We start from the raw sequence: 144,179 nt of genomic DNA on the forward strand, positions 1-144,179 counted from the left end.
GTTTCTTGTTTAAAAAAAAGAAATGAATAATGTGAATAAGAGAGAGAACATTGCACATAAGTTATAGTCTGGCAGATAAAAGTTGATGAACAAAGTTTGCAAAACTCCAAATTGCATACTTTTAATACTTTCAATAAGTCATTAGAAAGGTACATGTTTCTTAGATCTCTGTTTGATATTTCATCAAAATAAGAGGTGATCAAATAGTTGTTGAACACCTCTTGTGCTGCTGGAATACCAAATAGAGGTCTAAGGAGCATGTACCTCTCTTTGGCATTTTATCAGCACAAGAGGTGCTCAAATAGTTGTTCAACAAATAATGAAGCCCTGGAATATGTTGTAAACATCACTGATGATCTTTCGGTGTGGTTCAGACACAAGACAAATATGACAAGAGACAGCTGTGGCTACTGAGAGATTAAGGCAGCATACTTTCAATTCAAAAGTATCTCATTAACATTCTCACCAACACCCTTCACACATCTACACAACAGACCTCCCTTATACAGTGCACATGACTCCACATTTATTTTCTCACCTGACACCATGGCATGCCTTCAAGAAATTACTCATGAAGCTTTAACAGCAACTGAAACATGTCTCTGTAACTCACAACTCATGGTCAATCCTAAAAACTGTAAAGTCTCTCTTGATAATACAACAATTGATGCCACTTCTCATAGCAAATTATCAGAGATGATAGTGGATGATAACCTTAAATTTGACCTGCATATACATAATTGCATAAGAAAAACTCACCGAAAACTAGGAATGCTTTATAGAGCTAAAAGCTTTTTCACCAAAGCAACTAAAACTACACTTGTCACTACTTATCTCCTCTCCACATTTGTTTTGTACTCCCATCCTTACTAACCTTCAAGCATCACAAAATCAAAACTTGAACAATGCTAAAACAAAGTTGCTAAATTTGCAGAAAATAGCCCTTTCATAACCCACCACTGTATAGCACTAAAATCATACATTGGATAGAACTACCCTATCAACTAACATATACACAGCTTCTTACCAGCTATAAAATTATCCAGAATCCATCTGCTTGTCCAGCACTAAATAACATTCTACACAACTATGTACCCAGTCAGTCATTACTATTCATTGACCAAAAACTCCTATCTGTACACAAATCTATCAAATCTGCTAGGCATTGTCTGTACTCATACCATGTTACTAAGGACTAGAATACCTTACCTGTAAGCCTCAGGGCAATAACCTCCCTCCCATCCTTCAAAGCCATTCTGAAAGACTTTCCAGCCAAAAGCTAGATCTGTTCTTGATCAGCACCAGGATAAACTATATCCCTAAATTTGAACATGTATCTATTCCTACCTTACATCTCCAAACTCTTTCTTCTTTTCTCACTTCCTTACTTTTATCAATTTCTCTCCCCTGGCTTTCTCTCTAAATGTGCCATAAGCCTGTTTTTCTCTCACTTCATATTGCAATTCATGTTTGTATTATACTAACAACTTTAATTTCTCTATAAATTGGCTAAAATTTCTGTAAATATTAAATCATTGTCATATAACTTGTATCTATTCTTAACCAATATTTTCATATTATGTCTAATTAGGTATTATAAACTGTAGTTGTTTTTTGTATTATTTTTAAAGTTTGCAACATTATTGTTCTTAAAATGTTTTGTAATACTTTGGAGCTTTTCTCCCTGGGCCTCAGCTGAAAATGGGCTCCTACCCAGTCGGACTTTCCCAGTAACCAAATGTCAATAAATAACTGTGTGCTAGCCTGTGTAAAGCATTTATAGTGTTTTCCTGTTAATTTCTGCTACTGTTCTGCAAAAAAGAAAAAGAAAACAAAAAAAATCCTTGTTTCCCGCCTTTTCTGAGCTAGAATAGTCCAGATTTCAGGTTTTGCTGAATTCTGGGCTTTGGTATAAGTTCCTGTGTTGCCCATATCCTTACTTGGATAGGAGGAAGCTTCTCTGTTCACCAGTGAGAGTGGGGAGCTTTGAGCAGCCTATCTGTCCCTGGAGGAGTGGTCTCAGCCCAGAAACTAGTTGATTATTGGCTGTTTTGGGCTAATTCCTAGCTCTTTCAACTTCCCTGCCTTAAAACCCGCTTTTGCGCGGTTTTGCACGATTTTGCATAGCGCAACATCACGTAGCGCAGCATCGTTTTAACTGTTTTAAACTATTCCCGGCTCCACAAAGTCTGCTCTTCAAATTTTCCCTTAGAACTACTTAAACTCTCAAGGAAAGCACTCTACTTCCCTCTTACAGTCCAACACTTACTCTAGATTCTCAGTAAATCTTTTGAACTACTCAAACTCTTCAGGAAAGCTCTCTACTTTCCTCTTACAATCCAGCACTTGCCCTAGCTTCACAGTAAACGCAAATAAACTATAAGTATTTACCCCTTGTACAAAACAGTAGTAATAGGCTCCGGATTTTCCCATAAAACAATTTTTAAAACTCTCCAGGCATGTCCAAAGCGCAGTTTCAGTCATACTCTCCAGTCCAGCTGGTGAACCTGGGAATCCTGAGGCAATGTTACAATTGCCTCATGTACACAGACAACCCCCTCCTCCTACCATCAACCTCTACCATATGTGAGAGATGCAACTATACAGCCAAACTGGAGGCTAAGCTCTCTCAACCCAAGACTGGTGCTGCCAGTCAGGAGGAGAAGGTAAACACACACACCTCAAAACCAGTCACACATAGACTAATCACACCTGAAAACATGACACATAAACCCACAAAGACATACTCGGAGGTTCTGAATAAAAACTTGCCAAAACAACAGAGACCTAAGCAGACACACAAGCACTCACTACCCAACATTAACCATACACATACCCCACATAGTCAGTGTGCCACACAGTCACAGCCCTTAAGGCCAAACAACACCCCAATACACTAATAATAGGTGACTCTATCGTCAGGTGCACTGATGTCCCACTCACCTGACTGAACAAAGAGAAGGTCACTGTAAGTTGCCTGTCAGGTGCCAGGACCTGCCACATAACTCAAGCAGTTAGGTCACTACACAGCAAGTACAAATATGACTCTGTCATTGTCCATGCTGGTGTAAATGACTTGAGACTTACCTCCCTGGACTACATGAAAAGAGACATAGAGGAGCTCTCTGATCATGTAGCCAAGGCCGGTATGACCCTGACCCTGAGTAGCATCCTGCCCTCACCTAGAATGATGCCACAGTATAGAGGCAAAATGATTGACTTCAAAAATTGGCTAAGCTTCTGGTGTCATTCAAAGGGGATCCAGTGTCTATCAGCCTGGGACGACATGCTAGACAAGCCACGTTGCTTCGCCAGGGATGGCTTGCACCTGTCACCCCTGGGCTTTCAAATACTGGCCAAGGATCTTGCCACCCCCATAGTGCCTTTTTTAGGCAAGGCTCAAAAGACAAACCCACCTCTGTAGACAATACAAAAAATAAAAAATTAAAGGTAATGCTACTCAACGCCAGAAGTCTAAACCTAAAGATGCATGCACTCGAGGCACTCCTCAGTATGGAGCAAATAGATATCTGTGCAGTGACAGAAACCTGATTCAAGGCTCCTGAGAGCACGCCAGCATTAGCAGGATTCAACTCATATCATACTTTTCGGCCACAAAACTCGGACAAAAGCACCAAGGGAGGGGATGTATCCATCTTCTTCAAGGACACCCACATCTCCAGATTAGTGGCATTGCATGAAACATCGGAAACAATTCATGTGCAACTAACAGTGGGCAAAACTGCCTTCCAAGTCATAGCCTGCTATAGATCACCCTCTCTGTCTCAGGACCCACACGCGGCCTTCCTGAGAACACTAGAGAATATGAAGATCCTACCAAACACCATAATATTGGGGGACTTCAACTACCCAAACATCGACTGGGTTAACTACTCGAGTCCAAACTCATTTGCCCAACGGTTTCTAGAATTCATCAACTCAAATGCAATGGAACAACTAGTTACTGTTCCTACAAGAGGGGAAAATACATTAGACCTAGTCATTACAAACATAAGGGATCAATGTTCCACACCGGAGGTAAATCCCTCATTGGTGAGATTGGACCACAAACTGATCACAATGGACATTCACATCCCAACCCCACCCCCAGCCAAGGAAACCACAGTGAAAAGCCTCTCAAAAACAAACTTCACTCTCCTCAAGACAGAAGTAGGTAACTTCAAAGCCCCTGAGAAATTGGAAAATGTTACCCAAACACAGAATCCTATATGAACGCACTCTACATGCATCTACAGGAATGCATGGATCGTGCCATCCCAAGTAAAACCAAAGCTCACTCCTCCAAAAATAGAAGACCAGTCTGGTGGACCCCAACCATAAACAAGCTATACAACAAAAGGGGGAGACTGCTACATCACAGGACCAAAACCCTAAAAGGGAAGGCATCCCTGATCAGTATTAGCAAAAAACTTTGCTCCACCATAAAAGCCTCAAAGGCAAACTTCGAAAGAAAAATTGCTAAAGACTCCAAAGATAATCACAAGGCATTCTTCAGTTACGTCAGGAACCTGGGAGGAAACACCCAGATCTGCTCAGAGCTAGTACAAAATGGCACAAAATACACGGAATCGACTGACATTGCCAACATTCTGGCTGACAGGTTCAGTGCAAACTCCCCCCTTCCCCCCAAAAAGGCCTGTGTCTATTCTGGATGAATGTAGCCCCCCAGATATCTCAGACACACAGGTAAAAGCAGCCCTCTCCAAACCTAAAAACACAGCGTCTATGGGACCGGACAGAATACCGGGCTGCGTCCTGCATGAGCTCCAGGAAGAACTAAACCCCCACTTAAATTCACTATTCCAACTCAGCCTTAAACAGGTTATGTACCCAAGGAATGGCAACAGTGATCCCTCTCCACAAGGGTGCCCCACAACGGATCCTGGGAACTATTGGCCCATAAGTCTGACTAGTCTAATTTGCAAGGCTATGGAGCGTATCATTATGGAGCTCATAAACAAAGACATCGGGAACCTCCAGACACTGGACCCTACCCAGTTTGGTTTTGTTAAAGGCAGATCCTACCTGCTAAACCTCATTGACTTTTTTGAAACAGTCACCAAAGCCATAGATGAGGGAAAGGCAGTCCACACTGCCTATCTGGACCTCGCTAAGGCTTTCGACACAATACCTCACTTTGGAATCATAAACAAACTAACCAGCCTAAACATCAACCCATATGTCACAAGATGGGTTGCAAACTGGCTTACAGATAGAACGCACAGGGTCAGGGTTGGAAATGCCATGTCCGACTCTAAACCTGTTACAAGTGGAGTCCCACAGGGCTCAGTCCTGGGGCCCCTCTTGTTCGGTATATACTTCTCTGAAGTACAGGAGAGCACAAAAGGTCTGTGGCTTACCAAGTTCGCCAATGATTGCAAACTGGGAGCCATAATAGACTCCCCGGCTGACACAAGCATCCTCCAAAAGGGTCTCACGGAGACAGATGCCTGGTGTCAAAGCCATGGCCTCAAACTAAACACCAAAAAATGCATAGTCATCCCCTTTGGGAAAAACAAGGTGCCCACTAATTACCACATAGAAAGTAACCCACTAAGTACAGAAGAAGTAATTAGGGATCTGGGGACCCAGGTTGATAGTAACCTCCCCTTTGACAATCACATTGCCAAAATAGTCAGAAAATCCTTCTACATTACCCATCTTATAACTAAAGGGTTCTCGTCTAGATCTAGAGAGGTCATTGTGCCCCTATACTCATCACTCATCAGACCCATAATTGAGTACAATGCCCCATTTGGGATGTACCTTACTAGGCACCTGCAGCAGCTGGAGAGACCCCAAAAGTTCCTTACCAAAAGGATCATGGGCCTCAAACAGTTGCCCTATGCAACTAGGCTAAAACTACAGCTCTACTCAGTTGCTTACCACCTGCTCAGAGACAACCTCTGCCTGACTTACAAGGCCATGTCCAACCCAGAATTAATGGACATGCTCCACCTTAAAAAAAAACAAATCCACTGGAGGCACAAGCTCCTCAGACTTAAACCTCAGCACAGTAATAAATAGGACATGCTGGAAGGATAGATTCATATCCCAAAGTCTCTCCACACTCTGGAATAAAATCCCAGTTCATGTAAGACAAAGCCCCTCGCTGGCCCTCTTCAAAAGAAATCTCGATGAGTGGATGGGAAACCGTAAGTTTGCACCTGGGATCACTCCAGTGGTGCTACTGGACAAATACTCTAGAAGTTAAATTATAAGGGTGGAGAGAGCCAAACACATTTTCGGCTAGGCTTATAAATGCCCTAGGGCAGATAGCCTAGTATAAACCTATGAACCTATGAACCTAAATAAAAGTAAATGTAAATTTAAAGTGATGAATTGAAAGCATATTGGCCATATTCCATTATTAGATGATCTGAAACCCAGACAAGGAAAAATTGGAACTATTTTGCAAATGCTGTGTGAGACTAGAAGGCTTCTAAGAATGATACTCTGGCTTGCAAAGTTTATACCTATTATGTCTCAGACAGCTAAACCTCTAAGAAAGTTGTTAGAGCAGGAAGTAGCCTGAGCAGGGAGTTATTAAACAGGGCAAAGTGATCTTTGAAATTCTAAAGAACTGGTTACAGATTTTCCATTATTAAAGTAGTGTGACACGACAGTCCAGTTGTGTTGCAACGAGATGTCAGCCAGAAGAGTATAGAAGCTGTGGTCTTGCAAGAGACTACAGTGATTATCTATGGGTCAACAGCAATTAGAGGAACAAAAGAGATAAGCTCAGATAGAAAATGAACAGTTAGCAATAGTGCATGTATGAGAAATTCCACAATATGTCCATAGTGAAGATATTCAGATGGAAACATACTATAACCCTTGCAAAGATATTTAGAAAGTCCCTGCCCAAATCACCATGTTGGTTGTAGAGGATGTTGCCTAGTCTACACAAGTTTTTATCTGATATTGAAATGCAGACCACACTAGCAGCAGTGCACATTACAAAATATTTATCAGAGATACATGATGGGCTGCTAGAATAAGAGCTAGAGATTATTTGAGAAATAGCATTGTTACCAATGATGTGATAAGGTAAAATACTTATAAGGACAGTAATACCTACTTAAAAAATTCAGCCACTAAAAGATGTTGCAACTAAAGGTTAACATGAGCAAAAATCATCAAGAAAATAAACTCATCTTTATTTTTACGATAATGTAACTAAAGAAAATACTGTCAAATAATCCGGTAAACGCTTTGTCCCAACTAAAAAAAGTATATAACACAAAAGTCATAAGCGTGGGACAAAGCGAAGCAGAGCAAAACGTATAAATCACAGTGACAGTCACAAGTGAAGGTAAACCAAAAAGTCCAAAAACTCCAGTGTAGATTGAATAAAATTTATTCAAGGGTGTCCAGACATAAAAGTAAGCGCTTTCGCTTGGTAAGCTTCATCAGACAATAAAAAGAATTCACCCATAGCAAACAGATATATATATCACATTTCAAATATGAAAAGACCAATCAGTGAGATTCATCAGTAAAGCCTTAAAGACATATAAATACAAATAATCCAAATGTAATAAATAACTATCTATATAGTATAAAAAATGTGACACAAAAAACACATAAACATTTTTACACATAAAAACAGTAATTCAAATCTATAATTGCTCACTTATTATTTCTGCGTCTCCTAAGAAAGGGCTTAATAGAAGCCCTTTCATTTAACCCCTTCCCTTTATCTGCCTTTAATCTAATGATCCACTGGCTTTCTATAGTCTCAGTGTAATTCCTAATATCACCTTCACGTACATTAGGACGGATGACAGTTAGAGCCCTAAATAAAAAATTATGTGTGTCATCACATCGAGCAACATGCTTGGCTAATGCATTGTATTCAGAGCCTTTCCTAATATGGTAGGTATGCTCACGTATTCTATCTTTAAATAACCTATTTGTTTTTCCAACATAGAAGCTTGAGCAGGCTTGACAAACGGCCAAGTAAACTAAATGTGAAGTCATGCAATTAGCTGAGGCAGTAATTTTAAATATCCTATTAGAATCAGGATGTAAAAATTCATCACTGATATCTATAAAAGGGCAAAAATTACATTTACCACAAGGTACAGTATGCTTCTGTCCAGTTGTCAAATTCATATCATTGGGATAGCAAAGTAGTCTTTTTAGATTCTTTTTATTTCTATATAAAAAAGACGGTTGCTCACCCACTATCTTTTTTATATTATCATCTGTTTGTAAGACTGACCAATGTTTACTAATTATCCTTCTAATTTCCATATGGTCAGTAGTATAAAAAGAGGGAAATTTAACAAAAGGATTGGCAATTACTGGATCAACAAAAGTATTAGTAATGACTGGTCCAAAGTAAGGTGCAGCCGTACCAGAACGTAGGGTAGAAATATTATGTAACTGTTCATCTACTTCAGGTTCTCTATATCCTCTTTCTAACAAATTCATCTTGACTCTCACTAATTCATCTACAAAACCTGGGTCCGTCGAATTCATCCTAGAGGAACATATCCCTTGACCCTTGATAATGTTCTTAAAAACATACGGGGGATGCATACTAGATCTTAATAATAATGTGTTAACATAACATGGTTTTCTATATATCCCAGTATTAATTAACCCACAGGGTAGTTTCTCTATGAAGAGATCAAGAAAATCTATCTTTTGTGTCGAGTATTTCATGGTGAATTTAAGAAATTCAGTGAGACCATTCATGGTGGCAAACAATGTGCCCAATTGTTGCATGTCTCCATCCCATAGTAAAAACAAATCATCGACAAAACGTTGATAAAACTTCACATGTTGTTTAAAGTCAGCTAATTGGAACAGGGTAGCCTCTTCCTATTGTGTCAAAAACATATTTGCATAGCTATTGGCACAAGGGGTACCCATGGCTACCCCATCCTGTTGTTTATATATCTTGTTTTGAAACATGAACAAATTGTTCTCTAGCACTAGTTCCAAAAAGTGAGCTACAAGATCTCTCTTTACTTCAGGATAATCACTATGAGTTCTCAAATACTCAAGCACATATAATATACCTAAATCATTCGGTATAACGGTGAATAGAGACTGAACATCAAGAGTTACAAAAATTATTTCATTGATGTTAACCAAGTCTCTTAAACATTCATACAAATTCACCAAAAACTGCTTTGAATCTTTCAAAACAAAATTATTAGAATTCAAAACAAGTCTCAGATGTTTCTCTACATAGATAGATAAATACTCCATGATCCATCCCCCACCGGCTACTATCGGCCTCATGGGTGGGTTACTTACATCCTTATGGATCTTCGGTAACCCATGTATCAGAGGAATCAAGGGAGTTCTAACTAACAAATAATCAAATAATTCTTTATTAATAATGTTGCCTTTGTGTATGTCAATCAAGGTATTGGTGACATGAGCCATAATATCATGCACATCCCCAATATTAATCTCTCTATGAAACTTGTCTTCCAATAAGTTGTTTATGGCTCCTATATAATGTACTGTGTCCATGACAACTATGCTACCCCCCTTATCCGCTGGTCTAAGTATAACAGTAGACTCAGCTTGTAGGTGTTTTAGGCATTGTCTTTCCTTAAAAGTAAGATTGTCTTTCTTAACTCTCATTCTATGCTTCCTATCTTTATTTACAGTATCATAATACTTATAAAATTCATCCTCAGTAAGTTTGAAATAAGCATCAATCAGGGGATGATTCAAGGGAACAAATGAACTCAAATTCCTAAAATTAAAAGTCGATGGAATCTGTATACACTTCTTGGGATCCTGTTCACCACATAACATTCTTAGCATCACATTTCTACAATATATCTTTAAATCAGTAATAGAATCAGTGAGATTACTGTAGCTAGTAGGAATGAAATTGAGACCTTTGCTCAATAGATTAATTTCATCAACTGAAAGTACATAATGAGAAATATTACAAACTAACGACTGGTACCCTTCCCCCACATCTTTTTGATGGTCTGGTTGGGCAGGAATTCCTCTGAGAGCTTCCTTTTCTGCCGACCATGGCTCATGGAGCGTGTTTGTCTGGTGCCTCTCTCCAGTCGTACAGGCAAAGGAAAAGGAATGCCTTGTATTGTTTCAGGCTGGCACTCGGAAGACTTATTAGTAACTTTAGGTCTAACTACTGGCTCAAAGGATGTAGAATTATGAGGAGCTAGGTTCTTAATAATTTGAACATCTGGATATAAACTGACCCTTCCTAATATAGGAGTGGTCTCAGCTTCAACTGAATCAGACATGTTAAGTGGCTCCCTAGATGTAGTAGATGTATGACTTATTTTAGTTCTATCACTCTGCTTATCAGAAGGTGTAATATTATCATTAAAATTACATATAGATAAAGCTTCATTACATACATCATTGTGTATAACATCATTCATGCATCTTACAGTTTTCACAGTATTAAGCTCAACATTGCCAGGTATTTCTTTCAATTGATCCTTAGAAGGACCTTTATTATTCCCTGCATTTAGATTCACATTCTCCCCACATAAAGACATGGCCTAGCTTAAAGTCAGTAGTGTCACGTATAATTTTATTCTTTTTTTGTTGTAATAATTTGCGTTCTAGAGCCAGAACGCCATCTAAAAGGCTCTCAAATAAAGGTTGTACCATACTATATGCAAAGTTGCCAAAGATATATTTCTGCTTAGTTTTAATCAAGTCTATTAACGCAGTCTCTTCTGGATGAAAAAAGTCTATTAAAAGTTGCAAGTATTTCCTGCTCACCTCAAGGTTAATCAACTGCCAACGTGAGAGGAGCTCCGGATACTGTGTGCCTTGACTAGGCATGTTAAAGACTCTCAATCCTCTTGGCACAATTTTTCTATCCAAACAATATTGCAAGTGCAAGCGTTGTGTTTGTAATCTTTTCAGTTTAACAAAGTCCTGCTCTAGCTCGTCTAAGAGCTTTTGTAGTCTCTCTGCGTCCGCCGACGCATCACTGATGTCATCTGAAGATGAAGTCACTTCTAACTGCCAGGAAATACTCCTCGAGCAGTCGAGATAGTCAAGGAAGCGCTTATGCAACGCTTCACTAGTTGTTTCACCTTTTTAGGCACATAATCCAATTCGATATTATCATTTGCCAAGGTCACGCTCATTTTCAAGCTGTTCCAAATAATGGCAGTTAAAAATAATACGATAATGTAACAAAAGAAAATACTGCCAAATAATCCGGTAAACGCTTTGTCCCAACTAAAAAAAGTATATAACACAAAAGTCATAAGCATGGGACAAAGCGAAGCAGAGCAAAATGTATAAAATCACAGTGACAGTCACAAGTGAAGGTAAACCAAATAGTCCAAAAACTCCAGTGTAGATCGAATAAAATTTATTCAAGGGTGTCCAGACATAAAAGTAAGCGCTTTCGCTTTAGCCAAGCATGTTGCTGGATGTGATGACACACATAATTTTTTATTTAGGGCTCTAACTGTCATCCATCCTAATGTACGTGAAGGTGATATTAGGAATTACACTGAGACTATAGAAAGCCAGTGGATCATTAGATTAAAGGCAGATAAAGGGAAGGGGTTAAATGAAAGGGCTTCTATTAAGCCCTTTCTTAGGAGACGTAGAAATAATAAGTGAGCGATTATAGATTTGAATTACTATTTTTATGTGTAAAAATTTTTTATGTGCTTTTTGTGTCACATTTTTTATACTATATAGATAGTTATTTATTACATTTGGATTATTTGTATCTATGTCTTTAAGGTTTTATTGATGAATCTCACTGATTGGTCTTTTCATATTTGAAATGTGATATATATATCTGTTTGCTATGGGTGAATTCTTTTTATTGTCTGATGAAGCTTACCAAGCGAAAGCGCTTACTTTTATGTCTGGACACCCTTGAATAAATTTTATTCGATCTACACTGGAGTTTTTGGACTATTTGGTTTACCTTCACTTGTGACTGTCACTGTGATTTTATACGTTTTGCTCTGCTTCGCTTTGTCCCACGCTTATGACTTTTGTGTTATATACTTTTTTTAGTTGGGACAAAGCGTTTACCAGATTATTTGGCAGTATTTTCTTTTGTTACATTATCATATTATTTTTAACTGCCATTATTTGGAGCAGCTTGAAAATGAGCGTGACCTTGGCAAATGATAATATTGAATTGAATTATGTGCCTAAAACAGGTGAAACAACTAGTGAAGCATTGCATAAGCGCTTCCTTGACTATCTTGACTGCTTGAGGAGTATTTCCTGGCAGTTAGAAGTGACTTCATCTTCAGATGACATCAGCGATGTGTCGGCGGACGCAGAGAGACTACAAAAGCTCTTAGACGAGCTAGAGCAGGACTTTGTTAAACTGAAAAGATTACAAACACAACGCTTGCACTTGCAATATTGTTTGGATAGAAAAATTGTGCCAAGAGGATTGAGAGTCTTTAACATGCTTAGTCAAGGCACACAGTATCCGGAGCTCCTCTCACGTTGGCAGTTGATTAACCTTGAGGTGAGCAGGAAATACTTGCAACTTTTAATAGACTTTTTTCATCCAGAAGAGACTGCGTTAATAGACTTGATTAAAACTAAGCAGAAATATATCTTTGGCAACTTTGCATATAGTATGGTACAACCTTTATTTGAGAGCCTTTTAGATGGCGTTCTGGCTCTAGAACGCAAATTATTACAACAAAAAAAGAATAAAATTATACGTGACACTACTGACTTTAAGCTAGGCCATGTCTTTATGTGGCCTAGATGTGGGGAGAATGTGAATCTAAATGCAGGGAATAATAAAGGTCCTTCTAAGGATCAGTTGAAAGAAATACCTGGCAATGTTGAGATTAATACTGTGAAAACTGTAAGATGCATGAATGATGTTATACACAATGATGTATGTAATGACGCTTTATCTATATGTAATTTTAATGATAATATTACACCTTCTGATAAGCAGAGTGATAGAACTAAAATAAGTCATACATCTACTGCATCTAGGGAGCCACTTAACATGTCTGATTTAGTTGAAGCTGAGACCACTCCTATATTAGGAGGGGTTAATTTATATCCAGATGTTCAAATTATTAAGAACCTAGCTCCTCATAATTCTACATCCTTTGAGCCAGTAGTTAGACCTAAAGTTACTAATAAGTCTTCCGAGTGCCAGCCTGAAACAATACAAGGCATTCCTTTTCCTTTGCCTGTACGACTGGAGAGAGGCGCCAAACGAACATGGTCCATGAGCCATGGTCGGCAGAAAAGGAAGCTCTCAGAGGAATTCCTGCCCAACCAGACCATCAAAAAGATGTGGGGGAAGGGTACCAGTCGTTAGTTTGTAATATTTCTCATTATGTACTTTCAGTTGATGAAATTAATCTATTGAGCAAAGGTCTCAATTTCATTCCTACTAGCTACAGTAATCTCACTGATTCATTTTACTGATTTAAAGATATATTATAGAAATGTGATGCTAAGAATGTTATGTGGTGAACAGGATCCCAAGAAGTGTATACAGACTCCATCGACTTTTAATTTTAGGAATTTGAGTTCATTTGTTCCCTTGAATCATCCCCTGATTGGCGCTTATTTCAAACTTACTGAGGATGAATTTTATAAGTATTATGATACTGTAAATAAAGATAGGAAGCATAGAATGATAGTTAAGAAAGACAATCTTACTTTTAAGGAAAGACAATGCCTAAAACACCTACAAGCTGAGTCTACTGTTATACTTAGACCAGCGGATAAGGGGGGTAGCATAGTTGTCATGGACACAGTACATTATATAGGAGCCATGAACAACTTATTGGAAGACAAGTTTCATAGAGAGATTAATATTGGGGATGTGCATGATATTATGGCTCATGTCACCAATACCTTAATTGACATACACCAAGGCAACATTATTAATAAAGAATTATTTGATTATTTGTTAGTTAGAACTCCCTTGATTCCTCTGATACATGGGTTACCGAAGATCCATAAGGATGTAAGTAACCCACCCATGAGGCCGATAGTAGCCGGTGGGGGATGGATCATGGAGTATTTATCTATCTATGTAGAGAAACATCTGAGACTTGTTTTGAATTCTAATAATTTTGTTTTGAAAGAATCAAAGCAGTTTTTGGTGAATTTGTATGAATGTTTAAGAGACTTGGTTAACATCAATGAAATAATTTTTGTAACTCTTGATGTTCAGTCTCTATTCACCGTTATACCGAATGATTTAGGTATATTATATGTGCTTGAGTATTCGAGAACTCATAGTGATTATCCTGAAGTAAAGAGAGATCTTGTAGCTCACTTTTTGGAACTAGTGCTAGAGAACAATTTCTTCATGTTTCAAAACAAGATATATAAACAACAGGATGGGGTAGCCATGGGTACCCCTTGTGCCAATAGCTATGCAAATATGTTTTTGGCACAATGGGAAGAGGCTACCCTGTTCCAATTAGTTGACTTTAAACAACATGTGAAGTTTTATCGACGTTTTGTCGATGATTTGTTTTTACTATGGGATGGAGACATACAACAATTGGACACATTGTTTGCCACCATGAATGGTCTCACTGAATTTCTTAAATTCACCATGAAATACTCGACACAAAAGATAGATTTTCTTGATCTCTTCATAGAGAAACTACCCTGTGGGTTAATTAATACTGGGATATATAGAAAACCATGTTATGTTAACACATTATTATTAAGATCTAGTATGTATCCCCCGTATGTTTTTAAGAACATTATCAATGGTCAAGGGATACGTTCCTCTAGGATGAATTTGACGGACCCAGGTTTTGTAGATGAATTAGTGAGAGTCAAGATGAATTTGTTAGAAAGAGGATATAGAGAACCTGAAGTAGATGAACAGTTACATAATATTTCTACCCTACGTTCTGGTACGGCTGCACCTTACTTCGGACCAGTCGTTACTAATACTTTTGTTGATCCAGTAATTACCAATCCTTTTGTTAAATTTCCCTCTTTTTATACTACTGACCATATGGAAATCAGAAGGATAATTAGTAAACATTGGTCAGTCTTACAAACAGATGATAATATAAAAAAGGTAGTGGGTGAGCAACCGTCTTTTTTATATAGAAATAAAAAGAATCTAAAAAGACTACTTTGCTATCCCAATGATATGAATTTGACAACTGGACAGAAGCATACTGTACCTTGTGGTAAATGTAATTTTTGCCCTTTTATAGATATCAGTGATGAATTTTTACATCCTGATTCTAATAGGATATTTAAAATTACTGCCTCAGCTAATTGCATGACTTCACATTTAGTTTACTTGGCCGTTTGTCAAGCCTGCTCAAGCTTCTATGTTGGAAAAACAAATAGGTTATTTAAAGATAGAATACGTGAGCATACCTACCATATTAGGAAAGGCTCTGAATACAATGCATTAGCCAAGCATGTTGCTCGATGTGATGACACACATAATTTTTTATTTAGGGCTCTAACTGTCATCCGTCCTAATGTACGTGAAGGTGATATTAGGAATTACACTGAGACTATAGAAAGCCAGTGGATCATTAGATTAAAGGCAGATAAAGGGAAGGGGTTAAATGAAAGGGCTTCTATTAAGCCCTTTCTTAGGACACGTAGAAATAATAAGTGAGTGATTATAGATTTGAATTACTATTTTTATGTGTAAAAATTTTTTATGTGCTTTTTGTGTCACATTTTTTATACTATATAGATAGTTATTTATTACATTTGGATTATTTGTATCTATATGTCTTTAAGGCTTCATTGATGAATCTCACTGATTGGTCTTTTCATATTTGAAATGTGATCTGTTTGCTATGGGTGAATTCTTTTTATTGTCTGATGAAGCTTACCAAGCGAAAGCGCTTACTTTTATGTCTGGACACCCTTGAATAAATTTTATTCCATCTACACTAGAGTTTTTGGACTATTTGGTTTACCTTCACTTGTGACTGTCACTGTGATTTTATACGTTTTGCTCTGCTTCGCTTTGTCCCATGCTTATGACTTTTGTGTATCATCTTTATTTTTCTTTCAAGGAAGAAATAAGTTGCGTCCAGGATTTTACATTCTAAGCTAATAAAATAATGGTTATCAGTAAAAAAAAAAAAAAAAAATGCTTGGAGGATATGTGAATCATGTGTAGGAATAGTGAAATTAGATCAAAGCACAAAGATCAATAAACATAATGCTCGGCCAGGCATGTCAACATAAATAAAACAAGTAGGGCAAAGCTAGGACATCTGCAATGCATACCATAGCAATGACCCAGTGGAAACATGCTAGCATACCTACCTAGTTCTGTATAATGTTGTGGGTTCATGATGGGACTGATTTGTTCAATTTCAAAGTAGCCATGCATCTTATATGTGTTTTCTTAAAATAATTAAACTGACAAGCATAAATGCAAGTGTGATTAATGCATTAAAAGTCTATTTCCACTATACAAAGGATACCTGATGTCCATATGTTTTGCAGTAGACTGCAGGTATACAAGTCAGGATTTCAAAAAATGTCTGCATGAACAGGAATTCAGATATGTTGCATCCAACTGAGTCCACACAATCTGCAACCCAATGGACAAGTAGAGAGTTTTGCAAATATTGAAGAATATATTTGGAAAGAAACATTAACAGCTATGAGGATTGTGTATTATTGCTGTTTTGGAATACAACAATACTGCATTATTCTTCTTTCGGCTTTTCCCGGTTAGGGGTCACCACAGCGGAACTCAGGTCCACTAATGATTGGTGGAACTTAATCTCTCATCAGCTCAGCTGTTGATGGACATACGGCTAAAATGCAGATTACCTTCTTCATCTCTATTGCTGATGCCTGAAGACCTAAATAAAGAAAGTGCTAGAAAGAAAACACCAGAGACAGATATGCTACTGTAATAGAAATAGGTGTAATAGAAACTGCAAACAGCTGTCATATTTACAGGTTGGAGACAAAGAAAGAATACAGAATCTAGTGGAAAGCCAAACGGGCCTCAAGCTGAAGTTGTTGGTTAAAAAGCTAAATCAAGACACTATTTAGTTTGCAATGAAGATGTAAGCTGTACAGAAATAATCATGGACATTTGTACAAAATAAATACATTAAAACTGAAGTTTCGGGAAATGAGTAACCAGAACTCATACAACAGTTCTAGTACTTTTTGAAGAAAATAAAGATCATGAGAACTAGGGTAGTCAAGAGTTGCTAAACAAAGTTGTATTTTCCCAGTTTCAGAATATAATTATGGTGTTCAATTTTCTTCATAGTCTTAAATTTAGTTTTCTGTCATTAGTAATAGTGTAATGCATGCTACCTCATAGATCTACATATTTTATATTGTTAAAGAACGGCAATGTTATATAATGGCATATAGTTTTAAGGCTAACAATCTTGCTATAGTTATTTGCATGTCATGTCAGGTGGCATATACAAGTGCTAGAAAAATTATCTGGAATAAAGACATCATGGAGGTTAGATTACATCTCTTTGTGTTATTACACCACCTGATACGATGGGGCATCCAGCAGCCAGTGCCAAAGTCTCAGTGTTTTTGTTTTTGTTTTTTTTTGCTGCTACTACCACACCCTCTAGTGCAGACAAGAGGTTGAGGTTCCCATGGACACACATGCTAGAGTAATAACAAGATGAGTGGGTAGACATTCAGCTGGAGCAGACAGAGGGATTACACACATGGGAGGGGAGACTTGCCCTATTCCTAAATTAATCATTGCATTAAATAAACAAAATTGTTCTCCTGGTGGCTATATGATGCCCTGTTCTTTGGCTATCACCTTATACGAAAGAATGAATAGGCTATTTGGGAAAAAACAATGGCTGGATGGTCAACGTTAAATATAAATCAGAAAAGCAAGTGTAGTCTGTAACTAGTGTCAGTCTTTAAATTGCAACTCATGTGAATAAACTTTGCTTCAGTACCCCAAGGTTTGGCTGTACCTTAGTTACAGAAAATTAAATTACTGGAAGGTGAATATGAACGTTTTAAAGCATCAGTCTATGAACACTGATGCAAACTATGCTGATGGCTGCAGTTATCATGCTTGGCATGTTCTTCAGATATATATAGTGGATCATTAAGATAAATAATTATTTTCCCTACTATATGGGGATTACATCACTTTACAACTGATTTGTGGCAAAAGCATACAATAGGCCTATCTAAGCTGCCATTTAAGTGCATCTTTAATGCCCCTGGGGATTCCCTTTCCACACCCATTACAGTAGTCCATTCCATGTGTCTAAAACCCTCTCTTGGGAAAAAGTACTTCCAGAGATCCAGGGAGTGGTTAGCCGCTATAATCCTGGGTCCCCTCTTTCAGCATTTATGTTTCTTTTTCAGGATGTCTTCTTTACATCTTCCTGATAGGATATCATGCACCAGTATCATGCCTCTCTTATCCCTTCCTGTTTTAGCTGAGAAGGTTTTTTTTAGCTCCTGTAGTCTCTGATCATAGCTCTTGACTCTCCACCCCATTGATCATTCTGTTTGCTTTCTTCTCTGTTCCTTCAACCAACCTAACGCCTCTTTCCCTGCATAGCTTGCGTAAATACACATAGTATTTGAGATGTGGCCTGACCATGACTCTGCAGCATAAAAGCATTATTTATTTGGTTCTAAAGTCCATCTCCCTGAGGATACACACTAGCATTCAGTTTGCTTCAGCAACTGCCCCCTAACTCTGCTGCTGACAGTCCAGGCCAGATACAAATAACACCCATGATTCTTTTCCTGCTCTGTTACCATCAGTTCTAGGTTCCTGTGAAACACCTACCTATGCATCACTGGCAAAGAGATTGATCCTGTTCTCTATTCCATCAGGAATGTTTGAGACAAATATACAAGAAAAGAAAAAAATTAAACCCAGAACTCACACCTCTGTTACTCCACTAATCACTTTCCCAGTTCCTGGCGCTGCCCTCTCACTAGAACGTTCTATTTTCTAGCATTCATACATGGAAGAATCAATCTAGTTCCTCAGTCTTTGGGATACTCCCATTCCCTCCAGTATTCCCATCTATTTCATCTGTGGGACCAAATCAAACACCTTACTAAAGTCCATGTAGACCACACCTACTAGTACTATCCTGTGAAGTTCACCTGTAACCCTTGTAAAACTGCATCATGTTTCCTTCTTAATAGTCATAAACCTGTGCTGGCTGCTGTCATAAAGATTGTTTTCCCCTAGAAATACTGAGTCTTACCCTCAGGATTCTCTCCATAACTTTTCATGCCACTGCTGTTAAGCTAACAGAGCTCAGGTTCTGCTGCACTGCACAATCATTTGGTGAAGATGTTTACCTGAGTGTCTGCTAGCAGACTGGCCAGATTTCAGTGGATTCTAGAAGCTAGCCCATCTGGTCAGAACTGTAGCTAGCTCATCAGGCACCCTGTGCAGTTGCCCACACTACAGCCCCACTCAACTTAAAGTTAAGGACTAAAAACAAGGTTTTTCTGCACTCATGTAACTGCACTAAACAGCTTACTCTGGTTACTGTCACACATTGAACACTTCAGTGCTTCAGCTGTGACAACAAATGCAGCACTGGCACGCATTCATAAAGCTGTAACATCTCTTTGTGTCTTTATGTAGTAATGCCAGTACTAAATTCTCCCGACATCACCACCTGCCGATCATGCCAGCTAATAGCTTGTGCTGAGGGAACTGCCTACTGTGCCTGCCGCTAGCTATAGCACTGCATCTTTTTTTGTACTTTGCCCTCCCTAAGGGCAGCCAATTCCCTCTCCACGTCCTCGCTCTCTATTCTGTTGTCTGTACATCCTTTTCTTGAATCTGCCCCCCCTACATCCCAGCATGGCACCTTTTGTTGTTTTTTTGTGAAGACTAAAGCACGCAGTTCTTTCAGAGTTAGTCCTATTTGACCATCTTGTCCAGTTCCATCTCTCCCTTTCTGTTATGAACTTAAAATGCCTGTTTTTCCCTTCTTAAATTATTCTGTAACCTCCCTTCCATTTTCACTTTTGCATCCTTACCATCTTTGTTGTCATTCTGCTAGCCTCCTTTGTATTGTACCTTGTCCAGCTTTCTACCCTCCTTCTCTATACCTACTGCAGCCCCTAGTTTGTATCCTCACACTCATATGTAGCCATATCAGTCTCAATGTTCTGCTTTCTTTTTTTCCTCTTCCTCAGCCTCTCGTCTATTATCAGTTCCTTGTTTACTCTGTCAGCTATTCCTTGCCGCCTATCTTTTCCTTGACCCTCTCCCTAGCACGACAGAATCCAAACTTGTAAAATCTGAACACCACTGTCTTTGTATTCGTATCCCTTCTACTTCCCATTCTCTTAGCACAAGACTTCTGTACAAAGCTAAAATTAATGTTAGGACAAAAGCTCAGAATCAGGGACAGATTTTAAATGTCACGCTTATAAACTTAAAAAGCTGCTAGAATAACAGGTGTTGAATTAGCATGCACTTCTTGAAGCATATGAAGTCTAAACCTCGTGTCTGTTATCATTTAATGACTTCACTCCCAGATGATTTGCCAGTAAGCCACAAATTTTATAATGAACAGACTAAAATATGAAGTAAATTCTGGACATTTTGAATATTCTGGACAGTTGACAGATATACCTCTCACTTCTAATAATTTAAACCAGACTGTAGTATAATCATTGTTGACTAACAGTGCCTTAACCTGAATACCCATGAAACCCTCTGCTTTAGTTAGATCCACACCCAGAATTCTGTTCTTTCCTGTACAGTCCTGTTATCAGTTGACTGAACCCTTTATGAACCAAGGCCTCAATTATCTCACACTCTTTCTACACCGGAGCTTAGAGTCTACCAATTTATTCTTGGTTGGCTCAGCTCTGCCATGAACATTGCTCTCTTTCTCCTACCCTACTCTTACAATCTCTCCCCAGGCTTTCTTTTACTTCCCTTCATATAGCTTGAAATTATTCCTTACAGAATCTCACTTTTTTAGATGCTGAGCTGGATAAACACCAAAGTATTTTCTGTACTTTTTCCATTTTGTTTTTAGAAGTCAGCTTTGTTGTCATTCACACAGGAAAAAATGTAGTAGATCTTTTATTTAGTTGATTTGAAGTCATTAAATTAGCTGACACATAACTCCGGCAAAAGCAGAATATCTGATTCACAACGGAAGTAGATCTATTTTCAATGCAGAGCATCTGCACAATATGACCTATGGAATACTACACAGATGGCAGCAAAAGTGATAATGTATGTGTACTAGACTCCTTTCTTTTCATGGCATCCTGCAATTCAGTATTGTACAATAAATTGCCCATCTACAGTGCACAGACTGTAACTCTTCAGTGATGATAAATACATGTAAATGCAACATTTTTTTGGAAAATAAATATACTAGATTTTAAAGATCCCATTTAGACAGATAAACATGCCTAATAGCAAGTCTTTTTCCCCCAAGTGCAGGGGTAAATGTAATAATCAGATGCAGTGAAGGAGAATGCTTTTAGCACAAACATCTAAATATATCTGATGTTTCATGGCTCCTGTTTTAAAAGAAAAGATGTGTTTCAAGTGGGCTGAATTGCTGGACGCAAGCAGCTGATTATACATTATTCTCAAACCATTGTAGCTACTTATCTGTTGGATATTCGGCATACAGTATTTATAAAACTGCAGTTGCTGGGCTGAGCTGAAAATAAATGCTTTCATCAGTGCACAAAATACAGCACTTGCAAGTTAATGCTTTGAAAACCTACATAGTTTAATGTTTCAGGATTGTTTTTACTTTTTGAAGAAACATACAAAGTTGGACTTATTTTTATGGCAGTCAGAAAATACTTAAGTAATAGTTTCTTACCCTCTGCCCCCTAAATTTAAACTGCGGCTTAAAATGCTCAGGTCCTAATGTCTTCCTTTCTTTCTCTTTTTTTCTCATTTTATTATTTGTCTTGTATCTATGCAAACATTTCATGATGTTATTGTGGCAGTGCAAATCCTATAATTTACATTTTTTAGAACTAAGTCACCTAAGAAAGTATTCATATATTCAGAATAAAATAATGAAATTGTTTAATGGGTGTATCTGTGTGCGCGCGTGCTCATGTGTGTATACAGTATTTGTGACACCTATATAAGAACAGATAAGAAAGGCAGACAATACAGTAACAACACGTATAAAAAACAATGTGTGTGTGTGTGTGTGTGTGTGTGTGTGTGTGTGTGTGTGTGTGTGTGTGTGTGTGTGTGTGTGTGTGTGTGTGTGTGTGTGTGTGAGTGCCATCCATATAAGAATATATATATAAGAAAAGCATACAATATGGTAAAAACAGATGCAAAAACATTTTTAATGTCAGTTTTTTTACATGATCATACACTTTTAGCTGTTGAATTTGTTGGTATTTAATGTTTTGAATAGTCACAGTACAATCTTAGCACTCATGCAAACTTCAGAATGTTTAACAAAACAGGCCAAATGGCTATTTTATAGGTCAAACCTTCAATAGATTATAGATATATTATTACCATATTGAAGTATTTAATCTCATCTTCAGTCTTCCTTGCATTATATTATAATAAGAACTAAGCAGACAATAATGCTTGCAAATAAAGCTCCAAAACAACTATTTTTAGCTGATAAATCCTTTTACTATCCCACATTAACTACAAAGTGAGGCCTGCTTTCTTCTTCCTGTTTGACGCTGATATATATATGCAAATTAAACATCACTGTTTCTCATAAGATATGAAGAAAGAAAAAAAAAAGATAAACAAGCCTGTCAACAATGTTTAGACCCACAATAAGTTCTATGTAAAACATCTCTTAATACTTTTGGGATGAAAAACTAGAGCAATGGAGAAAATCAATACATAAGAAAATAGTGTTTTTGTGCAATATTTTATAGTCAGTTATAAGTGAAACAGTTGTCTTGTCAATTGTGCAAAATAAATCAATAAATTCATTAAGAGAAAACAGATGGTTTCAGATGGCACCAGAAATGAAAACAAATAAGCCAGTTTAAATACTGCAACCCATAATTATATTTTGTATACTTCAAACACTTGATGACCTATAACTTACCAAGAGAAATATAGTAAGAGTTTTTTTACCCCAGTGATCAAGTGTGTTAGATATTCAGGTCCACACTCACTGAATGCTACCATGGCTTAGGGGAAACAGTTTTCAATATAGAGATCAATCAGACTGCTACCTTTTTTCTATGTTAGTAAGATCTCATAGATAGTATATAGAAGCAGAGTTGCAGGGCAAGGCTTGTACCCATGAGAAAGTGCTTATATCACTTACAGCCTCTCAATTACTTTTCCAACAAGTTGTGATTTTGGGGGCTCATTTTCTTGGTTTGCTGACAGATAATACTGCTAACATCTTAAAATCAGTCAGCTTGTGTTCAGTTTCTTAGCTGCCAACAAAATGGACCAGACCTAATATGAGTACGTAAGTAATATAATAAAACAACTTTAGACATAAAGCCTAGAAGTTTGAGAGGGACGGGTTCTGCCTAACTTAAGAATGCCCACTTGGGGAAGCATATGAACTTAACATAGTAATATTGTTAAGAAACATTCCTGAAGCGTGTCTTTCTTGTAAAATAAAAACGGATCCAGTGTTCCATAATTCAGGACAATATTGTATAGCATTTAGCTATGAAGGAATCATAACCACAATGATCATAAAATAATCAGTGCAACATAGAATGCTGCAACCATAACCCCAGGTATGGTGTTCCAGTAACCTTCATGCCTGCTCTGTCATCAATATGATTGACAATAGCCGGACATAATGATATTCCAAACCAATCAAAGGAAATGATAATGAAAACGTATTGTGATCAATGAACTAAACGTTATGTTAAGTCCATGGGGCAACTGCAGTGTAAGTTATAAACAGTGTGTGTAGCCAACAGTATTTGAACTGCTGTACAATGCCATAAACTGTGAACCAGTTGTGTGTTGCTGTATGCAGCTAATATTCTGCACCCTCTGGACACAGGTTTGATTCTAGCAGACATTACTTATATAATATACAAATCTGAGGACGTTATTTTACTAGACACAGGTCCCAGTTCACCACTGGTAGATGGACTTGTACCAGTTCACAGCTGTGAATGTTGCACTTCGGTAAAGTATCTTGGCCTAGAATAGCTACCGACATCCATCTTAATTATATTACACTTGCCTAAAGCCAGAAGAAGGCAATAAGCCTATATTGTGTCCCATTTAACTGCATTCTTGTCCTCACTCTCTCTCTATCCCATCTTGAATGACTCCACAGATTCCTTTACCCCCACCCATTCAGGTCTACTCCATGGGCCCAGAACTCTATCTATAAAAAATTATTTTCAGAAGTCAAGGGAAACAGTCTGTAAGATCTGCTTCTTGTGTCCTCTCCTGCCCTTGCCTCCTACCTGGTCAAGGTGATCCCTTTAGATCTACCCAGTACATAATCTTGTGCACCATAGTCTTTCCCACCGCAGTCTCTTCTGTTCTCTGATGAGAACAGCCCTACCTTTTCTGCTATCTGATGTTATCCTATTCCCTTCCAGTACTAAATAAAAGCTGTGTACAGAATGACTATATGATAAGGGATGTGTAGGATATCCTAGATGATGCTGGTCCACTGCCAGTCTGGCAACAGATTAGCAAATGTGTGGCTATATTGGAGAAATATCTTGTCTTTCTCCAGACATTTAGAGTCACTCCAGCAACATATTATTAAAGGTGCAAATGTGTTGGGGAAACCAAACCACAGTGTCAGTCATGCCTCCATTGGGACACCTAATAATCATATTTTCTCTACCCTTCTATACACCTTCTACCCATGTACTTATCCAAAATGATACTGAGAAATTGCAGTAGATGACATCTCAGGGTTGGACAAATGCTAGTGTAATGTACTGCTCACAGTCCATATATTAGAAGTAAAGGTGATGCTGTAGTAGGCAAGTAAAATACATTATTGGAAAAAGACAGCTATGACTGGGGTATACAGGGTCACTATATGGCTGCTTGGAGTACTGCACACAATACAGCAACAATATATAGCTATGTAGGGGGCACAATATATAGTGGCATTCTTTCTCATTAGATGTAGAGAGTTTGAATTCCAATCATGGAGGTTATCTCAATGCCTACTAAATGTAGATGGCTGGAGTCTACACACTCTTGGGTATGTGTACTTTACATGCTGACCTAGACATATGGAAACACTGACCTCAGCAGTGACCACTACTAACCACAGGTGCCCTTAATGTACATAAATATCACAGACACACAAGCCACTCCATGTAGTACCTACCACCTAATCTGATAACATGTGATGGCACCCAATAGTCAGATGTCTGAATCTGCCCCTAGAACTTTTGGCAGATAGGTCCACACGGGATTGTCAATTGTGCTCATCTGAGATATTATCAATGTCCTATCCCTAAAGTTGGAGTGTCAGTGGCTGAAATGCAACATATTTGCAGGACCATCAAGGAGGTACAGGCTAATGCCACCACAGCCACCGCAGAGACAGTGAGGGCAATCCAGGATGTGCATGCTGACCTATGGGAGTGCATTCCCTGTATGTGTGATTCCATGTATAAACTGAATGCCACTCTGGACCATGCGATGCCTTCACTAGGTCATCTGGTAGGAGCAAGAGGCCTGCCTTGCAGTCAGTCACCTGCTATATCCACAGATGTTAGCCAGCATGGCAGTGGATGTGTGAAATCCTATTTATGCAGTGCTAATCCATCCATGGGAACATCTATTGCGGAGGTGTTTACTCCCAGCAAAAGACATCCTCATGGTCATGGCCATCTTCATGCTGACACATCTAATGAACATCGTTCAAGTTCATATAACAAAATAGCCTCTGGCCAGTATCCTGGTAGAGTTAGTTCAACATCTGGCACAGCCAGCTTTCCTGGGTGGGGGTATGCAGAGGAAGCTGAATCCTCTGTCATACATGCCCTGGAACTGCAACAACTGCTGAGTCTGTGTCCTTGCATACCTCCCCCCACACCTCTAAGCTTTGTCTCGCAGTTAGATTAGAGAATTAAGGGGTTGTTAATGAGCTGTTTCCTGTGGTCCAATAGTACAAGGTTTGATTCTGTCAGACTACTTTGTCTAACTGTGTTATTTAGAGCAAGTCACTTAACCAGATACATCTCCTGGGCTAAGTCTAAAAAAAGGTCCATGGAGATCAGTGCTCTACCCAGGAAAACAAATACAAATAAAATACAAAAGTAAAATACCACCACTGCCACCAAAACAACATATACATCTACAGAGCCAAACCATTCTTGACGTTAAACCCCTTCCCCACCAGTTCTGATACTTGCACCTAACACTCATACACACTCACACACTAACCTGAGAAAGGCATGCACTCCTGTACACCATTCTCCACTCGTACAAATGATAATAACTGTGACCTACCCTTTGTACATTGTTACATTGTTACTTGGGTTGCCTATGTCTGCTGCACAGCATAGCCAGGCTATGCATGGGTAAGCACAGCCTGGTACTTTTGTATGCATGATTTTTACTGTATATTCCTGCTTAGCGCTTGTATTGTTAGGTTGCAGTTATGTGCAATCCACTGACTCTCTCTAGTGCCACAGTATACTGTGCCTTCCTCCTTCTGGTATGATCATCCCTAGCTGCTGGCTCCTCCTCTGACTCCTTGTCTGACTCAATTACTACTGCTTGTTCTGGGAACTGCTGGCCCTGCGAGAGGCCACCCTGCTGTAACCGTTTCCTAAGAATAATATTTTGTAACACTGCACAAGCAGTCAATATTTTTGGCATACATGTTAGGGTCATACTGTAGGGCAAAAACAGAAGAATCTAGACAGTGAAAACATGCTATCATCAGCCCAAACAAATGCTCTATATGTTGTTGGTTTGCCATAGTGCATGGCTGTAGATCTTGTCTGTTTGATTTTGTAGATTTCTGATGGGTATCATGAACTTGGGTTTCAGGACATATGCAACATCACCAATGAGATGTCCCTGTGGGAGTCAACTCTCACTAACAGTTGACACACATCACTTGTGTGCTATATATGTGAGTCATCAAAACTGCCTGGGTGACCTGCACACATACACATTGTCAATGATACCACATGCATTACAGGCCACCTGGCAGTTGGTGGAATGATCCCCTTTACAGTTCATCTACCTCCTTCCCAGTTTACTAGGTGAGCCTTTAATTCAATGTGAGTACAGTCTATGGCTCCCTGTACCCCAGGGAAATGGGGTATATCATAGAACTCCCACATGGTGTTGGCTCTATCCTCTGGAATACATGGAACCACATATGCCCTCCCACATGCTGAAGCATGGCATTTAGAAACTGATGAAGTATTCTCAAGACAGATGCCTAAGATGCCCCTACTGTGTTCCCAGTAAGTTACTGCAAGGTCCATGCAACTAATATATGTAAAGCTACATATTGTTTGCTATCCACTGGGATCAGTACCGCATAACTCCCACAGGGCTGCAGATGAGGCTGACACATGTCTATGATTTTTCTGCATAGTCTGTCGGTCCACTATGCCAGTGTTATGGAGGCTATGAAATCCTAAACAGCATGATGTGTTTTTAACTTGAATCATTTTTCTCCCAAGTGCATTCTCTGTGCATCGAAGAGCCTCATGTGTAGTTTATTCAATGAATTTCCAATAAATAACCTAAGCTGGCAAATTACACAGCTCTACCTTTTATACTGATGTGATGGAACAGCAGAAAAGTTCTCTGATGTATTGAGATTATTGCATCACTTTGGGCCAGATTCCAAAAGACCTGCTCTGTCTAAGTCACTTACTTCAGTACAAGGTTTATCTACACTGAGGGCCAGATTCCAAAATACATGCTCTCATTGCCAGTTGTCGATTACACTGAGTGCAAGTCTTTTGGAATGGGGCCCTTTATTTTGGGTTTTTTAATATCAATTAAAATTGAAATTTTAAAGGAAGTATAATATTATGCTGCAGATACCTTTTACTGTTTCAGTGTGAGGGGACTAACTATAACATTCTGATTTTACCAACTCATCCTTTACCCCCCCCCTCCATTCAAAGTCTGTGTTCAGAGATGACTCAAAGTAATCAGTTTTAGCCACAGTGTTTCCTTGACATTTTGACGGATGTTTTGGTAGGCAATATGGTAACTCAGTGGTAATATCTCTGCCTCAGAGATTGATGGCCTGTAGCTTAACCATGACTTTTGGTCACTGTCTATCTGGAGTTTGTATGTTCTCCTTGAGTCTGTCAGTTTTTTATGGTTCACTTTCCTAGATGTATGGTGTATGACTAGTTGCACTCAGCTGGCTATATGTCTACTGTATCTTCCCTTGTCCTTGTGGCATGTCATGGCTGAAAGGGATTAATGGACTTGCACTGATCAATTTAATGGTATAACTAAATTAAACAATCTACACTGCAGTCCAAGAAAGACATGTTACACCTTAGTCTAGCATCAGCAACATAGTTCCTGAATGTTAACTGGCTGATATAAACACAATCTGTGACTTCATTAGAACATTCTTCTGAAAAAATAAGTAAATGGTTCTAGAAGGGACAAATAAAATATACAACAAAGATGCTAATAGAACTCTGAATGAACATTTAGCATTTTCATCTCTGACAAGTTTCAATACTTCATCAGAACAAAATATAATTTCAGACACACCTTTAAATAGGCCATTGTAATAATATGTTATTTACCTGATAACCAATAAAACTACCAAATGCAGAGCCTTGCATCTAAAAACCATCATAGTAACCTATTTAGCAAGTATAGTTAAAAGCATAATATCATACAAAAATGTACTAAAAGTTAATGTGCAACAAGAAAAAAATAAAAGGCTAAAACATCTAGGTAAGGCACACTTTGATAATGAACAGATCATGATAAATAATATCCAATAAAATATTAAAATAATAAAAATATAAGTTAAAAATCTAATGAAGTGCCCATCCAAAATTTGTGGCATAGAAGGGTGGAGCCCTTATTGCCACTCAGTTGACCAGAGTTTGTGTAGTAGATCAGGCTCTGGAGTCACTGGAGCAGGAGCTGGGAATAGCTTATGTCAGCATTACCATACTGGTGGGAAGGACTAGGGGTTTCTGATGGCAGTTATTACATACTCCAAAAGAAGCTAGGATAGGTTTTGTAGTTGTTGGCAAGATTACATAGCAATTATTGTATCTTAGACTTGATTGAGATGCCAGGAGGTTGGTGATACCCCTGACATCATGTTTGATTCACCCATTTAGGGATTCCCTGACCCTGCATCTGAAAAAAATTCCTACACCTCCCATGTACATGTTGTCCACCTACAGGGTCTCAACACTGTCCCAAAGAGAAGGTGACAGTCTTAAAGTAAGCATACAAGTTAATTCCCACACTAGAGAGAGAGGGTCACAGCAGGATTTAGTTGGCCCCCTCCTTACTAATAGGGATAATGATAGGAGAGAATAGACTAATGGAGGGCATATGGGGAGATCAGTAGAGTGCAATTAGTGTACAAAAAATCTAAGGAAGTAGTCATAGAAACATTAGATGAAAACAGACCATATGTTCTGATCTTTTTATTTATTTTATAGGTTTTATATACCAAGTTGCACTCCACTTGCTCATTTTATTTATTTATTTATTTGTCATTTGTTAACTAGGTTAGTCCAACTGAGCGAGAAGCCCATTTTCACTGGAGACCTGAGGAGGAAAGCTCAAAAAAAATTATAATTCAAAATAGATTCTAACAAGAACAATCCATGATAGATTGTTAACAATTCACATTTCTAAGATAGCAATTACCTTTGAAGTTAAAAAGTGAAGTGAAGAAGTGAAGATAAAAAAAAATGATGGTCAATATAGAGCACAGACAGAAATTAGCTAAGAAATTCTGTCCTAGAAAGAAAGTTAAGATGATTTGGTATAATACAATCAGCTGTTGGTTGTAATTTTATGCCAACATTTGTAAGGAGCTAAAAGGAAATGTGACTAATAAGTGGCCATGTGTTACCAGGTCAACAAATACTTTAAAATTCGAACACAGTAACATTGTAGCTTTTCCTCCTTATTATTTTGATACTTGGAACATGCTACCACCTAGAATAACTTTCATATAATGTAATGATAGACTTTAGTTCAGTCAGTTTTTCCACACTATTGTAAGTCAAAATGACTTAAAAATTAAAAGTGCTAAAAGATTCAGGTGTCAGAGATAATATATTAAATTTATTTGTTAACTGGGTAAGTGAGCTGATCCTTAACTGGCCCCCTTTTATCCATAACCCATGGCATCAGAGTAAGAGTAAATCTAATATGTGATATGGGTATTTTTTATTTTAACCAACTAAACATAATATTTTTATGAGGTGAAAGTAAACCAAAGTATGCACAAAAAACTCTGACATGGAAAGAACATACAAAATTTCTGGAGATACTGATCAGAGATCAAAGATCAGAAGTGCACCGCACACCTTAGAGATATCAGACAGCGATCTTAAAACGACGCCACAGTGTTCTCCAAAAACAAATAGTATATTTCAAATAATAAGACCATAGCCATTTTTACAAAAGTCAGATACAAAAGATAATGACATGATTCCATTGCTAATGAATTTTAAATTTTAAAAAGAAGCTACAAAAAATAAATAAATAAATAAACATAACAAATTTTTATATGTCTTCTGTGGGAGGGAGGCGTGAATGGGGAAGTTGTTCATTGAATGTTGTTGTGTTCAGGGCTGGTAACCGGTGTGTAAAATCCACTACCAATCATTAGCGGACCGGAGTTCCGCTGTGGCGACCCCTAACCGGGAAAAGCTGAAAGACACAAACAAACAAAACACATTTTTATATGATGGGAAGCAAAGAGTATTATCCAATGCATTATCCTACTGAAATATTACTGAAATATTACTTGGACAGATAAAGCTACTTTTATTCTACAGTAACAACAAAAGGGAAATCATAATGTTACCTTAGCTTAGCTGTCTTATCATGAAGCAGCTGATAATTATTTAAATATGATAGGAGGAAGTTTAGTCTGAAGAACTATGAGACAGAAGCCAGAAAGAAAATACTGTTGCAATACGTGTGGAAATTTTGTACGTCTTGATGTTGCACAGCAAAAATCATGATCAGATACAGAAATTATGACACACTAAAAACAAATATGAAAAAAACAGTCCCTGCATAAGTAATGTTGTTAAAATGTCCAAGATTAATGCCAAAAATGTTACAAAAGTGATCTATAAGATTAAACATGAAGCTGATCTGGAAGCAATAAGATAAGAACAAAGGGGTAAAGGAGAAGGTATTGTTCCAATTTATACATAAAATTACTGAAAAAAATCCTTAGTTAGTTAATCTTTGTTCAATTAGATTAATACTCAGCAAAATGCCGGTGTTCTTTATTTATAACACCTTTATTGAATTATCACTTACAACACAGGCAAACATACATTTATATAAAAAGAAAATAAACCATGTTAACATGTTCACTACATGCACATACTTACTTTTATACAATTATCAATCTAACATTAGATAAATTGCTCAATTCCTGCCTTCCCTTCGACCTCAGTCCTCCTCCATAACATTATTCTGTATGTATTGATCCCACAATTTCCATTTTTTTTCTCTGTAGTTTGATCATACCCTTTTCTAAAGATCCCACTTCTAGTTCTTTTATCTCAGTTGGTTTAGACTTCGATTTTCATTTTCTAGTAATTGCTTTTCTGGCAGCCATCAGAATTAAGCTTAACAAGGCCTTAGTATGTCTAGGCATTTCAGATCCTGTATCCCAGTTCAACAAATTATTTCCCAAGTTATACCCATTTGCTCATCTAATATTTCTGATAGCGTACTCAGTAGGGAATTTTTAAAGTCTGCCAACTCATTATATTCTCAAAACATATATTCCCTGTTACCTCTTTTTTCCCCATCACATATTCAACATTTGCCATCTATCTGGGGGAAAATTGTTTGGAATCTGCTTGAAGTATAAAAATACTTATGCAAACACTTCTAAGCAAAAATACTAAATCTTCTAGACTTTGTTGCATATTTGGGATCCACGCATGTTTTCTCCCATTGTTTCCTTGTGAATTGCTAATCCAGTCTCTCTTCCCAATCTTTTCTAACTGAATGATTCCTATAGCCATTATACAGTTTTGCATATACCCAGCTAATTATCCCTTTTTTAACAGCAGCATCTGTTCTAGGTTCAACTAAAAATTCTACCAGGGAAGGTCTTTCACTTAGGATTCCCATATCCCTTTCTCTTTCCCTATGCTCTGATATCAGTCCCTGATAGGGAAGCAGTCTCTAACCTGCAGTCCAAATGTCTTCTTGATCTCTTCACATTCTATTACTTTTCCCTCTCTAGTTATTTGCTCCCAACAACCTAGTTCCTTTGCCAGTTTTCCGCAATAAATTCCAGCCCCTCTTGCTTATTTTCTATACCCCTAATTGCAGTCATCCCTATCAGCAGAATCTCATTTCTTTGTTCTCACATTGGCTTAGTTCTTAGAATACTTTCTGCTACTTTATGAATAAAATATTCTTTATGGCTGTTGTTATTCTCCATAATGATTTGCATATGAAATCCCTTTCTCTCCTTATTTCTTGAATCCCACCCCCCCCCCATGGCTTCATTGTCATCATTGCTTTCCACTTTTATGTATATTAGGCTTAACAGTGTAAGTCTAAAATATCCCTTCAAATCAAGTAATCCTAAACCATCTTGTTCTATTGGAAGTATCAAATTATCCCACTTGACCCTTGCCTTTTCACCTCCCTGATAAAATCCTTTAACTCTTTAGTAATCACATCTAGTTTGACTTTTTAAGCCAGAAGTGATTCCACACAATATTTACCCTATAACTAAGGTGTGGCTGATCAACAATGACCAGCCCCTGTCCTGCTTTTCTCTGAGGATGAAGAATCTCATTTGTCCCTTTGCAGTGCTGAGGAAACCATATCCCCTCACATGATTTGCAAAATAGATTACCTTGAGTCTCACTATTTAGAAAAAAAAAAACAGTCTTCAAGTCTGCATCCAAAACTTTTGGCAAAGAGCAAACTATATCCATCCCTAGTAAAACTGGTTTAATTAATATACTTTCTTTGAAAATTAAATACTCCACTTTTTAATGTCCCTTTCACATTCCTGCCATACTCTGCCACTTTTTGTCCAATAATAACTGTTACTCAACTGAATTCCAAGAATATGAATGGAAACTACTCAAAAATATGCCTTCCCTCCTCTGTTCCTTTCCACATATAGAGAACAAACCTGTGGAGTACTGATAACACCATGAGCATTTTTAATATTTGCTTTTTCCATGCATGCCAACCATCAGCTCCTCTTCCATGAGACACACAATCTCAAATAGCTCAATTCCAATAGGGTTCTCAATAAAGAGGATACTGGTATTTGAAGAATGTTTTCATCCCTGCAGCCATGGAGAAGTTTGTATTCTTGCCTGTGACATCTATACGTGGCCAGCGAAGGGGAATGCTGTCTTCCCAACAGCAACCAGGTCTGGCCATAACCCCCCCCCCCAGAGTAGGGCAAACCTTGTTTCAGGGTAGGGATCAAAACAGCATTCCCATGTGACCCCACAACTACTTCATTTAGCCACAGGAAATAAGGCATTTTTAGTTGAGGAATAATTTCACCTAGGGGGTTGACATGAATATGTGTCATCAAAACAGCCTCCTTTGCTCATGTGCTTATATATCCACTTTTCTGGATATACATTTGCTAGTTTCAGGCCTCCACATGCGGGTAGTAGGCAGCTAACCAATCCGCACCTTTCCCCAGGATGGTTACACTACCATCAGTCACTCACTCTGTCTCTCCCCTTACCAGCTCCTCCAGTGCAAAACCCATTAAATGAGCCCACGTTGTCTGAGTCACTGTGAGGACTTTACCCCTCTAAGGCACTAATGCAAGCATGTCATCAGCATCAGTGGCGGCTGGTGACTTCTAATCACAGGGGGGCTGCAGGAGACAGCTGAATGGGTGGGGTCAAGGGGAGGGGGTGTGGTCAACCAGAAAGGGGAGGAGCTATGCACAAAACCACAACAAAATAACTTTAATTAAATACGCTGCCCTGGGTGGCAAACCATCATTATGAAAGTCCAATCAAGACAAAAATAAGTGTAGAAGAATAAAAATATTTCAATGCATTGGCTGCATGACAGCTTACTTAATATCTAGATGGAAACAAAAGGTTGTGAGGCATGAAAAAATAAATTACTTTTTAAATACATTACTGGAATGCCAGTCAAAATCAAGTATAAGGAAAACCAGAAGCACTCAACTCAAACCACTTCTCCTTGCACTGCAGTTCTAATTATAATATATTCAGCTTTATTAAAGTACCAAGTAACATGCTGAAAGTAGAAATCTATGTGATGCCCCCACTTGTAAAAATGTTTCTTATCCAAAATAGACCTGCTGCTGCTTGACAACTTGTTTCATGGGGAAAACATGATAAAAGTAAAAAATGAAAAGCAAACCAGAAACAAGCTCAAGATACATTGCTTAAAGGATTACTGTACAGGTTATGGACCACACATGATTGGCATTCTGTTTAGTTTACGGGTAAAGTCTGTAGAGATGACTGGAAGTCTCCAACAAGTGTAATGAGCTTTTTAAAATAATGGAATCCTGTCCTTTAATACCCAAGGCTTATACATTATCTAGTCAAGTATTCTCTGCATGGCAACAACAGAAAGGCTTTCAATGTTGGCAATTCTTTAACAGTATGCTTATTAAAGCTTACTTGCATCTTACGATCTCAGACAAGCTTACCTTATGGTCATTAAAGCATTGCTACTTAAACACAGAGCAGCAGGCACTTTGAGTAATAAGCATAAATCTGAGTAATAAGCATAAATCAACATTACAAAAATATGACAGAAACCAGACCATTCTGCAAAATCAAGGACAGATGAAAAGCCACTGTAGTACTTATGCAGTGTGTCCTCCCCATCCAAGGTAGATACAACTACTCCTTGCCTTGCTTGGACACATCCAGAGTCACTACATGGGGGAGTGGGGTGCAACAAGCATGTCACAATTTGAAATTTCTCTGGCTGACTGTGATGGCCCTGACACATTTGTCATACCTCTCAACCTCAAGAGCAAGAAATCTGGACAAAGCCATACACAGAAGTGGGACAAAGGTCCAAAAATAAGGACAATTTTTAAATATTGCTCTAATAAACTTAGAAAGATAATAGAATAGGTCTTGCATTAGTATGAATTTTCTGAAGGGTATAAAATCTGAAACTCAAATGTCTGTCATTTTCTAACTTCAGTCTTTAGTGATTTGTCACTAATTTGCCAAAAGACACAACTTTATGAAAAATGGACCAAAAATGTGATGCAAAAATATAAAATAGACACACAATACAGCTGCTACCTGCCAAAGAAGGGACACTTTAATATTAGTACTGCTACCTTGAGCAGCTGAGAAAATAAAAGAATCTACATGCATTTCAAGTAATCTATAACTTTGATTATTACAGTTATTTCTTAATTGTAAACTCTCCATGTTTTCTTCCAAAATTGCTATTTTATGGAGGGATTATTAGGGGAAGAGCAACATTTTGAGCCAAAAATTGTGGACAGTTGAGAGGTTGGCTATGCCTAATTCTATAAAGCAATTTATTTGCATGTACCTCTCAACCTGTTAATGCAGTAAATCTGAACAAGGCCAAATATATTGGGGGCACATATAAACAGTACTAAAAATTGCTCTTGTATAAATTGAGACAGTTGATAGAACAGCTCTTACTTTAACATGCATTTTTCTGAAGGTTATGAAGTCTAAAACTTATTATTTAGTGACTTAATTCCTAAATGATTTGCCAGAAAACTACAAATTTTATGAAGAACAAACCAAAAATAAGAAGCAAAAATCTATTCATTCTTTGAAAATCTGGACAGTTGGGGGGTATAGTTCAGCTGGGCCTGTCTGAGTTTGCTGCCCTTCCCCCCTGACAAAACAATGGTTGAATGGAGCCTCTGTAGCCATTCCAATGAACCATTACTTGGCTATTTCACTCCATTTACCATAAACACTAATGTGCATACTGCTTTACTTCTATGATGAGTTGGACTTCATTTGAAAGTTTTATTTTGTATTTTACAGCACAAACACTAAGTCATCTGTTAAACAAAGCAATGCAGTCTCACAATGAAAACTTAGCATTAAAACTTCTCTGCCCTAGAAACTCACATTCATTGAAACAGCATTGAAACCCACATTCAAAGAAAATACATTTTGCCAGTGGCAGATAAAGATTAATTTTGGGCTGTTTTCAAATCATAGGCCCCTTGCATATGAAACATACATGTGCTCTTTGATACACCTTCCTCATTGTACTAAAATTATATTCCTTGTACAATACAGTACACTTGTTAGAGGGTGTTTTAAATTTGTTTTGAACATTTTTCCAGTAAGCAATGAAACAAACCATATGCACCCATAATGGCAAAACTGCCCAGTTGAGAACATTTATCATAAAAAAGTCTTCTCAGACTTCCACAGTCCACCATTATTAGTAAATATACACAATTCTACAGTCCACCATTATTAGTAAATAAGCACAATTCCACAGTCCACCATTATTAGTAAATATGCACAATTCTACAGTCCACCATTATCAGTAAATATGCACAATTCTACAGTCCACCTTTATCAGTAAATATGCACAATTCTACAGTCCATTATCAGTAAATATGCACAATCTCTGAAGTAAGTCATCTAAATAATTCCACATTAAAGAAATCTGTAACTAATGAAGCGGTTGCTGCTAGCAATCACCTTTATATTTCATGGTTTCATCGAAAAATAAAGTGTCTGTTGCCCCTCAGGAATAAATTGCCTATATTACATTAAAAATGATAAGCTAGTAATAATATTGCAAGAAGAAATGGATGGCAAACTGATAACAGACTCATAGTTAGTATCTTCACCAAGGAGAACATTCTCAGTATGGCAATATCCACCCCTTGTGGGAGTAGAACCCACAGCCTTCTGCATCAAAAGCAAGTACACAGCCTGTTGTGCTATAGTATTAACTAGGTAAAGCACTAAACTTCTATTCCCCTGCAGCTCTCAGCTCCTTGTAAAATCTACTCAATACTCAACTGCATCTCAACTTCGCAGCTCAAGAAAACTGGAAAAAGCCAAAATGTATTGTGGGGGTCAAAGCCCAAAACCAGGGACACATTAAACATTGCTTGTATAATCTTGGAAAGTTGCTAGAATAAAATGTTGTGTTGCCACCATACATTTTACTGCCAAGGTCCCGGAACAAAAAACAGTCACAGTAACATACCACTACGCTACATCAGCTGCTTTGTAAAAGAGAGGAAGACTGAAACTTAAATGGCTATCATTTAGTGAATTCAGTTCTCACCATAGCTGTCAACCTCTTAGTACAAAACACCTGGACAAACCCAGTAATGAGGGAATACAGCCCTCAAACATATTCAGTGAATTCAGTTCTTGCCATAGCTGTCAACCTTAGCACAAAAACATGGATGAAGCCAATAATGGGGGAATACAGTCCCAAAAATAGGGACAAATTTAAAATATTCATCTTATAAACTTAGAAAATTGCCAGAAAAAAAGGTTGTGCTACTATGTATTCTGAAGAACATGAAGTTTGAAATTCAAATGCCGGTCAATTTTACTGCTGACAGAACAAAAACAATTTTCAGCAGAGACGCAGGGATTAATACTGCAGACACGTCTTTGTAAAATGGCAGGGCACCAGAGCAAATCCACACAAACACAGGGAGGAGATGCAGACTCCACGCAGAAGCCACCCCAACCAAGAATCAAACCAGAAAACCTATAGCTGTGAGGCAACAATACTACCACTGCACCATCAAATATGCAAGGAATTAAACATTCAGAAACCTGAAGTCTGAAATTCAAATGCCTGTCAATTTTACTGCGGACAGAACAAAAACAATTTTCAGCAGAGACGCAGGGATTAATACTGCAGACATGTCTTTGTAAAATGGCAGGGCACCAGAGCAAATCCACACAAACACAGGGAGGAGATGCAGACTCCACACAGAAGCCACCCCAACCAAGAATCAAACCAGAAAACCTATAGCTGTGAGGCAACAATACTACTACTGCACCATCAAATATGCAAGGAATTAAACATTCAGAAACCTGAAGTCTGAAATTCAAATGCCTGTCAATTTTACTGCGGATAGAACAAAAACAATTTTCAGCAGAGACGCAGGGATTAATACTGCAGACACGTCTTTGTAAAATGGCAGGGCACCAGAGCAAATCCACACAAACACAGGGAAGAGATGCAGACTCCACACAGAAGCCACCCCAACCAAGAATCAAACCAGAAAACCTATAGCTGTGAGGCAACAATACTACCACTGCACCATCAAATATGCAAGGAATTAAACATTCAGAAACCTGAAGTCTGAAATTCAAATGCCTGTCAATTTTACTGCGGACAGAGCAAAACAATTTTCAGCAGAGACGAGGGATTAATACTGCAGACACGTCTTTGTAAAATGGCAGGGCACCAGAGCAAATCCCCACAAATACAGGAGGAGATGCAGACTCACGCAGAAGCCACCCCAACCAAGAATCAAACCAGAAAACCTATAGCTGTGAGGCAACAATACTACCACTGCACCATCAAATATGCAAGGAATTAAGCATTCAGAAACCTGAAGTCTGAAATTCAAATGCCTGTCAATTTTACTGCGGACAGAACAAAAACAATTTTCAGCAGAGACGCAGGGATTAATACTGCAGACATGTCTTTGTAAAATGGCAGGGCACCAGAGCAAATCCACACAAACACAGGGAGGAGATGCAGACTCCATGCAGAAGCCACCCCAACCAAAAATCAAACCAGAAAACCTATACCTGTGAGGCAGCAATACTACCACTGCACCATCAAATATGCAAGGAATTAAACATTCAGAAACCTGAAGTCTGAAATTCAAATAAATGCCTGTCAATTTTATTTAACATTTGTTAATCAGGACAGTCTGACTTGGAACAAAAAAACTATTTTCAGCAGAGGCCCAGGAAGAAATAATGCAGACATGTCTTTGTGACATGGGAGGACGACACAAAAGCAAACCCACACAAACACAGGGAGAAGATACAGACCCCACAAAGAAGGAACCCCAGCGAAGAATCAAACCTGAGAACCTGCAGCTGTGAGGCAACAATGCTACTACTACACCATCAAATATCAAACATTGCGACATTTACAAACCACAGATATTATGAGGAACAGATCAGATCAAATATGAGGCAAAAATCTGCAATTTTTTTACAAATGGTGGTGGGTAGGGAACTCAAGTCTTTAACACCTGCATACAGGGTACAGGGTTCAAGCATGAGGTATTCCCTACCACACCACCATGAGCACCTGGGGCATTTTCACACACACACACCCCCCCCAATATAAATGAAAAGCAAGTACCATACACACAACTAATATAAATGAAAAGCAAGTACCATACACACAACTAATATAAACGAAAAGCAAGTACCATACACACAACTAATATAAACGAAAAGCAAGTACCATACACAACTAATATAACATAAAAGCAAGTACCATACCATACACAATGTATAAAATAAAAGCAAGTATCATACACATCATTGTAAACGTAAAAAGCACCATACACTTACCTGTCCGTTGAAGTTCTCCTTCTCCATAATATCCAGCTAACCCGCACAAGACCCGCGAGATCCCTGACATCAAACAAACCTCCCGACGAGGGTCTGAGACTGTTCTGACTGCTGCTGTTGCAGTCCAGCCCCGAGACATCATCCCAGTGAGTCTGTGCACTTTAAAAGTGCACAGACATCTCCATGTGTTCCCTATGGGTCCTGCCAGACTGCCTGGAGCATGCGCATAGATGCGCAGTAGTCGGGACTACTGCGCATGCGCGAAGTCCGTGAAAATTTAAAAAAATATTTTTTTTCTATTTTTATTTCATTCTGAGGGGGCTGCAGTCCAGCAGACCGATAGCACGTGCCGCCCCTGATCAGCATACTCTTATACAACTCCAATTTTAATTTGTCTCCTGTACACCATTTCCATCTACCTGTTATTGATTTAACTGCCTTTATCAAGGCATTCATAACTAAACCAAATAAAACTGAGCACATTCAGTAAACCTGCATAACACAATTCTTCATATGTATTTTCCTACAAACCCATCCATTTATTAGAGGTTTTGCCAGTGTACCCCTATAGATTGATGTTATTTATATATATTTAGTAATAACACCATTAGTTTGCAAGATATGAAACATCTGTTCAAATTTTGTTATGCCACGTCATTTATCTGATACCCTCCTTCATAGCTCTTAAATTCTTGGTTCAAGAATCAGGTACAAAGTCCAAAACCATGGACAAATTTTGAGTAGTGCTCTTAAACCATTTACAAAGTTAACAGATAAACAGGTTTTGAGTAAGCATACATTTTCAGAAGTAAAGGAAATATGAAACTCACATGTCTGGAATTATTGTCTTACTGTAATCTTCAATTATTTATCAGAAAGTCAAATATTTTGGAAGTGACATGACAAAAACATGAGGCAAAATCTGGGAATTTTTACAAAATTAGAACAGTTGAAATGTATGCCTCCCATTAATATTTCATTCAAAATTGTTCTCAGTATTAATAAATCTTTAATAATTCTTCTTTTGCTGATATCATATACCTCAGGCTCAGTGATATGATATAAATCTATCCATGTCCAACCTGCAGAATTTTAGTTAGCAATTTATAATCCATGTTAGATTAGAATATTGGCCTTTAGTATCTTAAATTATTGCTCTCTATTTTTAGACAAGAATTTTATAACGCTGGAACATGTTTCTGTCTTGAAAGATACCTAGGTTAACAATTTATTAGATATAGTAATAAAGTAATTTCCCCTCCTCTAGGATGTCATAGAATTCAGAAGTGACACCATTCTCTTCAGGAGCACTATCTTTTTTAATCATTTCTAAATGTATTTAATTTCCTGTATACTTTCATCTAAAAGAGCAGATAGAAAGCTTTTTATTGAAAAGAGTAAGCTAATTTCCCAAGTACCTAGCCTTTTTTTCTTCTAGTTGATATTAATATTGTGTTTGGAGTCCTCTGAAAAAAAATGATTGAGAAACAAATACATTAATAAGACAGAAGGGCTATGAGTATAGAAAAATAGCTAAATACACAAATAGACAAATTACTAAGTGGGGCTGCCATCTAATTAACCATGAAAGGTGATGGGATTTTGTTGTGGGGCTAACTCCTACTGCCCATGAAGCAATCTAAAAGCTGTGTGACCACACAATACTGTCCCAATGACTTGTGCATGTTTCTGTAATCAAGATGAAATACAGGTACTTTTCTGATATAGGATCAAGGCACCCATGAAACAGACTGTCTACTGCATGTTAAAATGCATTCCTCCTCTAAGTATTAGTCATGAAGTAGTTCAAGCTGGCTTCTCCTCTACACCCTGGTATGGGTGAACCTACCATCCCTATCTGTCTCCTCCAGCTCTCGGGACACTATTCATTTATGAGTTGTTTGGTACACAGTAAGGGCTTTCATCCTTCTGTGTTAATCAGACAGTATATGAGCATTAATCATACCAAGCATATTTTTTCATAGTATATATACATAAAACTACCATCAGAGTGACATTAATGACCCATCTACAGTGAACCTTTGCCACAAGTAGATCTATAAACTCAGATCATGTCCACATTTTCTATACTTCCCTCCAGTGAATGAGTCTTCAGCCTAATATCACACAACTGAGCTTATAGCAATAATAACTCAAAGGTCCAAATCCAAAGAATTACACCAGCAACTTGGATTAATGGCTCGTTAGTGAAAAAACACGAAAGTACTATCAGAATTAAAAAAACAATAAACACTAGTGAACCAACACAAGACCAGGTTAAAGTATAGACTTTTTAATGTTCAGTAAGCTATTTCACAACACACGGTTGCTTCTTCAGACCATTTCAAGATGTACCATAAAAACAACACTTGTATTTAAAATCAATTAAGTGCAATGTCCAAAAGGCAGCGAAATATACTCAAAACATCAGTTCAAAAATTAAATTTGCATAACCAATAAATCTAGTCTAATTGCTTCACCTATCACTATCAAATATAAATTTCAACCCATCAAAAAGCTGTTGTGCTGCTATATCCAATCAGAATACAGATGAATTAATGTCATGATAGGTCAAAATATCTATCTTTCTATTTATTCCTAACTTGTCTAAAACAATTAGAAATCAGTGTCATTTCAAAAAAAAAGATTTAAAATATACGTAAGAGTTTGTAAATCATATATGTTTATTAAAGTGCACTCTGATAATATATTATCAAGATGGGTATGATCAATTTTGATCATAGTACTGTCTAAAGCAAAAAATATATTCCTTACTTCATGTCCTATTGATTATATATGCCTTGTATATTTCCATTTCAGCCTCTTACTTATAGATAATACATTCTTTTCTGCAGCAACTACTAGTCTCTGCCAAATGTATTCGTTGCATATATATACAGTCTTCCTTGTTGCAGTCAAACATGTGTACAGCTAAAAACTACTATTATCAGAAAGGCTATACGATCGATCCACTGATTCTATCAATATGAATAACAAGGGTATATTATTTTCAATTTTAAATATCCTATACAAAACACTAACTTAATATCCTTTTAAAAGATAAACATCAAATAGGGGCCAAACTTGTCAAATAGAACGGCAATAGAAAGTTTCTTTGATGGTTGGCTAGATCACATTATTAGCAGCCAAAAATTCCCATTCCAAAACCATACAACACAAACACAAGCTTCATGATCTCCCAGACCATGTACATTAAACAAATGATATGCATTTCTACATTGATATCTCCCAACTTCACTTTCTATCTGTGCATTATATGTTTTATTATGCATAGACTCTTAATCTCCGGCCTAAACCCTCACAACTACTGTACAAGTGAGAGGCTATCTACATTATGATCATACATTTGTTAGAGCTGAAAGCAGCTCTTAAACACATGGATCGAGTGGCCCAAACCGCTAATATTGTAAAAATAAACAAGCAGCGTGTTATCCATTTTAAAAGATCTAACAAGTAATCATAAAATGTTTTCTACTACTTTGATGGCTTCAGTAAGTTTACAGCCAATAAAAACCAGATCTCCCGATAAAAAGACCAGTAGGGAGTTTTTCCTGTGATTGGTCAAACATAAAGCTAACAGCCAATACAGTCAAGCCTACGGACCATCGAGGGTTCTTCTTCTTTTGTCTTTTCCCGGTTAGGGGTCACCACAGCGGATCACCTGTCCACTCATGATTGGCACTGGAGTTTTACAGTGTCGAGTTGCCAGCCCAGCACCCAACCTTCCACAGAAGGCACACATGCAAGCACTCATGCCTAGGGCCAATTTAGAGTGTCCAATCCACCTACACACCTACAGCATGTCTTTGGGATGTGGGAGGTATATATATATATATATATATATATATATATATATATATATATATATATTTTTTTTTTTTTTTTTTTTTTTTTTTTAAGAAACACATTAAAAAATAACATACAGATAACTGGAGAAGGTCTGGAGCAGGTCCTCTGTTCTGAAGTTAGCAGGAAAACTAAATATTTCAATGACATGAGAAAGCTCACTCTCATCCCCATCAGATTCTTTGGACTGATGACTGCAGAAATCAAATCCATGCCTCTGTGAGTTCATCCCATTCTCATTCTCTGTTGGCTCCTGCAAATCGGGGGGGGGGGGTTCTTCTATGATTAGCTAAATCACATAATTCTACACAATTATTAATGGAAAGTAAAGCTTTACACCTACCGTTTGCTCATAGGCCCACCTTAAGCCCTCGCAACTACTGTACAAGTGAGAGGCTCTCTACATTATGATCATACATTTATTAAAACTAAAGGTGATTCTTAAACACATGAACTGAGTGCCGCAAACTGCTAATATTGTAAACATAAACAAGCATCGTGTTATAATCCATTTTAAAGGATCTAAAAAGTAATCAATAAATGTTTTCTACTACTTTGATGGCCATAGAAGGTTGACAGCCAATAAAAATAGTGTCTCCCACTTAAGGGACCAATAGGAAGTTTTTTCTGTGATTGGTTAAACATAATGTTAACAGCCAATACAATCAAACCTAATGGTTAAAAGACCAATAGGAGATTTCTTCTATGATTGGCTACACAATTATTGATGGAGAGTAAAACTTTGCACCCATTATTCACTCATGGACCCTCATGCTACTTTTAGCTAGTACATCCACTAAAGTAATGTAAATAGATAACTGACCATATTAATGTCATATATTTACTTCAAAATATGTCAGTATAAAGACATTTAAATCATTTAGCTGACCTACTAGTCCTGTCAGCATAAATATCAATCAATATGTTGTTCTTCTGTCTAAGAGTATAATGTATTCTACTATTTTAATTGCTTTAAAAAATTAACAGCCAGTAAATACCGGGTCTCCCACATAAAATCTAATAAGGGATTTTTTCTGTGGTTAGCTAAGTATAAAGCTAACAGTCAATACAATCAAACCTACCAGTTAAAAAACCAATAGGCATTCTCTCCAATGATTGGCTGAATCACATTATTCTCCACAATTATTGGTGGAAAGCAAAAGTTTACATACATAGTTTGCTCATAGGCCCTCATCCAACTTTTAGGTGGTACATCCACTAAAATATAAATGGAAAACTGACCTTATTAATATTATGTATTTATTTCAAAATGTATTAATCTTACAACAACTTTTAACATATAAATCGATCAGCAGATCTTCTAGTCCTGTCAACCTAAATATCAAACAATATGTTGTTCTTCTGTCTAAAAATATACATAGTGACCCATATATTGATAGTTTAATCATCTTAAATAGTTGTTAGTCATCAAAGACCAAATATGCCTAGTAATGCTTCAGCAAAAATTCTTCAGTAATTAGCTGAATGGCTTTCTTTTCCACTATAAATCGATCAGCAGATCTTCTAGTCCTGTCAACCTAAATATCAAACAATATGTTGTTGTTCTGTCTAAAAATATGCATAGTGACCCTTATATTGCTACTTTAATCTTAAATAGTTGTTAGTCATCAAAGGCCAAATATGCCTAGTAAAGCTTCAGCAAAAACCTGTCTAAGGAGCTGAACCAATTGCCAAGTTTTTGAATGACTATGTATTATAGAGAATCATTACCACAGTTATGAAGTGGACCTATTCGCTATACTCTATAATGCTCTTGAGCTTTTGAGTAGATGGCAAACTTGTTCTTTGGTTTCCATTAATAGTAGTGAAAAAGAAAGCCATTCAGCCAATTACTGAAGAATTTTTGCTAAAGCTTTACTAGGCATATTTGGCCTTTGATGACTAACAACTATTTAAGATTAAAGTAGCAATATAAGGGTCACTATGCATATTTTTAGACAGAAGAACAACATATTGTTTGATATTTAGGTCGACAGGACTAGTAGATCTGATGATCAATTTAGATGTTAAAAGTTGTCATTAGATTAATACATTTCAAAACAAATACATAATATTAATAAGATCAGTTTTCCTTTTATATTATTTTAACAGATATACCACCTAAAAGTTGTATGGGGTCCTATGAGCAAATTATGGATGTAAACTTTTGCTTTCCACCAATAATTGTGGAGAATAATGTGATTCAGCCAATCACTGGAGAGAATCCCTATTGGTTTTTCAACTGGTAAGTTTGATTGTATTGGCTATTAGCTTTATACTTAGCTAACCACAGAAAAAATCCCTTATTTTTTTTTATGTGGGAGACCCCGTCTACAATGGCAGTTAATTTTTTAAGGCCATTAAAGTAGTAGAATGCATTATACTCTTAGACAGAAGACAACATGTTGATTGATATTTAAGCCGACATGACTAGTAGATTGGTGAATTATTTAAATGACGTCGTTATACTGACATATTTCAAAGTAAATATATGACATTAATATGGTCAGTTATCTATTTACATTACTTTAGCAGCTGCACTAGCTAAAAGTAGCATGAGGGCCCATGAGTAAACAATGCTTGCAAAGTTTTACTCTCCACCAATAATTTTGTAGAATTATGTGATTTAGTCAATCATAGAAGAAATCTATTGGTTCTTTAACCAGTAGGATTGATTGCATTGGCTGTTAATTTTATGTTTAACCAATCACAAAAAAACTACTTATTGTTCCCTTAAGTGGGAGACTCTGTTTTTATTGGCTGTCAACCTTCTATGGCCATCAAAGTAGTAGAAAACATTTCATGATTACTTGTTAGATCCTTTAAACTGGATTATAAAATGATGCTTATTTATTTTTACAATATTAGCAGTTTGGGGTGCTCAATTCATGTGTTTGAGTCACCTTCAGTTTTAATAAATGTATGATCATAATGTAGATAGCCTCTCACTTGTACTGTAGTTGCGAGGGCTTAGGGAGGGCTTATGAGCAAACAATAGATGTAAAGCTTTACTATCTATTAATAATTATGTAGAATTATATGATTTAGCTAGTCATAGAAAAAAACTCCATTTGTTCCTTTAACCGGTAGGCTTGACTGTATTGGTTGTTAACTTTGTTTGACAAATCATAGGAAAAATGTCCTATTGGTCTTTTAATCAAGAGATCCAGTTTGTATTGGCTATAAACTTACTGAGGCTATCAAAGTAGTAGAAAACATTTTATGCTTACTTGTTAGATCTTTTAAAATGGATTATACCACACTGCTTGTTTATTTTTACAATATTAGCAGTTAGGGCCGCTCAATCTATGTGTTTAAGAGCTGCTTTCAGCTCTAAAAAACGTATGATCATAGCGTAGACAGCCTCTCATTTGTATGGCAGTTGCAAAGGCTTAGGGCGGAGATTAAAAGTCTACACATAGCAAAACATATAATACACAGAAAGTGAAGTTGGGAGATATCAATGCAGGAATGCATATAATAAGTTTAATACATGGTCTGGGAGGACATGAAGCTCATGTTTGTTTTATATGGTTTTGGAATGAAATTTTTTGGCTGCTAATAATGTGATCTATCCAACCATCAAAGAAACTTTCTATTGCCATTCTATTTGGCAAGTTCAGGCCCTACTGGATGTTTATCTTTTAAAAGGATATTAAGTTAGTGGGGGAGATTCAGTAATCCTCCGAGTAAGACTAACCAAGTCTTACTCGGAGACTGCCGTTTAAGACTATGATGTCAGCGCGTCATGCATATGCATGAGGGCACTGACTCAACTGGAAAGCTTACACAGAGCGTGTAAGACTGCAGGGGGCGTGTTGGACTGCCGAGCAGTCCAAATATCCACGCCCCTACAACCATATAAAGTGAAAATGACAAATGCAATGAGTGAGTCTGCTGAAATGTACACATAGCAAACAGTACACATCCCCACATACTAAACCCCTTTGTAAATGCAAAATATAAACTAATTTTTTTTTTATTATTCCCGATATAGCTGTCCGTATTTGCCCGTATTTGCGCAGGGTCTGCCCATTGCTTAGCTGCAGTTAGCAATTTCGACATCGAAGAGCATAATAAGAAATGTTTATGCAAATCAAGCCAAATAGCAATAGCATAGTGGTAGAGCGTTCGCACAAAGAGGAGGCATTCCCGGTTCTAGTCCCACTACTCCCCTGTCTATTTTAAATTAGTATATAAAATAATTCCTGACATATATGAATGAAATTTTAATAAAAAGCATTGAAATGGCCTATGTATTAGTGAACAAAATGTGTATATATATATATAAATATAAGAAGGTGAGCAGCATTAAGGATATTGGCATATAATTGCCCATAGCTAGCAGTGTTTTACCTAGCGCAATATTATTGCCCATAGCTAAGCAGCGTTTTACCTAGCGCAATATTATTGCCCATAGCTAAGCAGTGATTTACCTAGCACAATATTATTGCCCATGGCTAAGCAGCGTTTTACCTAGCACAATATTATGGCCCATAGCTAAGCAGAGCTTTACCTAGTGCAATAGGTTTGCACGGAGCTGCGCACCGTGCTAACCAGCGCACTGGCACACCGTCAGGCAATGTGGAACAACGTAGTGCAAAGTGGCCTAAACACAGCCACACCCCCTACCCTATCTGGACAGTAGTAAAATAAAAAGCAATGACAAGGTTCGAACCTGGGACACTGTGCACCATAATCAAAGTACTGAACCACTAAGCCATGACACCTTAGCATAAACATGCACTGTTAACATACATATACTTATAAATGGAAGATTAACCATTGCTAATCAGGTTTGCTGTTAGCCGAGAATTTTCAAAAATGGCCAATCACAAATAAGTGTGGGAAATGCGGCATATTTAAGCTCCATAGGTGGGAATACTCGCCATAACTGATTGTAGCTCCCATCTGCAGTCAGAATGTCTGGTGCTGGAGAGGGTACTCACTTTTGAGCGCAACGCTGGGGCATCGAGGAGTCAAAATACATGGTTTGGCTCCTTGTCCACCATCATGAGTCAAGACTCCTGCAGGGCCAGTTCCAAAGGACAGAGTACAAAGCAGAGGCTTGGAACCGGTTAGCTCATGATCTCACCAGTGCCACAGGTGTCCCTCGGACTGGTGAGCAAGTCCGTCACCACCATGCAGACCTGAGGAGATGGAAGCAGGACCTACTGAATCGATAGATACAGGAGGCCCATGACATGCAAGATGCCCCACTACTGAGTAGGTAGCCATGGAATGAAGTATGTAAGACATGCTAATTCAGTCTATATAATGGATAGGTATGTCTCAATATCCCTTCATTTACTTCACAGCTGCAGGTGTCCGTACTGTGAATCAGCAAGCCTATGCAGATAGGCTGCGCCACCAGGCAGGTTAGTAATTATTCTGCATGTATTGTTATATAAAATAGGTGAGAGAGACGAAAAAAAGTGTTGTAGCCCAATAATAAAGCCATAAAATGCCCAGAATAATTTCTCTGCATGTACTGTTATATAAAATAAGTCAGAGAGCCAGAAAAAGTGTTGTAACCCATTAATAAAGGTAAAATAAGTCCAGAATAATATATCTGCATGTACTATTATATAAAATAAGTGGGCGAGCCTGAAAGAGTGTTGTAACCTATTAATAGAGGTATAATACATCTTGAATAAGTCTTCTGCATGCACTGTAATATCAAATAAATGAGAGAGCCTCTAGAAAAGTGTGTAATGTAATTAATAAAGGTATAATACTTGGAGTGTGTCCGTGTCACTTACTTTGAAATGTTGTTGTACCCTTGCATTATATAAATAGTACTTTTGTATGAAGCGATGTCAACCCACAGTTGGGCAGTCCCATATAAAGTGGATGAAGGAAGTGCCAGTAGCTGTGAAGCATATATACAGTCCTCAACAGTTGGTTAATGGCTGGCATGCATAGGTAAATCTGGCACACGAGTAGCTTGTTAATGTGTTCCCCAGAAAAGTGAGTGTGCTACTTGAAATGTAGGGTTCTGTAGAAATATAACTGAAAATGACACGTGAACACATCCAGATATGTAGATATATAAATATAAATAAAATATATAACTATGTAGCAGTAACATCTGCATCTTGGACAGTATGTCAGATATAGGTCAGGTATAAAATGAACTAGCCAAACCCATCACACAACCTAATGCATGTTGCCTAGTGTAATAATACATGTAGGGGATATACAACTGCAGTCAATAGGAATGTAGTGTAAACTATAAGTACTTATAAGATGTTAATGGAGGTATCTTTTTACACCCTACTGTATGTGCATAAACAATGCAATTCCACACCTCAATGGGTATGTGTAATCTCAAAACATTTGTTGGGACATATGTCCTATTGTTCTATAAATATCTGCATTTACTTTGATGCATGTGCCCTGTTCAAATACCACAATCTTGGTGGCCTGTTGCCACCAATCATCCCTGCATGCTGTTGGAATGTCTACTGTTGTTCAATATATGCATGTGTTATGCTTGCTGTTCAACTGATGGAACCCTGCTGTGTTGGGTTAATGGGAATATTACTGCATGCTGTTACAACTAATTTGAAATGCTGTTGTCTATGTTGTAATTAAACACACCTAAACACAGAACGTATGGGAAGGCCAGTCCCAGCGGACCCACCTGTCCCTCCTCAACTGGCGATTGCACCTGGCACCAGCAGGTCTGGTGCCCAGCCCGGGCTCCCCTCCTCCATTGGTCCTGTGCCACCTTCAGATGGAAGCACTGCAGGGGATGGGGCTTGTCCCCCTGTGCAAGCGTGGGAGGAGAAGGGCCACCTGTCACCCTCCGAAGGGTCTGGGCTGTGGTGCATTGGGAGAGTCAGCGTTCAGTCGCTGATCTCCTATGCCAGCTTGAGGCAAGAGTGGGGCAACTCACAGGTGAGCCTGCCCCTCCTACGCAGCCCCCAGCACAGCCACCCTCGGGGCTGTGAAGGTGCGGTGGTGACTGCCCATGGGTGGGGATCTTAGTTCCACTGTTACCATCTATGGGCTCATGGGCTTGCGATTTCCAAACATCCGTCCCCGTCAGTTGTGTTCACCCACCCCATGTGTCATATTCCGCCCCTGTATGTGTCTTGTTTGTCTTGTCTGTTTACCTCCCCAAATATACCTACTTCCTCTACCTCACATTCCACTCTCACCTGAAAAAAAAAAGGGCACTCTGTTCCCACAAAAAAAATTACGCCCCATACATAGCTGCCCATTTCGCACACATGTCCGCTGGACATGTAAACTGATAATCATAATTGGAAGTACAACATACTTTGTTGTCCTCACCCCTCTGTCAGGGGTGGAAGGTTTCAAATCTCACTCCAAACTTTTAACCTATGCACAGCTGTTGCTGGTAAAGAAATGGGCAGGTATGTACCTTCCCTACACCCGTCCTGCACATCCCAAGCTGGTTTCCCTACTGTCTTTCCCTCTTTGTGCCCCCTTTTTCACCACTTTCCTATCTCCCCATTTTCTTTTCTTTCAAAGACATTAGCGCAGGGGTTAGCGGGAGTAAGCACTTTTAAGCAGTAGTTAGCGGGTTTGAGTGAGTGTGTGCATGTGTGCGCTTAGCTAAGTATTGCTAAGCATCGCACAAACCCACTTACAACTGCTTAAAAGTGCCTTAGTCACTCTGCATGGCAGGGACCTTGTCCTGCTGAGCAGCAAAATAAAACACCTCTGTCAGTCTTGAACCCCAGACCTTGGACACACTACACTGCATGAAGTACCACTAATCCATAGTAGACATACAACAAGTTGGTGCTGTAATAAATATATCATGCATTACAATGAGTGAATGTAAAGGGAAAATAGGAATGCCATAACACAAATCTTGTTCTGTGGATCATTACCAGCAGTTGTTGTGGAATTGCATGACATGACTGTGAAAAGAGAACCAGCCATTCTAGCAGGAAATAAAGTTACAGTAGCACTTTACAAACCCCACACAGTATCAGAACAGGATAAACACTGGCATATTTGAATAGGGCAGAGGCCATACTTCCCATCTGTGACTGCTTTTCAGGGATGTCCCTGATTCGTAAACAAATGTTAGCTGTGTCCCTCAGAATCCCTCTGAAAAGTACTGATATTAGGCCGAAAAGTGGGGAATTACACTTAATGAATAATGTCAATAAGTAAGAGTACACACTGCATGCACGTCAGAAAAGGTGTATTAATACATATGCTCTGATTCTCTCACAGTCTCAACTTAATGTCTGTAATATATTGCAGGTGTACCTCACTTATATGTACCTTTCCGTGAGGCTGTTTAAATATATACCTGAGTGTATTAGAGGTCTGGCAGAGGCAGAAACACACAGCTTTTCTGCTGTTACACACTCTGCAAATAGCTTTGGAACTAGTCCCACAAGCATACCCTTATGTAGGAGTACAACACAGAAATATCAAAGGATGTAGCCATGTACTGGTAGCAACCAACTGTGACAATGCCATTGTTCCAGTGCAGAAAAGACTGGTGTGGTGCACGGACAAAGAATAATAGACTAACCTCTGGCCACCATCTGGATATGTCCACAGGTGGGAGCTACGCAGACTACTTGCCTTGTTAGACAAACAGGTACACAGCAACCCTGTATGTTCAGCAAGATAAACATCACATAATAATATATAATGCTCTCTGTACTTCTGCACCCCTACCCAAAAGAACAACATACCTGTGTATTCAGGCTCTACCAAGGATGTAGTTAGGCATACTCAGTACTGAAATTTGTCCAGTTGTCTTGAGCAGCCTGTGCTAATATCAACACAAATAGACAACAAACTGTTCAGAAGTGAGTTAATTAATATTTACAGTATAGTAGTTCACAAACAGTTCATGTGCCAGAAGAATACATTGCAATAACTACTTTTGTATGGCAGTTAATTGTCTAATTGGAAAAGAAAGTACATACTCCCATGTATCTTGTGTAAGCATTTGGAGGGGTGAATAAAATTCGACACTGACAAGTGTGTACTAGAAGCAGCAGCATCCAGGTTTGAGTACAACATGCAAATCACTGGCTACAACCCTAGCTTCAGATATAAGTATACCAACCTTCTGACTGACACAACGGTGTCCACAGCAAACAAGCATGGGCCCCAGTTTGGAAAGCTGAAAGAGCTACACCTACCTAATTTAGCATTTTATAGCAGTGGGCTGCTATGACAGTGAGTACTGCAATTACCACACAGCAGGCTGCATGCAATTAGTAAATGGTGGGCACCAACTGGTGCAGAGGCCATCACATGCACATGTGCAGATACCTAGAAAAACAGGCTGTACTTGCTGTCCACACATGCAATAATATCATTGCAGCTAGAGAGAGAGTGAGAGTGAAAGAGAGACAGAAACAGAGATATACAGAAAAAGAAAGAGCAACAGCAACAGACAGAGAAAACACAAACCAAAAAAAAAAAATTAAAAACAAAAAATTATTTCCTTTAAAAACAGACGGAACAGAGAAATACAAAGGAAAGGTATGTAACACATATGTATTTGCTGGCATGTAGTAGATGTTTTTGAAGAGTACTCTACATACTATGACTCATCCATATGTGGCAGCAGTACATATCTATATGTATCTGCACATGTGCATAGGGCAAGGGACATATTGCAACTGATTGTGAAGGGTATATATATATATATATATATATATATATATATATATATATATATATATATTGTTGAAGGTTGTTATGTGCATATTTCTATGTAGGTTGTAGTGTGTGGCAAAGAAAACAGCATGCAGTGCTGGTATATGACATGTGGTGGTTAAACGCTGTGGGTATGCTCTGTCAGTTTTGCAGTGTTACAGCCAGTGAGGCCTGCTAAACTACATGGGCTGAGGACACCTTCAATGCAGTCTGCACAACACTGTGCAATATTATTACATAACTGTATATCTCACAACTGTCGCATAATTGATATTCCCACCATGAATAGTGGACAGTATATGTGCCTATATGTACATCTACATGTACAGCAATGGGTGTTTATATGTATGTGTGTATGTATGTGTGTGTGTGTGTGTGTGTGTGTGTGTGTGTGTGTATGTATGTATATATATATATATATATATATATATATATATATATATAGACAGAGAGAGAGAGAGAGATGGAGAGAGACATGGGGCATACTTACTGCGACAGGTGCCTGGCGACCAAGGTATGGACTGAAGCTCAGTGTTGACACTGCAGTGCCATCCCTTCTTTCCAGAGCACTGTACCCATTAACTACCACATAGGTGATAGTCTACCTAACACCAAAGGTGTGATAAGGGAACATGGGACACAGGTGGACAGTAGCCTCCCCTTTGATAATCACAGTACCACACTAGTCATGTACTCTGTCTACATGGTACACGTCATCACAAAAGGTGTGTCATCTAGGGAAATATAGGTCAGTGTTCCCCTCTACTCATCACACTTAAAACCCATTAGAGAGTACAATGCCCCATGTGGTATGTACCTCACATGACAACTACAGCAGCTGGAAAGGCCACAGACATACCTCACAAAGAGTAATACCAGCCTCAAACAGATGCCTTATGCAGACCGACTCACAAAACCACAGCTACACCGTGTTGCATACCGCCTACCCAGAGGTGACCTCTGCCTAACATACAGAGCTATGTCACACTCATAGCTGTTGGACATCCTCCACGTAAACATATTACAATCCCTCCCAGATACACGCTCTACGGCCCTACACCTTGTCAGCTCACTAAACAGCACATGCTGGAGGGATACAGTCCTAACTCAGAGACATGCCATACTCTGGAACAAACCACCTATCAATAGCAAACAAAGCTCCTCAATAGCAGTTGTCATAACTACTCCTGATGATTGTTTGGGAGATAGGAAATACACCCCAGGAATCACCTCTGTGGCTCTGGTTGACAGGGGCAAGTGAAATTAAATTACATGTCTGTCAAAGGCCAGGGTAGTGTATGGCTTGGCTGCTGTAGGCCCTAGGGCCAATAGCGTATTACCTACCCATGACACGATGCACACACACATGTACTTAGTGCAATAATTGCTATGTGAGGTTGACTGAGTGTGATGGTGAATGTGTTGGTGAATGCGTGCAAGGTCTGTAAAGGTGTGATAGCTTAGTGTGAAATTGTTTCTGTCATGGTAGTTTGTGTCCTAGCTGTGATCCCAGCAAAAGATGTGTATGCTATTGCTAGGCAGAAAAAGTAGTATGGCATACGGTGTGACGTAGTCCCTTGTTGTCAACTGTGGTGTCCCATTGTAGGCTAAAGCAATACATGTATGCCTAGTGAGTGGTACTGCTGGTGAATCCAACTCCCATATGAACTGTAGTACTACCTGAAGCTGTAGGCCTAAACAGTACAGTATGGTGTATGTTCACATTGCCTGGAAACACTGTTTTGTGTGTTCCCTGTAGTCCTCACAGATTACATACCTCAGGCCTAAGGTTTTGTAAGTAGTGACACACAGTACTGTATGGTACACAGGTAAAGCTCATCTGGGTTGGCATACATTTATGTGTTGTATGTATGTCTGATGTGTGTGTAATTATGCCTGTACCATGCCCTCAATCATATCTATTTTACAGGGTATATGTGTGTATCTAGCAACATGTATAGTCTAGTACAGCAGTATACCACCTATATTCACAATTGTGCACATATGTTAGGCAGGGGGTTGGCATCAAAGACTACTGTGGTATACTGGTAATACTGTAACTGTACTTTACATTCATTGCAATGGATGACATCTTTCTTTATGCATTAGCTTGATATATACCTCCTGTGGCTAGGTGGTGCATTGTGTCACATACAGTGTGCCATGTACTGGTGTACAGTCTTACATACTGGCTTCTCTTTGCTGCTGTGCAGAACATGGTTTGATATATAGAGCATGGCAGGCACTGTCAGGCAGTTGTGGCCTGAGCACTAATATGTGTATTGAACATGTGTATCCCCTGACAACCAATTGGATGCAAAATATGGCAGGTAATTGATATCTGTACTTTAGGATGTTAAGTGTGCCACATGACTTGCTCACACATCTTGTTTAATTGTCTTCCAGGGGTATGTCCCACCAAAGAAACCCGTGTTATACAGCTGCAGAGGAAGCCAAAATACACAACAGCCTGGTGCAGCACTACACCCTGCTGTTCTCTAGAACCAGCCAGGACCAGCATGAGCGGACTGCACTGTGGCAAGATCTCGTTAGTCGGGTAAATGACATAGGCATACATAACCGGACATATGAGCAGGTACGCCATCCCTGCAGTGATTTAATTAGACATGTCCGGCGGCGTGCATCTGTTATCCATCAACAGCTTCCCACTGGTGGTGGGGTTACCATTCATCACCCCTCACCAGAGTGGAGGAGCTGCTCCTAAGCATGGTGGCTCCTGGCCAACCACAGGAACAGCAACTTACATGTGTCATCATGGAGGCCGGAGCCACCCAGCATGTTGACATGGAGCATGCAGATAACATGACCTATCTGTAGACTACTGTTACCTGTATTGGTAGATTATGCATATGTGACATGTGTACTGTGTGTTTAGCAGTTGTGCTGCATAGTGTTGTGCAATACTGATATTTGGAATATAATCTGTATGCCTGCGACTGTCGACTGTTGTACTACTGTAGTTTAGCAAACTCACAGCAGCAATGGCACAGTTGTGGCCACTGACAAACTGTCTCATATTCTTGTAGGTCCCTCTGGTGTGACAGCAAGGCAGCCAGTCGATGCTGGTGAGTGTGTTATAATTTTAATATTGCTAATGAAATGTGCATGTCATAGGTGAGGTGTAGGCCATGTACATGTAGCACACCTACGCATAATGCATGCTGTGCATGTTTGCTGTGAGACTATGCACATCTCAGTAATGACAGTAGCTGCCTCAATCACATGCAATACACAGAGCAGCACACACAATTGTGGCAACACCGTACTGGACATTGGATAGGCATAGTCGATACACATGTACACAACATACACAACTTTGTCATAAGCAGTACACCTTAACATGCTACCCATAGCATATCCAGACACCCGCTGTAAGGTCACACTTCAGTATCCCACATGTCATCCACACAGCACACATAATATACCTGAGGGGTAGAGACCTATCATTGGGCTGTGTGACACTCTTCATCACATAACACATTCATGTTAGTCAATGCTCCCTATTGGGCACCTTACAAACCCATGTAACGAGTGGCTGTGAGGCCAATCACTGAACAACAACACACATGCATCAAAGCCATGTATACTGTTATTAACACGGGCTGTCTACACTTGCACTGCATGGTCTTGAGCAACAAACTTTCTGCATGCTGACATGTGTGATATGACTTGTGATACTGTAACCCACCTTCAACCACTATTAAGTATGTTTTGGATTGCTGGTGGTGTGTGTGGGTACCTGCTGTAGTGAGGAGTGTATTTGTGTGCATGTGTGCATGTGTGCCGACATAATGTACAGGTCGTAAAGTGTGTTTCCTGTCTCCCTCCCACAGGTGCTGTGTTAGGGCTGGTTCACTGCAGCAGGGAAACTGATGTCACTGAGCCACATAGTGATAATGAAAATAGGTGTGTTGAGGCACAGGTGTGTTTGCCAGGGTCTGTCGTTGGGCCACCAATCGACAGTACACAGCTGTCCACCCCATCCATGCATACAGTCATACTGCCAATACATCCATCACCAATGCCCATAGCTGAGGGACAGCATACTGTTGGCATTGGCCAGGACAGTGTGGTATCCATGGCACATGCATCCCAACACAGCAGCCATATCCAGATGTCTGGAAGGGTACCACATAGGCAGATGTCCAGGGGTTCTCGTAGGAGCACTGCTGCTCATCATGCCACTGGCAGATGTGCCACAGGTCTGACAATGTCACGCATGTTCCAGGCTGTCATGGAGGCACAGGCATGTATGGTATGGTACACCAGACAGGGACTAAGGGCACAGAGGGCCCATAACACCGCTGTCATTGACAGTATCCATGACCTAGCAGGTGCCATCCGACATTACACCGAGGTCACTGATAGACATTGGGGAGAGACATTAGATATCCTCCGCAATGTCATGTCCATGTGTCAGGACAGTGCGGGATGGTTGAGACATCGATGTGGATGTATGCCAGCAACATCAGCAGCTGGCAGTCGCCGCGGACGTCCCTCAAGCCACAGCCACTCCGGTAGTGCCAGTACCAGCCCCAGCAATGTTGGGGGTGGGCTGTCCATAGAATATCCTAGAAGACCACGTGCACGTGGCTCTGGGCAGTCCCAGCAGGGACCTGTGTCCAGTGTACATCCGTCCACCTCTGGGGATAGTACCCAGTCTGGCTTAGTGCCTGATAGTGTCAGTAGCACCCCTGCCAGGCACAGGTACCGTATCCATGGCCAGAGACAGCGATCTGTAAAGCCTCGCAGGTACAGTCTGTGGCTGTCCCACAAATACCTGTATATGGCAGCCAGATGGTGGAACTGTGTGCATGCAGACACACACACATACTCCAGACACCTAGGGCTAACACATACCCACACACATTACAACAACATTGGCCCATTCCAGTATTCTTGCCCCTCACACACACACATACATGTCAATTGGATGGCTCACTGTAGGCCTCTGGTGAACCAACAACACACCCTGTGCATATGATGAAACCTGTGCCGCCTCCTGTCATCTGTAACATTGATGCAGGAACAGGATACCATGGTGCTGATGCACAGGGTGTCTATATAGCAGTATAGCAATGTTAGCATGTTGTCAGCTGTAGAGTGTAATGACATGCTTGAAGGTGTAGCTGAGCAGGCATGATGCATTAAAGCTATGATTGTCATTATAGTGTTTACATCAGTGTTGGTTCCAATTGTGTATTGTCCAGCCACGTGCCACTTGGCTGATGTGTGCAGTATTGGCAACATGTGTTAGAGAGTGGACAGTATGTGTGGGATGCATGTAGCACAGATTTGCATGTGTACAGTTGTGAATATGGTGGTGGTGCACTGTCTGCATGTACGTGCATAGTGGACACATGGCCAGGGTGACATGCTCTGTATTACACAGTAACACTCCATAGTTTCTATTGGTGGCCAGTATGCATTGTACTACACACATTCCGGAACCTGACTACACATGTGTGTATGACATGGTTTGACATTGTGCTATGGGTAAAACTGTTACTATCTGTCATTGTTTTGCATTCTGGTGGTATACATCACTTCAACAGCCTGACCATAACCAATCGTTAGATGATGTCTTGACAACCAACACACAGATGTAGGACACACAGCAACATTTGGATCCTTCAGGTACTATACAATGCCAGTAACCACTGGTATTCACCTGCACCCATTACTGAGACCACTTCTGTTTGCCATATAGCTCTCTTAGGTACAAGCAATCACAGTAGGGATATGTCCATCCACATCTGGTAATGCATACTGTGGCCTATAATGCATTCTCCAGATGACACACACATACTCCACAAGGGTATCATACAGACAGATGCCTGTTGTCAAACCCATGCTGTAAAGCTATAAGCCAAACTAAGCATAGTCATCCACCTATAAGGAACATATTATCCCCACAGTACCACATAGGTAGCCACCAGCATGATGAACAGGTATCGATGTGTACATGCAACCAAGTGTTATGTCATCTCTCCTTTGTTAATCATATTTCCAAAGGTATTTTGGAATCCCTTGGTGGATCACATAAGCAATAAGGGGTCTGCATGCATATCCACAGTTTGTTCTACACCTATGAATAGTCATCATGGACAGACTTTGCTGCATTTGAACAGGTCTGACATATACCTCGGCCATAGACCCTCACTCACACATTCCAATAGGAATCGTAATGACTTTGTGTGAGACAGATGACCTAGGCCAGGGATCACTGCAGTGGCTGGCCTTGTCACAAGCATACATATGTGGCCTAAGGTCTGGGAAGCAGCAGCACAGTCTGGCAAGGATGACAGCTGTGTTCTTGGAGAAAGCAGGGTTCCCACACATGCAATAATTGAGGTAACATGTACGTATGTGTATTTGACACACAGCTAGCTCACATGTGCAATGCATATTGATATGTCATACAGTGGTAAAAGCAAAACCCACAACACATTGACCAACAGTGTCACACACATACAGCAAACACACTCACCAAGTGCAGGATTCAACCCTCTACCTTAACTACTTCATGATACTAGAGGAGTACACATTAACACGATGTTCTATGCACATTACTGTCAGTTCTCTTTTCCACAGGTATATTTGTAGGATGGTGACATCATCAGACTTGACAAAGGTTAGATTACCACTTTTGAGGTGTTTCACTACTCTCCTAAAAGGCTGCTCCTTCCCCAGGGGAACACACACACACAGTTGCCCAGTGCAGGATTCAAACCCCTACTTAACTACTTCATGATACTAGAGGAGCATGCATTATCACGACACGCTATACAGATTACTAGGAGTTTTATTTTCCACAGGTATATTTGCAGGATGCTGACGTCATCAGAGTTGACAAAGTATATTACCACTTTTGAGGTGTTTCACTACTCTCCTAACAGCTTGTTCCTTCCCAAGGGGAACACACACACACACACACACACACACACACACACACACACACACACACACAGTTGCCCAGTGCAGGATTCAAACCCCTACCTAACTACTTCATGATACTATAGGAGTATGCATTAACACGACACGCTATACGGATTATTGGGAGTATCCTTTTCCACAGGTATATTTGTAGGATGGTGACATCATCAGACTTGACAAAGGTTACATTACCACTTTTGAGGTGTTTCACTACTCTCCTAAAAGGTTGTTCCTTCCCAAGGGGAACACACACAAACACACACAGTTGCCCAGTGCAGGATTCAAGCCCCTACCTAACTACTTCATGATATTAGAGGAGTAGGCATTAACATGACTCACTATACATATTACTGGGGGGTTTTTTTCCACAGGTATATTTGTAGGATGGTGACATCATCAGACTATACGAAGTGTGTTACATTAGGTGACATTAGATGGCCTACATTGAACGAATGTCTAAACACTTTGGCCAAAGGTGAGTTTACTATCTACCTGTGTCCCCAGGGCCATAACTACTTTCTCTGTACATGCTGGATTATCACCTATGTGGTAATTTGTGTGCATTTTGTATTAGCCAAAGGGGATGACTATGCATTCTTTGCCATTCAGCTTGAGGGCATTGTTTTGACACCAGGTATCTGTCTCTGTATGACACTTCTGGAGGATGTCTGTGTCAGCTGTACAGTCAATTATGGACCACAGTTTCCAGTCATCTGCAAATCTGTTCAGCCTTACACCTGCCATGCTTGCCTGTACCTCTGAGCAGTATCGACTGAACAGGTGGGGTCTCAGGACCAAGACCTGTGTGATGCCATTTGTGACTGGCTTAGAGTTGGACATGGCACCCGCACCTATGAACATGTGTGTTTGATCTGTGAGCCACTTGGTCACCCATCCTGTGACATAGCTGTTCATGTTCAAGCTGGTACACTTGTCCATGATGACGGAGTGGGGAATGGTGTGGTAAGCCCTTAGTGAGGTCCAGGTGGGCTGTGTGGACTACTTTCACCTCCATCTATGTTCATGGAAACTGTTTTAAATATGTCAACTAAGTTTGGGAGCCAGGCTATGCCTTTAACAAGGTGAAGTTGTGTAGAGTCCAGTGTCTGGAGATCTCCAATGTCTCAGTGTATGGGTTCGATGACAATTTGTTCAATAGCTCTGTAGACCAGTCTGAGTACACATGTTGGGCAATGGTTTCCAGGTTCTGCTTTGGCACACCCTTTGTGGAGCTGGATGACTATTAGTGTATGCCATTCTTTGGGTACATAGCCTGTGATACTATTGAGTCTGGACAGTGAATGTAGGTGAGGGTGTAGTTCCTTGTGGGCCTAGTGTAAGACGCAGCCTGAGACAACTTACAGTCACATTGATGCTATGTTCTTAGTTTGGTGAGGGCTGTCTTTACATGCATGTCTGTGACGTCTGTGTCTCTGCATCCTTCTGTGATAGACACAGGCCCTTTTGGGGGTGATGGGAGGAGTTTACACTGCACTTGTCCCCCTAGGTGTGGGCAATGAAAGTTGGTTTGGTGTATGTCATTATTTTTTTCAGTAGCTGACAGCATATTTGGAAGATGACACCTACATGTCTGATATAGCTACAGAAGGCTTTGTGGTTGCTGTTCTTACATACCTTGGCAGTTTGTCTTTAGAAACTGTGCTTGGATTATTTTATGAGCGATCATTGTTTCATCCTAATAATGATCAGTGATGCCTTTCCTTTAGTGAAGTTGGCTCTATCAGGTGTTAGTTTCTCCTTCTGTTGTCTAGCTTATTTATGGGCAACGACCACCAGATTGTTTTCTTATTTTTGGAGGAGTGCATCTTGATTTTATTTGTGATGTCTCGATCCATACATCTCTGTAAATGCTCATAGGATGCACTTGTAAATGATTTGGCAGATTGTATACCATTATCCTATACCATTATCCTATAGCAAGAGGGCTTTGGAACTTTCCACTTTGGTCTTGGGTCTTGTTTTCGCAGGATCAGATTGTGTAGCATGGCACATACCATGACAATTTGGGTACATGTAGTTGGTGAGTACTGCAAGGCTCCACCAGATGTGTCCAGGCACTGGAACCATGACTTGAGCATCCCAAGCACACGCTCGATTACATTACATGTTTGCGTGTGCCTCATTATGGAGTTCTTGTTCAGGTGTGTGTGCATTTCTGATGGGTGTCATCAGCCACGGCTCCAGTGCATATCCAGCATCCCACACTAGGTGACCGTCAGGGATGTCCCCATTTGCAAATGTCTGGTACAGCTGCGACAGATGCCAGATATGGGAATCATGGTAGCTTCCAGGGCAGCCAGCACACACATTCAGTATTATGCCCTGGGCATCACACACGACCTGGCAGTTGATGGAGTGGAAGCCCTTGCGGTTGATGTAGGCTCTACCCTGCTCACCAGCTGGTGTTTGATGTGTATGTGGGTGCAGTCAATTGCACCCACTAACTCAGGTTATTCTGCTATTTGCTGGAAGAGACGCATATTGCTGGCCAATACCTCACAGGAATTGGGGAAATATACATGATCACCGACATGTGCTGACATGGCATTCAGGAACTGGTGCAGTACCCTTGATGCTGATGCCTGTGAAATCCCCATCATATCACCAGTTGGTCTCTGGAAGGTACCTGTTGCTAGTATTCTTAGGCCAACACATACCTTGGTTTCCACTGTGATGGGTTTCCCTCTGTTGGCTCTGTGTGTGAGGCATGGCCTGCACAGCTCAACAATTTGCTGCAGGAGCTCTCTGTCCACTCCATAGTGCTCCACTATCTCCAGCTCATGTAGCCCCTGGTAGGGTACCCTGGATCTGTACAATCTTCTCCGTCTCCTCACTGTCAGTTGCTCAGCAACATTCGCAATGGCACCACCCTCAGCATCTTGCACATGTTGCCTTATAACAGCAATGGCAGCACCTAACATTTCTATGTCTCAGTTTAAGCTTTTTAAGTTTTCACTTCTCTTTGTTGACTGCAGTGTTGCAGTATTTCTGAGAAAAACATGGGAGAATGTTGTTTGCAGAGTTTTAGGGGCTGGGCTGGGCTAGTGTACTGCCTGTGTAATTGGCTGATTCTGATTGATTTCACCTGGCAGCTCTGCTAGTTCTCCTTGGTTAACTTCCTACTACTTCCTTTCCCCATTTCTGTTTCCACAGGGGGGAGCGCCGCGCAAACAAGTGCAAACACACTTACACGCACGCACACAGGATTACACAGGCTTAGGCAGGTGCACATTCATGTATACTAGCATAGACGGCCTTACACAGGCTTACACAGGCACACCCAGGCTTAGACGGGTTTACACACGTGCACACGCACGCACACAGTGTAAGCAGCTTTGCAAGAATCTTTAGTGATAGCCACGGCGTATACCTTCAGTTTCTTGATTTCAGTTTAGACAACTGTAGACACACCTCTTTTAGTCCTGAGTAACTCACAGCAACCACATGCCACTCTGCTCCAATAAGCGTCTTTCTTGCATACCCCCTCATGATGTCACCCATCTCCTGCTCTGTTACTCCCCTTTTCCTACTCTTACACTCTAGGGACATGGTTCACATAGCAAGAAATATTGGGATTCACTATCCTTATCCTCATTTGCATAGGATTGCCTACTAATGCTTAGTTACATATCTCAGACTGAGCTTCCCCCCTTAGCAACCTCTACTCAGTAGCCATGTTGTCTTCAACCTGCCATTCACTTGCATGGCAGATTAATATTTTGAATAAATTCCCTATCTGTGCCTTTTATTTTTTGGTTTTCTGGTTTTTAGAGTGCAGCATGCTTGCGCAGTGCTGTGCTACACTTAAACATCGGAGATCAAGGTAAAAAAAAATATATCTATATTTTTTTGCAACGGGAAAAAATGCCAATGGCCGTGTATTTGGCCATTGGCATGTTTCCTCAACTGGATGCATCCTTTATTTGGAGCTGTCACGGCTCTGTTTTGCTATTTGCAGAATGGTACTCAGTTGACAACTGAGTACATTTCTGCAAATAACACTACTCTTACTCAGACAGGTTAGAGTTTCCTGGATCGCAAATTTACCTCATTTGCATAGCTTTCAGCAGCAAATGAGGTAATTTGCATAACCTAACCCTGTCCGTGTAAGAGTCATTTTAGGAGCTCTCTTGCACGCCCCTGCCGGCTGTTCCTGGATCGCTCGGCAGACATGTTGGCTGCATGGAGTCTTACTCTAGTCTTAGACTCCATGCAAGCCTTCATGAATCTGGCCCAGTGTTTTGTAAGGGATGTTTAAAACTGAAAATAATATACGCCTTGCTACTCATATTGATAGAAGCAGTGGATTGATCATATAGCCTTTCTGGCAATAGTAGTTTTTAGCTGTACACATGTTTGACTACAAGAAGGAAGTATGCAACTAATGCATTTGGCAGAGACTAGTAGCTGCTGCAGAAAGGAATATATTATCTATAAGTAAGAGGGTGAAATGGAAATATACAAGACATATATAATCAATAGGACATGAAATAAGGAATATTTTTTGTGTTAGTACTATGATCAACATCGATCCTACCCATCTTAATAATGTATTATCAGAGTGCACTTTAATAAACATATTTTAAATCTGTTTTTCTGTTTTTTGAAAATACACTGATTTTAATTGTTTTAAACAAGTAAAGAATAAAACAGACAAATATATATTTTGACCTATCATGACATTAATTCATCTGTATTCTGATTGGATATAGCAGCACCAACAGCTTTTTGATAGGTTGAAATTTATATTTGATAGTGATAGGTGGAGCAATTGGACTAGATTCATTGGTTATGCAGAGTTAATTTTTGAATTTATGTTTTGAGTGTATTTTGCTGCTTTTTGGATATGGCATTTAATTGATTTTTAAATATAATTGTTGTTGTTTATGGTGTACCTTGAAATGGTCTGAAGAAGCAACCTTGTGTTGTGAAAGCACTTACCAAGCATTAAAAAGTCTGTATTTTAATCTGGCTTTGTGTTGACTCACTAGTGTTTGTTGTTTTTTAATTCTGATGATAACTCAAATGACTTTCACAACTGGCTAAGTAGTTGGTGTCATTCTAAGGGATCAAGTATGTGTTGGCCTGGGATGAGATATTCGAGAAGACTTTCTGTTTTACCAGGGATGACATACACCTTTGTTGCTTAAATAGGGCCTTTTTAGGCAGAGTGTCCCTACTGGATGCTCCAATATAACAAGCTCAAACCCATATTTGGACAGCAGCATGACAGCACTTCTTAATGCTACAAATCTAAACAGGAAGCTGGCAAAATTTGATGCCCTTCTGCAACTCAAACACATTCACATCTATGTTGTTACTGAGAAATGGTTTCAAAGAAACAAAAGCACTCCCTCTATACCAGACTTTAGCACCTATTATGCCTTCAGGTCCTTTGTTAACTGCAAGACAGTATCTGTATTTGTCAAAAACACCATCTCCTTACAACATATTACATACAACCCTAACATGGAACTCCTGTAGATTCAAATAACCCTTAACAAATCCAACTATTACTTTATTGCTAGCTAGAGATCCCCTCAGTACTCCCCTAATAATCATGAAAATTACCATTATACCATTAAGGGGTTAAGTATCAATCCAAAGACTTTTTCCTAGAGGACTTTAATTACCCAAGCATTGACTGGCACACTTACACCTATAAAAATAGATATGCTCAGTATTTCCTAGACCTTGTTAATACCAGTGCACTGGAGCAAATTGCAAAACTACCCACTAGAAGCTCTAATATTCTTTAGGTGGTCCTTAACAACCCAGCCCTTGACTGTACCCCACCATGCATTCCCACATCCCTGGTTAAATCTGAGCACAAGTCATTTACCATGTCTGACAGGCTTAATGGTACCACACTACCACCAAGTAAAACCATCGTTAGTGTCTCCTCCAAGGTTAACCTTCTTTAAATTATAGAAGACCTACAACAGTCTCCGGCAAACAGACCCAAATGACAGGGATGCCACATTCCCCTCCAATTTTTACCAGCATCTAAACAACTGCATAGAAAAGTCTGTACCCATCCACTCTAGTAAATAATGGTAACTTTAGGAATAAACCTCTTTGGTGAAACTCCTGTATTAATAAACTATATAACAAAAGAAGAAAAAAGAAAAATCTACCCCACATACCAGCATAGTACAAACTTGATAGGTACAAATACCATAGGAAAATACAAATCTTTCTTCATTTTGTTTTTCAGGGAATTAAGGAATAATGTGAGCTCATTCAACATATCACACATTCCAATCCCAAGGATAAAGCCAATATATTACCACACAAATTTATTGCTAACTTTCTTCCACCTGCCCATATTGTTGCACTGACTGTCCCTAAAATTTTATTTCTCCTGTCATCACATTGAAACAAGGCTTAAAAGCCCTGTCAAAAGTTAAAAAATACTGTTTCTTTGGGTCCAGATAAAATACTAGGCTACATTCTCATCCATGCCATGTATGCACTATCTGAGCCTCCACTTAAACTGTTTAACCTCAGCCTATCCTTGGTATTTATCTCTGACTGTAGAACAACCACTGGGACTCTTCTACACAAGGGTGGCCAATCTACAGACCCAGGTAATTATATGACCATTAGCCTCACTAGCCTTATATGCAATACCATGGAATGTGTCACAGCAGAACTCATTTATGCAGGCATAGGCAACTTAAATGATCAAGATCCCTCAGTCTGTTTTTGTGAAAGCCAAGTCCTGTCTCCAGAACCTAGTAAATTTCTATTAAAATCTTTCAGTGTTGGACACTGGTAACTCTGTGCACTGCGCTTATCTTGACCTAACCAATGCTTTTGACACTATCGTCCATGCTGGTATTATTGAAAAGTTGGACTGACTTAACATAAACCCCTACATTGTCTGTTGGATTGCAAACTAACTATCCAAGGGATGCCAAGTACTTTAACATATCAGACCCATCAATGAATACAAAGCCCTCTTTAGAATGTACAAATCCAAGCATATCGCTCCAATAGAAAGGACCCACTGACTCTAATAGAACAAAAATAAAGGCCTTAAATCTTTCAACTATCCCAATAGATGACCACAACTCTCCTTATACACAGTAGCCTAACAGCTGCCTGAGGTGACCTGCATCTCACTTTTCAATCCATAAAATAACAAAACCCATTTGACCTCTGGTTCTTCACAAAACCAGTAGTTATGCAAATATACATAACAGAGACCTAAATTTACACCAACAAATAAACAAGACTCACTGGAGGGATAGGTTCCTAACTTGATGTATTCCCAGTCTGTGGAATACATTATCACCATAAGAAAAGCAAATGACTACTTTATCTACCTTTAAGGCCTGTGTTGATTTGTAGACACAAATTTACACCAGGTTTATTATGCATGGCCCTACTTGATTTGGGAGGTGAACACTATTAAGTACTCATAAAGGATAGCAAGAATTTTTAAGTTTCCTTAATTAAAGGTCTATATGGCTAGGCCTGTTATGGCCCCTGTTATTGTGTTCCTAGTATTGTTCCTATGTTCTTACATAGTAAGTAATACTAGCTTGATTATAATAATGATAAAGCCTGAATCGATCTGTAACAAAAATATAGCCTAGAGATAAGGGAAACTGATTACATAGTGACATAAAGGATGTGATTTTCTAATATGGTTAAGAAGCTTGTCTAAAAGAGAAAGGTATCACATTTGCTAGAGTTATCAACACAGAAAGGGATGATAGGGTGACTGAGAAATCATTTTGACACTAACAGGTATACAGAGGGCTTTCCAGTGAAGGGAAAGGTAGGTAAGAATATAAAGAAATGAAAAATCATTGAAGTGAAACAAATGGTACAGTGTAACCAGTTTTTATTTTTACTGTAGGAACAAGGTTTGAGGATAGTAAGATAAATATCAGAAAGGAAATAATCTGCATGAACAGAAAGCAGACTCCCTCCTACAAGTCAGTTATTATTCCATGTATATCTTCCCGCCACTTAATACCTCAAACGGGTACATGGTAAAAGAAGTGGGGGTTCTAGATGCAATTGATGCATTGTATGTGGGAAGCTGTTTTGTTCTTACCATCATCATCAACCCCTCTTTTCACCCTTTTCTACACGGGGTTAGAGTGTCATGTCAACTGTTGTCATCTCTCTCTCAATTCAATGCCACACTCCTACCTTCTTTGAAAGTCATGCACTACTGTCACAGGTCTTTTCTCATACAGTCAATACATCTCTTTGCTAACACCCTTGTTTCTTCTTGCCTACTTCCTGTCTGTCAAAAAATCTCCTTCACCAGATTGTCTTCTGCTTTTCTGCACATTTTCCCAAACCATCATAATCTGTTCTCTTTGACCTTCTGTGCAACCGGGGCTACCTTGGCTTCTTCCCTGACGTCCTCATTTCTTCATCTGTCCCACAATGAGCATCTTACCACCTGTCTTAGGCAATGCATTTCCATCATCTTTAGCTTCTTCAGCTTCTCTGCTTTTACTGATCAGGTTTCTGTACCATACGGTAGTACCGGTCATACCACTGTTTTGTACACCTTACTTTTCAGCTTCATTGGCATTCTTCTGTCATATACTACCCTTGATACTCTATGCCCTTTGGCTGCAGCCCCTCTGATTCTAGTTGTGACCTCCTCATTCAGATTTCCCTTCTCCTCCATCACCCCTCCAAATGCTCACAGCTGTTCCACTATTTCCCTTCTATCTCAGTTCTCAGTTTCTTTTGATTTTCCCATTTGCTGCCATTACATCTGTCTTATCTGTATTCATTGTGCCTTCGTTTTTTCATTCCACTCCCCTCACTTTACTGAATTTCTTGCTCACAGTCTGCCTGTAATGCCACATTGTCTGCATACAGTAACTTTTTTTGAGCCGTCCCCTCTGATTTGCTTACTAATATAATCCATCACCAGTATGAACAGCAGTTGGCTCAGAGCTGAATCCTGATGTACACTTAGTCCCACTGGGAACCCCTCTGCGAGACCAAACACTGCTTGGATTTGAGTCATTAGGTCCTTGTACATAGCTTGCATTAATTCTACCAATGTTTCCAGGATTTTGAACTATCACAGAACTGCCAAATCAAATTTCTTGGGGCCTTGTCGTATGCTTTCTCAAAGTCTTGGAATGCCCAGTTGGACTCTTTCCACATTTGTAGCTTCTTCTCATGTATCTATCTCACTGCAAACATCAAATCAGTTGTGCTGCATCCTGATCTGAATACAAACTGCCCCTGTTAATTTCTGATACTGTGCATACTAATTTTTCAAGTGCCTCTTCAGAGCTTTTATGCAATGTGACAGGAGTTTGATACCTCTGCACTGTCTGCAGTTCTGAATGACCCTTTTGTTCTTGAGCACTGGCATTACTATGTTTATTCTCCAGTCATCTGGCATACGACATTCTCTCCACACTGCTATGAGTACCCTCAGGAGCTATTTATCCCCATTTCACCCAGCATCTTTACCATATCTGCTGTGAGCTCATCTGATGCTGCTGCTTTCCCTAACTTCATTTTCCTTAGTGCTATTCTTACTTCTCCTAGGTTGGGCTCCCCCACGTCTTTCATTGTATGCTGGGTTTGGGGCAGTACAGCTTCTGTGGGATTTTCTTCAATCAGAATCTGATGGAATTACTCCTTCCATCTGCCTTTGATGCCCTGTGGACCGGTGAGCAGGTATTGGCTGGCATCCCTTTTGAAGGGTGTCTAGCTATCTTTAGCTTTCAGTCTTTGTCTCGCAACCTAATAGAGTTTCCCTCTGCCATCTACCAAGTTACATTCCAGAAGCTAGTAGAGTGCCTCAGATGCCTTGTTTTTTGCTACTGCAATTCTTGTCTTAGCCTCTTTGTTAGACAACCAGTATTCCTCCTTAGCATGGTCCTTCTCTTCTATCTCACACTTTTTCCCCGGACGCCTTCTTTCTTTTGATGACTTCCTGGACTTCTGCATTCCACCACCAGCTTTTCTTATGTACCTTATTTCCATATTTGGCTTTGATGTATATCTGTTCTATAGTCCTTACATATGTTGTTGTGACATGCTGCCATTCTTCTTAAACTCCACTATTTCCTCTTCTTGAGGTGATAGATCCCTGAGTAATTCCTTGAACTCTTGTTTTCTCTCCAACTTTAGGTTTTCATCTTGGTCTCTGACCTTAGACTAGTGCTTGCAGCTGATTGTTAACAACCAGTGGTTTATGCTGTGGGTCAGTTGTTTCACTGGGGATGACTTTGCAGTGACTGATTCTACCCCAGTGCCCTTTTCTTACTAGGAGGAAGTCCACCTGAATTGTATGTTGACCACTCGTGTATGGGATCATATGACTGTCTCTCTTACTGAACCATGTGTTAGCCACTATCAAGCCATTTGCCAAGACAGAAATCTAAAATGGCCTATCCTTCTTTAATCCTTTTGAGCCACCCATGCAGACCCAAGCAGTCCTCATATCCTGTTATGCCTGTCCCAGTGTGTGCGTTCAACTCATCCATTATCAACACCAATTCCTCTTTCCTGCTTTATCTAATAAGTCCAGCAACTGCTGTCCAAATGCATTATTTTCCTCAACCCTGCTGTAGGGCACTGGCTGAGATTATGAATAATGTCCTATTCTTACACTGGAGTCTATTGCCAGAAGTTATAATGAGACCTCACTGTCTTCTGTAGCCTCTCTCTCACCACAATTCCCACACCATTGCTAGTTTGTCCACCTCCTCCTCCTGAGTAGTAGACTCTGGATCCAAAGTCATGTCACTTTGTACTGCCCTAGATACATAGGACATCCAGCCTCCTCATTACCATCATGTCATCCACTTCCAAATTGTATCCTGTAAATGAACCTGCACCAGCTGTAGCAAGTTTAAGTTTATGTTTGACAGGTTGATTGGTTTTATGTCCAGCCATTGTTCAACAGAGCAATTCCAACTCAGGCTGGACAACTGGACACTGGTTGGCCAGTTACTTATTGACCCAGGGCAGGCATACATTAGCCAATAGGAGTATATACACCCCATCCCACCATTAACATGGGTCCCGGGAATAGGCTGAAATAGGCAAGGTCTTCAACTTACTTATCACCAGGAATTACCCATGCCCATTTGGTGGCATTAGTTAACATGACGAAATCACCCAGAGACATTTGTTTTCTTTTTTTACACCATTAAGTGGCTAGCTCATGGCACAAAGTCTGTGATCCATACCCTCCCATCTTGAGGATACCGTGCATCGCAGTTGATGCCCAAAGTGATTGGTCTGTATAACTCTTCCCCCTATAGGGTACCATCTAGAGTCTGTGATGCTGCTCACAAGGCCATTCTTGGGGGAGCTTGAAGTAGAAACACTCAACGTGTTTTGGGAGGTGGGAGGAACCCCACAGAGACACAGGGAGAACACATAACCTCCATGCATACATTGGTTGGAAGTCAGGATCCAATGTTGTAGCTTGTACATGGAAGGCAGAGATTTTAACCATTATTCCAACTGCAATCTCATGTTATGCCTTACTAAATTCCCTACCCTCTCTCAAAGAAACACAGGCATTTGCTTGTACCATTTCTCACATGCATTTTCACCTATGTAACATAATTTTTTCCTATTGTCTATGATTAAGATTAGGCATCTCCCGGAATATGCCATGTAGTTTAAAGATCACACATAGTGGTGGTGGAGACAGAAAGAGAGAGAAAAAAAAACAGACAGAAAGAGATTAGATTAATGGAGATGATAGAGAAAGAGAGGAAAAACAAATTCACAAGAAGGATGAATATGCTATATTATAAAACAGACATGGCACTAGGCATGTGCACAGCATAGAAAAAAATGACAATAGCATATTATGCCGAGGGTGGGCAGATGTGAGCTAGAGTGATGAAATGGACATGACAGGTGGTGAGAATGGAATGTAGAACTAATTTACCACTGCTTAATGGAGTGAGAATTAAGACAGTGGAAAGGATTATAAGAAGAAATGACAAGAGTATAGAGCACCATAAATGATACAGGATGGAAGGGATGGAATAAAGGAGAGTGGGAGAATGATAGTCTTACCACAGTGCAGAAATATTGTAGGCTTTGTTGATCAAAGACCTTCTTTTGATAGTAGAGGGATGGTGTAATGGTTAAGGTCTTAACTTCATAGATATACGATACAGGGTTTGATTCTGACCTCTGGTTATTGGCTAGGCTTGTAATAAGCTGTAGGCTGATAGCCTAGTATTTACATATAAATCAAAAATGGTTTAAAATATACAATGTATGAGCCATAAAGCATATGTTCAGACAGTGCAGTTACTCAGATTTTGCACAATAGACAAAAGCTTAATAAATCTGAGCTGAAAATAAAATGCAAGCTGACTTAGGCTGTTACATTTCAAATGCTTTGAGTCAGATGGTTGAGGTGAAGTAATTTATGAACCTGGCTTTGGCTTAGAAGTCATTAAGCTGTAAAAAGAACAGACACATCACTACCGGAAGATGAAAAAAGGAGTCAAAGATACCATACTAGTACGGTTTGTGTATCAAGTAATCAAGCTCAAAGAAAGCATGTTACCCAGAATGCTGTCCAAGGGTAAGGCCGAACAGAAGGAAACAAACACTTATAGGGAACTCTGCAATGCCTTTCAAGTGTTTCAACTGCATCCAGAGTTTTTGAGCATTTGTAAAGCATTTGTAAAGCATTTACTTAATTTTGAGGCAAAAATAGTAATTTCTCTGTTATCTTTCTAGTTCTGTTTACCTCCAAATCATGTTGCAGAAGGGTGAAATAGACAGAGACTAAATTGTTGGTAGTGGTTTGTTAATTAATCTGCATCTGAGAGCTGCTTTTTCTGTATGTTTACATTAAAAATTTCCAGGATCATCCATCTTCTCCAAGAAGGAGTTTACCTTGTCTGTTAAAGTAAGCAAGCACCCCAGGGATCTCAACATGATGGCTAGAGGGCATAGAAGTCCATTTTCAAGCTTTGTTTTTCCCTTCTAATAAATTAGGAAAGTTTGCAAGGCTTTGTGCTCACTTACAGAGAATTCTGAAATGCTTTTTAAATGTTTCAACTGCATCCATGGGCATCTAAGCTAAAATAAGAATATTTTCTTGATTTACTTGTACATGCGTTATACAGTGATCTCTACCATTTTTAGAAGGGTGAAATATCCAGGGACTGGTTTGAGTGTTGTTTGTTGTTTAATCTGCACTTGAGAGCTGCTTTTTCTCTACTTTTACATTAAGAACTTCCTGGATCATCCATCTTGTGGCAGAATTTGTTTACCCGGTCTCTCTAAATTAAGAAGTACCCAAGGAAGCTCAAAGTGTGTCGTTTATTGAATAGAAGGCATAGGAGTCAGCTTTCAAGCTCGCAAGTTTGCAAAACTCATGTTTTCACTTACAGAGAACTCTGCATCACTTTCAAGTATTTCAAGTACATTGAGTGCCATCCAAGCTAAGATAAGAATATTTTCTTGATTTACTGTGCTTGCTTTATACAGTGATCACTAGTGCTTTGAGCATTTTTAAAGCATTTATTTAATTTTGTGGCAGAAATAGTAATCTCTATGTTTATTGGCTTTTCTTGTACTGTCTACATCTGAATCACCTCGCAGAAGGGTACATTAGCCAGGAACTTAGTTGTTTAATTTGCACTTCAGAGTGCTTTTGCTGTGCTTTTACATTAAGAAATTCCAGGATCATCTGCCTTGTGGCAGGAGGTGTTTACCTGGTCTCTCTGAATTGGGAAGCATCCCATGGAGCTTAACGTGCCATTGTTTATTGGCTAGAGAGCATAAGAGTCAGTTTTCAAGCTTTTTTTCTCTGCTATAAATCAGTCAATTTTCACTTACAGAGAGCTCTGAAATTCTTTTTCAAGTGTTTCAAATGCATCCAGAGCCATCCAATCTAAGATAAAAATATTTACCTGGTTTACTGCATTTGTACTTCCTTTATACAGTGATTACTACTGTTTTTTGATAATTTTTAAAGCATTTATTTAATTTTGTGGCAAAAATAGTCATTTCTCTGTTTGTTGGATTTTCTAATTTTGCTTGCATCGAAATCACTTCACAGAACATTAGCCAAAGATTAAGTTGTTGGTAGTTGTGTTATTTAGTCCGCACTTGAGAGCTGCTTTTGCTGTGCTTTTACATTAAAAATGTCAGGATCATCCATTTTGTGGCAGAAGGTGTTTATCAGGTCTCCCTCAGTTGGGAATCACCCTAGAGAGCTCAAGGTGTGGTTGTTTGTTGGCTAGAGGACATAAATGTCAGTTTTCAAGCTTTTTTTCTTTGCTAACAATCAGGCAAGTATGCACAGAGCTGCCAATTCAGCAGCAGCAGAAGTAGTTAGAAGTGCCCTGTATATTAGCAACATGTCCTTGTAAAGGTAGGATTGGGTATGAAACCTGCTAAACAGTATAGTATTGTGCAGAATTAAGCTTAGAGCAGCTAGCTTGAACATGGAAGAGCACAACCATATCCTAGCACTAACATCTTGTCCTTAACCCTAGAAACTAGTTTGGGTATTGAGTAGCATTACCATACCCTAGCACTATAATAACATATTCACCTTAATCCCAGAAACTACCAAAGAAGACCTGGTAAAACCCTATCCTTAATACTGAACAGTCAACCCTATTGCAGGACTGGGCAACATGGATATGCAATTTCCAAATGCCCCTGTTACCAGCTTGGTAGATTTGGACACCTTAATGCAATGTAGCAATTTTCTCATGTTCTCATTTAACCAGTTAATCATTAAAGAAAACAACACAGTATGCCAGAGATGTAAATACACATCTTCATTGGAGACAAAAATGTCACATACAAATGAAGTTTTCAGGAATACCCTCACTTCATCCCCCATACACACCTTTCACCACACAAACACAGGTTGTCTTATGCTGAGGCACTTAAGACACCTTCCCAAATCTCAAAGATCTCCAAAGCCATCTAACAGCAACACTGTTCCTCAGCAATCACTAAAACACAAACCAAAAACAACACCAAACATCTCACAAAAGCCTACAACCAATGCTTCAACAAAATCAAAGCCCATAAGGCAAGCATATACTTTACCTAATACTTATGTAATTGCTGACTTCATTGTAAGACAAACAGACGTGCCACTCACCAGGTTAGACAAGGAGAAGCTAATGGCCAGTTGCCTTTCTGGAGCCAGGATCTGCAATATTATGCACACACTCAAGTCACCGCACTCCAGGTACCAATATGATAATGTCATAGTCCGTGTGGGTGTAAATGACCTGAGACATACATCACTGGAATATATGAAAAGACACATAATAGATCTCTCAAAATATGTGCCATAGAGCCTTGCACTGAGCAGCATTCTACTATTCACCAAGGATGAAGCTACAGTATGAACATTAAATTATTGATTTTAATAATTGGCTTAGTTTGTGGTGTACCTCCAGGCAGATCCAATATCTGTCACCATGGACAAATATAGTCAACAGACTACATTGCTTTGCAAGGATGGGCTGAACCTGCCCCCCCCCCCCGGCTTTTGAATATTGAGTAATTCTTTATCCACCCCTTACAGCCTTTTTTAGGCAATGTCAAAAAGACAATACAACCAACACAGTGAAAAAGTCTCCAAACAACCTTAAGGTGTTAGTGAAAAAGTCCCTAAGCAACCTTAAGGTGTTACCATGCAATGTTAGGAGCCTAAACAAAAAATACTATATCTTTCAAGCCCTGGAGAATGAAGACATCTGTGCCATGATGGAAACTTGGTTTAAAGTTATAGAAAGAGCTCTGGTAGTGCAAGGCTACATAGCCTTCCACAACTTTAGCCCAACAACAGCACAGACAGGGGCCAAAGGTACAGCTGTCTTGATCTATGTTAGTAACAAACATACCTGCAGGTTGATTAAACAGGTTACCATGAAACTCATCCATTTGTAAGTCACCATAGAAAAGGTCTCTCACCATGGCATGGCTAGTCTCACCTAAATAGGATATGTAATAAGAAAAGAAGAAAACTCATGGCCAAAATCAGGAAGAGCAACTCCCTTAAAAACAAGTGTTCTCTTATACAACCAAACAAGAAACTAAGATGTCTAAGCCCAACAAGCCCAACTACAAGGTCAGGATAGCCTTGCAGGCTAAGAACAATCACAAGCTCTACTTCAACTATGTCTGGAAACATAAGGGTAACATATAACAATGTGCTGAGTTGGTGGTGAACACTATAATCTTCACCAATCAGGGTTACATAGCAAATCTACTGGCTGATAAATTAAGTTCAAATTTCACTCCCCCCTTCCCCCCAGCTCTATCAGATGAAATCCCCACCAACATACTACCCCTGCTATTAGCAGAGACCAAGTGCTGACAACACTTGCTAAAGCCAATAACTCTACTTCCATGGGTCCTAACAACATCCTCAGTTACCTCCTGAACAGTCTAAACCACAACTTATCAGGACCACTTCAGGCATTCTTCGAAAACAGCCTTGCAACAGGCTACATTCTAAGTGAATGGAGGAGCACAACAGTCATTTCCCTCCACAAAGGTGAACCATCAACTGATGCATGGAACTAAGACCTATCATTTTAACAAGTCTAATATGTAAAGTCATGGAAAGAATTATCAAGGAAATGATAAACAAGGAATTGGCAACCTACAAACAGTGGACTCATTCCAATTTGGACTTAAGGGAAGGTCATGCCTACTTAACCCGGTAGACTTCTTTCAGAGGGTCACCAAGGTAATGAATGAGGGTAAAACAGTGCATACTGTGTATCTTGATCTAGCTAAGGCATTTGATACAATATCCCACTTAAGCATTGTTAGCAAGCTGCCTGAGCTAAGCATAAATCCCTACATAATACATTGGATTGCTGGCTGGCTAACAGACAGAACACAAGAAGTCAGGACCGATGAGGCCACCTCCACCAAGAGACCGGTCACCAGTAGAGTACCCCAGGGCTCTTTGCTGGGTCCACTCCTGTTTGACATCTACTTCTCGTAAGTCAAGGCTAATGTTCAATGCTTCTGACTCACCAAGTTCAGAGATGACTGTAAATTGGGACATATTGTAGATTCCCCCTAAGACACCAACATCTTGCAAACTTGCAAATTGTTTATCACAGACAAATGACTGGTGCCAAAACCATGGCCTTAAACTCAATGCCAAAAAATGCATAATGCCTTTTGGGAAACTGTCAACCCAAGTTAATTACTCCACTGATAAAACATCCATAAAAGTTGACCTAGTAGTAAGAGATCTGGGAACATATCAAGACAGCAATCTGGCCTTTGACTAACACATACCTAAGATAGCAAGAAAATCATTTTATGTAGCCCAACTTACAGGTAAGGGTATGGCATTCAGGTCTGAAGAAGTTATAGTACCACTCTACTTAGCCCTTATAAGACCTATAATTGAATACAATGCCTCCCCTCTTTGGCATGTATCAAACCAGACACTTGCAACAGTTGGAAGCCCACAAAGGTTTCTCACCAGAAGAATTCATGGTATGAATAACCTGTCCTACACTGATCACCTTAAGGCTCTTTCTCTGTATTCAGTTTCCTATAGGCTGCTGAGGTGGGATCTTTGCCTGGCTTACAGGGCTTCCTCAGACCCAGCCCTGATAGATCTATCGCATATGCACAAAACAAACAGCACCAGAAACGCTAGATCCAGGGATCTGAACTTCTCGTGTGACACACACAGAATATGCTGGAAGGACATATATGTGTCTCAAAGGATCTCCACACAATGGAATAGGCTCCCTATCTATGTAAAATGGAGTTCATCCTTGACTCTGTTCATATGAAACCTTAACAACTGGATGTGAAATCATAAATTTACCCCCAGTCTGAACACCATGTCCCTTATGGACACAGACTGTCAATAAGAAAATTATTATCCTTACACCCCCTTTACAAATCCATAGTTACCTTCCTACTAACATGTCCCCCCAAATGGTTTAGGGTGCACAACTAGCCTTGTAAGGGCCCTATTAGTTGTTAGCCTAGTAACAACCTATGAACTTTAATTGCTGCTAGGAAGAGGAATTGGAGGATAGGTTCAAAATAAAGAAATGAAAGCGACTTTAGCAGAGCCTTGATATGACCTTGCATGTCTCAGCCTGCTAGTAAAATAATGCAGCATTAAACCAGTAAATCAAACATTTAGGAAATGAGCGTACAGAAAACTATAATACAAAAAGCATTCCAAGTCAGCATATCTAAAATGGCTATACTCTGTTATAAATCTCCTTCTGTTATTAGACTAGACTGTTTAAATAAAATTACATTTAGATCTTCCATTCTTAGCCCCATTGTTTCTTCATATATATTACAAAATATCGATTTGTTTTTAATTTGCATTGTATTTGTGTGATTAACTGAATTAGTTCAATATTACCAATCATATTAGAACAATTCAGATCGTACATACACTGTAATAAGTAAGTATAGTCTTTCAAATGAGTTCTGTCTTTCAAATGAAAAGCTAAACCAACCCCCATCTGCCTGAGATGGTGGTACCTCAGGTGAATGCAAAAGAATCCCACACCAATTTTGAAAACAGTAAGTGAAGTTCCCAGATGCCTTGTCCAAATTTCCCCTAGTCAGTATGAATACCACCTTTGGTCTCCCCTGAAACGAGACTGTTGGTCTAGTGGGGCTATCCCAATCAACAAAGTGTAAATAAATAAAATAAAAATAAATAAAATACTGATTATAACTGTTTTTTACCATATTTTGACTAATCTAGTAAATAATTAATTTGCATTCATACATGCAACTTTACCTGGGTAGTACATTTCAACATAGATCAAGACCCTGCCCCTAACGTTGTCACACACACTGATCCTGCAGAGATAGCAAACCTGCTGGTGGACAGATCTTGCAAAAGATTCACTCTCTTATCCCATCCAAACTTATCATAAACCTTGCCCCCAACTCCTCCCCCATGCTACATATCTGAAGAGCAGGTCATTAAAGCCTTATCTAAAGCAAAAAACACAGCCTCTATGGGACCAGACAGCATCGCCGGTTGTCTTCTAAACAAACTAAAACATGAACTAACATCACCATTAAGTACCCTATTCAATCACAACCTAACCACGAGCTATGTTCTTGTGGAATGAAGAATGGCAACAGTTATTTCCATCCACAAAGGTGGTTTAGCAACAGAGTTGGGGAATTATAGACCCATAAGTCTGACCAGTCTCATCTGTAAGGCCACCATGGACCTCATAACTAAAGGCATAGGTGACCTCCAAACCTTGGATTTGACCCAGTTTGGCTTTGTCAAGGGCAGATCCTGCCTGTTAAACCTGGTGGATATCTTTTAAAATGTGACCAATGCCATTGATGAGGGCAAATCTGTGCATACAGCATACCTCGACTTGTTTAAGGCCTTCAACACAATCCCACACTCACGCATTTCTGATAAACTTAGCAAACTGAATGTAAACTCTTTTGTTGTAAGATGGGTTGCCAACTTGCTCACAAACTGGTTACATACTATCAAAGTGGGTGACTCCACATCAACCAGCAGACCTGTCACCAGCAGGGTGCCACAAGAGTCAGTGCTGGGCCCCCTACTGTTTGCTATATAGTTCTCAGAAGTTCTGGCCAAAACTAAGGACCTGTGGCTAACCAAGTCTGCAGATGACTGCAAACTGGGTGCAATTATTAAATCCCCAAATTATGTCAATATACTTCAGGAGGGTCTTACACAGACCAACTGGTGTCTTAGTCATGGTCTCAAACTAACTGCAAAGAAATGCATCATCATTCCCTTCAGTAAAAACAATGTCCCTTCACACTATCAAATTAACAACAATACCCTATGTACCTACCTACAAAGTGGTAAGGGATCTGGGATCACAAGTAAACTGCAACTTAACTTTGACTACCTTGTAGTAAGAAAGGCCTTCTACGAAGGACACTTTTAGCAAAGGCATCATCACCTCTAGAGCAAAGGAGGTTAAACCCCTCTATACTAGTCACTAATCAGGCCCATAATTGAGTATAACGCCCCTTTTGGCATGTACTGTACAAAGCACCTGCAGCAATTGGAGAGACCTCAGAGGTTTCTAACAAAGAAGATCAAGGGACTCCAGCATGTGCCTTACATGGACTAATTAAAATCCCTGTCACTATACTCCATATCATATAGACTTCTTAGGGGAGATTTATGCCTGGCTTACAGAGCAATCTCTAACCCAAACCTAATGAATTTGCTGCACAGCCATAAATCAAATGGGACTAGAGTTACCTGTTCCAGGGACCTAAATATGGCCTGCGACTTAAATAGGACATGCTGGAGGGACAGATTTGTCTACCAGCAACTGCCACGTCTTTGGAATAGGATACCAATTCATGTGATACAAAGCACCTCTGACACTGTTCAAAAGAAACCTGAGCGAGTGGATGGGGAACTGTAAATTCATACCAGGTACAGCACCCACAACCCTCCTGGACATGGGCAGTCATTACTAAATACAGTCCTGGGTATTGACTAGAGTATCTATGGAATTACATTGGGATGAAACGGCTACGCTTGAAATTACCTCTGGGTCGATAGCCTAGAAATGTCTTATGATCCTAAGAAGAAATAGCTGTCTGAACCTTAGAATCCCCATGCTGCACCAAAGAAGAACACTGACATTTTCAATATTCATCTGTTTTCTTTCTTTCTTTTTTTGTTTCTCTCTTTCTTTCTTTTTAACACTTCAAATTATACTTGTGGAAGAGACATGAAAACAAGCTATTTAAAAAGTTGATTGGAAGTATAAAAAAATGGTAAATGGCATTTTCTGAAAGGATATATTTAAGCAAATATTGGTATTTCATAAATAGCTTTGATTTTTAATGTTGTTTCAGGCTTATGGTTTCATTAAGCAAACAAGATCTGTTTTTGTGATATGTGTTCTGGGAGCACCTAATTAACTAATAAACAAACAGATGATCCAACTTGTAACTTACACTCATATTGTTTTAAAGATAGGAATGCCTGCTAACAATTGATCTTTCCTGTGACTAACACACCATTTCTATATATTGGGCTTTCTTAAGCAAACTACAAACTGATTTCAATAAGAAAAAAAAAACTTGTAAAGTTTGACTCTAGATGATTGTCACTGTTGAAATGACATCCTTATCCCATGTGAAAAACTGGGACAAAGGGGTGATGGATGGACTTGTGATGTGACACATGATAGTGTTAGTGCTAAAAGCAGCACACTTCCCTTTGGTACAGAAGTCTGTGGGCTCTATTCCCACAACAGGTAGATTGGTTACTGGCACAGAAATACATTTTGAGGGGGGTGATGCACCCTGAGTGTATTGTCCTTTGGATTAGATGTTAAAATGAGGTCCCATCTCCTTGAGTTGGTGGTAACTCAGGTAGACATAAAAGATTCCATGACACCTATTGAAAAGAGCATGGGAAGTTCCCTAATATCCTGACCAAATTTCTCCTAGTATTTTAAATACCACCTTGGCTCTCTCCTGAAAAGAGGCTACCACCCTAAAGGGACTACCCCAGTCAATGAAGGATAAAAAATAAATTGTTTGAATCTGGGTTTCTTGTTAACTATCCAAGTCAAAACTGTAACTAAAATATTTTGTAACAAAATGCTTCTGTTTATTTTTCTTCTAGGCCTGTCTGACATAATTGGATTTTATACATGTTATACTAAAGATAATACATTATGTAGTGGTCAGTCTTTGAGGTAGCATGGCTTTCCTGGATTTAAGAACAACACATTTGTAGGCTAAGTGTACCAATTTATGCCACACTTTCATACTTCTCAGCAGCTAAGAAGCAGTCTGGTTCTCTGAGTTAACTTTGCCACAGTTTTGCTAAAACACACTCTAAATAATGTTACAGCCATTTATGAACATTTTACTTAGTTAAATATTGAAATTATCCCATAAAATCATTGATCATTATCTGTACAGATTATTTTATTGGTAGCTTAATCTTTGTACATATTAAACACTGTCCCTCTTTCTGACAATTTGTGAGAATTGCTATGAAGTTTTTAAAAGTACAGTACAACCTAGTTTCCAACTTCGAGGGGAAAGGTGCCTTGGTTAAAGATGAGCAGAGCCTTGCAAATGGTAATAGTGCCCGATTTTTTAGATGACAGGAATGATAAAATGAGTCCATGTTCTGCTTCGATGGCTTGACTTTTTAGGCACAACCAGTGAAAAGACTGAAAACACTGTCAGAACTTGGCAGACAGCTCATGATGTGGAATCCGTAATTACAAGCAAAACACCAGTTTTTGAACAAACTCACATCTTGTCAAATTAGATGTGCTAATTACTGCCAGTAAGCATCCATGTGATAGCCAAGTACAGTCTAGCGCTGGCAGCTATCTGAAAATGATCATAGAATAAACTGAAAAATGTCTTATTACTCTCCTCATACAAATTAAAAGGTCAGAGCAAGTAAAATCATATAACAGAACTTAAAATTAAGAAGGACTCAATTTCTTGATTGTTGTATTTCAAATGCAAATTATACAAAGTCACTGTTTGCTTATTATCAAGTTTTAGCCTCCTTTTAGTGACTTAAAAATAAAAGAAATACTTTACCACTATATTAATTATTAAATTGAAATCTCCACCAAAACATAAGGGGCAATATTTCAGCTTAGGAAGCACCTTCCCCGAGCTGTGCAGTGGGGGTTCAATTGACTGAAAGCTTATGACAATTAAGGGCACAATTAAGTGACAGCAGTATATGCCGCCATTTATGATTATAGCAATTACCCACGCCTGGGTGTGGGTAATGCTGGATTTACCCATGGCTGGTGTGGTTTGGTCACGAGGGCGAAGCCCGAGTGGCCAAACAAAGACAACCGTGGGTAAATCCAGCATTACCCGCACCCAGGCGTGGGTTATTGCTATTATACAATGACATTATTTAAGAAAGAAAATAATTACTTTTCTTAAATAATGGCATTGTATAATGCTTCCTTGCTGCCCTTCCACAGCCGTCTGGTATTCTGCGGCAGTTTTGATGTACTGCGCATGCGTATGCTTACGCAGTACATCAGAGTTGTGGGTGGAAGCAACGGAGAAAGCAAGATCTCCGTTGCTTTTACAAACTGTCTCTCTATGTTAAAGGAGTTTAACATAGTGAGACAGCTTTAAAAAAAGCAACGGAAAATCTCTGTTGCTTTTTTTAAAGCTGTCTCGCTATGTTAAACCCATTTAACATAGCAAGACAGCTTTAAAAAAAGCAATGGAGAAAGCAAGATCTCCGTTGCTTTTTACAAAGTGTCTCACTATGTTAAAGGAGTTTAGCATAGCGAGACAGCTTTAAAAAAAGCAATGGAGAAAGGAAGATCTCTGTTACTTTTTTTAAAGCTGTCTCGCTATGTTAAACTCCTTTAACATAGTGAGACAGTGTGTAAAAAGCAACGGAGATCTTGCGTTCTCCTTTGTTGTAAAAAAAGACTTATACTAATGGAAAAAGTCCGGGTGACCGGACCTTTTTCCATTAGTATAAGTCTGATTTACAGTGTGCACACTGACCAATCAGCATGCACGTTTTGGAATATTAATGGGGGGTCGTTGTATAATAACACTTGAAATCATACCGCTGAAACTCTTAGCACAACAAATCTGCACAAAGTAACACCAGACAGTGGTACTGATGGTCAATAAAGACTGGAAAGCAAGTAGCTTAGCATATAAAAACTTTATTCCATGCTTTCGTCTCAATAGGACTTCAGAACAAACAAAAACCAAGTCAAGGCAACCACAGTAATATACCTAGTTTAAAACTATGTAAGCCAATAAAAAATCCAAAGCAATTAATCAATTAAAAGCACACTTGAATTATTAAAGCAGCCTGCACTGGGAAGTAAAACTGTCAGGGAACCACAGAAAATAAATTAAAACTTCCTAATAGTAAGTTTCCCATATTTAAGAAAAGCTTTGATGTTAATTGCATCATTTAGACCGGGCTTTTTATCAGCCCCCGATCTAATCTGCCAAGCAATTTCTTTTTGTTCTACAATATTCTTATAGTCACCACCTCTGGGATTAACAGGCACTTATAAAATAGAAAATAAAAATATTTTATATTTTGTAAACTCTATAGTGTGTTTGTATAAAATTTATGTTTAATACTATATACATGTTCTGTAATACTCTCTTTTAAAGTACGGGTGGTCATCCCTACATAATATGAATTGCAGCCACTGCATAACCCGATGTACACTACTCCCCTACTTCCACAAGAAAAATGACCAGGTACTTGTATAGTATGTTCCAGGTGTGGTAGGGAAATGTACGGTCCTTCTGAAATAAACCTACAAAAATTATAATGACCACATTTAAACATCCCCATTCTGACATTCCCAATGCACTTGTTTACCTTACTACTACTTCTTTCAAGAACATTAAGACCATTTGTATTTCTATACACGAAATTGGGTCTAGGGCCTAAGACGTTGTGTAAGTCACTGTTACCCTCAACAATCTTCCAGTTTTTCTGAACAATTTCTCTTATACCTTTACAATCCACTGTCATATCCAAATTACAGACAGTACTATTAACAGATCTGTTAGTTGCAATAACTTGTTTGCTGACAAAGGCATATTTAAGTATAGCTGGATAAAACCTAATCCTTTTGTCCAAACTATCAAGTTGCAGGCCATTGAGATAATCCAAATCATAACCCCTATCTAAAAACATAGAGGTAATTCTAGAAAACTCTTCCTGCACGTTTGAAGGATCTATATTATATCTTTGAATGCTTAAAAAAGTGAACGCTGATTGATCGAACTTATTTTCGCGAAACTGCAAAATATCAAAGCAGCAGAAACTCAAATTTTTTCCTAGGGAAAGAATTTGGTTGTCCGTTTCTGTTGCTTCGGTATTTTCAGTGTTATGGTGGAAAGTTACCGGTCGGATTCAGGTAAGTGTGCGATTGTGTGGATGTGAGTGTTAGGGTGATTTAGGTGAGTTAGGGTTAGGGCTCGGGTTAGGTGTGTGTGCGATTGAGTGGACATGAGGGTTAGGGCGGATTTAAGTGAATTAGGGTTAGGGAGCAGGTGAGGTGAGTGTGAGATAGTGATGGACCTTAGGGTTAGGGTTTGGGTTAAGGTAAGTGGGTAGTTAGTGGTGTGTGCATAGTTTAGTGTAGGATTAGGTATCAGATTTTAGATGTATTTGTGTGGATTTCTGTTTGTTTGGTGTGCTTGTGTTGTGTGTATGTGTTTTGGATCAGCAATTTTTTTCCCTGGGAAAAAATCGCTGATCTGACAGTTCGAGATTGTTAGCTTTCGCTTAAATTAGGTCGATCAATCAGCGTTTGCCTTTTTAAGCGTTCGATGATATAATATAGACCCCGTTTGAAGGGGAAGTAGTCATCCGGCAAGCCCGGATGTACTGTCCCTTGGGGATGTTCTTTTTGATAAAGAAAGGGTGGTTGCTTTTAAAATGCAAGTAACTATTCATAAAGGTTTCCTTTCTGTAGATCTTACTATCAAAACATCCAGCAACTGTATTCCAACCAAGACTGACATCTAAAAAGTTAATCTGATAACCACACCTGCTCTTGACAAATTGCAAAAAAAAAAACAGACCTTAAGTTAAGGTCATGGAGAAATTGCTCACAAACACCCATAACCAGCACAATACTTACAGTCAGAAACTATGTGGCACACCAGTCATCACCACTTGCTAAAGAAATCCTCATCAAGTCAAGGTTCCCATTGTCTCATCCTCACTCATCTCATTAGACCCATTCATAATGCCCCCATTCATAATGTACCTGCCACATTCAACAATATGTGAAAACTGGACAGCAGAAACCTCTGCAAAAACTTCAAAGGACAGACACCTAAGATCAGCTAGCCTAACCGCCTCATAAAAAAAGCACCTATAAGCTATACTCTGTCGTGACATCGCCTACTCAGAGGCGCAATACACGGCCACATACATCAAACCTAGAGCTAAGCCATAGCGCTGGAGAACAGAAATAATCCAATCTCCTCACAGCCACACACACAGGATCTATCTAAACCTTCATCAAACAAAAAAACAAAACATGCTGGAGGATGACCCAGAGACCAGAGACCCTCTGGAATAGATTGATTGCCCACCATACATGTCAAGCCTCCTTGGACCTCTTCTTCAAGAGAGGAACCGATTGGATTGGAAGGAAGAAATTCCCAGGAGGGATCCGTCCAGTCGCCTGCTAGACAGGGGTCCAGGAAAGTAAATAATGTGGGAAGAAATAGCCAGGGAATTGTTATGGCTAGGCTTGTATAGGCCTTAGGGCTGATAGCCTAGTACCAACCTATGAACCTATGAACACCATTGTTACCATCTAGAACAAAAATCAGGTCATCAACAAACCTGGCATAAAAATGTACTTGGTATAGTGACCTAAATTTAGTGAGAATAGTAACCTCCCACCATGCCATGACAATGTTTACATATGAGGGGGCAGCAGAGGACCCCATAGCTACTCTCTTACATTGTCTGAAAAAAATGTCCATTGAAGGTGAAGAAATTGTGTTCCAACACTATTTCCAAAAAACTACACACTAAACCAATTTGTTCAGCCCCAAGGTTGGAATACAAAGAAAGAAATTCCCTAACTGTTTCCACACCTGTTTGGTGTGGAATACAAGTGAACAATGAAACCACATCCACTGTAAAAATAATATGTTTCTCACATGTGTAAGAAAAAGTAGTAGCAAACTCCCTGAAATTATCCAGGAAGTCCCAAGAGTCCTAAAAATAGGACCCTAACCCTTGTACAACAGGATTTAAAAAAGAATCTATAAGCAAAGCTAAACCCTCTGTAGCTGAATGTGGTGCCAAAACTATCTGTCTAAAAGGAGGGTGATCTAAAGACTTGTGAGTTTTGGAGATGCCAAAAAGTGTTCCTACCCTAGGTTTTTCCACCAAACAAAAATTGTCTATCAAAATCCAAACTTTGATTCATAAGTGCTTCATAAAGAAATCCACTGATATAATGAAAACTGTTGAATTTTCCTAACATTCACTTCTATATATTATTCAGGATTACTTAATAACTCAAACATGGCAACATTGTATTGTTCCACTCTCATTTCTATCAACCAACTTTAGTAAGGCTTTACACTCAGGTTGAATCAAAGTGCCATACCATCTACTACCAGACTTTTTACTGTTCAAAAAACAATCAATTTCCTGAATACAAACTTCCTCGAACACTTTAAGGGTTTGATTCAAAGCCGGGGTATAACAAGATGGTTTACATAACCAATCAAATCCTGTTGAGATGAAAGCGTGGAATAAAGTTCTTATACACTAAGCTACTTGCTTTCCGGTCTTTATTGACCATCAGTACCGCTATCTGGTGTTTCTTGGTGTGTATTTGGACCTTGGTTACACGCTTTATCAGATCAAATCTGCACAAAGCCTAAAAAATGATGGGGGAGCAAAGGCCCAAAAATAGAGATAGATTTTAAATGTTGCTCTTATAAACTTAAAAAGGTGCTAAACTAACAGGATTTGCTTTAACATGCATTTTCTGAAAGATATGAAGTGAATTTTAAAGACATGCAGGTAGGCGTGTGTGTGTGTGTGTGTGTGTGTGTGTGTGTGTGTGTGTGTGTGTGTGTGTGTGTGTGTGTGTGTGTGTGTGTGTGTGTACCTTCTGTGAAGGTTGGGCACTGGGCTGGCAACTTGACACCATAAAAATACGCTGCCAATCAATAGCGGACCAGTGATCCTCTGTGGCAACCCCTAACCGGGAAAGTCAAAAGTCTTTTATGGATAGAAAGAAGGCAATATAGTCTTCTTAATATTGCTTGTACTCTTGAAGAGATTCTACCTCCATACTTCTCAACTGTCCAGATTTTTGCCTCATATTTTTGGTCTGTTTCTTATAAAATTGTGGCTTTCTGACAAGTCATTGGTAAATTATTGAGGATTGAAGTCAGAGAATAATGGCAGACATTTGAGTTTCAGCCTTTAAACACTTAAATCCACGCAAATGCAAAACTGGTTATTCTAAAGTTTCTAAGTTTGTAAGAGCGATATTTAGAAAGTGTTACTATTTTTTGGCCTTTGTTCCCCTATTAATTATGGTTTGTCCAGATTTCTTGCTCTAAGAAGTTGAGAGGTACACTCTACCACTGTGACCTCTCTTGTTGCTAGGAATGCATTTTCTTCCCCACTGGTACCAGGGCAGCTAGAAGTGTCATTCCTTTATGTGGGTGGAAATTCTGTCTGATTGATGGGGGCGGTACAATGTAACATGATCCAACCTCCAAGACAGTATATCTTAAACTGAAATATCACCACATAAGGAATCATTGTCTCACTTGCACTCCTGTATGTTCATCCCAAATCTCTCTCTCTCTCTCTCTCTCTCTCGATTTATATAAATATAAGCAGAATTGAGGGAGATGTGTAGTAAGTCCATTCCTGTGGAGCAAAGGTATGTGCAGTATTAACCATATAGGTTCATAGGTTGGTACTGGGCTATCTGCCCGAAGGCATATATTAGCCCAGCCAGGTTGTGCGGTATTCACCACCCCTTTAGTAGTTCCCTAGACCCTTGTACTAGCAGCTAGTATCCTTGGCCCCTATCTAGTAGTGCTGTTGGTGTGATCCCCGTTGTGAACTTTCTGTTACCCATCCACTCATCAAGGTTCCTCTTGAAGAGTGATAGTGAAGGGCTCTGTCTTATGTAAATCAGGACCCTGTTCCATAGTAAGGGAAGTCTCTGTGAAGGGAAGCTATCCCTCCAGCATGTTCTATTCATTGTTGTGTTGAGGTTTATATCCCAAGAGCGTGTAGCACAAGTAGATTCGGTTTTGCTAAGATGGAGCATGTTCAACAATTCTGGGTTGGACATGGCTCTGTACGTTAGACAGAGATTGCCTCTGAGAAAGCGGTATGCAACAGAGAACAGTCTTAGCTTTTTCAATCGTGCTGCACAGGGCAACTGTTTGAGGCCAGTAATCCTCTTGGCTAGGTACCTCTGTGGTCTCTCCAGCTGCTGGAGATGTCTAGCCAGGTACATTCCAATTGGTGCATTGTACTCAATAATGGGTCTGATGAGGGAAGAGTAGAAGGGCACCATTACATCCTTAGATCTTGATGCGAACCCTTTTGTGATCAGATGGATCACATAGAAGGATTTTCTAACCACTTTAGCAACATGGTTATCAAAGGAAAGCTGACTATCTACTTGGGTCCCTAGATCCCTTATTTCTTCTTCAGATTTCAGGGGATTACCTCCTATGTTGTAGTTTGTGGGTACTCTGTTTTTTCCAAAGGGGATCACTATGCATTTTTTTGCATTTAGCTTTAGACCATGGCTTTGACACCATGCATCAGTCTCATTTAGGCCTTTCTGGAGGATCTTCATGTTGGCCGGAGACTCTATTATAGCACCCAGTTTGCAGTCGTCTGCAAACTTAGTCAGCCACAGCCCTTCCGTGCTTGCCTGTACTTCTGAGAAGTATATGCCAAACAGGAGGGGCCCCAGGACAGAGCCCTGAGGCACACCACTCATTACTGGTCTGGATTCGGACATAGATCCCGCTACTCTTACTTTATGGGATCTGTCTGAGAGCCAGTTTGCGATCCATCTTGTGACGTAAGGGTTTATGTCCAGGCTGGTGAGCTTATCAATAATACCTGAATGGGGAATGGTGTCAAATGCTTTAGCAAGGTCAAAGTAAGCCGTTTGTACCTCCTTTCCCCTATCTATAGCCTGAGTAACTGTCTCAAAGAAATCCACCAGGTTCAGGAGGCATGATCTGCCCTTGACGAAGCCGAACTGTGTGGGGTCCAGCGACTGGAGGTTCCCAATCTCTCCATTTATGAGTTCCATAATGATTCGCTCCATAGCCTTACAGATCAGACTGGTCAGGCTTATTGGTCGGTAGTTCCCAGGGTCAGTTGTGGCCCCACCCTTGTGTAGTGGGACCACCGTTGCCGTGCGCCATTCTATGGGCACATATCCTGTGGAGAGGCTGAGACTGAACAGGGTATTAAGATGTGGGGTTAATTCCTTTTGGAGCTCACGTATGACACAGCCAGGGACACCATCTGGTCCCATGGAGGCAGTGTTTTTAGCTTTAGATAGAGCCTTGTTAACAAATGTATCAGTAATAATTGGACTTACACAATCCCCTGGAATGGTAATAGGCCCTGTAGGTGGTGGGGGGGGGGGGTGAAATTTGCACTGAACCTGTCAGCCAAGATGTTGGCAATGTCAGAAGGGTCAGTGTATTTTGTTCCATTTTGTACTAGCTCAGAACAGACCTGAGCATTGCCATTTAGGTTTTTGACATAGCCATAGAAGGCCTTATGGTTATCCTTGGCATCCTTGGCAACTTTCTTTTCAAAATTAGCTTTAGTTGATTTGATGAGGGCCCTCAATTTCTTACTAATGCTGATCAAGGATGATTTTCTACTTGAGATTTGGCCTTTTTTTGTATAAGTCTCCTCCTTTTATTGTAAAGTTTGCTTATGGCCGGGGTCCACCAGACTGGTTTCTTCTTGCTTGAGGAAGGAGTCTTGGTTTTATTTGGGATAGCACGGTCCATGCAATTCTAAAGATGCATATAGAGTGCCTTAGTGTAGGATTCTGCATCCTGGATATCATTATCCTTCTGCAAGGGAATAGTGAAGCTTTCCACTTCTGACGCAAGTAGTTTGAAGTTTGCTTTGGAAAGGTTTTTAACTGTGGTTTCTTTGACTGGGGGAGGTAGAGGGGAGAGGATGTCCAGGGTTATCAGTTTGTGGTCGGATCTGACCAAGGAAGGAGTGATAACGGGTGTGGTACAATGGGCGCCCATATTTGTGATGATTAAATCCAATATGTTGTCCCCTCTAGTGGGGGAACATACTAGTTGTTCAAGGGCATTTGAATTTATAAATTCTATGAATCGCTGGGCATAGGAGTTGGAACATTGGTAGTTCGCCCAGTCTATACCAGGGTAGTTGAAATCACCCAAGATTATGGTGTTGGGTAGGACATTTATATTTTCCAATGTCTCAAGGAATACAGAGTGAGCATCTTGGGACATGGTGGGCGATCTATATCCGGCTACGACTTGAAATGTGGTTTTGCCTGCTGATAGTTGCGCATGGATGATCTCTGGGGCATCATGCTGCGCTACTAACCTGGAGATATGGGTATCCTTGATGAATATGGATACACCTCCGCCCTTTGTACTGCAATCTGGTAACTGAGGCCAGAAGGTATGATATGAATTGTAACCTGGCAGTGCTGGGGTGCTCTCTTGAGCCTTGAACCAGGTTTCCGTCACTGCACAAACATCAATTTTCTCCATGCTGAGGAGAGCCTCGAGTGTGTGCATTTTGAGGTTGAGACTTCTGGCGTTGAGTAGCATTACTCTTAGTTTTTGGTTACCTGTGCTGTTTACGGTGGTTGGTTTGTCCTTTGAGCCTTGCCTAAAAAAGGCACTATGGGGACGGCAAGAGCCTTGGCCAGTATTCGAAAACCTAGGGGTGACAAGTGCAACCCATCTCTGGCAAAATGCTGAACTCGAACCAAGTTGCGAGGAAGAACTGTTAATGAAATTTAAATACTGTGCTATCTTCTCTCGAACTAATAGAGGAAACACAGTATTTGTAACCACTAGAACATTTATTGAAGCAAAAAAATAATAAAATTATTGATACACATCCAAATGAGTTCACCTATTATACTTAGGCTTCTTCAGAACTCAGTTGCATAGTACATTCGCCATTTTAAATAACCTTTGGGCGTTAATTTAATCCAAATACCTTTCTACATTTAAAGTGCCACTACATAACAAATACTCAATGGAAATTATTAACATATAATATGACATGCTCAGCTAAATGATTACAACAGTTGGCATGTAATCTCTATTCCTAGAACCATTGCCTTTAATACCGTGACTATAAAATTCGTCACTTATTCATTTTTCCAACTATGCCCTTTTCAATTGTATCTGCCTTTCTTAAAATACGCTACTGCCTAAGTTCTAAACAATTTTTAAAAAATAATAACTAAATTCTAATTACTACTAATTGATTTAAAAAATATATATAAAAAAATAAAAAATATGTTTAATATATATGTATATATAAATGTTTATAAAATTAACTATATGAATTCCATTAATACTGATGCTCTAATTTTCATTAAAATATTTACAATGGGTGTATATTGTGCTTACTGGTAAATATTTCATAAATTCATTAATTTATATTAAAAATATATTAAAAATGTGCTTTGTTTAAAACTATGTTTATTTAGTTGTTAATATTGACTCTACTTCTTGAAATTGAGCTTTTGACAACAGTTACAATGGCTAATATTTATTGGAAATAATTCCACTTAATTAATATAACCCTTAAATTACTATATTAATGTTCTAATTATATATTAATATAATTTTATCTATCAAATTCACACTAACTTTAATTTAAATAATATTAAATTGACAACATTGATTTAGAAATATATATGTACTTGATGCCATTGATTTGCCAAAAAATAATGTCTTATTAAAAATTAATATCTTGTTAAAAATTAAATATAATTTTAAATATAATTTTTTCTCTGTGCTACTTATAAAATTGAAACAAATTCTACCTAACTAACGTGAATTTATTGTTGTTAATATTCCTTATAACCTTTTTTTTATATATGTATAAAAATGTGCGTCTCTTGCTATTATTGTTTATTGGTCAACAAAGGTTTAATTGCTATGGTGTCATTTAATCCAGGGACCGTGGCAGCATCGGTGTATAACTTCCACCAAATTTCTTTATAACTCAATAGTTCCTTCATATTTCCACCCATAGAGTCCTGTTTGATATGGTCAATAATCATAAATTTAAATCTATGTTGGTCTCCATATCTCTCTATATGCCTGTATAATGCATTATTGACGTCTTTCTTTTTAATACAATATGAATGATCATACATTCTTTTTTTAAAAAACCTCTCTGTTTTCCCAACATAATAAGCAGTGCACTTATCACATTTAGCTAAATACACTATATTCTTAGTGTTACAATTCCCTTTCACACTTCTAATTGCTGTTTTGTTACAATTATCTAAGATAATTTCAGTTTGACTCATAATAAATTTGCATTGATTGCAATTACCACATTTTTTAGTTGATGTCACTAATTCATTACCTCCATTATTACATTTGGTTGTTCTCCCTGTTTCTAAAATTCTTTTTAAATTTTGTGACATCCTATATACAATAACAGGTCTTTCTCCCAATAGTCTTGTCAATTCAGGATTCACTAGAAATATGTTCCAATGTTTAAACAATATTTCTTTCACTGTATTGACATATGGAGTGTAGGGCAAAATAAATGCTTTTTTATAATTATTTGCAATATTTGATTCAATTATATTGACCTCTGATAAACTAACTCCAAATATTGGATAATACTTGGTTTCCCTCTGAGATGACACATATTGTTTAACATCCTGTAACATTAAATTGTTATATTTCCTCTCTAAACATTTTTGTTATATATTCCATTTCTAACATCATATCATCATGCCTTGATGTCATTCTAGATGTTCTGATGAGCTGACCTTTAAAAATGTTGCGTAACAATTTCCTAGGATGATTACTATCATATTGCAGGTAGTCATTAGAAAACGTATTTTTTCTGTAAATGTTAGATTTAAAACCTTCTGCATCATTGGTAACAATAGTATCCAAATATGGTAAGCCTGTCTTACTGATATCATAGGTGAATTTCAAAAAATCACTACTCCTATTAATGAATGACATGAATTTTTCAAGGTCTTCCTTACTACCTTTCCACAGGATATAAATGTCATCCAAAAATCTCGTATAATGGGAGATGTACATATAATAATCACTCTTAAATAGCACTTCTTCCTCCCAATATAACATAACGATAAATAGGGGCACTGGCTGAACCCATAGCCACTCCCTTACATTGTTTGAAAAATTCACCTTCAAATGATATAAAGTTGTTTTCCAATACCAGTGACATACAATCCATAATGAGACAAATTTTGTCCCATTCTAACAAAGTATGTTTTCTAATGCTTTCACAGAACATTTGTAACCCTTTTTCACTAGGTATACAGGAATATAAGTCAATTACATCTATAGTAACATACAATAGATTCTTTGTGTCAGTACCCACAGGAAATGTTCTAAGAAAGTCCCATGAGTCTTTTAACAGATGTGGAATACCCTTATAAATCTCTTTAAGCCATACATCTACTAATTTACCTAAGGGAAATGTTTTTCTTTGTGCCTGACACTATGGGTCTAAATGGTGGGTTGGCTGCATCCTTGTGTATCTTGGGGATGCCTACTAATTTTGCCATTTTGGGATGTGATACTTTTAAAAAATTATATAAATCATTGCTGATTCGATTGTCTATCCAAAATTCTTCTAAATATGAATTAATCCTCTGATATGCGATGTTTATTTCATTCAAAGATATCGTAGTGTAATTGCCTGTTTCAGTCAGAATAGTATATAACTTGGATAAATATTCTGTTTGATCATAAATAACCATCCCTCCCCCTTTGTCAGGCTTCATAATGCGTATATTACTGTTGTCTCTTATCTTGTATAATTCATTTCTTTCTTCCTTAGATAAATTGTCCTTGAATCTAGTATTTTTCACTGTATTAGCAAGTTTATATAAGTCTCTTGATACCTGTTTTTCAAAAAGTTCCACAACTTGATTCATATGTGGGACAAAAGTACTTTTAGGTTTTAACAATCTTTCTGCCCCCACCCCTGATGTTTGTTCATTTATAGTTTTATTTTGAAACATGATAGATAAATTTAATTTTCGTGTAAACAGTTTAGTTTCTATTAGATGGTCAACCAAACCGTAACTTGGAGTAGGTATAAATTTCATTCCTCTTGATAACAGTTTATAATGGGTCTCTTCAACTTTAAAATTAGTAAAATTGTAAATTTTGAACTCCCCTATTTTATTCGTATCGTTCGTATTGTCTGAACTTCTTATTTCCCCATCATCAACATTACAACTGTTAATGCTTGCTTGTACATCTAGCTCTGTCTCCTGTATAGAACTATTCGTCAATACTGATGATTGTGGAAATTCCTCCCCTTGAAACCTGGTTTCTTCCAATACTGAGGGTTCCAATTCCTTTGAAAATTTTGATTGTAATACCCATGGTAACCAAGCTGTTCCTTTATATCTCCTTCATAATGAACATCCTTTCTACCATAATTGTCCTTTTCAAATTCTTGACCCCGGTTATAATTTCTGTCATATTTGTCTTTTTTATTGTCCCTATCTATATTCCATCTGTATACCCTGTCTTCTTTGTATTGTATTATGTCTCTATTAATTTTTTTACTCTTTCTCTCATGTGTCAATTTTGATTTCTTTTCTACAATTGTAAACTATACAGGAGACAGAGCTAGATGTACAAGCAAGCATTAACAGTTGTAATGTTGATGATGGGGAAATAAGAAGTTCAGACAATTAATAAAATAGGGGAGTTCAAAATTTACAATTTTACTAATTTTAAAGTTGAAGAGACCCATTATAAACTGTTATCAAGAGGAATGAAATTTATACCTACTCCAAGTTACGGTTTGGTTGACCATCTAATAGAAACTAAACTGTTTACATGAAAATTAAATTTATCTATCATGTTTCAAAATAAAACTATAAATGAACAAACATCAGGGGTGGGGGCAGAAAGATTGTTAAAACCTAAAAGTACTTTTGTCCCACATATGAATCAAGTTGTGGAACTTTTTGAAAAACAGGTATCAAGAGACTTATATAAACTTGCTAATACAGTGAAAAATACTAGATTCAAGGACAATTTATCTAAGGAAGAAAGAAATGAATTATACAAGATAAGAGACAACAGTAATATACGCATTATGAAGCCTGACAAAGGGGGAGGGATGGTTATTTATGATCAAATGGAATATTTATCCAAGTTATATACTTTTCTGACTGAAACAGGCAATTACACTACGATATCTTTGAATGAAATAAACATCGCATATCAGAGGATTAATTCATATTTAGAAGAATTTTGGATAGACAATCGAATCAGCAATGATTTATATAATTTTTTAAAAGTATCACATCCCAAAATGGCAAAATTAGTAGGCATCCCCAAGATACACAAGGATGCAGCCAACCCACCATTTAGACCCATAGTGTCAGGCACAAAGGCGAAAACATTTCCCTTAGGTAAATTAGTAGATGTATGGCTTAAAGAGATTTATAAGGGTATTCCACATCTGTTAAAAGACTCATGGGACTTTCTTAGAACATTTCCTGTGGGTACTGACACAAAGAATCTATTGTATGTTACTATAGATGTAATCGACTTATATTCCTGTATACCTAGTGAAAAAGGGTTACAAATGTTCTGTGAAAGCATTAGAAAACATACTTTGTTAGAATGGGACAAAATTTGTCTCATTATGGATTGCATGTCACTGGTATTGGAAAACAATTTTATATCATTTGAAGGTGAATTTTTCAAACAATGTAAGGGAGTGGCTATGGGTTCAGCCAGTGCCCCTATTTATAATCTCGTATGTTATATTGGGAGGAAGAAGTGCTATTTAAGAGTGATTATTATATGTACATCTCCCATTATACGAGATTTTTGGATGACATTTATATCCTGTGGAAAGGTAGTAAGGAAGACCTTGAAAAATTCATGTCATTCATTAATAGGAGTAGTGATTTTTTGAAATTCACCTATGATATCAGTAAGACAGGCTTACCATATTTGGATACTATTGTTACCAATGATGCAGAAGGTTTTAAATCTAACATTTACAGAAAAAATGACTACCTGCAATATGATAGTAATCATCCTAGGAAATTGAACATTTTAAAGGTCAGCTCATCAGAACATCTAGAATGACATCAAGGCATGATGATATGATGTTAGAAATGGAATATATAACAAAAATGTTTAGAGAGAGGAAATATAACAATTTAATGTTACAGGATGTTAAACAATATGTGTCATCTCAGAGGGAAACCAAGTATTATCCAATATTTGGAGTTAGTTTATCAGAGGTCAATATAATTGAATCAAATATTGCAAATAATTATAAAAAAGCATTTATTTCCATATGTCAATACAGTGAAAGAAATATTGTTTAAACATTGGAACATATTTCTAGTGAATCCTGAATTGACAAGACTATTGGGAGAAAGACCTGTTATTGTATATAGGATGTCACAAAATTTAAAAAGAATTTTAGAAACAGGGAGAACAACCAAATGTAATAATGGAGGTAATGAATTAGTGACATCAACTAAAAAATGTGGTAATTGCAATCAATGCAAATTTATTATGAGTCAAACTGAAATTATCTTAGATAATTGTAACAAAACAGCAATTAGAAGTGTGAAAGGGAATTGTAACACTAAGAATATAGTGTATTTAGCTAAATGTGATAAGTGCACTGCTTATTATGTTGGGAAAACAGAGAGGTTTTTTAAAAAAAGAATGTATGATCATTCATATTGTATTAAAAAGAAAGACGTCAATAATGCATTATACAGGCATATAGAGAGATATGGAGACCAACATAGATTTAAATTTATGATTATTGACCATATCAAACAGGACTCTATGGGTGGAAATATGAAGGAACTATTGAGTTATAAAGAAATTTGGTGGCAGTTATACACCGATGCTGCCACGGTTCCTGGATTAAATGACACCATAGCAATTAAACCTTTGTTGACCAATAAATAATAATATTTTTATACATATATAAAAAAAAGGTTATAAGGAATATTAACAACAATAAATTCACGTTAGTTAGGTAGAATTTGTTTCAATTTTATAAGTGGCACAGAGAAAAAATTATATTTAAAATTATATTTAATTTTTAACAAGATATTAATTTTTAATAAGACATTATTTTTTGGCAAATCAATGGCATCAAGTACATATATATTTCTAAATCAATGTTGTCAATTTAATATTATTTAAATTAAAGTTAGTGTGAATTTGTTAGATAAAATTATATTAATATATAATTAGAACATTAATATAGTAATTTAAGGGTTATATTAATTAAGTGGAATTATTTCCAATAAATATTAGCCATTGTAACTGTTGTCAAAAAGTTCAATTTAAAGAAGTAGAGTCAATATTAACAACTAAATAAACATAGTTATAAACAAAGCACATTTTTAATATATTTTTAATATAAATTAATGAATTTATGAAATATTTACCAGTAAGCACAATATACACCCATTGTAAATATTTTAATGAAAATTAGAGCATCAGTATTAATGGAATTCATATAGTTAATTTTATAAACATTTATATATACATATATATTAAACATATTTTTTATTTTTTTATATATATTTTTTAAATCAATTAGTAGTAATTAGAATTTAGTTATTATTTTTTAAAAATTGTTTAGAACTTAGGCAGTAGCGTAGTTTAAGAAAGGCAGATACAATTCAAAAGGGCATAGTTGGAAAAATGAATAAGGACTTAATTTTATAGTATTAAAGGCAATGGTTCTAGGAATAGAGATTACATGCCAACTGTTGTAATCATTTAGCTGAGCATGTCATATTATATGTTAATAATTTCCATTGAGTATTTGTTATGTAGTGGCACTTTAAATGTAGAAAGGTATTTGGATTAAATTCGCGCCAAAAAGGTTATTTAAAATGGCGAATGTACTATGCAACTGAGTTCTGAAGAAGCCTAAGTATAATAGGTGAAAGCGCTTAACTCATTTGGATGTGTATCAATAATTTTATTATTTTTTTGCTTCAATAAATGTTCTAGTGGTTACAAATACTGTGTTTCCTCTATTAGTTCGAGAGAAGATAGCACAGTATTTAAATTTCATCTCTGGCAAAACAGCGAGGCTTGTCTATCATGTCATCCCAGGCAGACAGACACTGGATCCCCTTAGAGTGACACCAGAAGCTTAGCCAATTGTTGAAATTGATCATTTTGTCTTTGTATTGTGGTATCATTCTAGGTGAAGGTTGTATGCTACTCAAGGTCAGGGTCATACCAGCTTGGGCTACATGATCAGAGAGCTCCTCAATGTCTCTTTTCATGTAGTCCAGGGAGGTACGTCTTAGATCATTCACACCAACATGTACAATGACAGCGTCATACTTGTACTTGTTCTGGAGTGACCTAAGTGCCTGTGTTATGTGGCGGATCCGAGCACTCGACAGGCAGCTGACAGTAACCTTCTCCTTGTTCAGCCTGGTGAGTGGAACATCCATGTGCCTTACTATAGAGTCTCCTATTACTAGCATGTTGGGTATGGTGTTTTGCCTTAAGGGCTGTTGTGAGGCACACTGCTGAGGTGAATTATGTGTTTTCTGGCTTGTGTTTGGGAGTGCAGGTTGCTTGCTTGTCTGCTTTGCAGGGCACTGTTTCTTTTTCAGATTGGTACCTAGTGCCTCCGAATATGTTTTTGTGTATTTATGCATATGTTTTGCCGGTGCTTGTTTTGTAGATTCATGTATGACAGGTGGTGTGATGCAAGTGTGTCCCTTATCCTCTTGACTGTCTGTTACAGTCATGGGTTGAGAGCGCTTAGCCTCCAGTCTGGCTGTGTATTTGCATTTCTCACAAGTGTTTGTGTCTAGAGGTAAGAGGAGAGGGTTGTCTGTATACATGAGGCAGTTGTGACATTGCCTCAGGATGCCCAATTCCACCAGATGAACTGGAGAGTACAGCTGAAGCTGACCTCTGGACATGCTTTGAAGAGTAAATTGAACTTAAGTCCTGCAGCCGATCGAGGGTCTTATGCTATATTATAATAGTGCTGTCTAGGAAATTTGGAGAATAATAGTGCAAGACCATGCAAAAAGAGAGCTGCGGGGTTTTTCCTCTAGATAAGCAAGGAAAGTGAGTACAAGAGCTGTTTTTCTCTAAGCAAGTGAGAAAAGTAAGTACAAAAACTGTTTTCCTCTAGGTAATGAGGAAGGTTGAGTGCTATAGTAATTAGTAGCTTATTTAGTGCTTACAAGTTCTGAACAAGTGCTGAGCATGAACAAGCAAATTTAAGTGCTAAAACTGAGAATCTGTATCTGCACTAGATGAGTTACAGGGCAGAAACAAATACAAACACAGGCTTTCAAATCAGAAAGTTGGGAGAGATGGAAGAGATTGCCCAAACGGCCAGTAACTACAAATTCTGGGCCAGAACCACTACTTATGTGGTAGACAGGTTACCTAGTGCTTACCACTCCCACTGATAAGCTAGAAGGCTTCCCTCCAAAATAGAAAGGCTTGGGGGGCTCAGAAGCTTACATACAGTCCTGGATACAGCAAATCTGTACCTGGAACACTAGTTACAGGAAAGGTAGGAAACAGGCTTACAGTTTTTTTTTTTTTACAGAAAAGTAGCAAAAACAGTAGTAAAAAAACAATTCACATGCAGTGCAAGCTAGCACACTTGAGTATGCAGCAATGTTAGATCAAACACAGTTTAAAAAAATGCAATTAAATTAAAAAGGACTAAAAGCAAGTGCAGAAAGTGTTTATTAGGTAGAATGTGGGAAAGAGATGGGACGGGGGAGTGTCCCAGATCAAATCTACAGTGGGGTGGGCAACTGCAAAAGCCACCAAATTTAAACTACAAACCAAAAATACGGAGGGTGGGTGGGACAAAACAGTTTCAACAGAGATCTAAGCAAAAACTAACAGTACAAAATTTAAAACCAAAAAAATATTCTCAGCTCTGTATATTTGCCGATCAGTCTCTCCGAACAGTGAGACAACAGTTTCAACACAGATCTAAACAACAATTAAACTCTATAATCAAAAAAATATATACTCAGCTCTGTATAATTGCAGATAATATGTAAGGCAGTCTCTCAGAACACAGGTTCCAGCAATTTGAATGCAGCTGTTACTATGCCAACTGAAGACACAGCAGATAATGGGGGTGGGGTGGGGAAAACATTTTCAACAGAGATCTATGCAAAAACTAACAATACAAACTTTAAAACCAAAAAAATATTCTCAGCTCTGTATATTTGCCGATCAGTCTCTCAGAGCAGTGAGACAACAGTTTCAACACAGATCTAAGCAACAATTAAACTCTATAACCAAAAAAATATATACTCAGATCTGTATAATTGCAGATAATATGTAAGGCAGTCTCTCAGAACACAGGTTCCAGCAATTATATATTAGCCATGTTAGCAATATAGACCTTAGAGTGATGTGCAGGGGCACATTAGGGATATCACAGATCTGTGTCATGAATCCTAAACCAGTTCTTCAACATAATGTTACAACATCCCAAGGAGAGCAGAGCAGAAAAGGAACATCATCTAGGCTTTTAATGATATTGTCCATTTCCCAGAAATCCTGGAAGCCAGGTATTGCATTCCTGTTGCTTTCAAGGCTTCACCAGGTCCTGATGGCCAGAGATACATTAATAGAAAGGCATTGCATTCTATGAGTTGTTAAGTAGCATGAAATATCTTGGGCATTATTTCTTCTATTTATATGGTATCTGTGCACCACCAGGGCATTTCAACGAGTCACACGTTTGGCATGCATACAACCTGTACTAATAGTTTCCAGGAGGGAACTCCTCATAGTGCCTAGTGGTTGATGTGCACACATGCCAGATAGGTCTACACACACACACATGCACACAAACACACACACTATGCATGCAGGGAGTAGGTCACATATATGTTATTTGTTGTGTGTTACAGATAATTCCAGATATGCCCTACAACTCTGAATGATGAACCCATACTAAACCCACAGACTATGCAGGAAATGGCCTATAACACAGACTGATATGAAACCAGAAACATAGAGTGAATATTTAAATATCTAAAGGGACACTTTCAACGTTTAGAGACACCTTCAAAAGGGTACTTCAGTATAGTCCAGACCCGCAGCAAGATACTGTGTTTGTGTGTGTGAGTGTGTGTATCTGTTTCATACTTTTCAACTCTGACAAAACAGAAGGCATCTGGTCCACTGTGGGCCATGACTCAGACAACACAATAAAACTATGCATGCAGTATCATACCCAAGCTATGTGGGGCAGTACATGGACTGGCCAGTCTGTGCATCAGACATTAACAGTAACTTCCTCAGCTGGATGAGGTGACATTTCTCAAGCATCAGTTGCCTAAAGCACAAGACCCCAAGGAACACAAAGCTGATCATTGTTTTCTGTAGGGAATCACTGCTGGTGTGATGTCTATGTGAGCAGCAGCACTGATCCCCTTCTTTTGTGAAACCTCTGCCTTCTTCAAATTGGTGCAGCTGTGAAGTTGGTACATATAAGTTTGAGAGGTGTGGGAAGCTTGCCTCTCAAATCAGAGGGTGCTGGGGGACTTTCACCTGCAAAACGTTTTGCACTAAACTTTGTCTCCCTTCTATCTTTTAGGCATTAGTTTTCAGCATGTGTGATGTTCATGGCTTTGCCATTCAAGGTTTCATATAAGAACTGATGTTGCCATATCTAAACAAGTTAGGGCATGGGCAGAGCACAGTCATCCTCACTTGCACAAGTGAGTGACAGTTGACTGTATCACTATACTATGAGTTAGGGCTAGGATAGGTGAATACAGTAACCATATTCTCTGGGAGGTACTGAGGATTTAGGGATCACATCTTCTAGGAGTGATGACATTTTGCCATCATGTGATCATTGCCAGTGATATCTGTGTTGGATTGCAGTGTCATTGCTAAATATAGTCAGTGGCAAGGAATGACTAGAATTATAGGACTGTGCGAATGCAACCTATTGGGGTATCCCAAGTGATGGGCTTGAGGAGTGGTGCTGTCCATCTTCTGGACGACACCCACATCAAGATGGTAGGACATGGGCCCATAGGTGACTCTGATGCCAGCTCAGCAATGATCTGTATAGTCTGACATGGTATGGCCTGTGTTGAACCACCCAACAGCCAAAGCCCCAAACACATTGCATGGCCTTTTGTTGATTTTATTTATTTATTTATTAATTTATAGTTTGTTAACCAGGAGAGTCCATTGGGCCATAGTGAGCCCTTTTTCAAAGGAGGTCTGGGGAGAAAAGTTCCAAGTACATACATAAAAAAAACTATATATATATATATATATATATATATATATATATATATATATATACACATGTATGTATATATTGGTGGTAAAAAACATTAATACAAGAAATTGTTGTGATTACAGCCACTGGGATTTTACACATTTTTACACACAATAACATAGCTATTATGCAATTTATCGACAACAAGACTGAGAGGTTAATTACATTCTTGAGGAGATGAGAGGTAGAGAGTTATATGGAGAGATTAGAGGAGACAAAGTGGGAGAAATACAGTAGGGGGAAAGCTAGTGCCTTTGAGCAGTGATGTTTGATTGCAAGATGGATGTAGAGGAGCATTAGAAGGAGTGGGAGCAGGAACATTTCCAGGCTGAGAAGAGATAAGAGTGGAGTAGGGTTTTGAAGGCGGAAATATTTTAGGTAGTCTGAATATGGGGGGGTCCATTTTAATGCAAGAGAGAAAGCTAAAAGAGATTGGCCAGGAGTACGTAAAGGTTTATGCAGTTCAATCAGATTCTGATTATTGGATCTGAGAGAACGGGCAGGAAGGTGCATGGCAAGGATAGAGGAAAGGGAAGGGCAGAGGGAAGGATTGAAAATAAGTTTATGGGCATTGGAAAGTTGAATGAAAGAGAGATGGTTGGAAAGCTCTAACCAATTCAGAGAGTGTAAGAAGATGCAGTGGTGAGAGGAAGATTTGGAGTTTCTAGCAAACTTTGAGATTTTATTGTAGCAGGATGCCAGTTTAGATGTGAGAGTGGCTTGAAGGTTGGTGAGAGTAGGTGCTCCATACAGAAGAGAGAGGAGGAGATAAGTGGTAGAGAGGGTAAACCTAGTTGAGGAAGTTAGATAGTGGTTATGGCGGTAGAGCATGCCGAGTTTCAGGTGGGTTTTCTTGATGTTGCTTTGAAGGTGAATGTTGAACTTTAGATGTTCGTCAATAAAGACTCTGAGAAGCTTGGTGTGGGGGACTATTTCAATAGGGGTCATGCTTTGACTTTTTATAGAAAAAGAGTTTTTATCTATTGTGAAGTTCTTGGATAGGGTAAAGAGCACAAGTTTGGTTTTTGTTGCATTAAGGAATAGATGGTTATTTAGCATCCAGCTCTCAGTAATACTAAAGGCTGTCTGAGTTATTTGCATAAGTTTTGGGACAGATTCAGCAGAGCAGATGATAGTAGTCATCCGCGTATTGGATGAGTTTAGCATTAGGGATGCACTGATGGAAGTTGTTAATGAAGATATTGAATAGTAGAGGGCCTGGGACAGACCCTTGGGGTACTCCTGTGAGGGTGCCAAGGAAGGAAGAGGTACAGTTGTTCCATTTAATGGCCTGTTGCCTATTTGAAAGGTAACCAGAGTACCAATTGATAGTTTGGGGAGAGAGGTTAAGGTGTGAAAGCCTTGACAATAGTAAGTTGTGGGAAATGGTATGGAAGGCTTTAGAAAAGTCTAGGAACAGGGAGGATACAACATTATTGGAGTATCGGGAGCAGTTGATAATGTCCAGGAAAGATAAGAGGGCTGAGAAGGTACTGTGGTGGGGTCTGAAACCATGCTGTGTAGGAGACAGGAGGTTATTGTCTAGAAGGAAGGATAGAAGTTGTTGTGGGATACATTTTTCTAGTATTTTAGAGATAGAGAAGAGTATGGGGAAGAAGTTGGGGGTGTTGGTATTGTGCCTTCTTTGTGCAGGGGGATGATGAATGCTTTTTTCCAGAGGAGGGGTACATAAGATTCTTGGGTGGAATGGTTAATGAGAATGCAGATGGGGAGGGCTATGCTGTAAGCAGCTAATTTTAAAAAGTTTGGTAGGTTATCAGGGGCGTTAGTGCAAGGCTTTAGTTTATTGAGAAGTTTTTTAACAGTGTTGACAGGGATAGGTTTGAGGGAGAAGGGAGGGGGAGGGTGGAATAAGTGGCAGAAGGAGAGGGGTAGAGGGAGATAGGGGCAGAAGAAGTTATAGAATTCAGTGAACGATGTTGTAGTTTAGCTACAGAGTCAGTGAAGAAGGAGTTAAAGTTGGTGGCTATGTCATGGTCAGGAGCACTAGGGTCAGGACAGGAGCTGTCTTTTCTGCCAGGTTTGAAGAGGGCAGTGATACTACTTCAGAATTCCTTGGGGTTCGTTTTATAATTGTTTTGGAGCTTTGAGTAGTAGGATTTACGATCAGAGCTAATATTTTTTTTATCATGTTGTGCAGTTGTTTATATTGATTCAGAGACTGTAGTGTTTTAAGTTTTTGATGGATTTTCCAGAGTTTATCCCGGGTATACATGCATGTTATGGTATCTTTGGAGAGCCATGGGGCAGTTTTGGATTTCACTCTTTTAGTTCTAATAGGGGCAAAACTATTTAATGTATTGGTGAATACAGAGTTAAAGTAATTGATAGCATCATCAAGGGGAAGAGTTTTCATAGGGCTCCAGTTCATTTGTTTTAAGCAGTCAGAGAAGGATTGAGGTTCAAAATTAGTGAGGGTGTGGCTTGTGATATAATTGTGTAGTAAGTGTAGGGGAGATGGGGAGTGAATTGCAAATGCAGATCAAGAGAGTCAGGTATGATGCCACTGTCAGAGATGTTGTTGGGTGGGAGACTAATATTCAGTCCAGAATATGATGGATGGAATATTGATGGTGACAGTGGTTCTCATGGATGCATATATAAAGGCAGCATGTACAACCAATGACATCAGGAACAGTGTATGTGCCCTATTCCTCTAATCCAGGTCACTGTGCGGTTGTGGTGCCTGTGTAAAGGACCTACACAACCAATGGATGATAGTGAGAGTTCTAACAATATCAGGGTCAGTCCTGGATTCATGATACAACTACACCTCCCCTGTATCTCCCCCCAGTGCTGGGCATTCTTACCTCAGATACTGTCTGGGTTGGGAGCAAAGATAGAACCTGTGTAGGAATCTTAGCTGCAGGCTTCTGTAATGCTCTATTGAGACTTTGTACTCAGACTGTGTATCTGCAGAGGTCTCGGTAATGGTGGATGCAGGTGACCCTCCCCAGCAGTGTTGAAAACAGTGAAAATGTGCCATCAGACAGCTCTCCTTGAATGTTGCTCTCATTGCCAGCTACAGTTGTTCTGATGTCACTCCTGTGTCATGCTGTTATACTGTAAAAGCATGAACAAACAGGGCACCATTGTCAGTGCAGACACTTGCGGCCCCATAATCTCTGTGGCATGCATAGTGATATATATGGAACAATGTTACAGAATGCACTGGAAGACATATGATGTTGAATTTACAAATCAGATGTCACTGGAAAAACATATATGTATGTCTGCCTGGGTCAATCCCTCATTTCAGTCATGCAGTGGTCTGTGTTATAGTCTATCATAAAAACCATTACTAATTTATTTCTTTAACATACGCTTACTGTGTAGTTGAACTGATCTAAGGATCTTTTCAACCTCATCTCAGGCCAGATAATAAAACTAAACATACAACAGAAAGCAGAACTATTTACGCAGAAATTTACATTGGCATTGATGTAGCACAATATTGAATTATCGTTTATGAGCAGACAGTTTTGAATATTATTGTAGGTACAGTTCATTAATGACAGAGCAAATTAGCTTGCAGTTGAATTCCAAAGAAGTATTGCAAGGAATATAAGAGCTAAATTAGAATTAAGCCAGAAGATGGAATATATAATTGTTCCTCACCTTATTGGTGCTTTCTAATCTACATCCTCAAAATGGTTTACCATTGAATGAGTGAATTGCATATATGCGAACAGTCGTTTCCGTGATCCGTAATGCCGAAATACGGACAACATCGAAGGATCAAATGTCGAAAATGGTTTGCTGGAAAACCATTTCTGACATTTGATCCATGTGTTTGAATGGGAAAAAAGCATGGTGAATCGGCATTGTGTTTTTTTGCAGCCGTACTTACGACGTTTTGCATGTCGCACATACGGCTTTCAACGAAATAAAGGTAAACCCTCAAACACTTACAGGTATACTATTTTATCAGTTAGTTATTATAGTTGCAGTTTGAAATAGTTTGAAACTAATACATTTTTGACATCTTATTTCTTCTTTGTGTTTGTTACAACTGGAAGGTGCATTACTAACCTGGTGTTTCCTCAACTAACTGCCAGGAAGTGTAACCAAAACTTCTCAACATCTGGTAGCTGCATCTCTGTTGATGGACCACACCTATGATAAATGTCTTATGTCTTTTCCTTTATGTGAAGTATCATATTGGCCTACCATCACATCTGTTATATGGACTTAGTATGGTTTCCCACAACATTCACATCCTGCACCAGTCCCTGACAGAACTGGTCCTAATAATGCTTGTCTGCAGCACCTTTTTCTAGGACTAGTTCATTCACCTGGCTGGATACTTTTTACAAGCATTGCCTTTCTTGGATGGCCATGCCAGTACCTGCATACCCAATGAAAAAACTTATCAGTAAATGAATGAACATGCTATGCTGAGGCATCCACATGGGTAACCCACGGCCTCCACAGTGGATCTTGAGAACAGCTGAAATTATTGCTAAGTATAGACTCACCGCTCCATTTATGTCATGTACTCATATCTTAAAATGTGGTACTGGAACACCACATCCTTCTTTGCATGTAAAGCTCACATTTTGTCTATGTTCATAATTGGAAGTTTGAACTCCCTAGCCACAGGGAGACGGTACTATGTCATGCCAAAGTCACCTGGTCCCAGTTATACCTGCACAACAACAACATCATCTGTCCCACTCCCTCTGTCATCCATCACAGGGTTTGCTGTCACTGTTGAAGTGCTTTACCTAACAGGATACCTTCTTGAACTTTATGAATCACCACATCTGCTGAAGCTTTATTCAAATTCCTCTATTTCAAAGTTGTACAGTTTAATGTAGTATTACACAAATTGACACTTATGAGTTATACCACACTAATAAAAGGGGGTATTTAGTGCAGCAACTACGCTAATGAAGGTTGATAATGCCACAACCTTTGAAGCACTGCTAGCATGCAATACATGACACATACATGTTGCCATGAGCCGTGCACATCACAGTGAGCATGCCAATGCAGTGCTACATTGAACAACATGTGATTCACAAATATGCATCCATGAACAACCATCTACCATATTGCTCATCCAGTCAACCTACTGAGTGGCTGTAGCTACTTCTGCTACTTGGAAAAGCAAGGTTTCTGCATGGTGTGCCATAGAGAGAAGAATTTTTCTGGTTTTCATTTACAGAAATCTCAAGGAGTTTCTGCTGAGCCAGTATGATGTCCCATTGAAGAAGGTGGGCACGTGGTATGAATTGGACTAGGTGCTGAATGATTCCACTGGAAACTGCCATACTGGGAAGCAATACCATGATATGTGGACTTAAGAAACCATCTTTCTAGCATGATCTGACAGAGAGAAGTGAAAGTTTAGTAAAGTGAGCCAGAGATGTACTGTAAGAATTTATTGTTTGGGTACTATACCACTGTGTTATACTATGTATAGTTTTGTACATGCATGATTAAGAATACATGCTTTATTTTTCAGCACGTACCGCAGAGAGCAGGAGCGCTTCTCCGAGTAACCTGCATTTGAGATCTGAGACAGTTAACTATACAAGTGCAATTGTGTTGAAGATATATGTGTGGGATAATGTCTTCTCATTGTGTCATCCTTCTGCAGTTGTAGTTGTTGAACAGGAAAAGTGGTGACAATCACCTTGGTCTCCACCAACTGCTGCTTCTGGGAGTGGTTTACCAGTGTCCACTAGGACTTCCTCACAGAGGTGACTTGAATGGATCACTTGTACCCTCAATGTCTGCCTCTAAGGTGGGGGTAAAAGCTCCTTTCATGAGGGAGTTCAGGAGGAATTTCAAGTGCTCTCCCAATATCATTTGTGGAGGCTTGTCACTGCTGAAATGCACTTGTACTGATGCCTGCATTGGCAACATGGAACACCTTTTGATGTGGCTGATACCCATCAAGCTTCCAAGGAAGCTACCTCCCAATAGCATTGGCCACTGGGTTGGGTAATTCCTGGATTTGTCACCATCTGATGTTTGTCTGGCATCCAGCCATGGCAGGAGCCCATCTTATCACCTTCCCAGTGTGTACCCTCCCTTATGTGTCATTCCCCATTCCATGTTCACTGTTCAACCCACACTATTACAAGTTTTCTACTCTCAATATGTATGAGCCCATCTTCTGTCTATATTTCATCCTTGTCTATCTTCCCTTGCTAACCATACTTTTCTTTCTATCCCATCCATAGCCAACCTCCATCACATTCATTATCTGTCTTTCTTTTGTAAAATGTACTTTGCCCAAAAAAATTGCCCTTCAGCACCATCATTCATACAATATGGTTACCATTCTCTGTTTACCTCTGCTTTCTGTTCTCCCCTTTCCTACTTTCCTATCTACCTGATCTCCATTCCACGTATATGCTGAACAGGTTTGCCACTGTGCTGTGCACAACTATGTCGGTCTTTCTGTTGGCTACTATACTCAGCTAAACATCATTTTTTGGGTTGGCCATGTGCAAGCTGCAGCTATATATCAGTGCATTGCATGTGTGAGTGTGCATTGCATGTGTGAGTGTGGATTGCATGCGTGAGTGTGCAATGCCTTGGCCATGTTAGGCAACCTTAACTTTGGTGTCCATCATGTCAGCCATGCACATGCTGTAACTCTGTTCCTGTCATACATTAACATAACATTGTTTATCCCATTAGCAGTGCATCTCTCTTTCCTTATATGGTCATTTTCTTAGAATACAGGCCCTGTTCCTTACCCTTTTCATGTCTGATTAGTTCCACAGCACTTCACACAGTGACCTCTTTGAATATTAATGTGCAGTGCTTGTCTATGAATTACAGCCTTCATCTTTGCAAAAGGCAGGTGTTTTTTAATAAAATATTCTGTTGCGTAGCACTGTCATATGTGACCCTACTTTCTGAATAAGTGACTTCCTCTGCTCAAACTTTTCCTATATTTTCCCTGATATATTTGTTAATGGAATTAACAGATGCATAATATATATTTCTTAAGGCTATTGATAAGAATTTTATTGCTGCAAATATTATTGTTATGTAAACTGTAAAAGTATGTAGAATTTATGCATATAGAAGTTAAACATTTATTGAATTGAGTGTAATAGAATCCCTGAAAAGTAACATTGAAGTTGTCAGCATTTCATTTAGGAAGGATTGGTATAAGTGGTGAGTTTGAAATATGTCACAATACAAAAATCATTTTGCATTATAGAGTCAGTTAAAAATTAATCTAAATTTTGTGTTTGAGAGTGAGAGTAATTGAAATTCATCTAGAGGCTCTTTTTTTTCTTTTCTGAATATACTAGCATTTTTAAGTATTAAATATAAAGACAGAACTTGTAGTTTTATAGTTAAATGGCAAAAATTTACAGAAAATTATGAACCAAAAAGTTCCATTGAAACACAATACTTGACATTAGTTTGAGTATCTGTCTGGTATCTTTGAGTCTATATTCCTCAAGGAAACAATCTGTTATCAGAGGGCTTTAACATATAATTCTGACTTTGTAATCAAAGTTGTAGAAGGCATATTCTGGTGAAATACTCAGTAATGATGTATTCTAGGCCATTATTGTATTCTGCATACTGTATAAAGGTTCAGCACAACACTCCCAATGGACACTAAGTAGAATATAAAATGTTAAACTGTGATAGTAGCATATTAATATCTGCATCTGATAACCATGCATAAAAGTCCATGTATCGGGATTTCAGTGCATTTGAATGCTTTAAACAAGGACATTCTTAAATAAATGTTACAGTTGGATTCTATTCTATGAAAATTCTATTTACTTATGTTTTGTTAAGAAGGCTAACCATGCTGACTATAATTTGAAATGAGAGACTGCAGCAGTAGAAACCAGGTATAATGCCAGTGTCCAAGATAAAAAGTCCTCTGAAACCCCACATTTACTATCTCAGTGTAACAGGCCATATGTCATTTTCTCAAGACAGTCCAAAATAAAAAAAAGGAGAAATGTTGCCTTCTCTGATTAAATATTTATATTTGTAAAACAATAAAAACGCTAAACCAGGTTACAACAAACCTTTACATCCAGTTTATTGCAATTTAAGCACTTTTGCTCCCTGTTTGGTGGAACTTCTTATTTTATTGTTTTACTAGTGTAATTCTAATGCTGTGTTGGTTTTTGGTTCCTAAATAATTACATTTGTTAAATATCTTGTATAATATAAACTTAGTGCATATATAGATTGTTAATTGCTTTCAACCTCCCTTTTGAGTAGAGGTCAAAATAGCCCATCCAATGGATACTGTACATAATTCCAGGCCATGGTACTCTAAAACACTGTATTTGCTACATAAATCTCATAGATCATCTGTTAGTTGTCCTTATTGCAATCTGTAATAAAAAATGCCAGTCTATTCCAAGGGCTTCTCTGCATCTCTTCCCTGAATTATATTACAGCATTCTGCCTGTGTCAGAAGATACAGCTTAGGCTTCCTTTATATGCAGGAAACACACACGCAAACACACACACACACACACACACACACACACACACACACACACGCATGTGCGTACACACGCAGATGCGCACACACACACATATTACACACACATTTATATTTTATATATATATATATATATATATATATATATATATATATATATATATATATATGGCAAAATGTAGACTTGGTATGTGTATGTTATACAAATTAGTTTCAATTTGCCTTTTGAAAATGTCATATACCCCTCAGTAGTGACTGGGTATAAAATATAAAGCCAGACTGACATAAAGTATTATCTAAAACCTTGCAAGTGCTAGCAGAATATCAGAAGCCATATATCACTTTCTTTATGACAATTTATATGCAATCCATTTTATTCTGATAAGATTCCCAGATATAAAGTACTACCAAGCATGCCATTATCCCCAAAGGATTTCACTGCATCTCAGTACTGATTTACATGGCAGCTCATTAGTTTTTGTCTCACCCTACATCCGGAAACAGAAATATTGCTTTCTGGCAAATATTTATGATTGTTAATGTCTGCTTAATGAGAACATAATAGATATATGTTCTGGACATTACTTTCACCATGCCTTTTAAGCACAGGTTAAATAACCCAATATAAATTGGGTATAATGCCATTCAGTGAAACACAAATTTCACTGATACACTGCATTTGCTGCTTTGGTTTAATAGGCCATATATCAGTTCATCTCAACAAGCTATAGTAAAATATTTAGGAAATGCTGACAAGATATGTTGTGCAAAGACACTCAAGAATGCCATTCTACTCCTATTTTACTGCATCTCAAGCCTAATTAGCATTGTTCTACACTACATTTATCCATAGATGCAGTTTAGGCCTCAACAAAAATGCAGTAACAGAAATGTTGCCTTCCTAGTGATATGTTTCTTTATTTATTTAGTTATTTATTTATTTATTTTACATTTTATGTACAGACAAACAGTACACATGTTCTGCAAATTAGTTTTGTAAGAGAAATAGTATTCTGTCCCCATTTAAACTGTTGTTAGCATGATTATTAGCTTGGAAAAAAACCTGCAAGAATAATATAGAGCAGAATGAAATATAAAGGGTTAATGTAGAAATAGTATACAATGCTGATCAAGTGTGCTGGCGAAAAAGGCTTAATTAGATTTTGGCATCCATGCAGAAAAAGGAGTGTGTTATTGAAAAACAAACTTTGTAAAAATAGCCATGGCCAGAAGATGTTAACAAAATAAGGACGAACATCAGTAAGATAATGTTGGAACATCAAGTTTTCAGAAGACTTTCCATGGATCATCAAACTACAAAGAACCAAGGACAAGGGAATAAAGGAAAACTGTTATACAAAAAAGAACTGTTATACATTAGACTTTGGGAAAAAAACATCAGACTTTTGTATAAATATGAGTATGTATAAACAAGCTTTGGTAATTTGCCATAGAGAGCTGGCAGTATCTGTATAGCATGCTTGTAGATCCAAAAGAAAAATGCGATAGTAAAAGCACATTAACTGAAGCAGTTTGTCTCTGTGTATTCATTGTACTTAGTACAATACAGTAATAAAGTAGATGGTCACAATAAATGGTTAAGCACTGTGGTATGCATGCATGCAAATGCAAGTAACAACAAGAAACCAACAAAGGCGAGCCACCGTTTACAGACCGAATGGTTTCTTCTTGTGACAACTGCACCTTCTTTTTATTTTTATTTTATTCAGTTAGTACATCCAGTTACAGTGCAACTTTTGCATACTTCTTATGCACAATATCCAGTAGCAGAACAGTGCATTTCTGCAAGTTCCACAGGTCCTGTACATTCACATCACTGAATCTGCCAGCTGCGTCTGACCAGCTTTTGGGAGAATCAATGAGAGACTTTCCACATTTTCTCTACAGAAGATTTGACCACCTTCCAAACAGAAACTGGTAATTCTCTTTTTGTTTCTCATTCTGCAGCATGGATGCCATAAAGAAAAGAACTGTCAAATGTAACACTACCTTTCAGGTAGACAGTAATAATAGTCCAGCACATGTATGGTCAACATTTAAAGATTGGTATAAACATAACTGTAGCACATTTAGTACTTTACTAGGTAAAGTTGATGTCAATGCTTTATGTAAATGCATTACGTTTGACTGGTATCTTATACAGCAACATCATTGGTATAACAGTAAACGTTTATTGTGCAAGTCATATGAAACGGCTTTCTATGTGCAATGTGATAAAAGTAATGGTAAACAACCAGATGCATTATGTCCTGTCACCATATGTAAAATGTTAATTTCAGAGTTACAATACCAGTCAAGTCAGTTATTTACAGAATCTTCTGTACATCTTTCTAGACAAACGTGGCATAAAACCACTGCATATTTCAAAACAGATAAGAAAAAGAGACGAGATTCATGGTGAACTGGCAAAAAGATTTAATAAATTCTAAGACACAGAGTGAGTTCAAAAAGTTCAGACAACATATGCAAACACTTTTTCAGAAGTGCATAAGAGCTTTAACGTCAGCAGAACAGAATACTGACAAATATAATCTGATTAGTAAAGAGTTAAAGCAACAGCAGTTAACGATGCTGATAATAATTTACGATGTACTATTCTACATTTAGAAAATGGTTAAGTGTACACTGCACAAACTTTCATTCAGTTAAAGCAAGGCACTTAAATGGTGATTTTAAGATAATTTCAAACAACAAAACAGTTCTAGGGCAAAAATCAAATGAGAGTAGTTAAACGCAGTAAAGACATGATATCACATGTATTTTCTTTTCACTTAAACTGCAGCAAAAGGCAGACAACAGAAAATTCAAATCATGTAAATATATCTATTTTAAGCATGTGTTAGTTAAGTCAATATCTCTTTTGCTTCTTACAATATTTTGTAATTGTATAATAGCATCAAAAATAGCAGCGACTCCAGCAAAACAGTATTCAAAAGCAATATTATGCATAGTTAGGCAAGTTACAAATGTTTATTATAATTCTAAGAGTTTTACAACTGTATTCTAATATCAAGTTGCAAGTATATTAACGAATGACTGAAGGTATGAGTAAGTGCTAAAGGAGTTATGAGATAAGTGTCTGGAATGCGCAGAAAGAAAAAAGTAAGTAATGTGACCTCAAATCTTTCCAGGCTGGAACGGGTAGTTACAAGAAATGTTGCATAAGATAAAATGTTGCTGGTACTAAAATTTATAAGGTCAAGGAAACAAGACTGGTTGCCAGGCCAAATGACTTAAGTTTCTCTAAAACATTATTGTTAAGTATTCACATGCAGCATTAAGCAAAAAGCACAAACATCTGCAAAAATCCTGTTTGCTAATTGTAATAAGACATCACAATTGTGCATACATGTCATTAATAATCTGCAAGTAAATACTACACCAAGTACAGTCAGTATATGGGCTATGGTATGGAGTTACAATAAATTATGCAGTTCCCTTATCAAAAAAGGGAGGGTACAAATGCCTACTAGTAGCAGTAAATGTCTTTTCAAAATGGGTAGAAGCAGTTCCTACTAAAACTTTGACAGCATAGGCAACAGAAAAAGCTTTATAAAAAATATTTTCTGTTTTTGAAAATGGCCAAAAAATGATCAAATCAAAAAGCAAATGTGTAAGACCAAAGTGTCACAGTCTAACAGCCAAAAGGCAAGCATACATTTAATTCTCACAGCATAATGCAAATAAACAATACTGCAATAAAATGTATACTACAGGGGGAAGAGCATGCTTTCAATTTTACACTAAATGTGTAAACAGTACTGCAAAAGGGACTCAAATAAAGGTACAAAGTGTTAATACCAAAAATACATTTTAATGTTTCAAGTAATGTAATTAGCAGGCTGGACTGAGTGTACATTACAGCCATGTATGTACAAATGCAAAAACAATCTGTACAAGCAAATGTATACTGTACAGTTTATAATAAATAGTTTAAACAGCATTCTTCAGTGTATAACCCATGTTTTTTATCTGTGTAAATACATGTGTTTTTTCCAAAAAACAAGCCTGCAATGCCTTTGCAATAAAATACTCAAGCATTGTCAATAAATTATTGTATAGGACATCACTGTTTGTTTGTGTCTTTCGGCTTTTCCCAGTTAGGGGTCACCACAGAGGAACTCCGGTCCGCTAATGATTGGTAGTGGATTTTTACATACCGGGTTACCAGCCCTGACGCACAACCTTCAACGAAGGCATGCCCCATTCACGTATGCCTCCACACAGAAGACGCTCTAGCTGAGAATCGAACAGGACAACATCTTGCTATGAGGCGAGAACGCTACCACAGCACCACCACCGCAGTATTGTATAGGACATCACTATATAGAATCATATTCAGCAATTGCAAAATGCAGCTCATAACTGGTAATGCTTGTTATCATTGTGTTGACATTATAAAACTGTTAACTTCCCATATCACAAGAAAACTAAAGGTTTTGTTTCCCAATGTGTTTCTAGTTACTAGCAATATAACTTGACTAAAAAGTATGTACCAATGTAGACAGTTTTGTATTTAAAATAAAGCAGAGGGAATTTATAGATATGTTTAAAAATGTATAAATGTATGTGCACATCTATTTGCTAGTTAGATGCATATACACATCTGTTGCCATAATATATGTAGAAATAATATAGTTAGTTAAATACATGTATTTCTGTTTGTTAGCATACTTATATTCTGGTACAGCTTGAGACAACCTGAATGTTCAGTGTCTGGAACATGCTTCAAGGACTATAGGTAAAAATACAGCTGTGAGACAAGGCACGCAGCATTCACCACAGACATCTGCATTTTATTTGTATCATTCTGTAGAGTATTTCACAAATAAAACTTAGGAAAATGCTACACAAAATAGAACACAAGACAATTTCAGTTGTGGAAAGCATGCAGCATGTAGCTTTGGGAGGATAACATTTAACACAAATATAATGGCATGGTTAGCCAGACAAGGTCAGGCATACATAAAAGTAGAGGAACATTTCAATAAACAGCTCTGTCTCTATTAGATGGTGTGTATTAACCCCTGAAGATATAACAGTTCTGACAAGGGAAGACATCATGCAAAAATGTCAGTGTGTAGACAACACAAAAATAAGTATAAACTCAACAGGGGAAGAAAGGAGTATGATTTCTACCAATACTCTGTTGACTTGTATAAACAACACAGTAATACAAGGAAATGGACCATGGGTTGAAATACTTAGCATTTTGGGTAACAGGCCAGTACTTCATACAGATCAAATGGTAAAAATGCCATCCACTTGTACTGTGATAGGACAACAATACCAAAAAACAATATTGCACTTCAATATTACATTTCCAAGTTTTAAAGATACCAAATGCAGATTTAAAAGAGCTTGGTATAAAAAGTAATCAGACAAGATATCTCACAGATTGTACATTTACAAGCACAATAGGATCCTACTATTTAGTAAGTCGTTACAAGTATCTTTGATAGACAGATTATAATTTAGTACTAATGTATCTAAATTTGTAAATTAAATAAAATGTTCTGTAAATGGGCAATATTGCCTTCAAATTTCAAAATGTTTGTTAAAGTGGCACCACAGTTTATCTGTGTGGTTTCAAATAACCCAGTGTTAACAGTAAAAGACAAAAACAGAAGCTGACACTGCCCATAATCGGTGGGACATATTCACAGGATGGTCATCATCTGGGACCAAATTGCTAAAGTGGTTGATACATCCGGTGTAGGTAGTCTTAGGGAGTCATAATAATAATGACAGCTTGGAATTGTTTTATATGCTGCAGGTTATGAAGAGTTGCAATAACTCAACAAGTCATGGTAAATACTGTAAATAGCAATGCTGACGAAACAAATGCAGTCTTTTCTTTAACTAAAGTTTAGTCCGTTCCTCAAAATACATAAGAAGGGGAAACGGTAAGAGAAATAGTATTCTGTCTCCATTTAAACTGTTGTTAACATGATTATTAGCTTGGAAAAAAAGCTGCAAGAATAATATAGAGCAAAATGAAATATAAAGGGTTAATTTAGAAATAGTATAAAATGGTGAACAAGTGTGCTAGAAAAAAGAGCTTAATCAGATTTTGACATCCATGCAGAAAAGGGAGTATGTTATTGAGAAACAAACTTTGTAAAAATAGCTATGGCCAGAAGACGTTAAAATAAGGAGAAACATCAGTAAGATAATGTTGGAACATCAAGTTTTCAGAAGTCTTTCCATGGATCATCAAACTACAAAGAACCAAGGACAAAGGAACAAAGGAAAACTGTTATACAAAAAATTAACTGTTATACATCAGACTTTGGGAAAAAACATCAGACTTTTGTACAAATATGAGTGTGTATAAACAAGATTTGGGAATTTGCCATAGAGAGCTGGCAGTATCTGTATAGCATGCTTGTATATCCAAAAGAAGAATGTAATAGTAAAAGCGTATTAACTGAAGCAGTTTGTCTCTGTGTATTTATTGTACTTAGTACAATACAGTAATAAGAGTATTTGGTCACAATAAATAGTTAAAATACTGTGGCATGCTTGCATGCAAATGCAAGTAACAACAAGAAACCAACAGAAGGCAGCATATATTTTTTCAAGTTTCACCCTGCATTACAAGCAAAGGTCATGTAGCACCTCAATGGAAACCAGATATAATGTATGACTGATTTTTTAGTTTGTTTTATCTTACTAGAATTCCCTGCATTTTGTCTTATAGGGCCTCTTATACTCTGGTAGCAGATTTATCACTTCAGATGACTTTTGGTGTCACAGTCTGATATTACACCTGGTTGCAATGGGACTATTTGACCTCTGCTCAAAAGGCAGGTTGAACTAATATCCAAAATATAAGTACATTACATTTTTATTAACTTGAAAAAGCCTAAATATTTCACCAGTGAAGGTAAACTTTCTGTTCCTGTATATGGGATGAGACCTAATCTCCATCAATTGATGAAAGAAGTATGCTGTCTCGAGATGCATTGAAAACCTTGGAGGAGTAATGGCATTCTGAGCATGTTTTGTATTCAAGTACCTTATTAGAATTCCCTAAATCTTTTATTATGGATAGAAGTGGACATGTAGCCTAGTTTGCTCAGGTAACAAATGCAGTGTTTCAGAGAAAGTTTGCTGTCAAAGTCTATCATTATAACTGATTTCCATTTGGAGACAATTTACCTCTACTCAAAAGGCCAAATGAAACTAATGTCTAAAACATATATGTACTACTGTGATAAAAAGTAAAATTGATTTATTCAGCAGAAAACTGCCTTTATCACTACATGGAGTTTAGGTGTCACTGTATATACAGTAACAGAACTATTACCTTGTTTTGGGAAGTATTTATGAGCATTTACTTTTGGTGCTGTGACAATTTAGGACACCGGTATAATGTCATACTATGACACTAAAAGTCCTCTAAAACATTGCATTTGCTACAAAAGTATAAGAGGCTATATGTTAGAACCCCCAATGAAAATCCATAATAAAATCAGGGCATTATAATAATATATTTGCTCATAAAACACTCAATAAAGTTATTCTACTCCCAACTACTCCATTTACCATGCAGCTCACTACCTTTGTCAGTACACTGAGTTTAGACTTTCCCCTATACACAGTTATAAAAATATTCTCTTGCCTGATGAAATATTCATGTTGTATTACTTTAATGTAATGACACAATAAAGCCACTTTGTGGACATGGGTTGCATTCTGCCCCTCCCCATTTTTCATAAGTTTTACAATCAGAGTTAATACAAACTGAATATAATGCAAATTATAGCATTTGCAGCAGCAAGCTGGGTGCTGTCTTAAATTTCTCTAGTGATGTGAACATCCTCCAAGAGGGCCTTACCCAAACTAATGACTGGTGCCAGAAGCATGGCCTCAAACTGAATGTCAAGAAAGCATCATTATCCCCTTTGGGGAAAATGGCTCCCCCACTAATTATCACATTAATAACAACATACTAAGCACACAATCAGTCATGAGGGACTTGGGCACCCAGGTTGATAGCAACCTGACTTTTCACCACCACATTGCCTCTGTTATACAGAAGGCTTTCTACATGTCCCACCTCATAAATAAGGGTATTTTATCCAGGAACAAGGAGATCATAACATCCCTGTACTCCTCCCTTATCAGACTCATTATCAAGTACAATGCCTCCTTCAGCATGTACCTTGCCAAGCATATGCAGCAGCTGGAGAGACCACAGGAACATCCATGGTCTCAAAGCAGACATCCAAGCAAACGCTACCTCAAAACAAAACATGCACAACACATAACCCACAAAGTCAATGTGCCAAGCAGCCACAGCCCTTAAGGCTGAATAACACACCTGATACTCTTGTAATAGGTGACTCTATTGTCAGACACACTGACGTCCCGCTCACCAGGCTGAATAAAGAGAAGGTCACGGTGAGCTGCCTGTCGGGTGCTAGGATCCGCCACATAACGCAAGCACTCAGGTCACTCCAAAGCAAATACAAATATGACTCAGTCATTGTACATGCTGGTGTGAATGACCTGAGATGTACCTCCCTGGACTACATGAAAAGAGACATAGAGGAGCTCTCTGATCATGTAGCCCAGGCTGGTATGACCCTGACCTTGAGCAGCATCTTACCCTCACCTAGAATGATGCCACAGTACAAACACAAAATGATCGATTTTAACAATTGGCTAAAATTTTGGTGTCATTCAAAGGGGATCCAGTGTCTGTCAGCCTGGGATGACATGCTCGACAAGCCATGTTGCTTCACTAGGGATGGCTTGCACCTGTCACCACTGGGCTTTCGGATATTGGCAAAGGCTCTTGCCACCTCCATAGTACCTTTTTTAGGCAAGGCTCAAAAGTCAAACCCACCCCCATAGACAGCACAAGGAACAAGAAACTAAGGGTAATGCTGTTAAACGCCAGTAGTCTTAACCTCAAGATGCATGCACTCAAAGCTCTCCTCAGTATGGAGAACATCGATATCTGTGCAGTGACAGAAACCTGGTTCAAGGCTCCAGAGAGTACCCCAGCACTACCAGGCTATACCTCATATCATGCTTTTCGGCCCCAAAACCCGGACCGAACCACAAAAGGAGGGGGAGTTTTCATATTTATCAAGGATATCCACACCTCCAGGTTAGTGGCATTGCACAAAGTATCGGAGACCATCCATGTGCAACTAACAGTGGGCAAGACTGCTTTTCAGTTTATAGCATCCTACAGACCACCCTCTCAAAGTCAGGAATCCCACTCGGCTTTCCTGAAAACATTGGAGAACATGAAGATCTCTCCGAACACCATTATATTGGGTGACTTCAACTACCCAAACATTGACTGGGAGCACTACTCAAGCCCCAGCACCTTAGCCCAAAGGTTCCTGGAAATTATAAACTCAAATGCTATGGAACAACTAGTCACCACTCCCACAAGAGGGGACAACATACTAGACCTGATCGTTACCAACATGGGGACTCTATGCTCCACACCAGAAGTATATCCCTCATTGGTAAGATCAGACCATAAATTAATTTCACTGGATGTCCACATTCCGACCCCACCCCCAGCCCAGAAAACCACAGTGAAAAAATTCTCAAAAGCAAACTTCTCACTTCTCAAAACCGAAGTGGAATCCTTCAAGGCCCCAGGGCCAGTGGAAACTACGGCCCAAACTGCAGAATCCTATATAAACGCATTCTACGGACATCTCCAGGAATGCATGGATCATGCTATCCCAAACAAAACCAAGACCCAATCATCCAAAGGCAGGCGTCCAGTCTGGTGGACCCCTGCCATAAATAAACTGTACAACAGAAGGAGGAAGCTACTACATGACAGAGCAAAATCCCTAATAGGGAAGGCATCTCTGATCAGTACTAGCAAAAAAATTACGATCCCTCATAAAATCCTCCAAGGCCAGCTTCGAGAGAAAAATTGCACAGGACACCAAAGACAATCATAAGGCTTTTTTCAGTTATGTTAGAAACCTGGGATGCAACTCCCAGACTTGTTCTGAGTTGATTCTAAATGACAAAAAATACACTGAACCCACAGACATCGCCAATATCCTGGCAGACAGGTTCAGTGCAAACTTCTCCACCCCCCCCCCAAAAGAGCAAGTATCTATGCCAGCAGAGGGCTGCCTCCCAAACATCTCTGATGCTCAGGTGAAGGCTGCCCTCTCCAAACCAAAAAACACTGCTTCCATGGGACCAGATGGCGTCCCAGGTTGCGTCCTACATGAACTCCAAGAGGAACTAATCCCTCAAATAAAACAGCTATACAATCTCAGCCTAACTACAGGATATGTGCCCACAGAATGGCGTACAGCAACAGTGGTCCCACTCCACAAAGGTGGAGCCTCTATGGACCCTGGAAACTATTGCCCCATAAGCCTGACTAGCTTAGTCTGCAAGGCTATGGAGAGGATCATCATGGAGCTCATAAACAAAGATATTGGGGACCTACAGACACTAGATCCTACCCAGTTCGGCTTTGTCAAGGGCAGATCCTGCCTTTTGAACCTGGTTGACTTCTTTGAAACAGTCACCAAAGCCATTGATGAAGGAAAGGTAGTCCACACAGCCTATATGGACCTTGCAAAGGCATTTGACACAATACCCCACTCGGGCATCATAGATAAGCTATCCAGCTTAAATATAAACCCCTATGTCACAAGATGGGTCGCAAACTGGCTCAAAGACAGAACCCACAGAGTGAGAGTTGCTGGAGCCATGTCAGACTCGAAACCGGTCACAAGTGGCGTCCCACAGGGTTCTGTCCTGGGACCACTCTTGTTCGGTATATACTTTTCCGAGGTACAGGCAAATGTGGGAGGACTATGGCTCACCAAGTTCGCAGACGACTGCAAACTGGGCTCCATAATCAACTCTCCAGCTGACACAAACATCCTTCAAAAAGGTCTCACAGAGACAGATAACTGGTGCCAGCGCCATGGTTTAAAGCTAAATGTCAAAAAATGTATAGTCATACCCTTTGGCAAAAACAATGTGCCCACAAATTACCACATAGGCGGAAACCCTATAAGTACAGAGAAAGTTATTAGGGACCTGGGGACCCAAGTTGATAGCAATCTCTCCTTTGAAAACCACATTGCCAAAGTGGTTAGAAAGACCTTCTACATAGCCCACCTCATCACGAAGGGTTTCACATCTAGATCAAGAGAGGTAATCGTGCCCCTTTATTCATCCCTCATCAGGCCCATCATAGAATACAATGCCCCTTTTGGGATGTACCTTACCCAACACCTGCAGCAATTAGAAAGACCCCAAAAGTATCTCACCAAGAGGATCAAGGGTCTCAAACAGATGCCATATGCTGCTCGGTTAAAAAACTCCAGCTCTACTCAGTTGCATACCGCCTACTTCGAGGCGATCTATGCCTGACATACAAAGCTATGTCAAATCCAGAATTAATGGACATGCTCCACCTCAGTAACTCTAAATCCCTTAGAGCCACACGCTCGAGGGACTTGAACCTCAGCACAGAAATAAATAGAACTTGCTGGAGGGACAGGTTCATAACCCAGAGGCTCCCTTCACTCTGGAATAGAATTCCAGTTCATGTGAGGCAGAGCACCTCACTGAATCTCTTCAAGAAGAATCTCGATAGGTGGATGGGGGATCGTAGGTTTGTCCCAGGGATTACTCCCGTGTCACTATTAGACAGAGGCACAGTAAACTAAACCTTAAAAAGGGCACAGTATTCTCAAATCAAGGGGTGGTGTAAGCCATACAGAATTGGGCTAGGCTTATAATTGCCCCAGGGCAGATAGCCTAGTATGAACCTATGAACCTATCCTATACAGATAGGGTGAAAGCTCTGTCCCTCTACTCAGTCTTGTACAGACTGCTCAGACATGACCTATGTCTGGCATACAAGGCCATCTCAGACCCAGCATTGATGGAATTGCTGCATATCCACAAGTCAAAATCCACTTGTGCAACCTGCACACAAGCTCTCAACCTTGTCTGTGACATTAATAGAACATGTTGGCAGGATAGATTTGTGTCCCAAAGACGCCCCCATCTGTGGAATAGACTCCCTCTCCATGTCAAGCAGAGTACCTCTCTAGCCCTCTTTAAAAGGAACCTTGATGACTGGATGGGAAACAGAAAATACAACCCTGGGATCCCACCTGTGTCCCTGCTGGACAGAGGTAACAGATGCTGGTTTTGTGGGAACATGGGCAAAATTCTTGGCTAGGCTTGTAAGGGCTTCTGGGCCAATAGACTAGTATCATCCTATGAACCTATGAACCTGTGAATTAGTAGTCCGGTACTTTTCACTTCATGATTCACCAAGTATTAAGAGTCTGGACTCATTTTGGCAAAACTATGCAAGATTGACCCCATTTTCGTTCCTTCATAAGTATGTGAGACCTCACTTGGTATACATAAAATAAGGATATGGGGGGTTGGGGATTTGCCTCCCTGGAGAAAATAGGGGGCTCAAAGAGATGCATACTGAAACAGGCAATTTAAGTTTCAGGAATACATTGTGAAACTGGGAGTGTCTAATGGAATGTAAACCTATTGGTGAAAATTATCAGTACAGATATTGTTATCTCTGAAATGGTAGGACATTTTCTAGGAAATGTTTGCAGCAGCAAATTTGCATATTAGGTCACATGCTATAGTTTGGATGTGCTTTCAGATGCAAATATAACAGAACAGCTTCATACTGAATTCCTAAGTACCAAGTCGCAGTTCCTGGTAATGGTTAATTTTCTTTTCTTCTTTTTTAATGCAACAAAACATCACTTTTATGAGCAAATAGTAGTGATTTTAGTATTTATGTTTTATAAAAGCAAAATAGGTATGATTTTTATAAATGACATATCCACCTCCTGTGATAAAAAGTAAAAATGTTATGAACTGAATCCAAACACATTAGCATTATGGAAGCTGTAAAATGATAATAAAATAACAAATGAAAGGCTAAACATTTGTTATGTTTTCCCTTGTCTTTTTAATATAATACTTGTTTCATCCTCTTTCTCTGACACACATAGACACTCATGTACACACACACACACACACACACACACACACACACACACACACACACACACACACACACACACACACACCTTTCCCTGTGAAAACTACATGAACATATAATGGTCACAATAATATACTTCAGCTTTCTGCACTCAGAGAAATTAACTGCTCCCCAATAATTTAAATCATTGATCATTTAATAGTGGTCACATAACTGCTTTTACACATAGCCTGGCACCAAAAGATAGATACTTCCTTTGCATATTTCTTTTGTTAAATTGTGAAGAAAGTGAAAGCTGTGACTTCAGATATATATTTCAGCTATTTTTTGTAGAAATATATATTGCCTGCAAGAAGCCATATCAATGATAATTCAAAAGTGATTAGATAACTTTCATGGGATTCGACAGAGTCTGCCTCCCTAGCCTATCCAAAATTTAACTGCCTTCTCTGTAACCCTCTGATACTAGTCTATAATGAAAGTAAAATAATAAATTACCACAATAATGAATTTTGGCATGTTACTCTCACCTACAGACTACACCTAATATGGGCAGCCAGTTCTGGTGATCACTTCTGACATTAATTACCAAGAAAGTAGAAACATAATAGCCACAGTAATATATTTTAACTTGGTACAGTAGTCCCCCATCCATATTCCAAAAATAAATAAACACATTTAAAAAGATGAATGGATTGCCACTCTGAGGAGTGTGTACAGATATAGCTTTTTTTCTGTGAGTAAATAAATGTACCTGCATGAGAAAACTGTCCCTGAAAATCAGTGTCTTCTTCTCTTATGTCTAGTTAAAGATCACCTGGTAAGCACTGAGATTTGTTCCTGGCCTTGCATATTAATAAGACCTGGACTGGCTAAGCCATATCCTATTACTATGTTAGAGAGGCAAGGTGAGAAGTCATGCTCATTCATATCTTGACTTCTCGTTTCTGGATTCCACTTATCATTTATTTTAATGGGAAGCTGAAGGTTAAGTATTTGTCCAGTGAAGTTACAGCACTAGCCAAATACTTATCCCCTACTGACATTCTGGACAAGAGAATAAACAATAGGCTAAAACTGTGATGTCTCAAAACCCATATTAAGACCTTTCTCCACCAAGCTTAGAGAACTCAGTACATATTGTTAATGATTTAATCATTGTATACTGCATGGCATAAAACAATTGTATGAAAAGATGCCATTTGCAGGTGTTATTATCCTCTTTCAAAGACCCAATATATGTTTTCTGTTCACTTTTGATGTGTACAGCTTACTGATTCTCTGTTTCATTGTTTTCTTTGTGAATTATTTCACCTGGGCAATACCTGCAAATAATCATATGTGATCAGTGTAATACCTTGGTAAACAAATGTAATATAAAATAAAATCAAGCTTACACCCTTTTGAGAGATCATACAGGTGCACCACAGGGAAACCTCTCTTAAACCTCAGTGAAATGTCACCTACCTAACGATGCTAAAAACTCCCACATCTGGGACAGCCCATTGATATCCATATTGAATCCATTCTTCGTGCTGCAGGAAGATTGTTATTGTGGAGTATGATGACATCTCAGATCTGAAGTGGGAACCACTAACTGAAAACAAAACAACAACTTTGAAGACTTGATCGCTGTATTCCACTAGATCCTGTGAATGCTATTAGAGACTAAACCAACATCTTAGAAGACGTGGAGCATTTTGAATACAAAAAATGTAACCAAATCTATTAGTCCTAGTCCACCAATACCCCAGCAGCTTTAAGTGGAACATCTGTTTATAATCTGTGTGTCTCCTTATTCCAGACCCATTCAACAAAGATCTTGAGGCCTGACAGAGAAAAATGTCAAAATATTTATAACTGTGCATTATGTGACAGGGTACAACCTGTTTCATACCAATGAACCCATAGACTGGGATGGAATTTTTTGATTTTAATAACACTATTTGGTCTACAGCAATATTCTTCATCATGCCAGTGGAGGGTATTTCCATTTTCTGTCTCCATTCCAAAGACTAAACTAGCAAAACATACCTACAGAAAATAAATCTGGCAAAAGTTATGCACATATGCCCTATGTACAGCTGGTAAATTATTTTAATAAGAATAACTGCTGTGTAGGCAGTTGCATCCCTTATCCTGTCAAAGGAGAGTATTCCCATGGTAGCTGACTGATTTCCAAAAACTGAACTAGCAAACATACCAATCAAAAAATGCATCTGAGAAATTCTTACATTATATATATATATATATATATATATATATATATATATATATATATATATATGTATGTATATACAGCTGGATTTTCCTGGTCAAGTAGACTAGGAATTTTGTGGACAAAATGATGAATGTCTGGTAAGAGAGGGCATTTACAAAGAAATCCTAAAACAATCAAACAAGAAAAAAAAACTGATATCATGTAGGTGTAAACAGGACATATCGCTGTCTACCAACTAGATAATCAGGGTCTTATTTCTTTCAATATAATGTAATATAATAAGTCATTCTGATTTTCTACTACAATGAAAAATAATGAATGTTTAGGACATCTAGACACCATCTATATAACTGATGATTACTCTATTACCCTCCCAATGTTTGGATTTGCTTATACAATTGGTCAAATACATTTTGTCCAACCTGCTAGAAAAATAAGTAATGACACTGCAGAACCTTCAGGGAACATTACCTGGGAAAATAGCCATATGGGCTAATATCCTTCTGAATCACATGGCTTTTGACTTCATCCGACTAGGTAAAGGAGATGTGGGTGTCCTTGTTAGAATAAGGATGTTGTTTGTATATTTCTGACAATTTCAGTGCAGTTTTTGATCATGCTGTACACATATATAAATTAGCAGTTGAACTCAAACTAAATCTTCTTTATTGTCATGTTTGGTGTCCTGTGATTAAACTATTTTTATATTATTCTGTTTGCATTATACTTTCTGTTACAGATTCATTTTTATACCCTGCTTTTTAATAATTGTAGTGACTGTATTGAGTAATTTATATGTAAATGTAACCAAAGTATAATAAAATAAACTAGGCCTCCTTCCTTTAATCTTTTAATGATACATACAATTTATTTACAATGGCCCATTATATTAATGAAATGGTTACAGTGAATCAGTGATTTATAATAACAGCAACCAAAGCAATACATTAGTGTCTCTGAAGTATATCTTAGTTTTATAGTTGCATAGCAGATTCCAAAATGAAGATCTCACAGGTATATTTTTCTAATTGTTCTTAGTCTTATAAACCAAATACTACAGTATAGCATAAACCAGCTATGAATATGTCAGATACTTGCCTTTACCTTTGTTTTTATACTGATCGTTCTACTCAGAGACCTCTGATATCTTGCTATACTTGCTTGTTAACTGAATGGCTGTTTAAAAATTGCTGATGATTATCCACAAGAGGGTCCCTAGCAGTTAAAACAGGTCAGGAAACATGCCAATAGCTGAGGTATCACCCAACAAACAAACTAGTGTAAAATGCACCTCCTGCCCAGAAATGAATAGGTAGTGTTCAGAGAAAAAAATAAGTTTAGATAATAATTTGTAGAACCAGATAAAACAGATACCTGCAACAAATGTCAACATAAAAGTAGTCAGACTACCCAGAAAACTAACTGCAGTCTTGTAGAAGTGGATAATCCCTCCCATTTACAAAACAGCCTATCCCCAGTCATTAAAAACAGATAGGGATCTAGGCAATTGGATAAGGGCTCTGTCATTCAACAAACCAGTGTATCATCTCTACTATTTAAAAGTGAAGAGGAAGTACTCAGAAAAAAATTACATAAAAATAATTCTATCATACTAACAGATGTTATATACCTCTCAACTGTCCAGACTTTTACAGAATGTTCAGATTTTTGCCTCATATTTTTGGTCCATTCATAAAATGTGCGATTTTCTGGCAAATCATTGAAGACTGATGTCATTAAACAATTTGAGTCATTTGAGTTTCAGACTTAATATCCTTCTGAAAATGCATGCTAACACAATCCTTTTATTCTAGCTACTTTCTGAATTTATAAGAGCAATATTTAAAATTTGCCCTTATTTTTGGTCCTTTATACACCAATTATTTTTGGCTTTGTCCAGATTGTTTGTGCTAGGAGGTTGAGAGGTATGATGAAAATGCATTGGATTCAGGCATCCATATAGTCAAAATCCACAAAAGAATGATATTTCTACCTATACACGTCTTAGTACTTTGGCTTCCTAGCTTAATGAAAATGATTAAGAATTCTTTCAAGTTGAAGGAAGAGTAATCCTTATGTATGCACTTAGTAGCCCTTCTTTTTTGTCATTTTGTATTTTTGCCCGTTCTGCAGCAACTGGACTAGTTTCTCTCTTTCCTTCACATAGTCCTTTTCTGATATTCTTATATAAAATATTTCATGTCTGTTTCAACTTTGATGACTGTTCCTTCTGTAGTCAGAGCTTTTGACCTTCACTTGTCCTTTCCTATGTCACTCTACTTTATTTTGTGCTGCTCCCGAGTCCTTGGAGGTGGGATCCAAGCCTAATTACAAATGTAGTTTTATCACTACATTTTCCTTGGACTATGACTATATTAGATAGGTTTAAAATAAAATTTGGGCTATTATGAACAATAGTCTTGCCATAAAAGAAAAATTAGGTAATAGGCCATTTATTATATATAGAAAAGGTATAACTTTTAAAAATATTTTTGAATCCAAATGAAGGGGTGAGAGAAATGACATAATCAATGGAATGTTTAAAATGTGTTAGTTGTAGTTACTGTAGGAATATATCTTCTGCATTTATTTTACAGTAAAAAATGAACAGTTCAAGGTAAAAGGGAGGTACAACTGTTTTAACAAGAGGCATTGTTTATGCAGCTTTGTGCTAGAGTTGAAGTGGATTCTATACAGGCAAAACTGAGCACATGTTAAAGGAGAGAATTTATGAACATCTCTATGCGATCAGGAAGAAAACTAACAAGAATGCCCTATCTAAACATCTCACTGACTGTCCGGATCACGAGTTTAAATTTGTGGTATTAGAGCATTTAGATGTGAATTCAAGGGGTGACCATGGGGACTACTGCTAGAAAATAAAGCTATTTTGGCAAATATGGCTTAATGCAGGTAGTGCCCTGGGTCTAAATGAAGTTTTGTCGATCACCTGTTTACTGAAGTTAAAAACTTACAGGCTTAGAGAGGATGAAACAGCATTTAGAGAATGATTTTATTATATAGCTTTTTACTATTCAAGCATCTGTTGGCTTTATGGTTGTATGCCCATTTAGCCTGTAATTTGTTACATTGACATTTAATGAATGGCTTTTAAATGAAATATGAGTGTCACTTCAAGAAATGAATTGTGGAAATCATGTGATTAATCACTAACTTTTAAATTTTATGGTTTGGATACTTTGTAACATCTGATGAAGTCTTTCATAGTAGTTGAAGATGAAAGTGGTTATATTTGGTTTACATAATAAACAGCAGTGTGTTTTTTTGCAGCGACTTAAGTGCATCCATGCATTATTGTATTATTTTATTCATTTGTTTGTTTTTTGGGGGTGTTTTACTCTCAGCACAGTTAGATCAATTAATGCATTATCTGTGTGAAGCAGTGCAGTGAAATACCTTTACAACTACACATTACAGTATGAGTCTGTATTTATATATCTGTGAAAATTATATAGTATTAATAGTCAGGTATCTGGGGGGTTCACTGAATATAATCTCATGCAAGTAAGATATACCCTCCAGTGCTGTATTCCTTGAGAGGTCAAACCATACATTTTTCTACATCAATTAATGTGTTTATGATAGAAATATACCAGGAAATAATGACTTAATGTTTTTTTATACTGAAAATGAAAGGATTTACAAAATAATAAAATCAGTATAGACTGAAGCATCAAGAAACCTACATTTTGCATATGTTTTCAATTTTAGAAATTATCTAGCATATACTTTAATAGTGCTTTGATAGTAAACAGACTGTGTACTTGTCTATCAGTACCACTATATTTTCTGTCAGAACAATGTCAATGTACCAGCCCTTCCAGGTCTCTACTGAATAAAGTAACATTTGTTCCTGACAGCTTCACTCTTAATGGCTGGAATTAAGATGCGGCCACATGCAGTAAAGCCCAAGATGCAAGTAAAAAAATGTGTATTTGTACTTGTTCCTTGTGAAACAATTGTCTTAGTATGAAAGATAAATATATGTTTCATGAAATATATAGGGTCAATTAAGTGCAGATGCTTTATGAAAATGGATTCTGTAGTAGAGTTTGCTGCCAGGCTTCTTTTCTTTTTTCACATAGAGTGAGCATTGAAAGCAGTTTGGCACTCAACCTCTTCTCATTAGGCAGATGCATTATATCTGATTTTCAGTATTTAGATCAGCTATTAGTTTCATGAATTCTCTGTGGATATAATTTGTTTGACTGCAGCAATTTGGCAAGAGTAAGTATCTCACATTGGGATCGGGAAAATGATAGCACGCTGTGTGTTACATTCAACAAAAACATGATAGATGCATAGGGAGGCAAGTAATTCATGATTCATTCATAAATCGTAAACGCTAGTGTGCATTCCTTTAGAAATGAAGACACCAAAGCATTTACCACAAAGACTAATTATACTTGAATATTATAAGCAGAAATCAAGACTCCATAGATATTATTTTTGTCTGCAGTGGGCAAGTGAAAATGTATGCTTAGCCATATTACTGCAAGATTTATTCAAACTTAACAAGAAATCATTTGTATAACTTGAGTATGCTTTTTTAATGATTGGGCAATGATTTTAGAGGTTATTGTTTTCTTCCTGTTCTTTTAGCTTCACACAGTAAAAAGAATCATAATCTCAACATAATCATTCCATATACTTTTTAGATGAAGTGTTTGACTCCAAATTCGTATTTTCTTAATTTTAAGCTGCTCTGGTAAAAAGGAATGCAATGCTTTCTGCATGGATATAACCATTATAAAATATATGTACACTTCTTTCAATGTTTCAAGAGTGAAGTAATGATATTTTATAAGGCAAGCATGTCAAAAAACTATAGATGTCCTTACATTCACCACTGCAGTATTCATTACAAATGGGATTCTCTACCGTGAAACCCACCATCCGGCCAGTTTAACAAAGTCTACCATTGCTTTAAGATACACTGAATGTCACCTACACACTCCTTGCATAGCGTAGGACATAAAGGTGACATTCAGATAAACCATCCTCATAACTTCTTTGCCACCAGTCCAAACACTGTTTTTAACCGTTGCTCTGTTACCTCCATCCATTTTTGCCATTTTTATTGGCTTTATGGTAATTACTCCTATTTGCTGAAGTCCTCACCATTGTAGATAAGCACTCAGTTGGGTTTTTTTATACGTTTTTTTTTTTTTATTGTTTTGTGTTGTTTGGGTTAATGTCATCCAGGTTGTGTAAATGCCAGTGTGGGAGACAGATTCCCCATAATAACCTCCACAATAAGTGTCTTTTTTTGCCTAGGTGCTGCTCACGACCATACACCTTGTTCAATTTGTCAGGCATTTTTCCCTAAAACTCTTCATAGTCGGCTTTCTTCCCTTTCATTGTATCTTGAGAACCAGCGTCTTAAGCTGCTTGCTAAAGATACTATGGATGGAATTTCCTGTCCTGGGGGTCAGCTGTCAGGGAAGAAGGTGCATAAGGTATGTCCGGAATTATCCCCTGTCCAGTCTCTGCTGGGAGTTTCTCCCAAGGTTATTACAAACCCGGAGGCTCACCCGGTTGTTTTGTCAGATTCCTCTACCACGTCTTGGTTGGAGGCTGGTGAGGATCTGGTGGGCAGCATGTCCAATGAGGCTTTGCAGGCATCCATTTCGGCCATTCAGGGGGAACCATGGTTGACTGTTTCTGAGGGGTCTAGAGGGGTTCCGCAGTTTCTCTTTTGAGTCAAGGTTCCTACTACAGTTGTGGAATGCCGTCCTGAGTCTGGGCCTCCTCAGGTTTCTAGGACAGATGTCCCCTTAAAAAAGAAACAGAAAACTAATCATGTTTCTTCTACTTCTGGGGATCCACAAAGTGAGTGGTAGGCCTTAACTCAGGGGTTGTTTAGTACTTTACTGTCATTAAGGCCTTCCCAAGTGGTTTCAGTTCCTGTTGCTCCTTGGTCCTCTTCTTCCCCTAAAAGGCCCAGAGTATTGCATTCTTCTGAGGAAGAGGTGGCTTCTGATGATGAATCCCTTGCTTATTCTACCCAGATTCTTTCTCCTTTAGACTATGGGTCTGAGGAGGAGGACTGTCACGCTCTAGATAATCCTTCTGAAGAAATTTCATTTGGGGACACAATCTCTAGGATGATGGAATATTTTAAGTGGGATTTTGCTCAGGTTTTGGATATCCATAAGATGTACTATGAGATACTGCAGATGGAATCTCCTAACCCTGTAACCATTCCTCCTGTCTTGGCTGTTTTATTGGATGTTTTTCCAATGCCACTAAAGCACCGGATTCTCTGCCCTCTGCTCCCAAGAAGTTGTTTAAATGCCTCTAAAACACCGGATTCTCTGCCCTCTGCTCCCAAGAAGTTGTTTAAACATCCTGCAGCTGACCCTTCAGTGGTGTCTATCGCCTCTGATAAGCCATCTCAATTTCTTCTTTCGTTCAAGTTACTGCCTTCTGACAAGAACAGTAGAATCATGGATAGGCTGGGTAAGAAAGTTTACACTTCGGATACCCTAGCTTTTAGGACTATTAATTATCAGACCCATATCTCTAGGTATGTCTTGACTCTTCTTTCTCAGGCTTGTCACCTTCTTGCTGATCTTCCAAACTCTGAGAGCAAATCTCCTGCTCTTTCCTTGCTTGGGACTTCCTCTCAGTAGTTCGTCATTCCATCAAATGTAGTTATGATGCAGCAGATGCCTCTTCTAGGGCTGCTGCTTCTGGTTCTGTTCCGAAGAGACATTCTTGGCTTAGGCTTCAACCTTTTCCCAATGATATTCAGGCTAAGTTGATGGATGCTCCCCTGGAAAATAAACTTTTGTTTGGTGAAGTGGCTGCTGGTTTATTTAAGTCTCTTCAGGAAAAGGGGAAGGCTTTACAGGAGCTTAAGCAAGTCTTTATTTCTCCTGTGCCTAAATTTCAGAGAAACTACCCTTCTAAGCATAGCTCTCAACCTTCCATCTCCAAACTGAGGAAACTAGCCCTCATAATGTGGAACACATGGACAAAATGTGGAACACATACTAATGGCTTACTAACAACTTCAACTAGGAAGGCTATAGGATAGTTAAAATATTCTGGTTTTACTTATAAAGAAAATCTTTTAATGAATTAACATGATTCATTTCTATTTACCATAGATTTCACTTAAAAAAAATTGTAACACTGAATGTGTAACAGAGTCTTTCAATGTGGAACATTAAGGAACTTTGAGGAACATGAACTTTTTAAGACTCCAAATGAGGTACGTTCCTCGTAATGAGGTACACTTCTAAGCCAGCCTTTGTTCATAGGCAATCTTGCCCTCCTTCAAAAGGTAAAAAGGGTAGTAAATGGACTCCTCCTCTTAAGGCCACTCAGACTGCAGGGATTCTTAAGCCTTCCTTTCCTGGCAAACCAGGTGTTGGCTGACTATCTACATGCTTCCAGCCACATTCCTCTGTCTCTTCACCTTTCTCTTTCTCTTCCTGTTTGGCTCCAAATCACCCAGGATTCTTGGTTTCCGTCAATCATTTGGCAGGGGTACTTCATGGTCTGGATTTCCCAACCTCCTTTTATGGGTGTTCCCCAGCCTACTCAGGAACAACTTCCTTTTTTCCAAGAGGGTACTATTCAAGAGGTGCTTGTGTCCCAAAGGGGGAAAGGGTTTTATTCAAGAATATTTCTTGTGCCCAGAAAAGAAGGTACTTGGAGACCTATTTTAGACCTCTCCCATCTAAACACTTTTCTGAAGGTGCCTTCCTTTTGGATGTTGCCCCTTCAGTCTCTTTTTCTTCTCTTGTTCCTTCAGGTCTTTCAGGTGTCTCTGGACCTCAAGGATGCTTATCTTCATATTCTGATCCATCCTCTTTTCAGAAGTTTTTTGTGTTTCTCTGTTGCTTCCTGGCATTTTCAGTTCTGTGTTTTGCCCTTTGGTCTTTCTGCTGCCCCAAGGGTATTCACCAAATGCCTCACTCCTGTGATTGCATTTTGCAGGCATCAAGGGATCCAAATATTTCCTTATTTGGACAACCTGCTGATTCAGGCATCCTCTCCAGAGGTTCTTTTGCAAAATCTTAATTTCACCATTTCTCTTCTTCAGAGCCTGGGGTTCACAATAAACTTCAACAAGTCTTCCCTGACTCCTTCTCAGGATCATGTCTTTCTGGGTTGCAGGATTCAAATGGTGCCCATGCTGGCATCCCTGCCTCCTCCAAAGGCATTAACTCTCATTTCTTTCTTTCACACTCTTCATCCCCTGGCCTCCATTACAGCTAGGGAGTTTCTGCAAGCTCTGGGGTTTATGGATTCCACCATTCAGATGCTCCCTCTGGCCATACTCCACATGAGAAAGTTTCAGTGGTTTCTAAATGAAGTGTGGCTTCAGCATGTGCATCCTCTAGACTTTCTTGTTCCTCTTCTCCCATGTCTCAAGAAAGAACTTCTGGGGTAGATTCAGCAGTAGTCTCTGAATCCAGGGCTCCCTTTTCAATCTCCGCTTCCCTCTCAGGATCTCTTCACAGATACTTCAGATGTGGGATGGGAGCAGCGTTTGGCTCCCTGAGGGTTCAGAGGGTGTGGTCGCCTCATCAGCAGGAGGAGCACATTAACATCAAGGAGATGAGGGCTCTTATGCTGGCTCTTCAGGCCTTTTATCCTCTCTTTTCTCTGGGGCCTCTCAAGGTATTCACAGACATTACTACAGTCATGTGGTATGTCAACAAACAGGGGGGTACGAGATCTTACTGTCTTTGCCAGCTGGCACTTCTGGTATGGGATATGGCTATCCAATAGCAAGTGACTCTTTGGGCAGTTTATATTCCTTCAGATCAGAATGTTGTGGCAGACAATCTGAACAGGTCCTTCACTCAATTCCATGAATGGATGTTTCACAGGGATGTGTTTCTGGACATTGTTCATCAGTGGGGTACTCCTCAAGTAGATCTCTTTGCCTCCCCTCTGAACAGACAACTTCCTCTGTTTTGTGCCAGAGTCCCAGGTCTTCTGGTATGGAAGGTGGATGCCCTCTCATTTTCTTGGAAGGGGTTATTCTTTATGCATTTCCTCCCCCTCCTCTCATTCTGAGAGTCCTGTTCAAGATTCAACAGGATGCTTCCAAAATCTTGTTGGTGACTCCCTTTTGGCCGCGACAGCACTGGTTCTCTATAATTCTGCATCTATCCAAAGGCAATCATCACAAGTTACCTGACAGGGTGGATCTCCTCATACAAGGCAAGGGTCTCTCATCCATCCCCACCTGTCCACACTTCAACTGACACTGTGAGTGATAGGGTTTTAATCCCTCAGAGACACCTTTTTTTCTGAGGACATGCTGCAGGACCTGCAGGAGGCCGGGAAACCTACTACTAGGAAATCCTACTTGTCTAAATGGAAGTGGTTTTCTATTTGGTGTCTTTCTCATGACCTGGACCCACTTTCTGTGGATGTTTCTTTGGTTCTCTCTTATTTGTGTGAGTTGCTCAGTGCTGGTTTGGTCTATTCTTCTATTAAGGCCCACTTAGCTCTTTCTACTTGTCTGCCTTTAACTCCCATGTTAGCTTCTAGATTTGAGGCTAAGCAATTTCTTAAAGGTGTCCTTAATATTAGACCTCCCAGGAAGCCTGTTTCTCCTTCCTGGGATCTTAATTCCATTCTGGAAAAATTGACTCAGGGCTCCTTTTGATCCTGCTGTTTCAGCCTCCTTGCACCATTGTTCTTGGAACAGTTCTTTTGTTAGATGTTACTTCTGCCAGACAGGTGTCTGAGTTGCAAGCCATTATGGCTTGTCCACCTTTTTTGGTATTTCATGAGGACAGGGTATCCTTGCGTACTAATTCTTCTTTCATGCCCAAGGTGGTTAATGAGTTGTCACTTAATCAGTCTATTAATTTGCCTACTTTTTTCCCCTCAGCAATCTGACAGTGAGAGAGTGCTGCATACCTTAGATGTGCATAGGCAGCTCAGACTTTATTTAGATAAAACAAATACTATCAGAAAATCTGACCAGTTATTTGTTTTCTTTCAACCTAGGTCTTTAGGTTTGGCTATTTCCAAGCAAACTATTTCCACTTGGATTTCAAAGGCTATTTCCTTTTGTTACGCTTTTCATGGTGAGAGCCTTCTCTCTTCTGTAAAGGCTCATTCTACTAGAGTTGTGGCTTTTTCTGGTGCTTTTTTCATAGGCTTAGATGCTAATTCTATTCTTGAGGCTGCTACCTGGACTTCTGTGCATACCTTTACCAAACATTACCAGTTGTATAGTATCTCCAGAGCTAGAGCTGGTTTTGCCATTGCCATTCTTCATGGCTACTTACAGGGCTCTGCTGATGCTTCCTCCTCCCAAGTTTTTTTTTTTTTGAGCTTTGCACTCTCCCATTTGTAATGAATACTGCAGCGGTGAATGTAAGGACATAGTACACTTGTGTAAAATCTTACCATAACAGTAGATTATCCTTGCCTTCACCACTACAGTATTCACTCCCTCCCTCCATCCCCCTAGTTTTTTTCCCCTTCCTGGATGTGCAGGTTCTCCTTGGTTTTCCTTGGACTGCTGTTCCTACAGGGACAAACAGTTCTGAGGATGGTACGCCTGAATATCACCTTTATGCCCTACGCTACACAAGAAGTATGTAGGTGATGTTTAGCATACCTTAAAGCAATGGTAGACTTTGGTAAACTGGCCAGATAGTGGGCTTCATGGCAGGGAATCTCATTTGTAATGAATACTGCAGTTGTGAAGGCAAGGACATCTACTGCTGTGGTAAGATTTTACACAACTGCACTTTCTCAGGCAACTCAAAGAAAATGCAACAGATCTCCAACAAGTTGTAACATGGACGCAGTTCCATGCACATGAACTCCAGAAACCTTGTTGTTGCCACTTGTGTATTGGCCACTGAGGACCTGATCACTTTGCCCCCCCCCCCCACTTGTGTGAGCAAGGAATCCTCTTACTCCAGCTAAAAGCAAAGAAAACTCTAACCAGCAGTCATCCAAAAATAGACTGCAGCCCCAGGTTTAACTCCAGGAACCTTGTTGTTGTCACTTGTGTAGTAGCCACTGAGGACCTGATCGCTTTGGGTCCCCCCCCCCCCACTTGTGTGAGCAAGGAATCCTCTCACTTCAGCTAAAAACAAAGAAAACTCTAACCAGCAATCATCCAAAAATAGACTGCAGCCCCAGGTTTAACTCCAGAAACCTTGTTGTTGCCACTTGTGTAGTGTAGGTGCCAGCTTTTGTGACTACTGTTATGCCTTGTTAAAATCTGTTACAGTCAGCTTGAGTGCATACCCCAGGGGCAACAACTGCAAACCTTCTTCCTCTTAGCTCACCCCCACCCCTTTCATCCATTTTACTGTTGATAATTTATTGTATGTTAAGGTATTTAGCCCCTCTCAATAGTCATAGCCTTCAGTCCCTCCTCCTCAATACTTGTTTTTCACTAAACATCAAACAGAGGTGCAAAGTCTCCAGCTGCTTTTATATTTAGCAACATTGTGTGCAGCAAACAATGAGCAAAGGGGAATACAAATATAAAAGAGAATAAAATCTGCATTTGCAGACTAGTAAGCAGCATACAAATTGTACCTATGGTGTACTCCTACACATAGTTTTTCTTGGAGAAACCTTCCAGTCCTTGAACAAGGGTTCCTGTATGTTTACCTTATTTCCTTGGCTGTCCTTTGATAATTAGCCAGGTTAGCAGAGTGCCTTGGATTGTCCCCTGCTACTTTAAATTCCAATTGATGGTTTCCCTCCCTTTCCCCACCCCCCCCCCCATGTGATAGCTCAGGTACAACACACCAAAGGTTTTAAAAACCCTGGATGCCATATTTGCTCTAATTGCAGCTGAAAGCCCTCCAGGTGTAGCATCTCTAGTAAGGGTCCCTGGACTAGCTGATAGCTTTTTTTTTAGCTAACTTCTATATGGACAGTTTAGCCCCGCTCCGTTCACTCTGCTCACTTCGCTCACCTCCCACCCCCATATCATTACCTTTATGCCTATCCATACAACCACACCCCCTCACTTCCTCCCAAATCCCCCACCCCTCTACTTCCTGTTCTCATACTACCTCCCTTCTTTGCTCCTCCCCACACTTACCTAATATCCACTATCAGAGACTACTATACCTTACTCCCACCCCTTCCTCTCATCCTCTGTTCTACATCCCATAAAGTGACATGTCTCTTACAACTCAAACTATACTCTTACCTTCTCTACTCCTTATACTCTTTCACCTCACCTCTTATCACTCACAATTACCTACTCCCTATTTCCATCCCTCAAACACCACTCTTAACTCAAGTACTACACCACAACTCTATCTACTAATTTGTCCCTCCATCCCCCCCACCAGTCCCCCCTCCCCTTTAAAACAAAAAAAAAACAAAGTCTACTTACTCAAATTAAAATCCCATTACAAACCTCTACTTCTATCTGGTGACATTCATCCTAACCCAGGCCCTACAGACACCACCCTGAACAATAACCCCCCTGTATCTAAACCTGCCAACCCCTCCAACCCACAAAAACAAGTACAATTCTGCTCTATCAAAGTCAGGAGCCTTGTAAATAAAGTTCAAGAACTCCATGTTTGGATAGCTAACTATACTCCTGTCATAGTTACCCTAACTGAAACATGGTTAAAACCACACCATCTGGACAGTGAAATCATCACTCCTAGCTATAATATCCTTAGATTAGATCAACCTAAAAGAAAAGGAGAAGGAGTCTCCATACTCTACTCCAATTGTCTCTCCCAAATCAGTCCCACACTAGACTTACCCTCCTTCTCACCAGCTGAACTCCTACTGACCAACTTCAAACTTAACAGTTTCAACACCATAACTGTCACAGCAATCTATATTCCCCTGGTGATAATATTAACATACTTGAGAACATCCTGTCTCACCTCTCACAGACCATCCACAATGAAATAATTATACTGGGAGATGTAAATATTGATTGGCTTACAATACAAGCTCCCAACACTACTTCCTGTATAAACCTACATGGGTTTGAGCAGCTAATCACAACCCCAACCTACATTAATAAATCTCACCTACCTAGTTGTCTTCTAGACTGGATATTGGTATCCCACCCTCAAAACTATCATAACTCCCAAACCCTTCCAAATGCCCTCAGCGACCACTGCCCTATAACAGTTACCAGACATACTCCCCACCTTATCAAACCTAACAAATTTATTACCACCCGCTTACTTTCTCATTTCTGTCCTAACTCCTTTATTCACCAACTCTCCAAAATTAACTGGTCTTACCTCACCACTCTTCCTTTAGATGAAGCTGTCCATTCCTTCAACACTACATTCCTAAACATTCTTAATTCCCTTGCTCCTCTTCGCACGATTAGAATCAAATCTAATACTGCTCCCTGGCTCACTAAATCTACCAGAACCCTCATGAAAGACCGGTATAGGATTTGGAAAATGTGGACTAAAACTAGGACCCCTTCTCTTCTACAGAAATATAAAGAACTCAGAAATAAAATTAAAAAAACATCATCCATTATGACAAAATAAACTTCTATGCCAGTCCTCCCTCTACTCTTAAATCAGACCCAAAGAAATTCTGGAGCTCTATTAAACAGACTCTTCATCCAGGAAACCCTTCCACTCCTAACCCATGTCCCAATGCAATACCTGAAGACATAGCCAACAAATGTAACAATCATTTCATAAACTCAATAACCTCCATAATAAACTCTCCCCCCCAGAAACAACACTAGCACCCCCACAAACTCTATACCTCTTCCAAACCCTCTTAACTTCTTCTCTCTAAAAGCAGTATCAACTAACTATGTAAAGTCATTACTCTCTAAACGTAAACCTTGCTCCCCATCTATTGACAAGCTACCCACTTGCCTATCCTGTATCCATCTTAATCAATCAATCCATTTCTGAATCCTATGTCCCCACTGTATGGAAGAATTTCTTTACTCTATCCATTCACAAAGGGGGAAACTCCTCAGACATATCCAATGTCAGACCAATTGCCATACTCTCTCCACTCTCAAAAATCCTAGAGAAATGCATTCACAAGCAAGTAATGCATTACCTTCTCCAGGAAAACTTTCTCACACCCACATAGCATGGTTTCCGTCCAAAGCATAGTACAACTACTGCACTCATATCATTCATCAGCATAGTCTCCCTAGCTAGTGATAACAATAAACTTGTCTCATGCCTATTCCTTGACCTTTCTAAAGCCTTTGCCACTGTCTCTCACCCACTCCTTCTAGATAAACTCACTAACTTACATTTCTCTCCCCCTACTATCTCCTGGTTCTCCAGCTATCTCTCAACCCACCAGCAATCAGTTAAATGGCTCTCTGCACTATCCTCCCCTCTCACTGTACAAATAGGAGTCCCCCAAGGGTCCATACTTGGACCACTACTCTTTAATATTTTCACCAACTTGCTCTACGCCTCTTGTCCCCAGTCATTTCTTGTGCAATATGCTGATGACTCAACTGTTATAACCATTGCTGACAACCCAACTGACCTGCACTCAACTACCCAGGCATCCTTCCACACCATTGAGACTTGGCTTAGTGATAACAAACTAATACTTAATCCAAAAAAAACTAAGCTCCTACTCTTCCTCCCTAAAAACATCACCACACTCAAAAGTACATTTACCATCGTATCCTGTAACAACACTATCATCTCAGCTGAATCTAGTACTAAATTGCTAGGTGTTACAATAGATGATCAGTTAAGTTTGATCTCCATATTACTAACTCGGTAAAAAGAACTCATCAGAAACTTGGACACTTTTTCTATAGCAAGAAATGCTTAGCTAACACTGTCTGAATAACTTTCCCCCAGGCTTTATTACTCCCAACACTCCTGTACAGCTGCCACATATTCACAAACCTAAATTCTACACTTATTTCAAAGCTTGAAACTACCTATAATAAGATCACTAGATTTGCAGCTAACCAAACCTACAAGGCACACCACTGCTTAGCACTACAGTAACTAGACTGGCTAGAATTCCCTCAGCTTCTCCAACAATACCAACTACAAATCATCCATTCTATCTACCCTCCTTCTGCCCCAGCCTCTCCACTATCATATCCAAATATTCCCCTGCTAGGATGCTACGCAGCTCAAATCAAGAATTATTAGACATCTACAAACCCAAAACCAAAATAGGCCACCTTCTCTATAACTATAACCCAGCTACATCCTGGAACCAACTCCCCTTGGAAATAAAATCCATCCAGCATAGCAAAAGTTTCAAATTAGCCACAAGGAAATACCTAAAAGCAAAGTGGTCTTGCCACTGTAGCCAAACAAACTGAAACTGCCATCCTTTCACCTATTTCACCACCTCACTCAATGTATCTCTAACACTATTCCCCTGCCTCTTCTACCTCTTCCCTTCCTCTATCTCCAACCACTCTTAATCCTTACAGTCTCAAAACAACCTACCTGTCTAGTCTGTCTCCTATACTCTATCTTCCCTACATCTCCTACTAGCCATTCCTACGTTCCTTTCTTGTTTCCATACTCCTATGCAACTGGATCCTACCCACTTTAAATAAGCATCTGCCTAACTATTAACTCATTTTGCTCTAAGCAGCTTAAATAATATTGTAACTAGTCACATTTTCTTCTTCTAATTGTTTAAAACCTTGTTTGTAACAACTCACATACTTGTCTGCCAATTGTTAATACTCTGTATAACTGAATTGCCTGAGGAGGTTTTTTTCTCTCCAGTCTGTGCTTGGAAGATCCTATAGCTTATTGTTACTACTATGTTACTAAAATTTAATAAATTGTTTTCTAGTCCTGAGGAGCTTTTCTCCCCGGGTCTCTGCTGAAAATGAGCCAAAAGCTCAGCCGGACTCACCCGGTTAACAAATGTAAAATAAATAAATTAAATAAATAAATAAAAATAAATAAATCAAAATAAATAAAATAAGAACCAGGCACATGGGTTTACAAGTTTTACAAGTCTGCAAATAAAAAATAAATGTGAGTTCCAAAGATATTTTTCAGTTACCAGAAACTAGGTATTGTGAACTTATTTAGCTAATAAAATGCACATCTGTTTAACTTACAAGCAAGCAACTTGGTGCTCTAAGTAAATGGGGAGAAATATACGTGGTTTCTCTACTATTCTACAAGTGTAATATGGATGAAGTTCTAACCTGACCCATTCAGATCACTGATGATGAACTCCCTGATTCTTGTTCGTCATAATTTATTTTATTTTATTTATTTTTATTTGTTTTTGCTTTGTTACTAGTCTATTTACAACATGTTTTCAGTAGAGGCCCGAGAGAAAGAATTCATATAATTATTATATAAAGTTTAAATATATAATATATAAAAAATTAAAATAAAAATAAAATCCAATAGTAACAACAGTATACAAGCTGTTATACTGGACAACATTTTGAGAGATGGCCAGGAGATAGTAGGATAGATACCTGAGGAGATAGTAAAGTAAAGATAGAATAGGAGGTAGAAGGAATTAGATAGAATGGTCCTGTGGGAAATTAGTCAGGTTGGGAACATGGCTGGAAACATTGAGACTTAGAGAATTCTCTGAGATTAGTTTTGAATTGATTTGTGAGTGAGAGAGAGGAGGTGTTTTTTTGTTGGGAAGGGAAATGATTTTCCAATCCAATTAGGAATTAGCAGCAGAGCATTGTTATGTGTGTTTTAATTCTGAATCTTAATTGAGGATACTGTTGAGAGATCGTTGGTGTAGGGGTTGGTGGGGGGGGTCATTTTTTAGTTTTCTGAGGATCTGGATGATTGATTGATTTTTTTTGGTTTGAGAGTTGGTTTAGTTTAAGCAGATTACCAGCCACCCCCAAGTTTTTTTGTTTTTGAGGGTGAGGTGGTGTGGTGGTAGAGAGGTACAATCTGGCAATATGATGGATGGTATGTGAGAGAGGGGTTAAGAGATTCGTGTTTGTTGAGGAAAGCTAGTATTGGTGGCATATATAGAAGGGTAGAGAGAGAGAGATGGTAATGCATGAATGGTTAATTTGCATTGGGTAAGAAAGTTCTGATTCTGTACATTGACCCAAGTTTTTTGTGTGTGTCTTGTCTTAAGTTTGTTTGATGTGCATGTGTAATTTAAGCTTGGTGTCATAGTGACA

The sequence above is a fragment of the Protopterus annectens genome, chromosome 12.part0 (genome assembly GCF_019279795.1).
Source record: "Protopterus annectens isolate FY-2018-M chromosome 12.part0, PAN1.0, whole genome shotgun sequence".
In the NCBI taxonomy this organism is placed as follows: domain Eukaryota; kingdom Metazoa; phylum Chordata; order Ceratodontiformes; family Protopteridae; genus Protopterus; species Protopterus annectens.